The following is a 144,179-nucleotide window of genomic DNA, read 5'->3' as shown; positions in this document are numbered from 1 at the left end:
TTCTCATGTCGTTTAGACACACTTGCAAACCACTTACACTCGAAGATGAAGGTATGGAAGGTTCTAAAATTAACCTTTAGTATTATTTCAATTGTTCCACAATACCTGGCTTCATCACCATTTATGTCAAAGTTGCCCATGATGCCACGGTCCATGGTGGTTCTACGCTCGTCAATGTGGCGCGTATGAAAATGACGACCCTTTGACCACATAGAGTTATTAAAGGAAAGGCACTACAAAATAGGAAAATATCTTTTATCAATTACAAAGATAAAATCAAGAAAAAACTTTACAATATGGTTTAGGTATATGAGTAATCTACCTTTGGTATGCAACCTCGTGCATACTTCCGTTCTTTGTCGGTGATGTCTTCTCCACGCACTTTTGCTTTGGTCATTCTCTCATATTGAATCCACTCCGTACTAATGAGATCAAGGAAACATGCAAGGTGTTTAGGCACTGGGAGTGCCCTCCTTCCTCCATGTACTTGTTTCCATGTTTTTGGATTGTCCTATGCAGGACCATCCAAAAGGTCATCTATTTTTTTATTTATTTTAGTTATTTTACAAAATTATTGTTAATTACAACAAAATATCACAATTGGACAATACATTGAGCCAAAAAAAGATTGATAATTTCATTTACATAAGTGGAATTATAATTGGGGGAGGTATTGAGCCAAAAAATGATAGGTATTGCATTTACATAAAGGGCAAAAAAAGCCCGCGTGTACAAAATAGAGTATGGTCATGTGGGATAGGGCAAACGGGGCCCGCATATACAAAATAGAGGATGCTCATGGGGGAGTTGGTGGCATTTCGCGTGGAACTCCTTGACTCTGCAAAACCATAAAAAAGAAACAATTAACACTTTTTTATTTAATATTTGATATAAAATCAACAATTTGATTATTTAAATAAGATTAAACTTACATGTTGCAGACTTTTGCACGCATTTTCGAACTCCTCTCGAGAGATCATTTGATTTTCAAACAACCAACACCAAGTTTGATACTCGGTATGGTTCTCTCTATATCTCTGCACTTCTATGGTCGGGCGACTCATGGTAATGTTATATTGACAAAAAATAGCAACCAATTAATTAAATTAAAAACAATAGATTTTTTACAATAAAACTAATATTTTTACTTACATATTTGTCTTTCCAAGCCGTTTTTCCTCCCGAACCATAATGCGTAGGAGTCTGATGGGATCTGGCCTCAACTTGACGCGTATACATCCTCGCACCCGTTGCCCTTTCGTCCTCTTTCTCGCCCATAGCGGTCTCCCACTCCACATCATGGACATTTCCTGGCCGATAGCTATGCTCTGGAGACTCCATTGTCTTCTTTGCAGCTCTCCTCACACTAGATTTTTTGTTCTTCAGAAATGTTTTGACATGCTCTTGCAACCATTGCCTTGAGAATTGTTGCCCCTCAGGGTTGGGAAAATGCATGTGCATGGTTGTCTCTATATATGTGAGGTTGTAGGGATCTTGCTGATTAAATTTGAGAAAACAATTGATATATGTGGAGTGGATTAATTGGTTGACGTGTGTGCGGAATCTCTTGCCCTGCGCTGTCCCAAGATCCACCATACCTCCTCTATGAACCTGGTAGTATAACCCGCGAGCATCTGGTGAAGGCATGTCATGGTCCTCATCTTCTGCTGAAGTAGGGAGCGGTGACTATGGAGGAGAATCTATAGTACTCCCCCCCCCCCCCCCCCCCCCCCCCCCCAAAACAACAACTAGCTCCGCTCCCTCGTCGAGATCGATCGGTGCTAGCGCACGAGCTGCCCTGACGCTGACTGTCAGAAGAGCGCCGACGTGAATTTGGGGCAGAAGGTGGGATAGGTGATGGATAGGCGTACGCCCGTGGCGTCGCACCCAACGGCGTCAGACCCTAGGGCGTTGGACCCTGTGAAGGAAAAGTTGAACCTGGAGCTGTAGCTGGAAAACTCTGCAGGTATGGAGTGCCACCAGTCGGAGTAGAGACCTCTGATAATCCAAAAGCTGCTAGCTGCGCCGGTGAATAGCGCTGCGTAAGGGTCTGCTGCAAACCTAACCACTCAGCCCGAAGACGCAATGCCCTCTCCACATCTGGATCGGTCACAGGTACGGCAACGGACCCACCTAGAGCGTCCCGAAACCAGCCAAACCCTGATGATGACTGCTGAGGCGACGGCTGTGAATGATAAGCAGAGAGAGCGTCGGGATATGACATCCCGTCTGCCATGAAATCCTCAATGCTACGAAAGCGTGGTGTGGAAGAAGAAGACATGGTTTGCATTTATTACGACAAAGATTAAACTAGGGTATAAAATTTGAATATATGATTAAAAATTTACACATTGATTTTTTTCAAACATTGGATTCTCTATAGTATCCAATGTTGAAAGAATCCAATGTGTGTCTACAACCAATAAAAGAGTCTTGCAAAGCCTTGACTGCTAATAAGATATTAGTGTGTGTATTAACTAATAAAAGATTATTGTGTTTATGATTAGTGTGACCGATTGCGCGATCACTTGGACGGCCATTGGGGCCTAATACGTCACCTACGACTTAATCATGGAGGTATGTTTCTATTTTTGTGTTGATTGTTGTTTAATTTAACATAATTAGTGTGTGTTTTAGTGTTGGCCAATGTAATTGGCTTGTGCACACACTAATTAGTGTGTGTTTTAGTGTTGGCTTGTGTAATTGGCTTGTGCACACACTAATTAGTGTGTTTTAACATACACTAATTAGTGTGTGCATTAGATTGTGCACACACTAATTAGTGTGTGTTAACATACACAAGCCAATGCACACACTAATTAGTATGTGCACAAGCCAATTACACAAGCCAATGCACACACTAATTAGTGTGTGATCACACTAATGCACACACTAATTAATTAGTGTGTTTTAACATACACTAATTAGTGTGTGCATTAGATTGTGCACACACTAATTAGTGTGTGTTAACATACACTAATTAGTGTGTGCATTAGTGTGATCACACACTAATTAGTGTGTGCATTGGCTTGTGTAATTGGCTTGTGCACATACTAATTAGTGTGTGCATTGGCTTGTGTAATTGGCGTGTGCACACTAATTAGTGTGTGTTAACATACACTAATTAGTGTGTGTTAACACACACTAATTAGTGTGTGCATTGGCTTGTGTCATTGGACTAATCACACACTAATTAGTGTGTGCATTGGCTTGTGTCATTGGACTAATCACACACTAATTAGTGTGTGCATTGGCCAATTCACACACTAATCACACACTAAATAGTGTCTATATTGGCCAATCCAATTGACCAATGCACACACTAATCACACACTAAATAGTGTGTATTGGCCAATCCAATTTTCTTGTGCACACTAATCACACACTAAATAATGTGTGTATTGGCTTGTGCACACACTAATCACACACTAAATAATGTGTGTATTGACCAATAATGTGTGTATTGGCCAATCCAATTGACCAATGCACACACTAATCCCAAACTAATTAGTGTGTGCATTGACCAATCACATTAGCCAACGCACACACTAATCACACACAAATTAGTGTGTGAATTGGCCAATCCCATTGACCAATGCACACACTAAATAGTGTGTGTATTGGCCAATCCAATTGACCAATGCACACACTAATCCCAAACTAATTAGTGTGTGCATTGACCAATCACATTGGCCAATGCACACACTAATCACAAACTAATTAGAGTGTGCATTGACCAATCACATTGGCCAATGCACACACTAATCACACACAAATTAGTGTGTGTTTAGGGTTACTAATTAGTGTGTGAATTGGCCAATCCCATTGACCAATGCACACACTAATTAGTGTGTACATTGACCAATCACATTGGCCAATGCACACACTAATCACACACAAATTAGTGTGTGTTAACACACACTAATTAGTGTGTGAATTGACAAATCACATTGGCCAATGCACACACTAATCACACACAAATTAGTGTGTGTTAACACACACTAATTAGTGTGTGAATTGACCAATCCCATTGACCAATGCACACACTAATTAGTGTGTATATTGACCAATCACATTGGCCAATGCACACACTAATCACACACAAATTAGTGTGTGTTAATGAGCACTAATTAGTGTGTGAATTGGTCAATCCCATTGACCAATGCACACACTAATCACACACTAATTAGTGTGTGCATTGACCAATCACATTGGCCAATGCACACACTAATAACACACTAATTAGTGTGTGCATTGACCAATCACATTGGCCAATGCACACACTAATCACACACTAATTAGTGTGTGTTAACACACACTAATTAGTGTGTGCATGGCCAATCCCAAATTTAACATATTAGGTTATGCAAGTAATAAATTTAACAAATCTAACAAGTTTAGATTTTGCAAGTAACTAATAATTAACAAATTTAGTTTTTGGTGTGTCTTTACTTACACTAATTAGTGTGTGCATTAGAATAATGCACACACTAATTAGTGTGTGTAAAGAACACATGCATTAATTAGTGTGTGTAATTAGTGTGTAAAGAACACATGCACTAATTAGTGTGTGTAATTAGTGTGTGTGTATGCATGTGTGTGCATGCGTGTGTATGAGTGTATGCATGTGTGTATGCGTGTGTGTATATGCATGTGTGTGTATGCGTGTGAAAAAATCAAAAAACATAACAACAAAACTTACATAGAACCTGGAGCGCTTGTTGGGAGAGGGTAGGAGAGTGGAAGAGTAGAGATGGTGGAGAGTAGAAGAGTAGAGATGGAGGTAGAACTCAAGGTTGTGAGGTTCACGCTCTTGGCTTCTGTGGAGAAGACGATGAAATTCTAATTTTAGGGCTTTTAACTTCGCGGGGCACGCGGGTGCCCCTATTTATTAAAAATTTTGAAAATTGATTTGCTGCTCCTATTACCGCGAGCATTACCGCGTGCCTTGCCGCGCTTATTACCGCACCTATTACCGCGGCGCAAATTCGGGCCATATACACAGAGGGCCATGTTCTGACATTATTACTATTGATCCTCAAAATCTATTGGTACTATGTTTTTTATAAACTATATATAAAATGAAAGCATTCCTAGTACTTTGAAAATGACATTTTTACCTAAAAGTTTAATTTTTACTTTTTATTGATATTTAATTAAATGATTTTAATTAGTGAATGTAATTTATTAATGTAGGTTGCTTGGGATGATTTTGGCCCATCCACTGAACCCGATAGATCACGGTGGTTGGCTGAGCGATTACCATGCCCATGCGTGCGGTGCAAATGCGCCATTGCTCGACTTCGACGGATATGCTTGAGCCATGTAGAAGATTATGGACTATGGGATGATCCTCACAAGCGTACATGGATGGAAACAAACGATTCGCGAATTGTAGCGGCTATTGACGTCACCCCTCATTGGCGTGTGGTTGGTGGAGGAGGGGAAAGGAGGGTGGAAGAACGCATGCGCCTGGAATCCATTAGAGAGGGAGGAAGCACATCAAATCAGCCAAGTACTGCTGCTCCCTCTTATCCGAGTGACCACATCCCATCTCCTTATGTGGATGCAGAAGACGACCATTTGCATAGAATGGTTGAGGATCTCTTTGCACGAGAGGAGGAGCATGAACCAGAGTGTGCATGCGAAGAAGCTTCCGAAAGAACGAGGAGTGAGCTACTCGATTCGTCACACACCGCACTATATGATAGATGCTCTTACTCCATTTTAAGGGCATCTCTCGAAGTCCTTAACCTTCAGGCAATGTTTGGATGGAGAAATGCTAGTGTCGACGCACTTTTGAGGTATGTATACAGATTGTAAAGGATGCTTGTGGAGTGCATAAATTAGTACTTTCTTCTTGTGATAGGTTGCTAGGAAAGATACTGCCACTTGGCAATCACATGCCAGAGAATAGACGAAAAGCCCGCAAAGTGGTGACTGCATTAGGGATGGATTATGATCGCATTCATGCTTGCATGAATGATTGTGTGCTCTTTCGTAATGAGCATGCCGATTGTGATACATGTCCATCGTGCGGGGAGCCTAGGTTCAAAGAAGCAATGCAGAGCAACAGAATTCCACGTAAAGTTTTGAGGCATTTTCCACTCATCCCTCGCATCCAACACATGTTTAGATCGAAGGGTACGAGCGAGCTTTTGAGTTGGCATGTAAAAAATCGCTCCACATATGGTATTATGAGAGTGCCAGCTGACTCACCAGCGTGGAAGCACATAGAGGACACATGGCCAGAGTTCAGGGATGAGCCTCGTCACTTGAGGATTGGGTTAGCTAGTGATGGAGAGAATCCATTTGGGCACCGCTGTACTTCATGGAGCACTTGGCCGGTGGTGGTTGTAAACTACAATATTCCTCCTTGGGAGGCAACAAAAAAGGGAAAAATTTTACTATCACTTCTCATTCCAGGAAAGCACAAGGTAAAAAACATGGATGTATATCTGCAGCCTCTTATTGATGAGCTTCAAGAACTATGGAGAGGCATAGATGTCATTGACATTTCACGGCCACCACGAGACTGCAAAGCCGTCATCAAGTGCATCCTCATGTGGACCATGCATGATTACCCAGGATTTGGAGAGGTATCTGGTAAGTATGCACATGTTAATTGTACTCTTTGCTTTAGTTTTATAATCTCATGTGTAACGTTTGTTTACCTCTTGGCAGGGTTGGCAACATCTGGACATAGTGCGTGTCCCACTTGTGGCTCTTCCCTTGTGACAGAGAGACCTCCTCTTCTTGGGAAGGTGATCTATCCCAACAACCATCGCTTCCTACCTCCTTCACATCGTAGATATGCTCCCCCTATCAATGGAGTGCAGCCATTCCATTGGAACATGGCTGATTGGGCGAAGCATTGGGAGGAGCATCATGGTACCTCCCCGCCTCCCAATGGGTTGCCAAAGGGTATGTCGAGGTACTCAATCTTCTTGTCGCTCCCCTATTGGGCTTCGTTAAAAATTCAGCACTTACTGGACCCTATGCAGGTATTCAAAAATGTTGGGCAAGCTATATGGGATCACATAATTGGCAAGAAGGATTCATTGGGTGCTAGGGAAGATTTAAGAGCCATTAGATGTCTCCCCCTTTCAACCACGCCCCGCATGGGGGAGCGGGGAAAGATGATTCTCCCAAAAGCACCATGGATAATGTCAAAGGCAGACCAAGAGCGGACAAAGCAAGTTATTGTATCCATCAGAACTCCAACGGGATATATGCGGTCACTCAAAGGTGCTTTCACAAAAACCAAAAAGGGTGGCTCCACTCAATTGTATGGATTGAAATCCCATGATTGGCATAAAATCCTTCAGGTAAGAGTAGAACAATTTGTGGTGTCTATGTGTCCTTATATATAGGTTGACATTCACTAAGATGTTTTATTATTTGTAGTTTGTACTTCCCATAACTATTAGTGGTTATGGGGACACTAAGGTGAAGGCTGCAATATTCAAAGTGGGTGAGATTGTGAGGTAATGGGTTTTTTTCAAGTACTATATCATGTTGTGCATGCATGAACTTTGTAATTTGTTTTCATCTATTATATAACGTTTGCCCTGTAGATTTGTGAGCTCCAAGGAGATAGAAGTAGAAGCCATACCAGTAGCCCATCAGCTAGCAGTAGAGGCAATGTGTGCTATTGAGGATGCATTCCCACGTACAATCCTTGTTAGCCAAAGACACCTATTGCTTCACCTTGTTGAGGAGATTTCCATTTGTGGGGTGGTTCACTCTAGATGGATGTTCTTCTTGGAGAGATTCTTGAAGACTTTAAAGGATTTTGTTAGATTGAGGTCACAACTGGAGGTATGCAAAATCAATACAATGTAGATAGCATTTATACGCTATGGAGTTACTAATAAAAATATGTGGTTTTAATGTTTTCAGGCAAGCATGGCAGAAGGTAATTGGGTGGTGCAAGAGGCATTTGTGTATGTCTCACAGTATCTCATCACAGTGGATCAATCATTGCCTCGTTTGTGGAGTGATCCTAGGAAGCACTCAACCATTCCCAGTGGAAAAGGCTCACTCTTGGTCATGGATAGAGAGTTTCATGCCATAGTCAACAACTACTCTTTACTCAATGCCACTATCATGACCAAATGGGTCAATATGTACTTGGAAGCCCGCGCAGCTAGAGAAAGGGATAGAGATGCATGGAAGAGGTCCCATGGAGGTAGACGTGCACCTCCTTTTCCTAAAGAGCTTGCAAAATATCCTGATTTGATTCAAGTAGAGTGGATCCATAATGCCATGACCAATGCCAAAGCACAAGGAGAACAAATAAGCCCTAAAGAATGGGAGTATGCCCGAGGATGCTTGCGCAAGGTGAGTGTGTATATGTTATGTATGTATGTATGCAAATCACTTAATGAAATGCGATGTAACCTCTTATGCATTGTGATTGTAGGGTCTCATTTTCAACTCCATTTGGTCCGAAGGCCGACATTTTTGCACCCGCAAGATAGATGAGCGTCGGACCACTAATGATTGTGGCGTGATGGGAAACTTTGACACAACAACAGATGAGGTCAGATATTGTGGTACTATAGAGAGAATAATCAAAGTGGATTTCAGATCTTTTCACAAATTCCTCTTTGAGTGCTGATGGTTTGCGGGTGAGGTCAAAAGACATGAAAATGGGCTCATTATGGTGGATTCCACCCAATTCCATCGGGGAAAAACTGACAACTTGGTGTATCCTAGTAGTTGTGAGCAGGTAATTTAGGCTATGTGCAATTAACTTAAATTAAAAATTTAAGTTATGTATATCAGCTTATTCTTTGTGTGTGACGTACAAGTCTTTTATGTGCCATGTATATATCAAAGAAGACTTTGGTATGTCATTCCAGTCACGCTGCGGGGTAGATCTATCTTTACAGAGACGGACATTGAGCCAGTAATTGATCCCATCATACCATCACCACAAGATGCAGAGGAAGATGTAGTAGAAGTTGAAGAAGGTCAGCCAAACCTTGCAAATAGTCATCGTGAGGAGGAGGAAGAGGGAGAAAGCGATGATGATTCTACAGGAGGTGATGGAGAGGAGGAATAATCTCTAAATATGTTTATTGATTTGAATACTATGGGTCTAAATATGGATCCTAGTGCTTGTAGAGATCTTATACAAGATGAGAATTAATAAAACTCTCCATTCTTTCACTTGGTGTAGTATATGATTAATTTGCAAATGTTTCGTTATGTGCTTATGAATAGTATTTGTAATGGTTTTGTTGTGAGTTCAATGATTTATGTATAGAATTTTTAGAGTGAAAGAGAGATTAAGTGAAGTGAGCAAGCATTCTGGAGAGTGTAGGAGTTGTAGTGTGTAAATACATTTTGAGTTGTAATGAATTTAAATGGAAACCCGCGGGAGAGGGAGGGGGAAGGGGGTCCAGCCTTAGCGGTAATGTGCGCGGCAATATTCGCGGAAATGCATGCGGTAATATTTGCGATAAAGTGCCGCTTGAGCATCAAAAGGATTTTCTCTCCTCATTTTGAATTCCTCTCTCTTGTTTTGCGGTAATGGCCCGCGGTAAACACCATGATCTCTCATAGTGTGTGTGTGTGTGTGTGTGTGTGTGTGTGTGTGTGTGTGTGTGTGTGTGTGTGTGTGTATGAGAGAGAGAGAGAGAGAGAGAGAGAGAGAGAGAGATATGTTGTCATAGTTGGAGGGAGCAGGGAGTCTTGGCTCAACTTGGTGCAAAACATATATGAGGAAAACGCTAGGGAAAAGGGTTGTCCTTGTGCTACAAAATGGTTATACAAAGGTTAGATTAGGACTTATGAGCATTGGGAAGAATCAACTTGTGTCCCATATGGCTTATTATACAACATAGGGCTAGTAAAGGGGGTAATTGAATCGAGAAAAGAGTTGCAACTTAATCATTATGCTTAAACCCTACTCCTTAGCCTACTTTGGTAATTTATTTGTAGATTTTCTCTTATTTCTCGTAGAACCTGAGAGAGAGAGAGAGAGAGAGAGAGAGAGAGAGAGAGAGAGAGAGAGAGAGAGAGAGAGAGAGAGAGAGAGAGAGAGAGAGCTATGTTATACTATCATAGTCAGAGACATCCAGGAATCTTGGTTATTGATCACAGATCACTATGAAAATCTCCAAACATTTATTGCACCCTTTTATCGCGTTTTATAGATAGAGAGTCCAAAATGGGTTGGCCAAAGAAGAGAAAGGATGGTGGTGGGGTGTGTGTGTGTGTGTGTGTGGGGGGGGGGGGGGTTGTATTTCAAATATTACCACGGGTATATCCACACATATTGATGTTCTTTAATTATTATTAACAAGAAAAACAGATAAAAACACCAAAATTTGAAAAAAATGATATTAAAACTGAAACTAGCTATGTGATAAACATGAAATTACAAAGAGCTTGTTCCATCCTAAAGTTATGCATGCGCCTCCATGTAAAGCAAGCACTATCAAAGTTGAGAAGCTAAACATGGACGCCATCTTCTGTCAAGTCATGGGCATGATAGAGTGAAGTGTGCCCACATTTTACTAGATGGTAGAACCTATGTTAGTTTGTTCAAGCTCTATCTTGCAACAATGTGCACGTGGCTTACACTCTTGCAAGAATCTTTCTCATTCTCTTGCTTACCGTGGATATTTTTGCTTTTATCATTGCCTTTATTAACGCTTCTACTACCGCACACACATTTCACCCGAGCGACTGCATCCATGTACTCTTCGCATATTCTGAAAGGCTTTATGTAGTGGTGCCAAAGAGCTCTCTTTTCATGAAAAGCTGTTGAGCAAGGAGCACACTAAAGAAGCTCTTCTTCAAAGCACTCTTGCACTGGGCACAACACAAAATGCTAGCTCCACTTGTACCCATTAGAAAGGAGCACAGTAAAGAAGCTCTTCTTCAAAGCACTCTTGCACTGCACACAACACAAAATGATAGCTCCACTTGCACCCATAACGCTTCATAATAACCACGCTTCTTAGAAAAATGCAAAGAATTTGTTATTTTTCAAATATAATTGTTCCAAAAAATTATAAATATTTTGTTATTGATTGCATTAATCACTCCCACTTGATTAACATAATTTATCACGGTTCACAAAATTAGAGAGAGAAAGAAGGGGGAGAGAGAGATGAATGGACGGCACGACAAAAAACTTTCATAACTTAAAGTATAAAAATGTTTATGAATCATCTTCCAAAATATCTCTACAAGAAGCGTCATCCAATTCTAAGCCCATGGCTCCTAAATCAATAAAGAGAGAAATAGAATTGTCGTTTGTGGATGTGTTGGCATCATCATCTTCGAATTTGTCATCCTCCATCTCATCATCATCATGATCATGGAAATCATCCTTGCTAAGATCTACGGTGGTGGGACTTGAATCGTAGATCTCTCTCTCTCTCTCTCTCTCTCTCTCTCTCTCTCTCTCTCTCTCTCTCTCTCTCTCTCTCTCTCTCTCCTTAGTCTCCCCCTCATCCAAAGTAGTAGGTGAAAGAGGGCCGAAGATGGTCTCCACTTCATTAGTGGAAAAAATGGTTCTCCCTCCAAGGTGTTACAGGAACTACGAACCAAAGTTTTGGTTGGTGGATTGTTGGGATATAGATGACCTATAGAAGAGAAGTTCAAAGTGAGTAACATTGGCATAATTAATGTTACAAGCAAAGAAGGGTAAAGAAGGTAGTCACTCACCTGCTCACAATTGCGTGGCAAAATTAAATTGTCATACCTCCCTGTGTGATGCACACTAGATTCCACCATGTAGAGGCCATTCTCATGCCCTCTAGACACATTTGCAAACCACTTGCACTCGAACATGAAGCTATGAAAGGTTCTAAAATTAACCTTTAGTATCCTTTCAATAGTCCACAGTACCTCGCTTCATCACCAATTGTATCAAAGTTGCCCATGATGCCATGGTCCATGTTAGCTCGACGCTTGTCCATGTGGCGTATACAAAAGTGTGGACCTTTTGGCCACATAGAGCTAAAGGAAAGGCACAAAAAAATAAGAAAATATCTTTTATCACTTACAAAGATCAAATCAAGAAAAAATATACAATATGGTTTAAGTATATGAGTACTCTACTTCTGGTACATAACCTCGTGCATACTCCCATCTTTGTCAGTGATGTCTTATGCACATGCTTTTGCCTTGGCCATAGTGAGAGTTTCATCTTGACACTACGCACACACCGGTGGTCAGAATCGAGTGCGGAGAAGTGCAGCGTGTTGCCCCCGACGAGAGCTATGCACCAATACCTACATTGCGAGTGTACGGTCTGGTTTTGCGAACTCTACCCACGAGCTACATCTGGTGATTCGGTGAGCATACGTTATCCGTTTTTGCATTTCAGCATATCCACGCGTTCGCAACGAGTAGAGCTACACATTAGGCACTTTAGTTTTAGAAAACGACGACCTGCAAATTTCAGCTAGACATCCTACGTGATTTTGCACCATGTGTTTAGGGTTGGGATTTTGGTTCATGGACCTTAGGGAGAGCGACCTATTGGTGTTAGTAGGGTCTCCTTCAATTCCTGTGGCGTTTTGAGAACATTTGATGGGTATTCAGCTCTTGAAAGCGTTGTAGGAAACCTCCTCTTATGCACTCCTAAAGGCTGTAGCTTAGACATTGGGTAGAGACCTTTGTAGAAATTAGTCGAGAGTCGATCGAGTGTAGATTGACACCCTATGATTGCTTCCACGCACCTGTGGTTCGAGCTTCGTCCTTAGCTGACAAATCTACGGTTAGGTGAGTTCTCGCTGTGCTGACGTCTGTCGCAGCGTATCCGTCAACATTGACGCCACTGCCAGGGAAGAAAACCTTAGGTAGGTGACCGAGACTAGTCCTTGAGGATAGGGATTCTCTGGTTTCCAGAGTCGTTTTACATTTAGATAGGATCAGAGGGTGGAGGACTCTCTAGGTCTTAGGAGGAATCTAGGGAGCGTGTGTCTGGTCTAGATCCTTCGACTTAGGTAGACTTAGATAGTGTTAGGTATTAGTTGAGTTGTGGTGTAGAGAGTAGGAGTTTGAGTGGTAAAAGCGGTGGAAGGATAGCTTGAGAGTCCAGAGAGGCTAGGAAGCAACCGATACACCAATATCACCATCTCACATGATAAGTAGGAGTAGGGTAAGTAGGACGTCATGATTTATGATCTGGAGCACTTCATGCATGTTATACTTGGTGTTAGGTTCATCACAAGGTTGTAAAAGAGGAAAAAGAGTGTTTGAAAGCTGAAGTGAAGTTCAAAAGTTGTTGTGAGTGTTTCTGAGAGAGCTGCAAAGCATCAGGAGCATTTCTGTCAGAAAAAAAATAAATTTTAAGCTAGGAGACATCCTACACGTAGGATGTCTATAGGATGATCTAATGGAAATTTTGAAATTCTGAGTTGACCAGTGTGTTTAGAAGGTAGGTTTTACCATATTTTCACCTGGAAAGTGAAAGTTTGACCATATCTTGACAGAATAAGGCCAGATAGACAGAAATTGCCAGACATCCTACCCAAATTGTGCCAAGGCATTATTTTAAGACCAAAACCATAGGATGGCTACATGAGCATGATCTGCATGAATTATTGAGTGCTTGAGAAAGGTTTCATCTCAATTGGGTGAGAAAAATTGGGTTTTAAGCAGACTTTAGCATCTTTGACTAAAAAGGTCTAGAATAGCTAAAATTGGGGTCTTTTGAAATCCAAACTAAAATCTAAGCATAGCATTGGGTTTCTGACATCAAGGGAAAGCTATGGCTCAAGTTTGGGGTCAAACAGGCCAAATAGACATCCTACACGTAGGATGTGTTCTGTGTGATTTAGCACTCCAAACCCAGCTTTGAGCATACCAAAGCGATCAGCACCTTAAGAGGAGCCTGTGCTTTGCATTTGAAGCCATTTTGAGCAGTTAGACATGCTACGCGTAGAATGTCTAATGCATGAAATTGAAGCCAAAAACTGACTGTAGGCATAGTAGGGTGTTGTATAGCCTGAGGCAAGTCTCCTTGTCAATTTTGGTCCAAATTGGAGTTGATTTGATTGGTCAAACCAACATTAGGCTGCTGGAACAGATTTCTGACCAATTGACCAGCTTATAGGTATCCAAATCAAAAAGTGAAAACAGCTGTGGACTCAGCACATCAAGGGGAATCTATAGTGCAAAAACCAGGCAAAACAGAGCAGGAGACATCCTACGTGTAGGATGTCTACAGGGCTTAGTGAATAGAAAAGCTGACAGAGGAACTACAGTGATGTTCCATTTGACTTGAGGGTTCCAGAACTTCTTTTAGAAGTGAATTTGGACATTGTTTGACCTTTTGACGGAGCAAAGACGGAATTAAGACTTTCCATGTAAATTGACCAACATCCGAGGGAAGTACAGTTCCAGATTAGCAGGCCTAATCCAGAACATCAGAAGTGTATAAAATACAGTAGTGGTTGGGGTTAACCCTCCTGTTATACCAATCATTACTAAGACCACCTCTAGCGGTTAAATGCTTTGATTCAATTGCCGAAATTAAACGCTTGTGTACAGGTATATTCAGCGGCAAATCAAGAAGTTGAGCGGAAACTGATCCTTTGCCTGGTGAGTGGTTGAATTTTTGATAAATTGCATTGCTAAGTTTGATGAATTTAAGATCAGGAAGACACATTCTTAGAGATCAAAAGGTGGCAGGTGATTAGGGTAGCTTAGTGTCCACCACCGAAGAGAGTGTAACTCAGGAAAGGCTAGATCCATTAGCACCCATCATTGAGGAGGGTAGTGATACTGACACTTCATCAGATAAATCCTTCTTCATGATGGGTCGTCAACAACCAGGAGGTTTCTCCAATGAAGGAACAATGCCAGGAGGAAGAACCTCCCAAAATCCTTTGAGCAATTCCAAGTTCACTATAATCTTCTTAGAAGGAACAAACTCTAGGGGAGCCCTAGTTTATTCTCACTATTGAGGATGCAAGTGTATTTGTATTGAAGAAAGACCTGCTCAAAGACTGGAAATAATTCAAGTCTATGATGATGGAGATAGATTCCGAGACAAAAAGGGAACCACTATCTGATAGTTAGTAACCCAAGGAAAAAGGAAAAATGGTTTCAGAAACTCAAGAACCACCTCCAAACATTGATCGACCCGGAGCTCTTTTTATGTATGATAAGAAAACAACCAGGGTCTCAACCTATAATGAGAATGTGGCGATTTACAAGCATGAGAGCGAGGGAATAGTCTCTTACTTCCATTGCAAAGAACCCTACCCAAACGAATTAAGCAAAGACAAGGTTCTTTACTTGTTCTCTTATGAAATTGCTATGGGGAAGGATATCATTTTTGTTGATAGGTATGGGCGAGAATACAAACGTATTCTCCCAGAGGAGGTAGAAAAGGTAACAGCTCCAGAAGCATCAACATATGTCCCCGAAGAAGTTCCAAGGGTCACCTACACCCCTAGCAAGTCGACAAATCCCTTTTCAGAAGATTATGACGCGACCTCACATTCTACCCGACAACAGACATTCAACTACCAAAACCAACCAGCAACTCAGCCATCATTGCAGGCATGGCTTCGACAAAGTGCAACATTAGAACAAGAACGAAACCGAGATGGTTATCCAGCCGCACGAGGGCTAAGGGATTTACAAGAACCACCACTCTATTCACGGTATCAAGGTGAGAGTAAGCCAAAAACTCAAGGGTCAATAGAGCCTGGAAGGCAATCCATAGAACAAGTTTGAAGAGATGAACCATCTCTTGCAAAAACCGTCAGAAATTACGGCTTAGAAGCACCACTGGGAGAGGAACCCTCCCACTACCGAAGGCCAGAGGAGGTATATCAATTAGGCCAAGGAGATCCAATGATGAGAATTGTAGACCATCGTAGAATTAGACCTTCTCAAGTGCAAAAATGGGTAAACAAGAAATACACGGGAAACAGAGATCCTAGGGATCATGTAGCAGCCTTTGTGCATGTAATTAGAGCCAAAGAGGTGTTAGACTTCCCTACCCAATTTGTAGGGTTTGGACTAACCCTAGAGGAGGATGCTGCTACTTGGTTTGACTCTGTGGAGCATAGAGACTTTGAGTCTATGGAGGAGGTGTTTGACGAGTTTATTGAGGAATTCTCACAAAGGGGGATAGCTCATAATACAGTCTCACAAATCCATAAATTCAAACAGAAAGAAGGGGAATTTATGCGAAAGGCAACCCTACGACTAAAAAGATATGTTAAGTTCTGCACTGTGGAAGGACTGCCAACTCAGTCCAAATTTATGCTTATAATTATTCAAGGACTAAGAAACACAGATCTCCAGAAGGACTTACATATGAAGAGGAGCACGACGTTAAACGAGTTAACTAAGGAGGCTCTTTACCTTGTAGAAAATTGTGCGGTCTACAAGGAGGGTGAATTCAAGGATCTTGACGACGATTCATCCTCACAACAAAGTGGAAGCAAGTCCACCAAGACAGCACCGAAAGGAGAAGTAGCTGTAAGCCAGGAGCTGCTTGTAGAAGAAGTGTTGAAAAAGATTAACATGTATGCCAAACCTCAGGCTAAACAGCCCAAGTGGTGTGCTATTGAACAAAAATGGACAAATCATGGGACGGAGGAATGTTATTATAACAAGGGGTATGTGAGAGAATGACCTTATGCTCTCCAGGCTCAGGTAGCATCTCCTCAACTTCCACCGATGCCTAGTATCAAGCAGGCAACCTACTAGGACTTGTAGGTGTAGAAAGACCACAACCAGTGTTGGGGCAGCAACCACCTCTACCAGGATTACGACCAATTGGCATAAGATACACACCAATCGTAACCGAACCAGAGGAGAAGGCTTTGGTGCGTATGCGTGCATATTACAAAGATCCCAATGGATATACTGCAAATCCTGTCTACTATCCACCGGAAGAACCCCCAACGCCAGAACCATGGAGCATGATAGGAAGTGCAGGACCACCAACAGCTGCACAGGCAGCAGGAGAAGGAAGATATAGCTTGGATGAACGAACATTGTTGCTCATAGCCAATGGAGGCATGGGTGGGCAGAGACATGCATACCAACAAAGAGGAGCTCAACGAGCACCTCAAAAGCCTTAGGGACCCTGCTACAAGTGTGGTGGAAACCATTGGCTAAGAGACTGTCCTCATGATGAAATCATTAGAGTCAACGCATATTGCGCCGAGTGTGGAATTACTCATTTAATTCCTGATTGCCCTAAGAACCTGAGAAAAGGAGCAAAAACTACCTTGAACATGCTGGAAGCAGTGCCTTTCAATGGAGGGTCAGAAAATGAGTCAGTAATACCTATTCAAGCAGTGACACGAGCCCAAGCTCAAAGAATGACAAATGAACCCATAATTGAAGAGCCAAAAACCGATGCCCCAAGTTCAGAAATGAAAAATCAGAGAAGCACTTGGAAAGCTAGAAAGGCACGTATGAAAGCCAGGAGAGAACGAGGGCAAACGGCTCTATCCGAGGAGTTAAAACACACAAAGGATAGATTAGAGCGGTTAGAGGATCTAGCTAGTCTAAGCTCACACACTGCGGCAACCATAGCACCCAAGGCAATAGTAGAACCCAAAAGTGCAGGATCAGGAGGATCAGTGTTGGCAGAAAAGGTAAATGAGAAGTTAGACGCACTTTTAAAAGCCTACGAAGCCAGACTCAAAAACAACCAAATCTAAGAGCAAAGATGGATGACTTATCCATATGCTGAGATAGAAAAACAGAGGTTGTAAATGTGTCAAAAGATGATTGAAACAACTCAATCCTTGATAGAAAACCCGCTTGGTAAACCTGCAAGTTGGCATGAAGTACCAGCTCCAACCCCTATCAAACCAACTTTAGAGGAACCAGTAGACACGAAGGAGAGACTCACGACTGCCTCTGAGTCTAGGGGAGAACCTATCATAGTGCCAAATACAACAGATGAGACAATTGATGATTTTTAGCCTAAAACATTGGTAGAAATGGGTAAGGATTGTAACAGTCTAGATGACTCATGGAAGCAAATCCGGGATGCGAACGAAGCTAACAGGGTGAGCTACCAAATGAATAGCACGAGAAAAGAGAAAAATGAGATCTCACCTCCTATTGAAGAATTTGAGGTAAGATCACAAATGAACTTTGATATGCATTCACAAGGGGGAGACTAGGGGTCAATTAGTTTGGGGCACAGCCAACCAGACTCGCTAAAAACTCTACCCTCTTACCTAGGGGAGTATGAAGCCAAGTGTGAGGTGAGAGCAATCCCATCTCAAAGACTTTCTTCTAACAGAGTGATGGATTCACAAGGGTTGATTGAGTTATTGTCCACCCCTGTGGCATGCACAATCACATTAGCCGAACTCCTGAGGTTACGACCAAACATGTGGACCACCGTAGGCAAATGCTTAGAAAAATTTGGAGTAAAAGACCCCACCTCGAAGCTTCAAGAAGGGATCAGAGAATTGGACAAGCCTCAACTAAACACTAGGCCAGTACCTTTAAACAAGGTTGGAGAATATTGCGAGGGAGAAGATGGAAACACCATGCTACCAGTAGAATTCCAAGGAGTAGTTTCCAAAGCTATTCTTGACAGGGGATCAGGAGTCGCTATCGCCACCAAGGAAATCTGGAAAAAATGGGGAAAACCGGCTTTGAGAGCTACTAGAATGAAATTGCAACTGGCAGATGGGTTCATGGAAAAGCCTCTAGGACTCTTAGAAAAAGTAATTGTCACCTCGTGCAGAATCGAGTATGAGCATACATTTGCAATAGTCGATTTCGACAAAAAGAACAATTACGAGATCATCTTGAGAAGACCATTCATGAGACAATTAAAGATGGTCTAGGATTGGGGTTACGACCACATATACCTCAGACATGGCGAGACTACAACCAAAATACACCTAAAAGACCATAGTTACAAAGATGTGAACCAGACACCAATGGAAGAGTTTGATTCAGCTACATTGGCAGGGTCCGAACTCCCAGCATGGTTAGGGCAAAAAAAAGATCTATGGATGTGCGGAGCTTCACATTGTGAGAGCTTAAAAAGAGAGGAATGCGTCTTAGAAAGAGGTATTGAGGACAAGGATTATATTCCGGAACCTTTTCTTGAAGATACCTTAGAACCTCTGGAATAGGAACACATACTAGCAACATTGGATGTCTGTACCATTACAGATAGTCCAATGACAAAATTTTGCGAAAGGACGACTATGATGTGCTACCCTATTACATGGTAAGCCTTATACCAGCAGGGGATGAGAATGTAGAACCACCAGAACAAGAAGAGTTTTATAACTCCTTTGAGCATCTGGAGAAAAATAATGATGCAGATAACGAGTGTTCAGACAGCTCAAGTGAGCGTGGGGAGAAAACAACGAATATCAAGTTTTATGAGTTTGCCAATCAACACCCCAGACGCCACGAACGCTATAGAAAAAAACGAGCAGAAAACAAAATGAGAGAGAACCCTATGCCCAGGATAAAAGATAAAACTCACTATCTAATGCTTGTCAAAGCAGAGGATTGTGTAAAAGACCAAATATCATACAGATTCTTAAAAGTTCGAAAGGAAAGGACACGAGAGGAAATAAAACAGGTACGGAAGGCTAAAACAGAAACAAAATTAAAAAAATCTCAAAAATCAAAACAAGAAAAAACAAAAGACCCAGAGTGGACCAAATTGAAGCGTAAAAAGAAATACCAAGAACTAAAACAATCATTACGAGAGGTATGGACGACTCAGGGAGAAAGTGATGGTAAGGAGGAGTCAGAAAAAGGAAACATGAATGTACCATCCCACTATCGAAAATTCACCATCCAGGATAGAAAAATCATAATGACACCACCAGTCAGGGAAAGAATAAACCAGGAATCTTACGAGGGGCCGAAAAATGCAAAATGGATAGACCTCGCTGCGCCAGGCGAAAAGCCCCAGTCGGTCTATATCCCAACTGATTTAGAGCCTGAAGAAGAAGAACTGCTAACACAACTTCTAAAGAAGTATAAAGATGTGTTTGCATGTTCTTACAAAGACCTCAAAGGAGTTGATCCATCGATATGCCAACATACGATTCCTTTGAAATCAGATGCCAAACCTAGCAAACAGTGTCCTTGCACATATAATGACAGATTTGCTAAACGAATCAAAGAGGAAATTGACAAGCTGATGGATGTTGAATTCATCTATGAAATCGAACATACAGATTGGGTGTCACCCATTGTGGTTGCCCCAACAAGAACGGAAAGTTGCGTGTGCTTGTGAACCTCAAAAAAGTAAATGCAGCCACCATAAGGGATAATTATCCCTTGTCGATCACAGAACATGTACTTGAGAGTGTGTCCAGGAAACGGGCTTATTCCTTTCTAGATGAGTTTTCAGGGTATAATTAGCTGGCAATTGCAATAGAGGATCAACACAAAACAGCGTTTGCCACAGAATGGGGAATATATGCATATAGAGTTATGCCTTTTGGCTTAACCAATGCCCCAGCTACCTTTCAAAGGTTAATGACTCGTGCGTTCAAAGAATACCTGAGAATATTCTTAGAAATATATATGGATGATCTTTGTGTACAATCTCTTATACGAGAGGAACATATTGACCATTTACAAAAGGTATTTGAGAAGTGCAGAACATATCGAATCTGTCTTAACCCGGAAAAGTGCACTTTTATGGTTAGGCAAGGCCGCATCTTAGGACATATTGTCTCAAGAAATGGCATAACCAATGACCTAGACAAAATCAAATTCATAGTAGACTTGCCCATGCCTACTAATGCGAAACAAGTGCAATCCTTCATGGGACATTGCGGATATTATCGAAGATTCATATATATCTATGCAGTCATTGCACAACCTCTGTATCGTTTGTTAGTCAATTTCGACTGGACTAAGGAGTGTGAGACTTCATTCCAAAAGCTGAAGGAAAACCTTGTCTCAGCACCTATACTTAAAGCACCAGATTGGGAAAAGATGTTCCATGTTCACATTGATGCATCTGCATATGCAATTGGGAGTATTCTGGCTTAACCTGGAGACGGAACAATGGATTTCCCAGTTTGTTATGCAAGCCGATAGCTAAATAGCACAGAAAAGAACTACACAACCACTGAAAGAGAGGGGTTAGAAATGATTTATGTTGTAAAGAAATTTCGGCATTATTTGCTTGCAAACAAATTTGTGTTATTCACAGATCATCAAGCTCTTTTATATCTGGTAAATAAACCATGCAATACTGAGAGAATTGTACGCTGGTTTAATATATTGCTAGAGTTTGATTTCACAGTGGTAGTCAAAAAGGGTAAAACTCATCTACGGGCAGATCATCTTTCAAGGCTGCACAACGGGGAAGCTCCTGAAGGAGTAGATGATGACATACCAAATGCTTATCTTTTCAATATTGAAATGATACCCAAATGGTCTCAAAAAATTGTTAGCATTCTTTCCTTTGGAGGTAGATTTGATAACAAGGAAGACAGATCCAAAAAACAAACAATTTGACAAACAAAAAACTTCCAGTTGATTGCAGGACGACTGTATCATCTAGGATCAGACCAGCTTCTACGATTATGTATAAATCCAGAGGAATTCGAGTGTTATCTTGAAGAAGCACACGTCGAGGATTGTGCATTTCATTGTTCAACAATGAAAACACACGAGAGACTGAAACAATTAGGGGTTTATTGGCTAACTATGTATGCTGACACACATAGTTATGTTAACAATTGTACTATCTGTAGTGCCAAACGACCAGTGGATCACGTGACATTGTTTCAGGTAACCATTGCACCTGCATAGAGTCAATATATCATTGATTTCTTAACCACAAGGACGTTTCCTAAAAAAATAACAAAAGCACAAAAAAGGGCTATAGAGCTGGAGGCTCGCGACTTTAATTTAATTGGGAATCAACTCTATAAGCGAGGAAAGGAAAATCAACTTAGAATCTGTGCAAGTCAAACCTGCTGATTCTAGAACACGCACATGGAGGAATAAGTGGAGGCCATTTTTCAGGCGATAAGATGGCAAAAATTATCTTAGCCGCAGGAATATGGTGGCCTACATTGCATATGGATGCTGAGGAGTTTGTAAAGCATTGTGACGCATGCCAGCGCACCAAGGTGCCGATAAAGAGAGATGAGATGCCACTACGGCCAATGATGGGAGCAAGGGCATTTGCAAAATGGGGCATTGATTTTGTGGGGCCTATTTCACCCCCTGTATATCGCACCCATACCCAATATATCATTGTGGCTACGGACTATCTCACAAAATGGGCGGAAGCCAAGGCAACACAAAAGGCAGACGCAAGAACCACTGTACAATTTTTGTATGAGAATGTCTTTGTAAGATACGGATTACCAATAGAAATTGTCAGTGATCGAGGAACACATTTTCTTAATGAAGTCATTGAATATCTACTACAGGAATTCATGGTCATACATAGAAAATCTGCTCCATATCATCCACAGGCAAATGGACAAGCTGAGGCCACAAATAAAACACTATGCACTGTTCTGACTAAAATTGTATCAGAGTCAAGGACAAACTGGGATCAGCAGTTACACTCAACACTATGGGCATACAGGGTAGCTTACAAAACATCAATCGGAACAACACCGTACAACATGGTGTTTGGCCTAAACGCTATATTATCCATAGAGTTTTTAATTCCGACTCTACGAGTCGCGAAAAGCTTAGAATGGACAAGGCATGGGGTCTCTTCAAGAATAGATGATCTTGAAAAGCTAGATGAATTTCGCTTGAGAGATGTAGCTTCAATCTTTGCTAAAAAGAGAAGACAAAAAGAGTTTTTTGACAAGCATGTGTGCACGAAAGAGTTCAAAACAGGTGATTATGTCCTTGTTTATACCTTGAAGCAACATGCCAAGAAACTTAAAAAGCGAGGGATGGGACCCTTTGTGATTAGTGACTTATCACAAAGTGGAGCTGTCAAGCTTGCTACATTAGCAGGTGAAGAAATGCCAAATTGGATTAGTGGGTGTCGATTAAAAAAATATCATTTACCACTAACACAGGATATGCTTCAACAAATCCATCAAGAAAAACAACAGATGAAGGAGAAACAGAGGGTACAAGAAGAATCCCAAGAAGAAGCAAAAGAACGCATTGCAAAAAGACGGCTTCTACAACAACAACAACAATGTGGATCGCCGTTGCAAATAAATGTTATTCAACTAATGAATTTTGATGAAGACACAGTGGAGCCAATAATTACAGTCAAAGTGGGTAGCAATCAAGTGGAATCGATGGCATTTCTTGATTCTGGAGCTCAAAAAAATTTGATCTCTTATAGGTTATACAAACAGCTCAAGCCCAAAGGTCAACTACATCCTACTCCACAAGTGCTGGAAAGTAGTACATCACATTCACTGAAAACATTCGGCTGGACTATATTGCATGTACAAGTACATCAATATATTTACCCACACAAGTTTTATGTGGTTGAGTCAAAATTCACCATGCACAAGAACAACAGGTGATAGCCTTTGCTCAGCAACCCCGGAAGAACCAGATGGCAGCAACACAATCACTAGATAAAGAACCAAAAGGATGGGTGCCACTAAAGAACAACACGATACCCATGGCGACCAACAAGGAAACTGCCAACCATGTTCACTACAAACATAAACCAACATAGACCACAGTGCAAAGATCAAGGTTAGCAACCCGTGAAAAACAAGTATGGGTACGGAAGGATAGAGGTGACATGGCAGACAAACCACAATACAACAGACTGAGAGTCAACAGAAGCAGACAGTTCAACCAAAAACCAAGTAAATAAAAAAGATATGGATCCCAAAGAAAATGCTCAGCAACAACTTAAATGCAACTCGCATTTGGATCCCAAAACCAAAGCAACAGGAACTCCCTTCAGTACAAGCAACATCGACATGCAGACACACACTACATATGACACCGGCAAACCGATCTATGTGGGTGCCAATCAGCAGCAAGACAATGACAACCGCGGGAATAGCAATAAACCTACAAAAACCTCCAAAGCAAATTTACAAATGGAAAGCAAAAGAGACAAGACTACGGCCAATTCCGCCATGACAATTCTCTCCAAGGAGACAACTATGGCCATATCGACTGTAGCGGCACACCAAGCAACTTTTACACGAAAGACGATCAAACAGAGAGCGGTGAAGTTACAACTTTTACTTGCAAAGAAAATCCGCCAACCAAATCAAAAAAAAACAGGAAACCTCGACGGCGAATGCCAATAAGCATCTTGCTTATACCCTCCTCTTGCACAGCATTGACTTTTCCATGCATTGACCGAGTATGCATCATATAGGGCCACATTACACAGCCAAGCATTAGCACAATTTTTTAACCCATGCATGGTACATACACCGTGGCAATACCTTGTCATTCGGGAGGACTCCGGCTAGGAGGGGGGGAGGCATTCTCAAATGCAGACCCAATGGAAAAAAGAGCAAAAAAGGGCATGTTTTTCGACTATTTTAAAGGGTTGTCGTTTGATTGCGAAATTTTTTGGACTAACCCAAGTACATATGCCCTTATACAGTATGAATCTACAAGTATATGGGGCCAAACGCCGAATCAAGCCCCTAAGTGTGTGTATATAGGTAAAAATAGCCATTTTTCGAGCAAAATATTGGTAAAACGGAGAAATCCAGCCATAAAAATTGCATGTGAGTGTATATAGTGTTTTGCAGTGATGTTTTTGAGTTATATGATTTTTGGGAATTTTCTGGATTTAATTTGATTTTTTTTTAAATTTTACTAATTATCGACAGAAAAACTTCAAAAATACAAAAAGCAGGAGAAAAATGATCGTAATGAAAAACAAAAAATATGGGGATAATCAGTCACTATAGGAAAACCTACGGTACAATGGGGGTGCAATTATGTGAATGGAGCGGAAAGCGTGTTTTGGTCGGATTTTGACCGAAACGTCAAATTTCTCGGAAACTGAGTAAATGGAGTCCAAATCAATAAATTTTTCAGCATAAACCGCATCTCGCAAGAAGTTGAGAGCACATGTCAAATTTCATGGAAAGTGGTTCGGGAACCCCCATTATAAGATTTTTTCACTTCATTTTAAGCTCATTTCTACTATTGCCTTTTGAGAGAGAGCTCTTGCCACCTAGAGCGAACGGGACTTCCAGCGGCTTCTACGACGCGCACGACCACCCGACAGGCTCCAAACATGAGAGGTAGGCTCACCACCTTGAGCTTTTCGCGCATGTTTGTTGTTTTGTCGCGAAAACTAGTGTAGGGTTCACACTGGAAGAGAGCGGTAGAGACCTACAAGGAGAAGTGGCGACCTAACGGCTAACCCAAAAGCAATGAAACTTCATCGGCGGATTACCCTAGCATAGGAGACCACTCTTGGATGCCCAAAGGTGGTAGAAAACCATCGAAAAAAACCCTAACTTCTAGAGCCCTGCAAGAGGTCACCAAATGATAACTCGGCGGAGAGGCGTCCAAATGCTACCAAAACTCATGGGTAGGAGCATCTCAACATGCTCAACAAGTCTATATAGCTCACATGGCCATAAGGCGACCCGAAGCGGCACTAAGCTTCAGAAACGGCATCAGACACATAAAGCGTCACTTAGCTCTCACGGCCAAACCGCATGTCCGTTTGCCACCAAACTTCACGAGCGGCTTTCTTAGACCATCAACAACCAAGTCCTATGGTGGTAGACCACCACAAGTCATCGATGACATGTAAACACAACCACGGGCGTTTCCAGAGCGACAAATTGCCAAACGGAGCCCCGGTGAAGCCAAAGTCGACAAAAACCATATGGCAAGGATCCCCAAGGGACCGTGAAGCTATGGGGACCAACATCAAGAAATTTCATCGCCAAAAATCACTCCAAGAGTTAGAAAACCGCTCAAAGACTTTGAAATCCACACAGGGAGTTTCTTTCTATCTATTTGACTTTTTTGTTGAAATAGGGCTTAAAAGAGACTCAAGGGAGCTCAGGGCAGGCACCAGTAGCACCTCCAATATAAATTTCATCAGGAGACATCCTATGCGTAGGATGTCTCAAGGCCAAATCTGCGCATTAAACTCAACATCTCTTATCACACACAGCTTCTGAATAGCCTATACATGCTAGCCACCAAGTTTCATCACATTTGGACAAAAATTGACCTTATATGCATCAAAAAACGCAAAGTCAGAGCATAGAGGCCATAATCGGCCATAGACCTACCAAAACTAGTCCAAATCACATGAAACTTGCACAATACACTCATGAGCACATTGCCAAGCTATCTGTGGAGTCATATGTGAAAAATGATGAAATAGACATCCTACGCGTAGGATGTCTAAATGACCAATTTGGCCCCCAACTGGCATTTTTCAGTTCCAGATCTCCTTATAACACCTTCCTAAGCTCATATATCAAGTTTCAAGCCATTCTCATCACATTTGGCCCCCAACACCTCCAAGATGCACTTTTTGAGCCCAAAAACACTACACATGCTCTTACCAACACCAATTCTTGTCCAAATCAAAATCCAAGAGCAGGGCCATGTTCCACATCCTAAGGGCTAACCCCAGAATCAATTTCAAGTCATTTTGATGAAAAAGACATCCTACGTGTAGGATGTCTCCAGTATGATTTTGACCTTTTGTGCAAGAAATGACTTCATGGGAGCCATTAACATGGTGCAAGAAGCCTGTATATCAACTTTCAACCCATTTGAATATCATTTGCCACCTGTTGAGGACATCCTACCCAATTTGTGAGCCTAAAGCCTAAATCTACCCAGAATTGCACTTTTTGATGCACAAACCCAATTCCAATCACATCGCCATGTTGCACAGGTCAAGGGCCACCAGCCTACCAAGTTTCACCAAAAACAGGCAAAGCAGACATCCTACGCGTAGGTTGTCTAAATGATGATTTTTAGCGAGAAAGCTACTATGAGCATGTGAAGAGTATCCCTAGTTTCTTTTGAGCTTTATTTTCAATTTTCAAGTCATTTGGATAGTTAGAACTCAGTTTCTCACCTACTATGGAAAAAACACTAACTTCGGACTACTGAGTGCAACAGGATCCATGGCAGCCGCAAAATCACCTGCAAAGAAGAAGAGGATGACAATAAAAGACTACTTGGAAGAATTGGAGCCGTTTGTGATCCCAGAAAGAACTCTGAAGCCTACAAGCACATGGATTTAGGATGATTTGCTAGAGGCCAATGATTTGAAAATCTACCAAGGGGTATTCAAAGATCCTGAAGGAAATGCAGTAGAGCTACCCATGATACCACGGGAGCTCAATGAATTTGTTAGAAGCAAGATGGGGGATTACCTGGGAAAGCTGGATCTACACAACTACTTTGAAGCTTTGCCAGCGGGAATTGACATCAAAAGTGTGGGAAGTTGTAACCACTATCAAAGAAGATGGAGTGGCCCGAATCACTGATCTGTAGGGCAAGCCAGATACCATGATTCTCATCACAAAGAGGGTGGTGGCAGCCGCACTTCACATCTCCAACAAGGGAGACAATGTGACAAAGAGGATAGATGAAGTCAAAGTCTACTCAGAAAAGAAGAACAACTACACATTTGAAGATATTGCCAACCCAAAAGTGGCTATCATGAGCCAACTCTACAACCAATACTTCCACATGTGTACAAAGCGGCCACAAAAGTACAGGATGCCACCTGGCGCCATTGCTACCACCTTCACATGGGCAATGCAAAAGAGCAAGCCAAAAGTGATCAATTATGCTGCTTACATCCATGACAACCTGGTGAAGATGGAAAATAAAAATCCCACCTACATTGTATCGGGTGAGCTGATAACAAAAGTGGTCTATGGAGCACTGCATGCCAAGGGAACCTGGCCTGAACCTCCTTCACAGAATCATTGGCTAAACCTGAAAGAAGATAAAGAAGAGGAACCTTCCAAAGCACCAAGGGTAGCCACACGATTGAAGCGCCAATTAGGGACCGTGCTAGAAGAGCCGCGAGATTCGAAGAAAGGAAAGAAGGAAAGTGTACAAGTGCCGATCAAAGAAACCAAGTCACAAAAAGCGGCACGGCTCGAAAGACTGATGGAAAGCTTCAAAGCCGAAAGAGCACTCAAGGGAGATCTAAGCGAGCTATGGAAGCCATCCTTGGAATCCATGTCGGGATCATCTCAACGGGTGCACCGAGATCGGTTTAAAGACTACATCAAAAACTTTGAGATTTTAGATGCTACAACAGAAAATATCCCGAATGTCCCTTTTACAAAAGAAGAAGTGGACGAAGTAAGACGGCAACTGCTAGAAGAGCAAGAAGGCCAAGAAAGAGAGAGAAAGACCAAGGTGGACCGGGATTTCAAGAAGAAGCCACCGACTCCACCGTCAAGCCCGGAATCCAGCCCACCGCCATCACCACCTCCCCTTAGCCCTCCACAAATCCAACAAAAGGAGGATGAACAAGAAGATTCCAAGCAAGAGAAGATTCAAGAGGAAGAGCAGAAAGAAGAAGCTGAACCGAAAGAGGAGAAGCTAGATCCAGAAGAAAAGAATTTCGGAATATTTCTTGATCTACTAGTTGCGGATTACTCTCGAGAAGAGGCAGCTATGGTAGCATTTGAGTTGACAAGCACAAGGCCCAAGGAACAGATGCAGACCCTTCGCTTAGTGGAATTGAAAGAGATGGCCACTGATACAGTGGACCTACAGCCACCTACCAATGATTGGGATGTGGTGATGCAAAAGCTAACCGGGCTCAGGGCAAGATCAATGGCCACAGAGAGTGAGATTGATAATCTCAAAACCAATGAAGTTCAGATCAAGGCTGAAGTCGGTATTTTTGCAGCTAAAAACGCGGTAACGGTTGCGGCTATATTTCCGCGATCATTACCGCGGAAGTTACCGCTAGACCATTACCGCAAAATTTTTCGCAGTGTTTTCCGCATACAAGAATTTTTATATTTCAAGTTTGTTTGTTTTTTTGCGGTAATGTGAGCGATAATATCGCGCATATGTTATAGTGACACACACACACACACACACACACACACACACACACACACACACACACACACACACACACACACACACACACACACACACACACACACACACACACACATTCTACAAAAGATAATAGAAAACTGACTAGCTGATTTGGAGTAAGATGGGTGCCTCAAAGATGGGTCCCACTATAAGAGGAGTAATCTATAACCGCCAGCATTGCCACGGAAAAACAAAGGAAAATAGAAAGAGAACATATTGTGTACGTGGCAATAACCGCGGCTAAAAATGTTGTAGTGGTTTACAAGCAATAATCGCGGTAATATTTGCGAGAATATACCGGCAGCTATTATTGTGTCACTTGCCGTTGTTATTATCGGTTAATTACCCTAAACGCCTATTCAAAAATAAAGATGCTCATTTGGGCCACCCACCAAATGAACACCTTTATTTTTTACCTGCATAAAACAATGAAACATCAATTGTTTTTTGAAAGAGTATCTTTTTGAAAGACTAAGAGTGATATTTTCCTAAGTTAGCAATAACAATAAAAAATCATCAACTATAATCTTTATAATCACCGATTTAGGTACATTGTAATTTAATCAATCTTACATATTTGTCCTTCCATGCTGCTTTGCCTCTCGAGCCATAGTGCGTGGGAGTTTGTCTGTTGCGAGGAGCTTCGTGTTGTTGTCTGTAGGATGAGCCCGTTGCAGCTTGGTCGCTCTTTTCTTGCATTTCCCACTCCCACTTTGCATCGGCCATGTTGCCACCGCGATAGCTCGTTTTTGGATCTCTAACCTAGTAATGGGCCGCTGCGCATCGCCATACACTAGACTGCTTATTTTTCAAAAATGTTTTTATGTAGCCCTCCAACCACTGTTGTGAAAAACGTTGATCGGCGGTGTTTGGAAATCTAGCACATCACATCGTCAATGTAGCGTACATGATTGGGCAATTGGTCTCTAAACTTTACAAAGCAATTTGTATACATCAAATGTATAAGAATATGAAGATGGCATCAAAACGCCCTGTCCTGTGCTATACCAAAGTCCACCTACCCGCCATATTTTACCCTATAGTAGCACCCATGCGTGTGTGACACAGGTGCGTCAATACCCTTGCCTCTGCGTCAAGGGGCAACACGCTTTGAAATAGGGGACTCCCTTTCTCTACCACTACCAAAACAAGCGAAGCCACAAGATCCCCCGTCGCTTCATCTCTCTCGACACTCGCTACCTTGAGACGAGCATCGACGTGCACCGCTAGAAGAAGTGCATCGACAGTGTTCTGGCAAAGCACGAGTGGAATGGAGTGGCGTGGGACCCTATGATGCCATGGGAGTGGGACCTTGCAATGCCATGGGAGTGGAACCCTGCGATGGAAGGGGAGTAGGATGATAAGAAGGGGCCATCGACTGAGCTGTCGTCGATGCGAGGTTTTGGATGTAAGGAGTCCCTCCCTGACTCCCCCATGGTGTGAACTACGGAGAAATATCGTAGGTTACAAGCTTCTATGTAGTGTAGCGGCCAAACATTCCCTCTGTTGAATGGAGGTAATGGTCTTGTAAAGAGATAGCCCGCTGTAGGTCTAGATCTACGACCGGTGGAATAACCTATGGTAGAGTAGGTGTAGGATGGCCATGCCTATAATTAATCAAAATAAACATATAACACTCATGGTTTAGGATTAACTAGCCACAAATAATCTTTATTTCTTTGCTTGTTCTCACCGCCTCAAGACTCGGGTCCACCCCCGGTGGGAGACTCACCTGAGATGTTAACCAAACAAAAGAAGAGCCAGATGGCTGCTCCCGACCAGGTGGTCTCTTATCTAACATCTACATTACAAAGAAAAATATAAAATTTAGCTTTTCTCTCCCTACTTACATACGTACACATGTATATATGCACATAAGAACGTAGATACATATACATACTAGTAGACCTGAGTAGAGGCTAGTAGTGCCAAAGGTCAAGTGGCACCTCTTTAGATATCATCACAGTCTCAACCGTGGTAAAACCAAAGGTACATTGTGGTAATCCATGCATGAGTGGATAATGACCGCAACTCTGCGATTAAAAAAGGACTATACCCAAGAGGAAGCATCTAACCTTCGGGTGCTATGCTCCCGTACTTAGTGCCTACATATATGCATAAACAAATATATATACAATTACGTAAATGTAGCCATTGTTTTGAGTAGAGATAAATAGCTATGGTTGTAAATGTAGCCATTGTTTTGTATTGTGCATGATGTGAGAGTGCTCCCTGCTTCTGTAGAGTGCTTTAAAGAAAAGCTTCTTTATTGTACCTCTTGCATAGCATCTCTTGATAACAGCTCCTTGTTCGAGCAATTATTGTGCACATAGCATGCCTGCCTCCATTATGAGGTACTGTATCATTGAAAGCAGTTCAACTTAATGTGCATCAATGGGGAGAAAAGGAGAAGGCAAGAGGGAGATAGGAAGAGAGAGAGAAAGATAGAGAAGGTAAGGAAAAGAGAGTAGAAAGTAATTTTTGAATTCCGTTGTTTTAGTGTAAAGAACGTCTTTTGCAAAGCACTATACAGAAGCGAAAGCATACCCGCACTGCACATACCACAAAATGGTTGCTTCGCCTACAACCATTACTCTTTATCTCCCTATTTCTTTATCTCTCTCTCTCTCTCTCTCTCTCTCTCTCTCTCTCTCTCTCTCTCTCTTTCCCTCTCTCTCACTTTCTCTATCTCTCCCTCCTTCTCTCTCTCTCTCTCTCTCTGTCTCTCTCTCTCTCTATTGCTCTCCCTCTATCTTTCCTCCCTCCTCTCCCTCTCCCTCTCTCTCTCTCTCTCTCTCTCTCTCTCTCTCTCTCTCTCTCTCTCTCTCTCTCTATCTCTATCTCTATCTATCTATCTCTGTGTCTCTTTCTCTATTCCTCTCCTTCTTCCCCCCCCCCCCCCTTCTCTCTCTCTCTCTCTCTCTCTCTCTCTCTTCTCTCTCTCTCTCTCTCTCTCTCTCTCTCTCTCTCTCTCTCTCTCTCTCTCTCTCTAATCCTCTCATAATCCATTTCCTAACAAATCTATCACGCACATTCATTTCCAATCAAAACTTACATATTACAACAACGTGCAAGAAGATTGCATCTACTTCACTAAGCAACTTATGTCAAATGAATGAGGTATGTGCACTTCTGTTTCTCACTTTGTTTCTACATTTATGCATGCAAATGTGTGTGTTTGTGTGTGTGCATGTGTGCGTGTGTGTGGAGTAGAATACAATAGGGAAAGGAAGGGGGGGGGGGGGGGGGGGGGGGGGGGGGGGGGGGGGGGGGGGGATGTTTTGTGATTACCTTACGTTGTAGAATGGTTGAGAGTCCAAAGACAATCTTGGTAAAACCCCTTTAATGACTCCGTCGCAAACAAACCAAAATGTGTGTGTGAGTGTGCACGCGTGTGATTGTGTGCTTGTGTGCGAGATGGACAAGGGAGAGAGAGAGTGAGGGTGTGGGAGGTGGAGTAGGGAGGAGGGAGCTTGGAGCAGGCACGATGGCAGAGAGGAAGAGGGCAGATTATGCCGCAAAAATGTGGCACATTCTGTCCTTCTTCCTTTTTTAGGCGCCAATCATTAACGCGACTATTACGGCGGCTATTACCACGGATCTTATCGTGCAATGTCATTTCAAACGGATACAAACGTATCCGAGGTAGCAGAGGAGGGGGGGGAGGTACAAACCATCCCCTCTACCCTTAGATATCAACAAACTAGGATAATTGTGGGTCCCCGCGAGGCCTTGAATGCGATCCATGGCTCAAGGACAAACTCCCTTGTCCTTGCGCCAAGTGCAAAAGGGCAATCCCTCGCTTGAGGCGCATTGCATTGGAGCACGTGGAGAACGAAGGGCTTTGGCATCCTCACAAAGGCGCTTGAAGAGATGAGAGTGCCACTTATCCCTCACTTGAGGAGGTACCCCATTAGTATGTGTTCGGTGGTGGTGCACCGACGCGCAAGGCCGAACGGTAGAGACAAGAACTATTGGATGAATTGGGTGCACCACATGGTGATTCTCCCAATAGCTCTACTTTGATAGCTCCTTTGGCGTCTCAGTCGCACTTTGAGATAGAGGATGAGCACATGTTTGATATGTGTGATGAGTTATTGGCTCACGAACATGAGGTGCGTGAGGAGGATTGCCAGCCATGCACGCAACGGAGGACAGATTGTTGGCGAGTGTCCGAACACCTCTTTACAATGGTGCACAATACTCGGTATTTCGAGCATCATTGGAAGTCCTCAACTTGCAAGTTTGAAATATGTTTATTTATACATCTCTCTCGCTTTATGGTGTCGTCTCCTTGCAATTGTATTAATTTACATGTTTGTTGTAGTTTGATGGGCAAAATGTTTCCAAAAGATCGCCACATGCCTCCAGATTGTTGACGAGCCATATCATATGTCACTGCACTTGGAATGGAGTAAGAGTGCATCCACGCATGTGTCAATGATTGCATGCTATGCCGCAATGAGCACGCACATGCTACCTCATGTCCCGTCGGCGAGAAAGTGGAAGCACAATACAAGACTGGAGTGAGCGGGGTGCACCTACCCGCAAGGTATTGAGAAATTCCATTAATCTGTTGCACTCACACATGTTTAAAAGAAGGTCTATTGTAACATTTAATGGCCTAAAATCTTATTTGTAGCGGAAATTAGCATGAACATAGTGGGCATTTCATTAGAATAGATTCCTAATGAGAATTACAAGAGTGCTTGGGTGGAGAGAGCAACAAAAAGCATAACACCTAGTTAGATAGCATCGACAATACTTTCAAAAGAGAGAGCAATTAAGCTATTGACAACAGTTGAGGACCGGATTTGCATGGAGCCGGTCCCCCCTCCAAAAGGCTTTGTATTATGGTTTCTCCCATCAAGAGAGACATTGTACAATACAATTCTTTGTGTTCCTTCAAGACTAGCTAGTGCAATGAAGATGGAAGCTTCATACACCAAGCAAAACACTTAATCAAACACAACTTGAATTATCCCCGTTCTCAGACCCAAGACCTCACACACCTTCGAAGATGGTGAGAGCTAGCAGGGTATGAGAGTAGATTGAGAGGAAAAAGAAGTATCTTACGAGAAAGAAGTACATCTCCTCACATAATCACTCATATTAGCATAGCTTAGCTTAGTAATTAGCTTGGTAGAGAAGATGAGCATGCATTGAAGCTTGGCTCTTGGTTGGATTTGCATCCACATGCCAAGAGAGTGTTGATGTAGGCTTCTATCTCACAAGCTTGGAGTAGGTGATGAGCTCTCCATTAAAGCTTGGGAGGAGATAGAGTATTTTCCCTTCACACATGGTCAAGTGTGAGAGTGTGAGTGTCAATGCCAAGCAAAAATCAGCCCCCTCTCTCTCTTGGGCGAGCCCTAGCTGCTAAGTTAGTCTGGCTTTTGCCTCATTGGACCTCCCCAGGTCAAGCCAATAGGGATTAAGCAGCATAAGTGATAGCCTTCTGACATGTGTCCCCCTTTCCCTTTTTGTGAGAGCTTTAGATAATTAAATAATTAAACTAAACTCTCATTGGACCCCTTTGCCTCCTGGCCAATAGGAATCAGGCAAGCCATGGGGCTCCTGAATGCTCATTGGACCCCTTGGGAGACTGCCCAATAGTCTTCTAGGACACTTAATTCTTATTGGTTTCTTTTATTAAATGTTTTTAAATTAATTAAACTAGATTTACTCTAGCCTAATTCTCATTGGTCCACTTCAAGGGTCTTCCAATAGGAATTGGGCATACCTTGTGGGCATCTGGCCTAGGGAGCTGACATGTGTCCCTCATTCCCTTTGTGTAAAGGGAGCCTGTGTGTGTGTGTGTGGCTTTCTCTCTCATCCCCTAGCTTTGGGGCTCGCCCCCTCCCATGTAGGGATGTAGAAAGACTTTTTGGGCACACACTAAGCATCCAATTTTCCCTAAGGTTGACCTTTGGACACAACCTTTGAATTTTGGAACCTTAGCATTTTGGAAGTCTTAATGGGCTGAACCTTAGGGTCTTTTTAGCCCGTTGTTTCACATGGCTCTTTTGCAGATGGCCCCCCCTTTGGATCCCTATTTTCCCTCCTTTGGATCCCTACTGTGGCCGGTCTGCTAACTTAACCAATATTCTAGCTTTTTCTCCCTTGGCACTTCCCCACATTAAATGATCAGTTTAATATGAGAAAATCATTTAGGAGAATTAGATATTGATTATTATGACATCTACTGTGGAGCTTCTTGCATGGCTGCACGCCAACCACCACTCAAATGATGGAATGATGTGTGTCCCTACCGATTCACCTGCATGGAGGCACATCGAAACTCAATGGCCAAAGTTTGGGTTGGAGCCTTGACACTTAAGGCTTGGGTTAGCAAGTGATGGTGTCAACCCCTTCGGCACTAAGTCTACTTCATGGAGCACTTGGCCTGTGGTGATCGTCAACTACAATATTCTACCATGGGAGACAACCAAGAAGGGTAATATACTTCTTTCCTTGCTTGTGCAAGGAAAGTACAAAGTGTAAAATATTGACGTCTACCTCGAGCCCCTCATCGAGGAGCTGAAGGAGTTATGGAAAGGCATTCCTGTTGTAGATGTCTCACTTGCAAAGGAGGGGAGAGAAGCCATTGTGAGGGGAATCCTTATGTGGACTATCCACGACTATCTTGGGTTTGGAGAGATTTCTGGTATCTCCCTTCTCCTTCTCTCTCTATTATCTCTCCCTTTAGTTTTCTCTCTCTCTTTCTCTCTCTCTAACGATGTGATATGTATGCAGGGTTGTCCACATCGGGTCACAATGCATGTCCTACTTGCGGTCCATCATTGGTGACAGAGAGGCCCGATGCCTTGCGCAAGGTAATCTATCCAAACAACCATCATTTCTTACCCCAAGGTCATAGCAAGCACAAGGCTCCAACAAATGGAAAGACGTCCCTAAAGCTCATGATGGAAAATTGGGCAACCATTTGGGAAGAGCACTACAACAACAATCCGGCTCCGTGTCCTCCACCAAAAGGTATGTCAAGGTATTCTATATTTTTAAGGCTTCCATATTAGAAGAACTTAAAAACAAAACACCTCTTGGATCTCATGCACATATTCATGAATGTAGCCCAAACCATGTAGGACCACATTATTGGCAAGAAGGACTCATTGGGTGCGAGGGAGGATTTGAGGGTCTTGAAACATCTCCCTGCCTCTGCTACTCCACGCCGTTCTCCCAATGGAAAGATTGTGCTAATTCCTAAAGCATCATGCATGCTAGCCAAAGAAGAATTATACAAAGTGAAGGGTACCATTGCGTCTATTCACACACCAACAGGATACATGAGGTCGCTAAAGGGAGCTTTCACAAAAGTGTAGAAGGGTGGAAGCATTCAATTGTATGGGTTGAAGTCCCATGATTGGCACAAGATGCTTCAGGTAATTTCCCTCTCTCTATTCTATCTAAGTTTGTGTGTATGACTTTCTCTCACTTTCCCTTCTCCTAATTTACATTGTCGTTCATTTTGCCGGTGAGTATGTGTATATGTTAGGACAAGAAATTGAGGGATGCTATGTTCAAACTTGGAGAGCTAGTAAGGTACACCACAAGATTCCACTCAACTACACTTTTTTTATGTACACAATAATCTCGACTAGCACATAGTGTATCCTTGCATGTTTTCTTGCAGATTTGTGAGCTCCAAGGAAATTGAAATAGATGCTATTACTGCTACTCAAACACTTGCAACAAAAACTGTGTGTGCCATTGAGGATGCATTTCCTCGATGGGTCCTTCTTAGTCAAATCCACCACTTGGTTCACGTGGTGGAGGAGATCGCTATATGTGGAGTAGTGCACGCACGATGGATGTTCTTCTTAGAGAGGTTTTTAAATACTCTCAAAGATTTTGTGCGGCCACGGTCTCAGCCAGAGGCATGTATGGCCGAAGGGTGGATCTTGCAAGAGGCATTTCTTTACATCTCAAAGTATTTGGTTGATCCTTCAATGCCTCACATGTGGTCAGACGAGGAAGGTGAAAAGAAGACTTCACACTTTCCAAGTGGAAAGGGAAAACTTCCTAACATGGATATGAATCTATCCCGAGTGGTCAATAACTTTTGTATTCTCAATGCAAAGGTCATGACCAAGTGGGTAGACTTCTGGACGATGGCATAGGCAAGGCGTTTGCAAGAGAGAGATGGATATTCGGCTCTTGAAAGCATTGTAGGAAACCTCCTCTTATGCACTCATGAAGGCTATAGCTTATACATTGGGTAGAGACCTCTGTAGGAATTAGTCGAGAGTCGGTCGAGTGTAGATTGACACCCTATGCTTGCTTCCACGCGCCTGCGGGTCGAGCTTCGTCCATAGCTGACAAATCTTGTTAGGTGAGTTCTCGTTGTGCTGACGTCCGTCGCGGCGTATCCCCGCCAACACTCATCCCAATTAGTTTCCCAATCTACCATCGTGCGCTTTAGAGGCATCTTCCCATTTGTTGGAGCCTTGTATTTTCTATGGACTTGGGGTAAGAAAAGATGGTTATTTGGATAAATTACCTTGCGCAAGGCATCTAGACTCTCCGTCACCAAATGATGGCCCACAGGTAGGACACAGATTGTGGCCCGATGTGGGACAATCGTGCACACATTTCACATTGTGAGATAGAAGATTCAAACTAAAATGGAAATTAGAGAGGAGAATAAAAATAACATACCAAAAATCTCCTCAAGCCCAGGATATCCATGCATATTCCACATAAGGATCCTCCTCACAATGAATTCTCTTCTCTCCTTTGGAAGTGAGGGGATTGAGGTAGACATCAATATTTTTCATCTTGAACTTTCTTGGAACAAGCAGGAAAGAAGAATATTTTTGTTCTTGGTTGTCTCCCATGGTGGAATATTAGAGTTGATGATCACCATAGGCCAAGTGCTCCATGAAGTGGACTTGGTGTGGGATGGGTGTCTAACCTCACTCCTATCTTATTGCAGACATAGCAAGAACCACGAATATAATTTTCAATCTATGGGACAAAGCTGACTTGAATAGTGCATAGAGGCTACAAGAGATTGTAAATCTCTTGGAAAACAACAGACAACTCACATCTAACTCAAGCTACACTCAAATGACAGAAATCATAAAAGCTAGTCGCTAATCGGCAAACAAATCATAACCGTTATAGCATCAAACAACATCCAAACCTTACAAAACTTCTAGGACATGTTTATAAGACCAAAGCACACATGCTTATGGTCACAAATCTCACTTTAGGACAAGTGAAAAAAATGCAATTATTAACAGCAATAAGTTTTTGACCTAGTCGTTTTTGACCCAGAATGCATCGAAATGCTTAGCAATGATGCCCAAGTACCCCACCTATACCTATTTTATCATTTTTAAGCTTAAATTCCTACTTATGATGAAATTAGGCCGTGGGTCGGCGACTCCAAAAGCTACGGATTACCATGAAACTCTTATGTCCATGTGTAGAGCTCTTACCTGCAGGTGCAATTGGGAAGGGAGTAGGAAGCGTGAGAAGGAGAGAAGTGAGCTCCATTAGCTCACGCTGTGTTTCATTATCCAAGACTTACAAAAATTGGATTTTATACCTTAGCCAAGGTTTTTGTGGTCAAAACTAATAACTGGAAGCTCTAACTAAAGATAGGTTGATACAATCTGGAAGCTTGTAGCCCTGGCTCAAGTAGCCCTGGCTCAAGTAGCCCTGGCTCATGAATTACACTGTTTATCTGGAAAGTAGGAGTTACAACATTCTTGATTTATCAAAATAGTAAGTGTTTTTACAATAAAAGCTCCAAAAAATGTTATCCAAGTTAGCTTGCTGGCTAACATTCCCCCCCTCCTTGACTGTGTCGTCCCTCGACACAGCTTCATGGACTGAAGTAGTCTTCGGGTTGACGGTTGGCGAGGCCGTCTTTAAGCACATATAGGGCTTTTTCATATCTAATTTTTCTTTCTTTGTCTGGGACTTGCAAACATTGCATGGTGACCCTGTTTTCAACTTCAATGGCTGAATAGCCAACAAACCTTGATTTAAGGTTGCTTATCCCTGGCCCAAATATCTTTGTTTGCCATGTGAAGAAACTGTATAGAATGCCTCTTCAAATGCTAACATATTGCTAGATGGCAAAAACATACATCTGGCATAGAAGCCATAAAGGACTTCTTCTGAAGGATATTTACTTAAATCGTAACATAGACCTTTGTTGCCTTCGAGGAAAGACATCCATGGTGCTCCTTCTTGCTCAGGCTCGTGAAAAGTTTGAATGCAGGTGAGCAACATTTTGCAGATCTTATAAAGCATTGTACATGAGAGGTCACGGAGGCTCTTAAAGAATGTCATGGTGCCCGTTAGGGTTTTCACCATGTATTCTTTCGTTGTTGGTCCCTACTCTGGAGCTGGTAGTCGTGGGTAATTCAGCCATGTTGGCCTCTTCTTCTTCAGGGCATCGTGTGCCTGTCATGTCCTTACCCTTGGTACATGATAGAATGTAGGGTCCTTCTGTAGGGCTACAAATGCTCTTGTGAATATAATTAGATATCTGAAGTTTTTGTTCAACCAGTTCTTTATCCACTTGGAGTGGATATCCTCTGAGCCTTCTGCCTGCATATCCTTGTATAGTCTTTACTTAACCTACAGTAGCTCCACCTTTATCAATGGGTAGGTCAGTGATTGCTGATGCCATTGAGCATTGATTTGGTTGGGAGTGAGCTGAGTTACATTTATTGAGTGAAGAACTCTCAACTCCCAATCCATTGCTGCTTTCCATTCAACATTGGCTTCTTGGACAATCTGGTCTTTTAATGCATCTTCCTCAGCTTTAGAAAGCTGGACCATTGGCACTTGCTCGGCTTTCTTGATTGGTACTTGAAAATTCGATTCTCCTGCAAGCCCTTCTGACGGTTGTGTTTCCATATCAGCAAAATAGACTTAGGGTATTTCAATGGTTGGTTGTTTAAAGGTTCCTGCTTCATCCGGAGTTTTTGCTTGTCCCTCTCTAAGTAGTTGATTGACGCTCTTCAATTCTTCTATTTCTTTGAGAAATTGCTCTTCTCTTTGGACCTACATCAATGCAAGGTCTCGTCTTTGCATTTGTTCTAGCTTCAGCTCAAGCTCAAGGTCCTTGTTCCTCTTTTCTAAATTCTTGTAAACTTCCCTTGATTGAGGCTACAGCTGGGTTTTCTCTTATCTATCTAAAAAATGCTGCTTGATCCTTTATCCGCTGCTTGAAGTACTGCAAAGAGGCATTAGCTATATTGAGATGCACTTGGATCTTCTGTACTGATAGAGAAGTGGTTAAAAGTTCGTTGGTTACTTTTGTCATTTGTTGATCTTTGCTTTTGCATGCGTCGGATAACTTTGTCAGGAGCTCTCTTGACTCTCCCATCTCTTTTTGCTACTTCATTTTTTAGCTTTGTAATCTACCGTTGAAGATCTATAATGATGTTCAATCTGTCATCTAGCTCTCCTTGTAGAGCATCAATGACTAGTTCTAGCTCTTTAGCCTTAGCACTGTGGCTAAGTGTTGTTGTTCGCATCTTATATGTCATTAGTCTTTTCTGTTCCCTTTGGCTGTTCAAAACCTGCTACTACCTGTTGTTCAGGATCTTTTTCTTTTGCTTCGTCATCTTCATTGGACTTATCTATTGGTGAGTGGTTGGACTTGGCATGGGTTGGTCTTCTTGTTCCGTAGTTGGTGAAGAGGGCCATGGAGACATCTCCTTGTGGTCATGATGCGACTCACTTTGTTGAGCAGCTTCTGCTTGTCGCTGTTGCTCAACCGCTTCTTCTGTTGCTTTTTTTTTAGCTTCTTGAGCTTCCTTGAGCGTTAAAGCTTCTGCTTACGCATACATCCGCTCAAGGAAATCTTTGGGATCCTCTGGTCCTTTCCTTGCAAGGTTTTTGGCTCTTGGTCCCTTTATATCTCTTGGACTTCATCTTTTGGGGTCCTCACCTGCAGCTTGGCGGCTCCTTTTGTATGTTTGCTTTTCTCTTTCAAATCTGGCCTTCTTTTGCTGCGGTTCCTCTTGGTGAGCTGATACTGCTTTCTTTTTCATTGCTTCAATCCTTGCCCTTCTTTCTTTATTGTCAGATCTTTCACTGCTATGGGATTCATAGGAACTTTTTGTAAATTCCCCATCTGACTTGTAGACTCTCTTTGTTGATCGAGTGGTCCTTGGAGAAGGTTGAGCTGACACGATCCAGTTGTTCTGATCTGGGCTGGCGGCAAATGTCGACCATTTCAATAGCATGATATGCTATTCTTGTTATCACTTTTGGAGCACCCAGATAGGTGATCTTTCTCTCTTTCTTTGTGCCCTTTAATTTGTAAGCACATATTATGCATGATCTATTTCTTGCCTGGTTGTCCACTTCAATACTTGTAGTGAAAGTAGTCACAACCGCATGGTTTGGAGTTGTGTGCCATGGAGGTCTCTTTGAGAGGAAGTGGAAATGTTGATGGTATAGGCGAGCTGGTTCCTCCACTTGCCTTTGGATGAGATCAAAAAACGTGGCAGCAGCAATATCTTTGGTAAAAGTACCTGCTGTCTTTCTATCTCTTGCCCACATAGTCATACCTTTTGTTGGTAGCACGACCACTATTTCCTTAGTGATCACCACTTCAACCTTTTTCCCTTCTTGATCCATGATTTGGGTTGGCCCATCTTCCTTGATTGAGGATAGCAATTTATAAGCTTTTTGGAAGTCCACTCCGCATGGTTCTTAGTTATAGAAATCTTGAAGCCCCAGCATTCTGTTGGCTTCCTTCGTGTCTATCTCTTTCCCACATAGATATACCCTTTGTTGTAAGCTTTAGTGCCTTGGCTACTATTTCTTTAGTGATCACCACTTCAACTTTTTGTCCTTGTTGATTAGTGATTTGGGCCGACCCATCTTCCTTGATTGAGGATAGTAATTCATATGCCTTCTGGAAATCCACGCTGCATGGTTCCTGGTCGTAGAAATCTCATAGGCCTAGCCTTTTGTTGGCTTCCTTGGTGTCTAGCTTTGCTGCTACATCATATAGCTCCTTTGGTAGCCTTTTCAGTTCGACCTAGTGTCCTTCTTCGCTCTTGAATTTTCCAATGAAAACCGTTGTGTTGTTTTCTTCGAGCTGTTCTTTAGACAAGTAAGTTTCCTTTGCTGTCTTTACTGTGCTTGGATCTAATTGGTATGGTGGCAACTCTTGTAGCTTTTCAGTTCGACCTAGTGTCCTTCTTCGCTCTTGAATTTTCCAATGAAAACCATTGTGTTTTTTTCTTCGAGCTGTTCTTTAGACAAGTAAGTTTCCTTTGCTGTCTTTACTGAGCTTGGATCTAATTGGTATGGTGGCAACTCTTGTAGCTTTTCTTTCTGGGACACCCTTTTCTTTGTCTTCTTGGCCGTTACCCCTGCTAAGTGAATACAGTGTCAAAGTTGGAAAATTCTGCGAATTCCGCTCTGAAATGCTCAGCAAATGATGTCCATTTTGCTTCAAATCAATTTTTGAGCATGCATAGATGCATAAAAACATGTAGAGATCAAAATCATACAGTTCATGCAAAAGTTAAAACAAAAGTAAATAATCGTGATTATTTACAGCTGGGGATTTTTTTGAACTTTTTGCATTTTGACATCATAGGCCTAAAACATGTGGCATTTAGGTGCTTTGAGTGAAGTGTGGACTCATTTGAATGCACTAGGTGGAAATGGTGCCAAATTTAGGATTTTTTACTCTGAAATAGTAGATTCAAATGTGTTCAAGCTTGATTAGTGGTCTTGGGACATCATGTTTTTTGGTCCCATAAGTTCAAAGTTGCAAATTGCACCCATTTTGGCAAAAAAGTAAATAATCATGATTATTAACTTTTTCAACAAATTATACATTTTTTATTGAAACTTGGTTCTAAGCATGATGTAGAATCTGTGTGTGAGATATGGGGTAATTTTGGTCAAAAGATGTGACAGATAACTCAAAAATTGGATTGAAAGGACTTTGGTGCGTTTTTTGACAATTTTAAAGTTTTTCTTGATCATTTTGGCTCATACTTGACATGTGACGTGTAATAGATATGTACAAGTGACAGGTTAAGTGAAGAGATCAATTTCAAGCCAAACAAGCACAAAAGTAAATAATCACGATTATTTACAGCAGTCACCTTTTTTGCAAGAATTGACAATTTGATGACCTAAACATATTTAATACATCTAAAACAAGTTCTAAAATGAAATTTGTAAAGTTCGATCATGTCGGCATCACTTCATGCTCTTGTCGACTCTGAAATCACCAATTTTTGTGACTAGATGGCATGTGGCATTGGTTAGTCACTTTTGAAGCTATGGACTTGTCTGCTACATAGTCCTGATGCTACCCATCCAGTTTTGGCCCAATCGGAGTCAGTTTGACTTCATATGTCAAATTTGATGCTTGTTAGTCTTCGAGCTATTTTCTGTTGTTTGAGAGCTTGCCTTGACTGTTTCCATGAAACCATCTAGGTACATTGTGTATAGACCCAATCTATAAGTTGCCCGTGGAGTCAGAAATCTAATTCTGGCATATGGAAAAAACCTAGATTATTTACGTGGGATCCCCTCGACCCCAGCCAAATGGTCATTTGGTGATCTAAAAGTGTTCTATTATATGGGGGCATGCTACAGTTCAAGTCTTGTCCAATTCGGTTGAGCTGACAGACCGCTATGGTCAATTGTGTCATAGGACTTTCTGCACAGCTGGGTTTCTAGGGTTTTTCTTGAGCCTAGACTTGCTACCCGACCATATAGAATTGTTCATTGATAAGCTTAGAACTTACCCCTCATGTCTCGTGTGAGACGGCACTGTAAATGGATGACTGTAGACTCTAGAAATCGCGCGCGAAGAGGGCAGAAAGCTCTCTCCTCCAAGAGTGACTAGTGGAAATGAGGTGATTTTGGGTTACCTTGGATATCTATACTCGGATTTCCAAACTATTTTTTCCAAATTCCCCTGTTAATCCTACTAGTCCATTAAATTTATGTTAGACTCAAAAATTTCTTCAATCGGATTCCGTTAGCTCATTCTGCAAGAATTTGCGAAAGTAGGCCTGGGCGGCCTAGTTTAGGCTTCCCTCTTCCAACTGTCGATTCAATTGGAATTGTTTGTGCCTGTCCACCTTGTTCTTTTGATCATCAGTGTATCTTCACTTTCTCCATTTGAGCTCATTTGCTATTTACTACTAATTTTTGACCTGTTTATTGAAAAAATCAAAGAAAATAATAAAATGCGCTAAAAAAGAAAAGTAAAAAATCAATTAAGAACTTTTTTTTTTTTGGTGGATTTCTCTATTTTTAAGTCTCAAGATCAAGAAAATATGATGAAGATAACAAAAAAATGCCTTTTTTTGATGATTTTTGATAGTATATACACTATTTACACTCATCGGGGAGATGTTATTCGTTAAATTTTTCCTGTTGATGATTTTGTAAGGGAATTATTAGGTAATTTTGCAAAGAATCACACTTTAACATCCAACTTTTTTCTCCCTCTTCAAACATTGCCCTAAATACTTAGTTCACTTCCTTTCCTCCTAGATCGGCGTACTCCAAGACGATTGTGTGAATGGGTTGAACAATCGTGTCTATGCATAGCCTTGGTTGGATCTACCATGATTTGAAGATTAATGCAATTCAAACCATTATGCTGTGCAAGAGTTGGGTCTTGAGTAATTAACTCAAGGGGTTCTATGGTCGAGGTTTCTTGTTGATGTTTCCCAAAGAGAAAATCATGTAGCTTGTGTGCTCTTTGCTTTATTGTACCATCAAGATGCTTTGGCACATTGATTTCTTGAGCTATTGGTATCAATGATGAGGGTTGTTGAGCTTTAATAAAAGTAGCAGTGGAGTCCCAGAGGCAAACAGAATGCAATGTGACCCTGTCCATAGAGGCAAGCAACAAAGAAACTCTACTTTCAATGAAGGATGGTTTGCTTGCAGAAATACCATTTATAGATGGAGCCAAAAAGCTGGCTCTGGAAAAAGTGGACATTAATTTATTATTGAATCCAGATGCTCAGATCTCAGACACAATTATCTATGCTTGTCTTAAGTAAGTGTTACTATCTTGCTAACTTTGAAAACTCAGATCATAGGTGTACTAACTCAGGTACACTCCCTGCAGTTTGATCAAAAGTCAACTTCCACCGCACACCCACACAGAGGTGTTTCTTCTTTATCCACAAATGTCAGTGATTATTAGACAGAACTCGTCATTTGTATCTTGGTTCTTCTTTGATGAATTATTATGGTTGAGTGTTTTGAGACTTAACTCTCCACTGCGTCATCAGTTTTACAATTTACAGAGAAGAGAAGTGTTCCTTTTTCCTCCAAATCCATCTTGTTTTAGGTTTCCTGCTCAAAGATGCTCTTATTTGTGTTTCGAACCTTGGAACCTTCTTTGGTGAAGTAGATGATGTTTTGGGCACCCAAATCTGAAACGGCTTGTCTTTGAGTTGTACTCTTGGTACCCGGATATGCCTGACTCCTTGCATGCTACTTGTAGCATTTGCTTGTCTATAGGATGGAGAAGATTGATTGCTTTGTGTTTTTTTCTGTTGGTAATCTCTTTTCCATCCTTCTTTGCTTGGTGAACTTGGAACAATGAGTTGTCTGCCTTTAGGTGATAAATTGAGTTGATTGGTGTCCCAATCTGGTACTACCTTGTACGTCCGCAGCCATGAGGTTCCAAGAATCATTTTTCATTCATGTGTTCATTTGGTAATCATACAAACGGATGAGGGCATGAACATCCATGTACTACCACATTTAAGTTGACTATTCCCAGTGCTGGTGTTGGGTTCTTGTTGCATCCTTTGATAGCCGATATTCCCAATGTCAAAGAGACTGATTCATTGCTTTCTTGTACGTGGAATAACTGACGGCATTTACTCGAGCTCTTGTATCGACCAGTGCATTGGTGATATGATTGTTCAGCTGTACTTTGATGTGAAGGTCAATTCCATCTAACCATTCATTATCCGTTGACATTGCATCCTTCTTTAATTCCCATAGTCGTCCATCTAGTTCTAGAGTATTGATGGGAATAGGTATCTGTTGATTTTTGAGAGCAGCTTTCCTTTTGAGTACTCAAAGTCGAGCTTCCTCTTGTGCCTCATCAATGACCTCCTGTCGTTTCATATTTCTCTGTTTTGCTGCATGCATCTTTTCTAGCAATTCATTGGTTAGTGGCAAAATGAACTTCTTTAAAAGGCCTCCACTAATCCAATTAGCCATTGGTTCACCATGTAGGGTGGACAACTTCACTGCTCCACTTGGAGATATGTCTTCAATGATAAACGGTCTCTTTTCCTTTTTCTTAAACTGAGGAGTGTGTTGCTTAAGGGAATAGACTAAAACTAAGTCCCCTATTTTGAAGATTTTTGTAACTAGATGGGAGTCAAAAAACTATTTTTGTTTCCGCTTTTGTGCATAGATGTGAGCTACAGCTGTTAGCCTTTGCTCATCAAGCTTTTCTAAATCTTCAAGCCTCTCTGACAGTTCATGTCCAGTCCACTCAAGATCCTTACCTACCCTTAGTGTCTGCAATAGAAATTCTATCAACAGTATGGCATCAAGACCATAAACAAGGTTAAAGGGTGTAGATTTAAAGCTATTTTGAACAAAACTCTATAAGCCCATATAGCGGCATGGAGATTTATTTCCCAATCAGTCCATCCTGAACTAACCACTTTAGTCAATACTGAGCTAAGAATTTTATTTGTGTGCTCAGCTTGTCCGTTTGCTTGTGGGTGATAGGGAGCCAATTTGTTATGGATGACCATAAATTCATTAAGCAGATACTCAATTACCTCATTGAGGAAATGAGTTCCCCTATCACTAACAATTTCTATTGGCAGTCCATATCTTGTGAACACATTCTCATACAAGAATGCGGTTGTGGTTCTGACATCATTCTTTTGGGTTGCCTTAGCCTCTGCTCGCTTGGTCAAATAGTCTGTAGCTATAATGATATACTGAGCTTGGGTTCTATAAGCAGGTGGTTGTCTTGACCCAACAAAGTCTATACCCCATTTTACAAAAGCTCTAACCCCCATCATTGGTCTTAAGGGCATGCTATCTACACGAGTTGGAATTAATGCTCGTTGACATGCATCACACCTTCGAACATATTCTTTGGCGTTTGAAAAAAGTGTTGGCCACCATATGCCTACCATTAAGATTGCTCTTGCGGTGGTTTCACTTGAAAAGTGACCTCCAGCTAGTACAACATGTGATTGTTCTATAATGGGAATATATTCGTCTTCATTTGCACAAAGACGCAGATGTTGATCTTTTCCTCTTCGATACAATTGGTTTCCAATAAGAGCATAGTCTCTTGCTTCAGTTTCAATTGCTGTTTGGTGGCGTTTACTCATATCCTCAGGAAATGTTCGGCTTGATAAGTAAGTAGCTAGATAATTACTCCACTTAGGAACGAGTGATATTTGGAACAATGTCACATGAGGTATGGGTGCTTGTTTCTGGTATTGAGGATATTTTTTTACAAATGAGTGAACATCACTCCTCATGGTTAGCCAAAATACTCCAAGTCTTAAGATTTGTTGTATAGTTTTGTCTTTTGCAAAGTGAAGTCCCACTATGGTAATATGTGCTTGACTTAGGTATTGGTTTTTCTCCTCAGGATAAATACACAAAAGAAATATTCCATCCCAATTTCTTTTGTATAGCCTTCCAACTAGTAATTAATACATAGTCGATTGCTCAATTAATCCGATTTTAATAAGAAGTGATATTTGAGAATCCACTTGAGCTATGGTCATCAATGATACTATATTTTCTGACTATCGGGGTATCATTTCCATGGAGAACAGATATGCATCTGGTAGATCATCGTCTACTCCCTTTGGTGGTTCGCCTGAAATAATCCTTGATAAATGATTTGCTTTTTGGTGAGTGGTGCCCTTTTTTACAACTACAATGAAATCAAATTCCAAAAGAATGATGAACCATCTCACTATTCTTCCTATGTTGTAAGGCTTGTTGACAAAGTACAATAAGGCTTGGTGGTCCATAAAGAACACAAACTTGTTAGCTAATAGGCAATGTCTATACTTTTTTAATGGCATAGATCATTCCTAATCCTTCCTTTCAATGGTTGTATAGTTTTTCTCTGCCATATTCAACTGTCTACTAGCATAAGAAATAGGAAAATTGATTTTTCGTCTTCTAGTTGAGCTAGTATACACCCAATGGCAAAATAAAAGCATCTACATGTATGTGGAATATCTTATTCCAATCTGGTGCTTTCAATATTGGGGCTGAAGTGAGAGCTTGCTTAAGCTTCATGAAGGATTCTTCACACTCATCAGTCCATTCAAAGAGTGTAATCAAGATGTACATGGGTTTTTGAATCATAGCGTACATATAAATGAATCGTCTATAATATCCACAATGTCCCATGAAAGCTTGAACCCCTTTGACTGTTGTCGGTCTAGGTAATTCAGCAATAACATGAATTTTATCCATAGTAGTAGCTATGCCATTTTTAGACACTATATGTCCAAGAATTTTTCCTTGTATACCCATAAATGTGCACATTTCAGGATTTAAACAAATCCTATAAAGTCTACATTTTTTGAATACCTTTTTGAGGTGTTCAAAATGATCAGCTTGGATTGATGAATGTACACATAGATCATCCATATATACTTCCAAGAAATTTCAAAGGTATTTCTTAAAAGCATGGCTCATCAATCTTGAAAAGGTGGCAAGAGCATTAGTTAACCCAAAAGGCATAACCTGATAGGCAAAAATACACCATTCAATTGCAAAGGCAGTTTTATGTTGATCTTTGGGGTCAACCAAAAGTTAATTATATCTTGAAAAGCCATCTAAAAAGCTTTAAGCTTTCTTTCTTGCAGCTCGTTCTAAAACATGCTCAATGATTGGAAGAGAAAAGTTGTCTCTAATGGTAGCTACATTCACTTTCTTGAGATTGACACACACCCTTAATTTTCCATTTTACTTGGGTACTACCACAATTGGAGACACCCAATTTGTGTGTTCAATTTCATAAATGAATTCGGCTTCCTTTAGCTTATCTCTTCTTTGATCTTTCTAGCAAATGTTTCATTATAAGTGTATGTATGGCCTTTGTCTGCTTGGTTTTGCATCATCCCTCATAGGTATGGCATACTGTGATAAATTTTTGGATCAGCACCCTTGAGATCATTATAATACCAAGAAAAGATATCTCGGTATTATTTCAGTAAGCTTAACACAAGCTCTTCTTTTTCTTCTGTCAGGTCATTTGCAATGTAGGCAGGTCTAGGCTCTTCTCCTGGCTCGACCAAATCTATCTTTTTGCATTTTCAGGTCCTTCGTAGGAGTCGCCCTGTTTTCTTAGGTCCCTGACAAGTTGTTTGACTATGATCTTTTGATGTTGGAGTGTATATTTCTTGTAATGGGATGGAACACTCATTACATCCTTACTTTCCTCTGTGATGGTTTTCATTTCAGTGGTGTACATCAGAGCTTTCTTCTTTCCTTTCTCATTTTTCTCAATGTTTTTTATATTTATTGCTTTTCATTTAAAGGATACCTACCAGTGATTCTGTCTTTGACACAATCATGTGCATCTATTTGCATCAAAAACTGTGATCTACTAGAGACTGATGGCATAGGTTTAGATTTCAAGTTTCTGGTGTCTCTTTTTCTTCTATACCATTTATATCTTCTCGGTTTATGATTTGGAAAGTCAAAAAACTTTTCCTCCCCTCCTTTCATGAGTAGTTTATCTCTCACATGTTCTTTTTTTGACCCCAAATCATCTGAGGTGGCTGAATGTTCTTCGAACTCATCTATTGCATCGTAGTAGAGGTTTGAAAAGACTTGTTGAGCTTTCATAAGTCCTTGGATTCAAGAATTTTATCTTCAGTAAGAATGGTTGAGATCATTGGTATGGGAAATTATGTCATAGTTGTCCTCATTTCAAAATTGAGTAGGCATAGACGTATTTACACACACATCCATCGTTGCTAAAATTTGAGTCCACTCAAATGGCTCAAACAAATTCTCTAGAAGGGGTTCAGGTACATAAGCTTCATCTGTGCAATCCCTTTCTAAGATACATTGTTCTCATTTTAATCTCCCATTTTTTGAAGCTCCACACATCCAAATAGGTGTGTCTTTGTTCAACCAAGATGGAAGCTTAGTTTCAGCCAAAGAGACTGAGTCAAATTATTGTATGGGCATTTTCATGACATCTTTATAAAAGTGATCTTTTAGATTAACCCTTGTTATTGATCCCACTTGCTTCAAGTATAGATAATTGTTTCCCCAATCTTGGATGAGTTGTACTTGTCGCATGAAAGGTCTTCCCAAGATGATTTCAATGATTGACTTTCTTTCCAAAGTCCACTATTGCAAAAGTATGTTGATAATCAATTCCACAAAAACTAACTATCGCTTTTTCAAGCAGTGCTAAGGGTTTTTTTATGTGTCCATCAGCCAATCGCAATTTCATTCGAGTTTGTCTAATGGATGGTTTTTCCCATGATTCCCATACTGCTTTTGTGGCTATGGCTATGCCTACCCCACTATTTAGTATTGCCATGGTTTTTATATCATTATATTTCACTACAAGGGTTATGTTTCCTTTTTTCCCTTCATAGTATTCTCCAACTTTGTTCATTGGGGTGGATCTAATCTCTTTGTTATCCAATTCGTGTTTCAATTTTTCCTTTTTTTTTGCAATTAGCCTTGTTATTCCCACCTTCTCTAGGGTTTACTGTAGATCATCCCATAAATATGGTCTGATTTTTAACAGTTCTCGTTAGGTAAGAGTGCATTGAATGGGTATAGACATGATTGAATAGATTTTGTCTACCTCTAGGGTCTATTCCTCTCTTTTCATCTGAGTGGTTTTACACTCTATGGATTCGTCTTCATTATCTCCCAAGTAAGAGGGTAGCGTTTTTAGAGTCATTGGTTTAGACATTCTGAAGCTTCAGAGCTGCAATCCCCATACAAGGATTGTAAATCCATGTCCATATCAGGAGGCAGATTGTCTAACCAAACTTCCTCTATAGGAGTTGACTTCAAAGTTAGGCTCCCATCGTCAATCTCTATAACGTTTTCAATAAGTGTCCTGGCCAGTCTTCTTCTACAAACAAAAAAAATTATCTAAAGCATCTTCATGGTCAGGCACTATGAGTTCTAGCTCTTTAGTTTCAAGGTGGGGTTCTACCACCACTTCAGATTTCTCTTTACCGGTTCCTACCACAAGCTCCTTAGCTTTTGCTATAGTCTTGAGCTTAGGTAGTTGTTTTTCTAGCATCTCTTGAGTAATTGTTACCATATACATGTGGTAGTGATGTGTATGAACACACTAGGACCGCCAGGGCATTTTTTCCCTCTTTAGGAGGTTTTTTCCCTCGTGCATTTTAAATACGTCCATCACTCTAGGGATATCTATCTTTCAATTGCACACCAAGTAACAGACTCTCTATTGTGTGCCTTAAGCTTCCTTCATCTTCTCCAAGCTGTGTGTGTTTCTCTGCAACCCTAATTCCAACAATTAGTATCAGAGCAAGTTGCATCCTCTCGGGCTTTTGCTCCAGCACACGCCTGCTCACTTTCTCTAATTATAGTGAGGTTTGGTGAGCATTCACAGGTTGACAAATATTTTGAGTAAGCTTGAAGATCTTGGTCTGCTCAGATTTTTTATTCGGGCTCATTTCGGCCTCTGTTTCCACTATAGGCAGGTCTGCACAGGCAATTTCATCATTTTGTGCAAATTTTTTGTCGGTGCCGTTTTTTGCATAACAAGTGCCTTACAATATTCCATGGTTTTTGCTATATACCACGTGTTGTTCCTGCTCCGTTTCTCCTATTTTTGGGTAGTTTTCACATCAGGTGCAACATTTACCATGGCTGACAACAACACAAATGTGTTCAAGATGTTTGTTGCTAAGGACAGGTTGGATGGGGACAATTACCCTATGTGGGCTTATATGATGCAACATGTTCTTGTGTCAAAGGGCGTCTAGAATATTATGCAGGGCATTGATGTACGTCGTGGTTCTGAGGATGTAGGCGATGTTGAGGATGTTGCATGTCTTGCTGCTATTAATGTTGTTTTGCCTATGGTAGAACAAGCTCGTTGGGATGTAAATGATGCACATGCTCATGCATTGATTGCATTGTCTGTAAAGTGCACCATTGTTCCTCACATTTGTTCAGCAAAATCTACAAAACAGGCTTGGGATATTCTAGCAGGTCTTTACGCAAGCCGCAATGGCAAAAATTTCTTTGCTGCATAAAGAGCTGGAGTTGAAGATTATGCATGAGGAAGATGACATGGAAACTTTTCTTGCTGGTGTCAAGGATATCAATGAGTAAATTATTTCTGCAGGTGAAGTCATATAGACAGTTCCCTTGTACAGACTGTTCTTGATGCATTACGAGATTCTTACCAAACTTTTGCTAGTACTTGATTGGAGACTTATGACCCAAGGAAATCCAGAAGTTGTCAAGTTTGATGCATTATGCACATTACTGATGCAAGAGTCACTTTCCAAAAAAAACAAGACTAGACAGCATGCAGTTGAATAGTCTTTTATTGCTTCTCAAAGAAAGGGTGGTAATAGCAATGCAGCCACTTCTTATGGTTTTGATGCAAGTGGCAAAAATTCTGTTCCCAATGCTTTTGTTGGCAGCACTTCGTCTGACAATTCTGGTGATAAGGGAAAAAAGAAGCTGTGTTGCCATTATTCTAAAGCTAATGATCACTTGATCAAGCAGTGTCCTAAGTTAAAGGCCAAAGAGGCTAAGAAGAAAGAGGGCGGTTCCACTGCAAATGCTGGTTCCACTACAAATGCAGCCATTGTTGAGTCTTCTGTAAAAGGAGACTGTAATGCTGACGTTGATGCAGAATGGCCTTTTAGTGCAGAGTGCACTTAGAATCTTGTTGTCCATGATGCATGCATGTCAGTTGTTGCAGATTCACATGTGTGGTATTGTGACAGTGGTGCTACAAAGCACATTAGGTCACATTGTAAATTGTTCACCTCTCTCGAGTCTGCCCCTCATGGGAATTCAGTCACTTGTGCCAACAATGCCTCTTATCCGATTTAGGGAGTTGGAAAGATTGTTCTTATTGCTGCAAATGGCAGTTCTTTCACACTTGTTGATGCACTCTCTGTACCTAGGATCAAGAAGAATATTTTGTCTGTATCTTCACTTGCTAGACTTAGACTTGTAGTCAAATTTGTGGATGATAGATGTACAGTTCATGATCTCAATTTTGGTGATGAAATTGTTGCATCTAGGATTTTCTGTTGTGGGCTATATAAGCTCATTTTGTATGACAAGTGTGGACAAAATTTTGCAAATGCAGTTGCAGATTCAAGGTCATCTAAATTTTTCTAGTTTGCTGCGCTTGTAGAAATCTGATATGGTTGCTTCTTTGCCACCTCTTGAAGCACCTGTCAAACATGTTTGTGAAGGCTGTATTTTGGGTAAAATGCAGCGTTCTAAGTTTCTAAAGGATAGTTCAGTTAGGGCCACATGCAAGTTGCAGCTTGTGCATAGTCATGTTTGTGGGCCCATGCAAACTCCATCCTTGGGCAATTACCTATACTTCGTGACTTTCATTGATGATTACTCCAGGCATGCATGGGTATTTCCGCTTAAAGTGAAGTCCAAAATTTTTAATGTGCTTCAAACAATTTCTGGCTATGACTGAAAATGTCTCAAAATGTACTATCGATACCCTCCGTTCCGATCGAGGGGGGAAGTATATGTCTCATGAATTCAATGCATTTCTGACTAGTCCTAGGATAAAACACCAATGTACAGTGCCTTAACACCTCAGCAAAATGGTATTGCTGAGAGGAAAAACAGGTCACTTACGGAAATGGCACGATGTATGGTAAAAAGTCAACCTTTGCCGCATTCTTTTTGGCTTTGTTAGAATTAGGATTGCAGAGAAACACACACAGCTTGGAGAAGACGAAGGAAGCTCAAGACACACAATAGAGAGTGTGTTACTTAGTGTGCAATGGAAAGATAGATAGCCCTAGAGTGATGGGCGTATATACAATGCACGGGGGGAAAAACCTCCTAAAGAGGGGAAAAATGCCCCGGCGGTCCTAGTGTGTTCACACACATCACTAACACATGTATATGGTAACAAATCCCCCCTGGAGTGATGCGGTGAACAAGAGCTGGCACATGAGTAAAGGGAAGTGCCATGCCCTGAGGACAGGATCAGTCCACAAAGGGGAGTAAGCCCAAAGCTTTGCGGAAAGCTTCAAGCTTCTCACGAGACAATGCCTTTGTGAAAAGATCTGCAAGGTTGTCCTATGTTGGAACATAAGCCAAGCTGATCTCTCCTGCTGAGAGCCTCTCCCTGACATAGTGGTAATGCACCTCAATATGCTTTGTGCGAGCATGAAAAATTGGGTTCCTCGCAACTGCCAATGCGCTCTGACTGTCAATGTAGATAGTGTTGGCAGTGTCCTGGCCAACACCCAAATCAGCCATAAGGCGTCTGAGCCATACACACTCAACCGTAGTTGTGAAGACTACCCTGTACTCAGCCTCACAACTCGAAGTGGCCACAGTATGTTGCTTCTTGCTCAACCATGATATACATGAATTGCCAAGCATGAAACAAAAACCACTTGTGGACACTTGCGTGTCAAAACAACCAGCCCAATCTGAGTCCACAATCTGAGTCCGAAAAAGCATGTAAGTCTTGCGGCAATGATCCCCCCTTGGGATAAAACAAGCCAAGATGTAAAGTGCCACTAAGGTAGCGGAAAATCCTCTTGACAGCCTGCCAATGCTTAGACCCTGGGCTATGCATAAATCTGTTGACCTGTGAGACTGCAAACTGAATATCCGGCCTCGTGTTGCATACATAAATGAGGTAGCCAACAGCAGTTTGGTAAAGAGTGACATCAGCAGGATCGCCAATATCATGTAGACTCAACCTCAAACCTGTTTCCATGGGAGTGGCAATAGGTTTGCAATCCTCAAGTCCAAACTTACATAGCAATGTCTCTATGTAACTTTTCTGACACAAGGCAATACCACCATCACACTGCTTAAACGGTATACCCAAGTAATCATGCAACAGCCCCAAATCTTTCATCTTGAAAGTAGCATTCAAATCAGCCTTGAATTCAGCAATATTTCTCTCATTTGGTCCAGTGATCAGCAAATCATCAACATAAAGAACCACAATGAGAAGTACATCACCCTCACGCTTTACATACAATGTGCTTTCTGTTGGACTGTTACGAAAGCCTCGTTTAACCAAATGAGTGTCAGCTTTCTCATACCAAGCACAAGAAGATTGCTTCAACCCATACAAAGCCTTCTTACATCTGCACACTTTGTCCTCTTGTCCTTTTATGACAAAACCGCAAGGCTGCGTTACATAAACTTCCTCAAATATGTCACCATTCAAGAAAGCAGTAACAATGTCCGATTGATGTACATCCCAACCAAAATGAGCTGCCAATGCACATAGAAAACGTACAGTAGTCATATGACAAGTGGGAGCAAAAGTCTCTTCATAATCTATGCCTTTTTGCTGTGCATAACCTTTTGCAACAAGTCGAGCCTTATGGCGATCGATCTCACCATCTGGCTTGCGTTTCAACTTGTAAACCCACTTCGTACCAATGGCCTTTTTGCCAGGAGGCAAATCACATAAAGTCCATGTGTCATTTTCTATAAGTGCATCATATTTTGATTGCATGGCAGCCATCCAATTTTCTGAATTATGTGCTTCATCAAAAGACAGAGGCTCCTCAACATCATGTAAGCTAGACACAGCCAAAGCATAACAATCTGATGCATAAGATGCATGGCGAGAGCCTGAACGAGTACGACTAGACAAAGGTGCATCCAATTTACTGTCACGCAAAGTGTGCACCAGCCATTTTGGCATACCTCTAGCCTGCTCATTTTCAGCCCTTTCCTCATCAAGTACATCATGTACATTTGCATCAGATGTAGGCTTATCTAAAACATTTTCAGAAACCTCCATAGGCTGTACATTTGCCTCATTGGAACTTACATTCGTATTTCCACCACTGAAAAGAGGCAACAAAGTGTCATAAATGTCCTGTGAGCTTACATTACTGTCTCTAGTACACGTCAGCAAGGGCTGAACAGAATCTTCCACAAACACTACATCCCGAGAAATCAGAATATGTTTTGTTTGTTGATGATACAACCTGTAACCTTTGCTTTCAGCACTATAACCAACAACAAACATTTGATAACCTTATCATCCAATTTTCTGCGCTGCACTTGTGGCACCAAAGCATATGCCAAACAGCCAAAAACACGCATGTGCTCAATAGAAGGCTTTCTATCATGCCATGCTTCATATGGAGTAATAGACTGCAAAGCTTTCGTAGGACACCTGTTAAGTACATAAGTGGCACACATGATGGCCTCAAGCTAAAAAGAATGCAGCAAAGCTTGACTTTTGACCATACATCGTGCCATTTCCGTCAGTGGTAGTGAAACTTGAATATCCTACGACATTCCAAAGCACGTGTACGTGTGTACGTGTTTGTGTGTGTGTGTGTGTCAAAATACACTCAATATTGCACAACAGAGGATCGTCAGTTTTCTTCAACATACTTCCTCCTATGCATTATACCTTAAAATTAATCAACAATTGATATATGTGTATGCATGTCAATTCCACTTAGTATTAAATAGGAAAATCCTCATAGTTTGGCTTTTTGTCAAACAATCAGAAAAGCCAAGGTTTATGTATGCACAAAACTACCTTTGTTCATCCACTTAGTTTTTTAAGGAAAGGGCTAATCATAAGGCTCACATTCTACATATCATTTGAAAATGTTAAGTTTCTGTACTTGCCACTATATACTAATGTACCCACAAAAACATTTCCAAGCAATTAGAAATATATCATGTGCACCTGGTTGTTGAAATCCGTGAAAGTGGTTGGCATGGCCAAATTCAGTTCTTCATGTCCATATAGGATGTCCTCTTGTTCTTCCAAAATCCTATATTCTTCAAAAATATTGCGTTGCATAAGGTAATAACTCTTGACAAGTGAATTTCCCATGAGGGTCAGATAGATCAATGTGATCAAGGACGAGAGAGAGAGAGAGAGAGAGAGAGAGAGAGAGAGAGCGCGCTCTCATAAGATCTATGGTATCCTCCAAGCTAAAGGGAAATGATGAACCAATCCCACAAGAAGGTGAGAGAGATAACAAGGAAACTAGCAACCTCGCGAGGTCATGAAAGGGCAAAGAAGGAAGTCAAGACTTGCAAACAAGAGCATTGTGAGCTAGACACGGGAAAATCCATCTTTGCAGAGTGCTACTCGTAAGGATGACCTCAAATGGCAGGAGGGTAGGATACGAGTAAGTGGACTAGAAATAGAAATGAAGTAATGGTCTTGATTCATTGTATAAGCCACCTCCCCTTTTAAATAGAAACCTACACCTTTCTTTAGACCACTATGCATGCCGTAAGTGATTCGCATGTCTCTTTTTTAATTTTTCTAGAATTAGTATAAGAAGAGGTGGTCCTCCCTTCTCTTTAAGTTTGAACGTATCTTAAAGTTTTAGGTAGGTATAAAAACAACTAGCCAAATGGCTCACCTTCTAAAAGATCTAAATGCATTCACCTAGAAACATATTAATCCCATATAAAATGACTTGACGTTTTAGCTTTGAGTTATGTCATAGACATGTTTGTAAGCCAAAAAAGTGGGAAATTGTACAAAAACCAATGCAACTGATGATGATATTAAAAAATCACAGCTAGTTTTGACAAAGCTTGTGAGCAGGGTTTGTGAATATCAAAAATTCATTTGAGTTATGTGTGTGTGGGGCATAGGACTGAGGGTTGAGAGAGAGAGAGAGAGAGAGAGAGAGAGAGTTATGTGTGTGTGTATGTGTGTGTGTATGTGTGGGGGGGGCATAGGACTGAGGGTTGAGAGGGAGAGAGATTGAGCGGTTCATATACAAAAAGTGAACATGTAATTGTGTGTGGGTGTGTGTAGTACTTGAGACCAATTTCCATGGGGCATGAAGAATCATTATAAATGTTAAGATATATGAGTTTAGCTTAAGTCTATTCCCAAGCTATTTACAAACGATAAGATCTTATTGATAACTCTGAGGAGCTAGCTTATACTAGGTTGAAAAGATATTGTCAGTTCTAGGCAATTTTTTTGGTAGTGAGAATGTGTGTGTGTGTGTGTGTGTGTGTGTGTGTGTGTGTGTGTGTGTGTGTGTGTGTGTGAGAGAGAGAGAGAGAGAGAGAAAGTAAGTGAGAGAGAGAGAGAGGTGAGCTTTGAGAGGGAGAGAAGGAGAGAATACGCTTGCAGATGCGATGGCGGTAGGACATTTAAAATACACATAAAAATTATTATTTGGTACCCCCCAATTGGGGTGTGGACTAGTTTTTCAATTATTGAAGACGACGTGGAGTATTGGCGTCTCTCTCTCTCTCTCTCTCTCTCTCTCTCTCTCTCTCTCTCTCTCTCTCTCTCTTTGTGTCTTGTGTTTTTCCTTGTGTCGTGCATCTTGCCTCGGAGTTGAGTTGTCAAAGCTAATCTCTTTCCCTCGCTCTAGATAGCCCTATAGATATGTCAAACCAGCAAACAATATTATTGCCACTAGCTCCAATTAAATGAAGACACGTTGTAATATGATGGTAAGCAAATCTTGCGGGTAGCCCACTCACTCCAACTAAAGTCATTGGTTTAGTTGGTCACATTGTTGCATATTTGGAGCTGGCATGTTTGGAATTATAGCAGCAAGTGTTGACATCTATTCATTTAAGTGATTTCAAGCCTAGTAATATATTATGCACATTTATAGTCCTCGGGAGAAAGAAGAAGGGATCCATTACAGACAATGAAAGAGAGACTAAATAGCAAGAGCACAAACAGATGGAAGTTGAGTGAGGACATCATGCCATCGACGATGAAGAGAAAAAGAAAATCTCCTTTGAGATTGTGAGATCTTTCAAGAGTAGGACTGATGGTTTTAGTACAGAAGCAAAGTGAAAAATCTAGAATATTTTTGTTCAACATCTGCTTGTTTGGGCAATCCATGATCAGTATTTAGTGGAGGAGGTTGTTGTATAGAGTGTAGTTGTCTCCAATGGCCACAACACATTGGCTATCATAAAGAAGCCAGATTCTAACGAGGAGTTGTTCTTGAAGAATTCAGCATTGAAAATGATGTTGGATTCAAAAGTAAACATGCCTATTGCAAAATTCTCTAGGGTCCTAAAAGTCGGCCGTCATACTTGTTCAAGGCAAAATCATAGCAGGCAAAGCTTGGTGTTGATGGTCAATTGTTTTCATTGGTTGCATGTCACAAGCAACACCTAGCCCTATCATAGATAAAATTAAGGAATTGGTCTATACATTTTGGAGAGAGGAGACTCGCATTTCACCCAGCAAGAAGGATGTTTGTCAAAAGGGACTGGGGAGGAATAAAAGCTACATAAACACCTTGTGCACCTCCTAGATGAGCCCTAGGTGATAGATCAAATACTTATGTCATAACCTATGCATTCTATGTATTGCATCTCTAGCGCATAATAGCTTGTATATGTTGATTAATAGCATACTCACCTATAGATTGATACTAGTAACCACATTGTACATAATACACAGAATTCTCATTAACATGCTTAGTAAGATAGGTAGCATGCCAAGTATTCTAGTTAGCATACTTGGTCTATTGGTACACACTGTATATGTTGGTCAGCATAAGGTGTAAGATGGTTATCTCAGTGTCTATGCTAGTAAGCATATTGGGTGTGATGTTTAACTAAATGTGTATGGTAGTTACCACAATGTTTATGCTAGTTAACATTCCCAATATGGTATTTAGCATTGCTAGTATGCTAATAAGCATACAGAGGAGAGATATAGAGTATGTTGGTCAAAACAAGATGTATGTTATTTATCACACTAGATACTAGTTAGCATGCCTAGAATGCTAAAACTGCAAACTTCGCGAGATCTGACAGTGCGGCAAGAATCTGTTGCGGGAAGGTGAGATCTACGATGTTCGGGACTTCTTCTATGGGTTCCTACTGAAATCTGAAAACGCTGACTTTAGGGCTGATTCCGTTGTGAAGATCTACAAAAATGCTGAGGTTGATCTGCAAACCAAAAACGCTAGGGACTGAAATCTATCTTTTGTTGAGGAAACTGCTAACTCTAGGGGATCTGCTGTCTACTATGGTCGCCCGGGCTGATCTGCTGTGCAAAACGCCATGGCTGGTCTTGAATCCATCATGACATGCACAAAGCAAGAAAAGCAGAAATAGAGTGTGTCAATGTCGACGGTGTGGACGACGAGGAAGAGGCTATGGCTGAAAACTGAATGCTTTGTCTCTGACTATGGCTAAATTCTGCTATGTCAAAACCTGTCGTTGTATTGCTGTCCAAAAACGCTAGGTATGGTTGAGTTTTTGCTGCAAAAATGATGCCTTATGGCGCTGTTTTATGGTGTTGCGGAACTACTGCTATGCTGTGAACTTGCTTGTTGTAAAGCCTGGCTAAAAAGCGTTGAGAAAACTGAGGTAAAAATGCTAAGAAAACGTTGAATTTCCTTGCTGAATTTGGTAACCAAACACACCGATGGTTCTAGCTTAAAAACATTGAGGCTGTTGTCCTTTGGCTGGCTGGAATCGCCCAAGGCAAGGCTGGGAAATGCTAGGAAGCTTGTGGGTAAAAACGCCACCAAGGGGAAGTCTTGCTTGAGAGAGGTTCTTGTCCTTGTTCTTGCTGAGAGTCGGCCTGCTAAGTAATGCTCCTATTGCCTCATATGCCAGAAAGTGATAGCTCTGGTTTCCTTATATACAAACTTAGCAAAATTTCCCTACCTACTTTCCAACAAAAGTCCCTTAATAAATAAGTGAAAAATGTCAAAAATAGTTTTAATGCACTAGAAAATTCTCCTAATGGATTCTGATGAATTTTGATGGGAATGCTGATGATCCTGCTGTGTGCAACCGGAGGATATGCATCTAATCTAAGTGACTGGTCATGCACGGTCTGCGAACAGACTCACAAAAGTGTCAAATCACTTTCTATTCTAGACTGACTTGACGAAACTGAACCTCGGTCATGTTGTAGCTTGTCCACGGACACATAGGGTTGGATGTGTCACGTGACATCCCCTCCTTTTCAAAGTGAGGTACTGGTACCGAACTGTATGGCATCGAGGGAGATCGCCAAAAACATCCGGAATCCTAGAAAGGACTCTTCGCCGACCCACTCTGATGCGTGGGTCATGCGATACTTGAGCTTCATAAAGGTCTACAACGCTTGCTTCTTTGGGCTGCACCGAAAGCGACACAGAGTCTTCTGTGACTCCTTCACTACTTCAACTTTGTCTAGAGTCATGTTTTTTTCTTCTTCAAGAATCTCCAAGGCTGAAAATTCCTGAAACCACTTCCAACACAAAAACATGATTATACCTATTCCATGTAAAGTGACTGGAAAAAATCTCATCTTCTCTAAAGACTGTGCATGCAATGTAGATGAACAAATAGACGGAGTGCCAACCCATTCATCCAAGACATGCAAACCATGAGATTGAATCATGTCTTTCGTATCTAAACCAATCAACTATGGCACACCATAAAGAAAATGCCCATGCTTGGTGCTCATACTTTCATGTGATCTTTCTACAATTGTGTCATGCCAAGGAAGAGACGTGGAATGTGACTTCCTTGAATGCAAACATTTCATCTTTCCATGAGAAATCCTCATACATCTGTGCTCATTCATGAGTGGAACGTGCTCAATGTACCATATGTCATGCCTAGGAAAAGGGATCACATAAAGACGTTGACTAAGATACAAGAAACAATCACGAATGTAACACTTGAACAATGCGTGCTGACGAATCATTCTAACATATAGTACTTCTTGTAAGGGTTCTTTGGACCTAGGCTTGAGAGCCAAGATCAGTTCTTCGTGTTTGATCAAATCTTCATGTGGGGGTTCTATGGACCTCGACTCGAAAGCCAAGATCGATTCTTCGTGATTGATCGAATCTACAAAAGGGTTAGCATCGCTAGAAATAGCATCAACTAAACCACCTTTGTGAACAATCACATCTTGATCATACAAATCATCATGCTTGTGAGAAATCACATTGTGATCATCATGCAAATCATCATGCTCATCATTATCATTCAATTCATCATGCTTGTCATAATCATCCAAATCATCATGTTTATTATCATGCAAATCCTATGTGTCATGCTTGGGAGAAGAAGAGACTAAGAGAGTCTCCTTTTCCCAAATCTCTTGCATCTGTGCCTGCACTTGAGAAAAGAGTCACAGCAAAAATTCTTGCATGTGTCGCGCTTGCTCATGTTCACACTCTATGGCTGCCTTTCTTTCTGCTTCTCTTTCTGCGTGTGTGCGATCCAAGTCTGCTTTTCTTTCTTTGCATTCATGATCAATTCTGCTTTTCTTACTTTGCATTATAACTTCCTGTCCATAAGCATTTGCTCCAACTCCTCCATAGGAGTTAGTGCAATCATTGGCGTAGATGGGAAAAGGGGAGGGTCCGAAAAACCTCCTGATGGGGAAAATTCTTCTTCGCCTCTCTCATGCTCACTACCTCCAAGCAAAGTATCCATTCCGCTTTGAGTGATGACCATCCACTGAAGTCATGGGTTCTTGTGGATTCTTGTGGTCTTGGGTTCTTAAGTTCACGAGGAACTTGGGTTCTTGCAGGTCTTGGGTTCTTGGGTTCTTGAGGGTCTTGGTCTTGGGGTTCTTGAGGTTCTTTGAGGGTCTTTGAGGTTCTTGTGGTTCTTGCGGTTCTTGAGGGTCTTGAGGTTCTTGCAGTTCCTCTTCCGCTTGCAATCTGTGTTAGAGAAGGATCTTCTCTTCACTGGAGTTCTGCTCTTTTCCACGGGTACACCCCTTAGCGACGTTGCGCTCACACCAAGGTTGCTTTTTCCCACCTCATGTCGATTGGCCGGCCGCTAAGTGCACAGCCCACGCTCAATGAGTAAAAAGAGAAACAAGGGGAGGCTGGACAAGCCCTTCTTTCTTGGGTTTCCTGTCACTCTTCAAAAACACGATTAGGAATCGACACGCCCAAGTGAACTTGGGTTCGTGCGACCTCAACAAGCAAAAAAAATTATGTGGTTCTTGTGGTCTTTCCTTGAGTGATACAGAACACCGCCAAAGCTCTGATACCAATGTAAGATGCAACGGAAGTGAATGTTGTGTAGAACGCTGGTGTTGTTGGGGGAAATCGCCACCAAGGGGGAAGTCTTGCTTGAGAGAGAGAGAGGGGGAACCTGCTGCCCTTCTTGCATTTAGTTATTGTAGCAGCATTGTGCAAGAATAAAGAAAGTACTTGCTTTGGCAACAAAGGAAGGGAGCCCTTGAGGGTTGAGACCCAACATCCTTGTGCCTTCTCTTTTCTCTCTCTCATCTCTCTCTTTCTTTCAATTCAGTTCAATTCTTTTAAGTGAAGTAAATTGTCCCTTGAGTATGTGTGCGGAGTACTATATCCGAGCAAATCCTTATTCTCTTCTGTTGCACCTGACATTGGTATTAGAGCTTTGGCAATGTTTTGTATCACTGAAGGAAAGAACCACAGAAATTTTTTGCCTTATTGCGGTCGCACGTAACCGAAGTCCTCTTGGGCCTGTCGATTCCTAATCGTTTTTTTTGAAGAGTGACAGGAAATCCAAGAAAGAAGGGCTTGTCCAGCCTCCCCTTGTGTCTCTTTTCACTCATTGAGAGTAAACCGCGCACTTAGCGGCCGGACAATCGACGTGAGGTGGGAAAAAGCAACCTTGGTGCGAGCACGAGGCTTCCAAGGGGTGCGGCCATGGAAAAGAGCAGAACTAGGATGAAGAGAAGATTTTTCTCGAACATAGATTGCAAGTGAAAGAAGAACCGCAAGAACTCAAGACCCTCAAGAACCCAAGAACCCAAGAACCACAAGAACCAAAGTTCCTTGTGAACTTAAGAACCAAGATCACACTGTATGGTTATCACCCAAAGAGGAATGGATACTTCGCATGGAGGTGGTGAGCATGGGAGTGGCGAAGAAGAGTTTTTCCCACCATGAAATTTTCCCGACCCTCCCCCTTCCCCATCTATGCCACGGATTGTACCAAATCCTATGGAGGCTTTGGTCAAGACAATGCTGGACATGATTGCACAACAAGAAGCGAATCGTTTGGTGGCTGAAGAAAGACAGGTAGAGTGTGCGGCACAGAGTGAGCAACCCATGCAAGATTTGGTACGACATGTTCTTGCCTCAAAGTTCGAGCCAACCAAAGATGTTGATACTTCATCAAGTGGCACACGCCGAGAATCGGACTCCCAACAACCCAATCACAGAGAAGATCTAGTTCAGTAAGTATGATGGTAAGATGGATGCTACGGTTATTCATTCTTGGTTGCATCAATTTAATGCTTATTTTGCAACAACTAAGAAGATAGGAAATAGCAAAGTTTTGATGGTAGCTATGTACCTTGTCGGTGATGCCATCAATTGGTACCACGCATGGCAAGAGGCACAGTTAGCCGTGCACCTAGAGGAAGCTGATGAATTCATGCCCCTTTCCTTTAATTGGGCCGATTTCCAAGACAAGCTCAAGGCGCGGTTTATGCCATCTCAGTACCTCGCACAATTGAAGGACAATTGGCGTGCTCTCAAGCAAAATTGTATGTCAATCATACCTTTCTCTAATCGTGTTTTGCAGCTCGGCACTCGATTATGCAAATTGGATGTGGAGCGCAAGGAGTCATTCCTTTATGGATTGGACGAGTATATCAAGTTTGATGTGGAGGTGCTTGATCCAATTGATCTCAACAAGGCGGTAGTGATTGCTCTCGCACAAGAGATGAAGCACAACAAGGGAAAGCCTAAGGAAAACAAAACTTCCACAAGTACTTTTCAGACTTCTCAGAACCCTCAGAACAGTAAGAACGGTAACTCTTCTAACCAATAGTCTCTCAAAAAAGAAATCTCAAAATGAACCTAAGGGTAAGGCTAACACAATTGCTAAACCTAACCTCACTCCAGATGAAAAGGTAGCACAAGGAATTTTAGGAGGATACATCACGTCGAAAGAGCAAAGCACTTATTCTAAGGAAGGTCGTTGTTTTCATTGTCACATTAAGGGTCACATAAAAAGAACATGTCCTAAGCTTGAATCAAATGAATCTATAGAATCCACAGAACCCCCTTCCTCTGTCAATGCAATCAATGACAACACGAGTGTGCCCCAAGTTTCTCTTTACCCTCCCATTGATGAGTCTCTCATTAAATGTTATGGTCATAGTGTTTTGTCATATTGTTTGACCCAAGCAGTATACATGATGTGATTAGTCCCTCTCTTGTTGACAAAGCCTGCCTAGAGGTTAGTCAAAAATCTTCTCTTGAGGGCTCTAGCTTTGCTCCCGGTATGGACTCTCTCATCACAAAGGAGTGCTTTGATGTGTTGTTTACAGTTCAACAAGCTGCTTTCCATAGAAAATTTCTTGTGTCTCCTCTTTCAGGATGTAATATAATTTTGGGCATTCGATGGTTTTGTGTGAGCATAACCCTCTCATTTGGGCGGAGAATACATTCACTTTCAATGCCAAAAGTGACTGGAGAAAATCTTGTCTTCCTCAAAGATTGTACATGCAATGTAGATGAACAAATAGACGGAGTGCCAAACCGTTCACCGCACACACGCAAACAATGAGATCGAATCTTGTCTTCTTGATCTAAATCAATCAGCTGTGGCAATTCACAACGGAAATGCCCATGCTTGGTGCTCAATTCTTCTTGTGCTCTTTCTACGACTGTGTCATGCCAAGGAAGAGACATTGAATGTGACTTCTTTGACTGCAAACATTTCATCTTTCCATGAGAAATCCGCATACATCCATGCTCATCGATGAGTGAATCGTGTTCAATGTACACATGCCTAGGAAAAGGGATCACACAAAGATGCTGATTAAAATACAGGAAACAATCACGAATGAAACACTCGTACAATACGTGTTGACTAATCACTCGAACACATAATACTTCCTGTGAGGGTTCTTTGGACCTAGGATCGAGAGCCAAGATCATCTCTTCCTGTGAGGGTTCTTTGGACCTAGGATCGAGAGCCAAGATCAGCTCTTCGTGAGGAATCAAATCTTCCTGTGGGGGTTCTTTGGACCTCGACTCAAGAGCCAAGATCGGTTCTTTGTGATTGATCGAATCTGCAATGAGGTTAGCTTCACTAAAAAAAGTATCAACTAACACATCATCCTTGTGAACAATCACATCATCTTCATACAAATCATCATACTTGTGAGAAATCACATCTTGATCAAGCAAATCATCATGCTCGTCATTATCATGTAATTCATCATGCTTTTCATTATCATTCAAATCCTTATGCAAATCATGTAATTCATGTGTGTCATGCTTTGGGAAAGAAGAGACTGAGAGAGTCTCCTTCTCCTGAATCCTTTCAATCTTTGCCTACACATTAGAAATGAGAGATGGAGAATGAACAATGTTCTTGCAATCCAATTTTGTTTTTCTTTCTACGTACTTGCGATCAAATTATTTGGCCTCCAAGCGTAATTGCTTGCGCTCATGCTCCATAGCTGCCATTCTTGCTTCGTGCCATGTTGTCATTATGTCAATCATCATCTTGCATCAAGCCTCCATCGGATCTGGTGCAATCCTTGGCGTAGATGGGAAAGGGGGAGGGTCAAAAAAACCTCCTAGTGGGGAAAATTCTTCTTCGCCCATTAGGCAAAATTTGGACTCACAAAGGGGCCCTTTGAGGAGTTTGACCTTACCTCTCTCTACCAAAACGGGCGCATGGATACATTTTTGCAAATAAACTCCAAAGTTGGCAGAGTTTTGACAGCTAGAATGTCCTCTTCAATCTCTATCTACTACTAAAATATGAGGAATCTCATGGCGTATCTACTGATATATACCACGCCATGAGATTCCTCATATTTTAGTAGTAGATAGAGCTTGAAGAGGACATTCTAACTATCAAACCTCCGCCAACTTTGGAGTTTATTTGCAAAAATTTATCAATGCGCCCGTTTTGGTAGAGAGAGGTAAGGTCAAACTCCTAAAAGGGCCCCTTTGTGAGTCCAAATTTTGCATAATGTCTCTCATGCTCATCACCTCCAAGCGAAGTATCCATTCCGCTTCGAGTGATGACCATCCACTGAAGTCTTCGGTTCTTAAGTTCACGAGGAACTTGGGTTCTTGTGGGTCTTGGGTTCTTGGGTTCTTGAGGGTCTTGAGGTTCTTGAGTTCACGAGGAACTTGGGTTCTTGTGGGTCTTGGTTCTTGGGTTCTTAAGGGTCTTGAGGTTCTTGAGTTCTTGCGGTTCTTGAGGCTCTTGCGATTCTTCTTTCGCTTGGAATCTGTGTTAGAGAAAAATCTTCACTTCACTCGAGTTCTACTCTTTTCCGTGGGTGCACCCCTTGGCGGCCTTGCGCTCACACCAAGGTTGTTTTTTCCCACCTCATGTCGACTTGCCAGCCACTAATGCACAGTCCGCTCTCAATGAGTGAAAAGAGGAACAAGGGGAGGTTGGACAAACCCTTCTTTCTTGGGTTTCCTATCACTCTTCAAAAACACGATTAGGAATCGACACGCCAAAGAGGGCTTGGGTTACGTGCGATCGCAACAAGCAAAAAAATTTATGTGATTCTTGTGGTTCTTTCCTTGAGTGATACAGAACACTGTCAAAGCTCTGATACCAATGTTAGGTGCAGCGGAATGAATGTTGAACTTGCTCAACATGAGTGCTCCAAACTGTGCTCAAGGGTTCCTTTTACACGGAAGGGAGAGCCTTCTGTTCCTTTAGTAAGAGAGTGCAATAGACACAAACAAAGTGAATGGACACTGTGTGTGAAGGTGATGAGACTGAGTGATAGATAGAATATGACACCGGGGAGTTGTAAACCCCTCCTCCAAGGACCCCACTCTCGATGGCGAGAGTGGTCTACTTTTGATTGCACAATCTGGTACAAGGCTTGATGCAATGAGTCTAATGCTATGATGTTGATGTCGACGGTGTGGACAACAAAGACGAGGCTAATGCTGAAATCTGAGTGCTTGAATGCTGACTTAATGGCTCATGAAGACGCTGGCTGCAGGTCCCTTTCCATCACTGCTTGGCTGTCCAAAAACGCTGCAGAAAAACACTGTCTTGTTGATCGCTTGTTTTTGTTGAAAAACATTGGAATCCTTTGGCTAGAAACGCTGGAATACCTTGGCTGGAAACGTTGGATTTCCTGATGGTAGAGATGCCCAGGCAAGCACCAAGTGTTGGCTGAATTTGCTGATGCAAAAATGCTAGTATGGCTGGCTGAAAATGCAAACTTGCAGGGCTGAAAACGCTGGCCTTCTAAGGGACAAACGCTAGGCTGCTGGGTTCTTATTCTTGCTGTGAGTGGACCTGTTGAGCAATGCTCTTGCTGCCTCCTCTGCCACAAAGTGCTAACTCTGGGTTCCTTATATATTATCTTAGAAAAATTGCCCTACCTAGTTCCTAACAAAATTCACTTAATAAATAAGTGAAAAATAGGAAAAATAGGTTTAATGCACTGGAAAATTTTCCTGATGGATTTTGATGGGAATGTTGATGATCATGTTGTGTGCAACCGGAGGATATGCATCTAATCTAAGTGTCTGGACATGCACGGTCTACAAACAGACTCACAAAAGTGCCAGATCACTTCCTATTCTAGACTCACTAAACTGAACTGAACCCTGGTCATGCTGTAGCTTTTGTCCACGGACACATAGGGTTGGATATGTCACATGACATCCCCTCCTTTTCAAAGTGAGGTACTGGTACAAAATTGTATGGCGTCGAGGGAGATCGCCAAGAGCATCCGGAATCCTCGAAAGGACTCTTCTCCGGCCCACTCTGATGCGTGGGTCATGCGATACTTGAACTTCATAAAGGTCTGCAACGCTTGCTTCTTTGGGCCGCGCCGAAAGCGACACAAAGTCATCGGAGACTGCTTCAATGCTTCCACTTTGTCTATGGACGTAATTCCACCTTCTTCAAGAATCTCCAAGGCTGAAAATTCCTGAAACCAATTCCAACACAAAAACAAGAACATACCCATTCCATGTAAAGTGACTGGAAAAAATCTAATCTTCCTAAAAGACTGTGTATGCAATGTAGATGAACAAAGAGACGGAGCGCCAAATCGTTCATCAAACACATACAAAACATGGCATCCAAACTTGTTTTTGTGATCTAAATCAATCAATTGTGGCAAATCACAATGGACATGCCAAGGCTTGATGCTCAATTCTTCTTGTGATCTTTATACGACTGTGTCATGCCAAGGAAGAGACATTAAATGTGACTTTCTAGAATGCAAACATTTCATCTTTTCATGAGAAATCCGCATACATCCGTGCTCATCCATGGGTGAAACGTGCTCAACGTACCATATATCATGCCTAGGAAAAGGAATCACATAAAGATAGTGACTAAAATACAGGAAACGATCATGAATGAAACACTCGAACAATGCGTGCTGACTAATCATGCGAACACATATACTTCCGGGGGGGGTCTTTGGACCTAGGCTCGAGACCAAGATCGTTTCTTCCTGAGAGGGTTCTTTATGAGGGGGGTTCATCCCGAGGGGGGTCTTTGGACCTCGACCCGAGAGCCAAGATTGGTTCTTCGTGATTGATCGAATCTGCAATGAGGTTAGCTTCATTAGAAAAAGTATCAACTAAACCATCATCCTTGTAAACAATCACATCATCTTCCTGCAAATCATCATGCTTGTGAGAAAACACATCTTGATCATGCAAATCATCATGCTCGTGAATAATCATCATGCTTGTGAGAAAACACATCTTGATCATGCAAATCATCATGCTCGTGAATAATCGCATCATCCTTGTAAACAATCACATCATCTTCCTACAAATCATCATGCTTGTGAGAAAACACATCTTGATCATGCAAATCATCATGCTCGTGAATAATCATCATGCTTGTGAGAAAACACATCTTGATCATGCAAATCATCATGCTCGTGAATAATCACATCTTGATCATCATGCTTATCATAATCATTCAAATCATCATGCTTATCATCATGCAAATCCTATGTGTCATGCTTTGGAGAAGAAGAGACTAAGAGAGTCTCCTTTTCTCGAATCTCTTGCATATGTGCCTGCACTTGAGAAAAGAATCAAAACAAGGCGGCTCTCCTTTCGCTGTACTCATGCTCTATGGCTACCATTCTTTCTTTGTGTTCACACTCTATTTCTGCTTTTCTTGTTTCACGTTCTAACTTCCTGTCCATCATCATCTTGTCGAAAGCTACCATAGGATCTGGTGCAATCTTTGGCGTAGATGGGGAAGGGTCGGAAAAACGCGTGACGATTCAAGACACGCACAAAGCAAGAAAAGTAATGAAAGACCGACACATGAAAGAGATGTTGCGACTCTTTTCTCAAGTTCAGGCCTAGATGCAAGAGATTCGGGAAAAGGAGACTCTCTCAGTCTCTTCTTTTCCAAAGCATGACACATAGGATTTGCATGATAATGATGAGCATGATGAATTGCATGATAATGATAAATGAGACGATTTGCATGATCAAGATGTGATTATTCACGAGCATGATGATTTGCATGATCAAGATGTGATTATTCACGAGCATGATGATTTGCATGATCAAGATGTGATTATTCACGAGCATGATGATTTGCAGGAAAAAGGTGTGATTGTTCACAAGGATGATGGGTTAGTTGATGCTTTTTCTAGTGAAGCTAACCTCATTGCAGATTCAATCAATCACGAAGAACCAATCTTGGCTCTCGAGTCGAGGTCTACAGAACCCCCTCAGGAAGAACCGATCTTGGCTCTCAAGCCTAGGTCCAAAGAACCCCCACAGGAAGTATTATGTGTTCGAGTGATTAGTCAACATGCCTTGTTCGAGTGTTTCATTCGTGATCATTTCCTGTATTTTAGTTGGCATCTTTATGTGATCCCTTTTCATAGGCATACCATATTGTACGTTGAGCACGATTCCCTCATGAATGAGCACGGATGTATGCAGATGATTCATGAAAAGATGAAATGTTTGCACCCAAGGAAGTCACATTCCATGTCTCTTCCTTGGCATGACACAGTTGTAGAAATATCACAAGAAGAACTGAGCATCAAGCCTCCACATTTCCATTGTGATTTGCCACAATTGATTGATTTAGATCAGAAAAACAAGTTTGGATTCCATGTTTTGCATGTGTTTGATGAACGATTTGGCACTCCGTCTCTTTGTTCATCTACATTGCATACATAGTATTTTAGGAAGACGACATTTTTTCCAGTCACCTCACATGGAATAGGTATGTTCATGTTTCTGTGTTGGAAGTGGTTTTAGGAATTTTCAGCCTTGGAAATTCTTGAAGAAGATGGACCTACATCCATAGACAAAGTTGAAGCATTGAAGGAGCTACTGATGATTTTGTGTCGCTTTCGGCGCAGCCCAAAGAAGCAAGCATTGCAGACCTTTATGAAGTTCAAGTATCGCATGGCCCATGCATTAGAGTGGGCCGGTGAAGAGCCGTTTCCAGGGATTCCAGACCCTGTTGACGATCTCCCTCGGCGCCATACAGTTCAGTACCAATAACTCACTTTGAAAAGTAGGGTATGTCACGTGACACATCCAACTCTATGTGTCCGTGGACAAGCTACAGCATGACCAGGGTTCGGTTCAGTTCAGTCAAGTCAGTCTAGAATAGGAAGTGATGTGTCACTTTTGTGAGTTTGTTCGTAGACCGTGCATGTCTAGACACTTAGAATAGATGCATATCCTCTGGTTGCACACAGCATGATCATCAGCATTCCAATCAGATTCCATCAGGATCATTTTCTAGTGCATTAAACCTATTTTCCCTATTTTTGATATGTTTCACTTATTTATTAAGTGACTTTTGTTGAAAACTAGGTAGGGAAAATTTACTAAGTTTGTATATATAGAAACCTAGCGCTAGTACTTTCTGATAGAAGAGGCAGCAGGAGCACCTTGCTCAACAGAAAACTTCTAAGTGGGACCCCAAGTTTTCTAGCGTTTTTGCATCACAATAGAAGAGCTAGCGTTTTTGGACAAGAACCCAGATCAGCCAGCATTTTTGCATCTACATGAACCTGGTGATAGCAGAGGAGAATTCAGCCCTAGCGTTAACAGTTGCATCAGTAGATCCATAGCAGATTTTCCCGCAAGATCATTTTCAGTCCTAGCGTTTTTGCATCAAGCTGGCAGACCAACGTTTTTGCAGATCTTCGCGACAAGACCATCAAGAACACTAGCGTTTTGAGTTTTCAGCAGTAGGTACCCGCAGTAGAAGTCTCAAACCTCGCAGATCTCACCTTCCCGCAGCAGATCCTCGCCGCACGGTTAGATCCCGCGTAGTTTGCAGATTCAACCCGAAAAATGTAGATTTCAGCATCTTCGTTTTCAGCACGTCGTTATCGTACCATTGTCATTGACATCGTCACCGACATAGAGTCAGAATTCAGCAGATAAAGATGTGCATATTTCAGCCCTTAGCCTTCTCAAATTTCAGCCCGTCTCGTCGTTGTCCTCATTATCGTCGACGTCATCGGCAAGTCCAAAGCATTGTAGAGATTTGTGCAATCATAAGTAGACCGCTCTTGCCATAGAGAGTGGGGCCTTTGGAGGATGGTTTGACAACATTCTGGTGTCGTATTCTTCTCTCTCTATCTCTCAATCTCAACACCTTCATTCACAGTGTCCATTCACTTTGTTTGTGTCCATTGCACTCTCTCATTAAATAACGGAAGTCTCTCCCTTCCGTAAGTAAAAGGAAACCTTGAGCACAGTTCGGAGCACTCATCTTGAGCAAAGTTCAACACTCACTTCCACTGCACCTTACATTGGTATCAAAGCAAGAAAACCTATTTTCTCTATTTTTGACATTTTTCACTTAATATTATTTTTAAGTGACTTCTGTTGGAAAGTAGGTAGGGCAATTTTGTCAAGTTAACATACCTACTATGTTGTTTAGCATGCTGAGTATGTTGGTTTATGCTAGCTAGCATTCCTAGTATGTTGGCTATGTTGTTTAGCATAATGAGTATGCTAATTAGATGCCTAGTAATCTACCTAGCAAACGGAGTATGTTGGGTAGCACAACTAATTAACACCCTTTATGCTAGTTAAGTCACTAGCATTCTAAGTATGCTCTTTAACACATGGTTTATGCTAGTTAGCATCTATGGTATGTTGGGTTTGTTGTTTAGCATAATGAGTATGCTAGTTAGCATGCCTACTAATCTACCTAGTATATAGAGTATGTTGGTTAACACAATATGTATACCCTTTATGCTAGTTAGCATACTAGTATGCTCACTAGCATGCTGAATATGAGTTTTAGCACAAGGTTTATGCTAGTTAGCATTCATAGTATGTTGGGTATTCTATTTAGCATAATGAGTATGCTAGTTTGGCATGCCTAGTAATCTACCTAGCATACAAAGTATTCTGATTAACACAATATGTATACTAATTAACACCCTTTATGCTAGTTAACATACCTAGTATGCTTACCGACATGTCACATATGTTGTTCAACACAACGTTTATGCTAGTTAGCATTCCTAGTATGCAAACTAGCATGTTGAGTATGTTGTTTGACATAATGTGTGTTGGGATACAAGCGTCTTTGCCTTGTCCGGCCATCTAGGCTATGGATGCTGCCCACCACTGATACCTTATTCTTGTGTACATATACAAAGGATAAGGTCCATCTCATACTTGAGTCTTGTTCCACCCACACATTGTGTACTCTCTCCTTCCCACATGCACACCACACCACGCACGCACCCATCCGCGTACACATATGTGTCTTGCTAGGTCACCCAGGCTATGGACGCTCGCCCACTGACACCTTATTCTTATGTACATATACAAAGAATAAGGCACAGCTCACTAAAGAGTCTTGCTCCACCCACACAATGTGTACTCTCTTCTTCTCTCCTTCCCACATGCACATCGCACCACGCATGCACGCATCCGCACACACGCACTCTTCAACTGGTATCAAAGCAGTTTTGCTCCCTAGAGACACAGGCAAAGATAATAGACATGGAGTTCTTTGATATGCTCATGTTAGAGGCTGATGAGTTGGTGCCTGGACAGTTTTGACTATGGGTGACAGGGATGTAGCTATCCAGATGTCGATGTAGCTATCCAAATGTAGTTATCCAGATGTCGATGTTGACACATCCATATGCGATGGATAGTCGTGATGATGCAGTACATGTAGATAGTTCAAGAGAGCATGTATAGCCATGTTTTCATAGATTTTGTCAGTGTTTGAGTGTTTTATGTTCAACTTGTTAGTGTCAAGGCCCAACCTAGCAGCTACAGTGGAAGCATTTGTAGCAGGGATTGTCAACCATGCGATGATTGACACTAGCATGATGCATAGTGGAGTTTTGTAGACTATACATAGTAGTCTTCAAGATCTACATGTAGGATCTAGCGTGAGTAGGCATGCTCACCTACCACGAGAGCCGATACGACTGCATGTAGATCAATTTAGCGAGCCAATGGGTGTATGTTGAGAGAGTCTCTCACCTATTTTCTTGTACATACTAGTAGTTTAGCTTGTAGGATCCACTTTTTGACATGTTAGCCTTTAAGTGGGAGATTGTTGGGGTATAGGCGTCTGTGCCTTGCCCAACTGCCCAGGCTATGGGCGCCCGCCCATTGATACCTTGTTCTTGTGTGCATATACAAAGAATAAGGGGCAGCTCACTAAAGAGTCTTGCTCAACCCACACATTGTGTACTCTCTTCTTCTCTCCTTCCCACACGCACACCGCACCACGCACGCACACATCTGCGCACACGCACTCTTCAATGAGTATGCTAGCTACCTTTCCTAGTATGATAACTAGCATAATGAACATGCTAGTTAGCACATTCTATGTCAATTAGCATATCTAGTATGCTACTTACCATATTGGGTTTGCTCAACTACCTTACTAGTATGCTCATCATCAGCACACCTATTATTCGTGTTAGCATTAAGGGTGTGAGTGTGTGAATGTGGTGCCTATGCAAAGAGTGAGAAGGGGAGAGAGAGCTTGGGGAGTCCATATGTTAAAATTGCATATAGCATGTGCGAACAAGAGGTATTTAAATAATCCCTTACCTATATATTTTCAAGTATTATATGTACCCCTTATGTATGCGTTTTTGTAAAAAAAACTAGCCCTTACGTATGAAAATTTTCCCTTTCTCAATTTAAAAACCCTTTATGTTAATACATTTTTATGTAAATGTACCTAATTATAAATTCCTTATTTTGTTTGCACGTACTATCTTACATATTTCCTAGTGGACACCCCGGGAGACAGAGAGACAACACAAGATGTGGGTGGAGCAGCTCAACACTATGTGTGTGAGAGAGAGTCCCTTATTCCTCTATCTAGTAGAGAATGAGGTGTGTACAAGTAATTGGCGGTCGAATGTCTCTGGCATATCGGATCGGGGTAAGAGGCACACCGCTTTTACCCCGACAATCTCCCAATTAAAGGTGAATGCATAATTAGTGACCATATGTAATGAGTGCACAAGAAAAATGACCATCCGCATAGGCACAAGCTAGAACGTGGCTAAAACAGTTCTCTAGCACCTGTCACAAAATGCATAAAACCTGGTGAAAAACTGATAGAGTCTCCTCTGTAATCGGAAAAAAATCTCAATGCAACTCTCAACCATAAAACCGCATCCAAGATGCCAAAGTGGGAGAAGCTCTTGACCACTAAAAATTGACCAAAATCTATCAAAAAAAGTTATGGCCAAGTGGGAGTAAACCTCGACCACTATAGTCTTTGAAAGATGACTCTAAACCATGAACCATAACAGTACTCAATACCAATGAGTAGAAATGTCAAAATGGATCCACAATCTCGCAACAATGGAAATCCGCACTCGACGTACATCCACGGAGTGACGCGCATAAACAAGCACTAGAAGATTTGCAATCCAGAAACCTGATCAATGCAAAAACAATGCTCTCAAGAGAGCTCACCGGCAATCAAAAGTACTCGCCAAAATGCATGTATAATGGGCTTTGACCATGCGCCACAACCATATGCAAACCCATTTGCATTATCATAAAGTGAAGCACAAAATCATTATCAAAATATTCTATGAAAATTTGTGAAAGAAGTTCCACTTGTGTTCTTGAAAAACCGCGTCTCTCAAGAGACCGCTTTGATGGTGTGTAAACGCCTTCGTGCTTCGCTGTCCAAATCTACCAAAAAACCCTCAAACTACAAGCTCTACCCAAGCTAAAGTTGCATCTTAAGCTCAGAGTTTATGCACTCAACTTTGAGCACTTTCCATGCTTTCAAAAAATGCATCAAACTCGCATACTATGCAAAAACAAAAAATTTGAAATTTATGTATATAGTCAGTTTGGGTTGAACCTCATCAAAATGGTGAGAAATTTGCAAAAAGTTTATTCAAAATGGAGAGCAGAACTAGGCAAAATTTTCAAATCTACAATCTACAAGGAGAAAAATGAATCTAAAAATAGTGCGGCTATGCACACAGTTTTAGGGCAGCAGCTTCACCTATAAACAATCTTTCACACTCTTTTTTGAGCTTCCACAAGAGTATACATCACTCTCCATTGCATTCTCACAAGCTTCCAAGCTTTCTTGATCTCTCCACCACCAAGAGAGAGTGATCTATCGCCTCAAAGCCTTTGTGCTCCTTGCCATCACCAAGCCGTAGCTCTGAAATCAGTTGTGAGTGCACGAATGCGGTGCGTGTGCGTAGAGTGAGAAGGGGGGGGGAGAGAGAGAGAGAGAGAGAGAGAGAGAGAGAGAGAGAGAGAGAGAGAGAGAACACAGGATGTGGGTGGAATAGCTCAACAGTATGTGTGTGTGAGAAAGCCTCTGATTCCTCTATCTAGTAAAGGATAGGGTGTGTACAAGAAGTAATGGGTAGTTGAACATGTTTGGCATGTTCGACCGAGGTAAGAGGCACACCGCCTTTACCCCAACATAGAGTATGATAGTCAAAACCTAGTCCATGCTAGTTAGCATACCTTCTATTCTTCTTAGCACACATTCTATGTAGTTTAGCATATCTCATATGTTGAACTACACACTGATTATGCTTGTTAGCACAGCTAGTATGCTACTTAGCATCCTGGGTATGTTGATTAGAACATTGTCCATGATAGTTAGCATACCTAAGGAGATAGTTAGCATACCTTGTATTCTAGTTAGCACACACGCTATGCTATTTACATATGTTTGTTGACACACTAAGTATGTTAGCTAGCATACATATTATGCTAATAAAAACATTGTATATGGTAGTCAACACACCCTATTACATGCATGTTAGGATGTTGAGTGTGCTATTTAACACTTAACATCCTAGATAGCAATCTCTATGTTCCTGCTTGGATTCAATTATCCTAGTAAACATATTGATCAAATATGGATATTGCAGGTTGAGCTCTTTCACAAATTCAAATAAAAACATCCACTTGCAAGATTGGCATGAGAATGTTTGAGATGTTGAAGCCATTCTTTTATAGACGGTTGAAGGATAGATACACATATTGTTGCAAATACCATGTGCAAATGTGTTTTTTAAAGAACACACTAAACCACATGTGCTCTAATGCTTTTTGGTTGCATGATGCGGGTTGCAGTTGTGTATACAATATTTGTGCCACATGCAAGAACATTAGTAAGGGTTTCTTGGCTTCACATCGCATGTTCAAAGGGTTCACACAAATGTGGGAGTCCGTTCTTTGTTCAAAGCTAGCATATGTAGTTTTCTATAGAAGATCAGGCCTCATGGAAGACCATAAGATATGTGGAGTCAAGAGGTTAGAATTATGTTACTTGGAGATAGAAAAGCCAAGTAAGAGTATTATTGTGATAGTATTTGCATATGTAGAAGCAAAAGACAAGCATGGAAATAGTAAAATAAGAAAAGATCTTTTGCATAAACAAAAGCAGTGTTGGGAGTTTCTTCAACTCTTGAAAACCAAGTTGAAGCTCTTCATCACTCATAACTATGTAGCTCGATGGCAAGGACAACAATTCAAGGATTTTCTACTTCGATTTTTGGATAATGATGTTGTTTCAATTGTTAAATTTTTCCAAGAATTACAGCTTCAAGGAGCAAAATGATATTCAATCAATGCATTGGAACTCTAGTCATATAACCATTTTGTACACATAACGTACTACTGCAAGGCAAGGGAGGTAGTCAAAACAATCCACTTATTCATATCAAAGGTGCATGATACATTATTTTTGCAACATTTCTTCATGCTACACCATGACTGGTTACAACAAGAGGGTGTCACTCCTATGCAACATTGGGTGTGGTCCAATGGTGCGGCCTTGCAATTCAAGGGAGCCACAGGACTTTCTATTCTCTAATGCAAGATATGGTACACTATGTTCCTTCTTTGGATAGGGCACAACAAGGGAAAGCATGATGGAGAGCATTTGCAACAAGAAACATGGCATGCTTCTATGATGCATGCATGCAAAAAAGGTGGAAGTGATTCATCAATAAATCTCACGTGTCATATTGTGTTGCCATTACCCGATGAGGCTGTGGCAGATTTTAAGCAAACAGATGAAGTTTTGACACGGGAATTTTTTGGGTATGATAACTTCACATATGAAGGTCATTGTGATGTGTTGAGTTGCGATCTATGTGTTGGCGACACATTTGCTATAAATCCAAATGCTTCAACCAATGCCAAGGATGTGGATTTCTACCTGGTCAATTGTGTGGTAGCAAAGGAGAAGGTGGAAAATGGGTACATCAATGAACGGAGCAATGTAATTACAGAGGCTCATATGTTGTGCAAGGACTATATTGCAAGCAAATGGATGCATACACCTTTAATCTAGACCACAAGTATCGCATCATCCACCTACTTTCACGTCTAGTGCAATGTATCAAAATACCTATGGAGCACATCTTCTTGTACCACTGCAATCCCGCTCTACAATGGTACATGGCCAAAACCCCTCATATCTTTGTAGTCCTTGAATTCTTTGTTTGTCTATGGCAAGGATTTCTCTCTAATACTTTCACGGTTCCTTTCATGGTCCACACAAATAGTAAGGAATTGTATTGCACACTTCCCATCCTGCTCCTTATCCTTGTTTTGGAGGGGCTTAATGCAGTTCGGGCCCAAAAACAATTTGATCATTGATGACAATAAGTACAAAGTGTGCCAGAACCCTAAAGGAAGTTGTCTTATTACTCCCAAGCTAGAGAACTAGACTTATTACTCCCAAGCTAGAGAAGTAGACTTATTGTTCCCAAGTTAGAGAATCAAACTGTTGAACAATGGCAACAGTTCCTGGTAGACACTTTGGCACCCTGGCTATTTCTATGGATGCAATGAGAGGATCGTGAAACATATACAACCAACAATGGATTTGATAAAGGCCCAAACTTGTTTTTTGATACAATCCTCAGCAATCTGGAATCAGATCTGCGAGAAAGCGATATGGCCAAGTGGAGAGGGTAGAGAGCCGTCAGAGACAAAGGGATGCTGATGAAGAAGATAAAAATCACGATAGGGAAAGGCTCAAGAGGAAAAGATTAAAGAAGCAGCATCAACTTGAAGTAAAAAGGCAAGTGCACGAACCAAAGGCTTAATAAAGACAAGAGCACAAGCACACTGGATACTTGTAGTACAAGTGCCCTAGGTACCACAAGCATTTTCAAGAGAAGGAGAGTCTTTGCATACTCGTAAAATTATGTACTATGATGGCAAGTTCTAAGATCGTGATGAGATTTCCTTTTCCATGTTCATACCTATTCTGACTTTTGTTTCAGAAAGTAAGGATCAAATTTTGTAATGTTGTATTTTTTTGGGCCATACCTTGTGCACTGTTGGAATACTTTTTGGTCTTGTAAACATTATATGAATGCAATGGTAGCATATTGAGCTCTAATTTTCACACTTAATAAGATAATAACCCTAAGAAATAAGCAAGTTGGCTTACCCATCTTGTTGATAGTAAAGATATTTGTAACCAACATACAGTGAAGTTATTTGCTACTGGTTGTGATAAACACAAACGCCATGTATATACAATGCGCACAAGAGACAAGGAACCAACTATTTTATAAAACTACATTATTTGTAGTAAGAAGTATATTAAAAATCCAGTGGCTACAAATTAAAAGCTGAAGGGCATGCTATTACAAATTGCTTCATAAGTGTGTGGCTTTAAAGACAAGAGCACTATTTAGTAAAGTGCATGTGTGTGTGTGTCTGTGTGTGTGTGTGTGTGTGTGTGTGTGTGTGTGTGTGTGTGTGTGTGTGTGTGTGTGTGTGTGTGTGTGTGTGTGTGTGTGTGTGTGTGTGTGTGTGTGTGTGTGTGTGTGTGTGTGTGTGTGCACGTGCATGCACACATGCATGTGCCATTGATTGTGTGAGTATACGTATTTAAAGCCAAAGAAATCCCCCTTTTGAATGCATTTAAAAAAGGATGGCCCCTGTGGGACTGTCACCTACACAAGAGCCAAGGTCTTTTTGGAGGCTTCATCTTTGAATCTACCCGCTACTCGCCATCCATCTATGCTTGCTACATGACTAATCGCCAACACACCTCCCACGTCATCACCTACTCAAATTTAATCCATAGCCACTTGCTTTAACAAGCTATACGTACAAACCACTAGATCTAACAAGCCCTATTGGCCCATCACATGGCAAAATATCCACAATGCCTTCACCATATATGTGTTGCATGAAATCAACAAGTCTCAACCAACCTATAGTTGCTAACACCACCCTCTTAGCTCTCCACAGTGCTAAACCTGCTCATTGCTACATGCACATTGGCCTACAAAACCAGCACTTGCAGTAGTCCTGTAAGCCCACATGCTTACATGTCATCATCATCCTCAAATTCTCATCATCATTGGTGAGCCTACTGCAATATTTTGATGCGCACTAGCCTTGTCATTGTTCGTGTTTGTCTTGTCTATTTGCCTACTCATCAACAATCTGCAACCCAATTTCCAACATGTGCAGCATAGTTTTTGGTTATTAGTTTTTTTATAAAAAAATTGAAAGGCACACGTGTTCCCATGCCACAGACTGCTCAGCCCTACACCTTTTAGCCTTTGTCTTGAGCAAGCTCCCACACCCATTTTTTGCTCCAAAAGACCTCACTTCGGCCAGATGAGAGCCTCTTCTCGTGCTATTCCAATATAGCATCGAGTGCTATCTGACCTAAAGGGCTTCTGCTCACTAGACTTGTGTGTGCAACAATCTTGAGCACCAAAATATCACCCAAAGCAACAAAGGCAGTTTTCAAAGGATATCAAGTGACATTTATTTTTTGTAGTCTTTTGACAACTCCCAATCAAAGGGTAAAAATTTTCATGGCTCTGATTGTTCTTGTTTACAGTGGTGAGGTTATTAGTTTTGGATATAATTGTAATGTATGTAACTCTCTGAGTGATTATAGCTCTCACATTGCACCTATGAGCATTTGTATACAAATGTTTACAGAGGAGTTAGACATTGCCAGTTCAAATGCAATGGTAAGTCCCTCCTATTTTATTTTTGTGGCTCTACAACAAATATGCACCAAACCCGATTCAAAATTCAAGTGCACCCACATGTGCAACATCATCAAAGAATCCCCCCAGGTTCCAAAAAGCAAAGAAAATCAAAGAATAGAAGATGAGGCCACCAATGAAGTTGCCAATAGAAAGTGATGACCCGCATTCATAATGTGTTTAGACATTGTCCCACACCACATAGTTTGGAGGTAAGACCTTCACTATCTTATTGCATTAGATTGATAATTATGAGCCCTATGTAGTTACCCAATGTAACTCATACTCGACTCCATGATAAGAACCCATCCTTTCTAGTGTAAGCCTCAATTTACGTGGATCTTTTTTGGGGTAAGCCTTTAGATTACACTCATAGTCATAACAATCTTGTCATCCAATAATGCACCATCATGTGCACAGTCACACTTTTCGCATGAAACCCTATAGCTTCACTTGTGCTACTCATTCTCTAACCATATGCTATACACTTCATAGCCACATGCTACTTGTGGTAGCCCACATGACCCTTATCGATACCATATGTGGTGCGTGTACATCCACTCATTGATTCCAATATCCCACCTTGAGCCTATATATAACCACTATCCAAAGCTTGTACTCTCTCTCTCTCTCCAATTCGAATCAATCAAGAAAATTACTTTAATCCTACATCGTGTATTGAGCTCTCTCTCTCTCTCTCTCTCTCTCTCTCTCTCTCTCTCTCTCTCTCTCTCTCTCTCTCTCTCTCTCTACTTATCTACTGTTATGGTGTAACCACAACCATGAATGCTACATTGATTCACTTACCATAGCACTTACAAGTTACTATCCGCATGTGAAAGCTTTTAGAGATTGGAACCAGGGAGCATGAGGATCATGTATTGGTTCAATCAGTATGAAAACTACCATGATTTGGAATATACAAGATGCCAATTTCTAACAAGGAGTCGTGGAACAATTTGGTCTCACCAGATTTGACCAACAATAAGAGGAAGCTAAGATTGAAGACCAAGCTCAACACTATGCAAAAAATAGGTTCTATCTATGAATGAACAACTAATGAAGATTAAGGAGATATTTGAATCCATTACATTTAAGTGTATCATGGTTGATGATGATGAAAAAAATTCTAGAGGCATGCTTATGCAATTTAGGACCAACGTACAAAGAATCATCTTCACAAGTTACGAAGTCTTCTATAATAACAGATCTAGAGGTAGAGGATATGGTGTAGGTCAATAAGATTGTCATGATTATGGTAACCAAATATGTGGTAATCAATAGATGGTTAACAGTCAAAGGCGCAAAATATAGTGGAAGAGGAAATTTTTAGGTAGGGGGAGTCAAAGAGCTTGAAGAAAAGTTTGCAAAACAATGTGCTAAATAATGGCAAGGGATGTTGGAAGTGTGGCTGTCAATATGATTTCAAGCATCAGAGCCCATGAAGAAGACAGCAAAACAGTTATACAAGCACTAGCAAGGGTGTAGATGGGCCAAAAAGAATTTTTTTATGCAACATAAGATTAACACTATGTCCTCACATGTATCAAATTGTGGTGACAATGTATGGTATGTGGAATTGGGTGCATCAAATCACCTGAGCAACCATGGGGAATAGTTAAGGGATTTACAAACTTTTGACAATCCTAGTTATGTCGAGGGTGAGGATGATAGAGGGCATCCTATTGTGGACACATGGAATGTGTCGTGAATTTTAGAAAATGGCAAGGTGAAGTGTTTGGATTATGTTTTCCATGAACCCTAAGTACAAATAACTTAGTTCTTGTTGGACAAAATGTTTAGCAAGGTTTAAAGGGCAGGTTCAATCCTAATGGTCTCCATTTTCTTATCTTATGCAAAATGATCCCTTGTTCTTGTATTCTTCTATATATAGACAATTTTCACTCTTGATGTAGATTTGCATGAGATGAAAGATACCATGTTTTCACAAGGGTCTCGGGCCAGCAGCCATAGATATTTAGCATAAGTGTATTTGACATAAGTGTGTGCAAAGGCTAACTACTATGTAGATTAGGACTTATGATAGGTTCGTCAGTGTTTAAGATGGCTAAAATGCATAAGGTTTGTGAGGCTTGTCAGTTTGGAAAGCAAGCAAAGGCGAATTTCCTCATGACAAGCAAGTAAGCAAAAAGGTGTTAAGAGGTAATGCATTTTGATGTGCGGTCCTGCAAAGACTGCATCCATGTTTAAATGCAAGTTTTATGTTACCTTCATGGATGACTATACAAGGAATCTGTGGGTGGATATCATAAAGAAGAGAAATGAGTTGCTAATTCAAGATTATCACAAGGAATGTATGGGTGGATATCATAAAGAATAGAATGAGTTGTTAATTCAAGGTTATGGCTAAAAGTTAGACAAAAATTATGTACAATGCATGAGGTTAAATGAAGGGGGGGAGTACTTATCCAATTATTTTAGCAACATTTTCAAAAAGCATGAAACTCCTAGGAATTTTCAAGATTATGGCTAAAAAATGGACAAGAAAATTACATGAGGCTAGATGGAGGGGGAGAGTACTTCTCTAATGAGTTAGTAGCATATTGAAAAAGCATGGAACTTAGAGGCAATGATGAATGAAAAGAATATGCCTAATTGTTATTGGGCTAACGTAATGTCTACAGTTATTGGGCTAACGTAGTGTCTATAGTTGCATATATTATGAGCAGGTTTTCCACTCCTTCTATACATCATATGACACCCATGGAGAAGTTTATTGGAAAAAAGCTGATTTGACAGACCTTTAAGTATCGATATTTATTGCTTTATGTCCATGTTTTTCATTATTTGTGAATGAAGTTGGATCCAAAAGTTGAAAAGTGTATGTTCATTGGCTATTCCCTTAGAGCAAAATGGGTACCAATTCTACAAACACGCATCAAGTGAGGGTGATCTTGAGGATCCATACATTGCAGTGATACAAATTCTACAAACACACGTCAAGTGAGGGTGATCTTGAGGATCCATACATTGCAGTGATAGATCATGGCTTTGAAATCATTCTCATGTCTAAAATTATTTATACGAAGGTAAAGTGGCCAACAAACACAAATCATGGGTGGATGATTTGAGCAGCAAACACCTCATAGAGCTCTTTATGTGCTATCCAAATATGAAGATGATTGTAATCTATTCAATGGTTGACCGAAACTTCTTTGAGCAAGGAATGCCCTCCAATTTTCCTTTTATCCTTGGGTGCCATACATTGATTTAAATGGAAACAAAGGTCATACATGATAATTTAATTTTTTTCAAGACAATGAGAGGAGATGGGAAGGGTGTCATCCACTTGTCAAATGTTTAATCATGAGAGGGACCATGATAACCTTCATGAGAGGAACCATGATAATCTTTAGGATTATCTTGTACAACAGGCAAACATAAGAGTCAAAGGATTATAAGGGGGCTTTGGCCACATACTATTATAAAGAAAGATTATGATGGTACAAGAAGAAAAAGGTTTTTGCTTGACCCGAAAGGAGAGATTGTTTTTTCTACATGTTATCTAGGGTTAACAGAGCATGGAATACTATGTTTAATGAAGCTTAGAGACGTGAAGAGAAGTGATTGACATTATGTATTTATCATACATAAGGATTAATTGAAATGTGGTTCTTAGAGTTTCTAAATGTATTATAGGGTTTTGGAAAGGTTTTTTTGGTGGATACCATGGATGAGCTTAAAACTATAGATTCTAGTGTACACTCTAGAAGCCAAGTTGTGGACTAGCGCTCTTTAGAAAAGTATAAAGTGATTGAAGTTTTGATTATTAGAACTTGGCTCAGTCCGCGCCCACCAGAGAGGGGGGGGGGGGGGGGGGGGGGGGGGGGGACATTGGATAAAGAGCCAAAGAAAGGCTAGGAGAGCCTAGGGCAATGAAGCATTGTATGCAAAAATGAAATGTCCTTTGTATGCCACTCACACCCTATGACATTCCTTTGTGAAAGGGAAAGTTGTAGGTATGGAGGATCCAACAAACCATTCATGTTGAAATGAACATAGTGATTGCATTGGACTTTAAGATAATACAATGTTAGCATATGGCCTTATATAAGCTCAAAAAAGGAAGGTGACATTAAATGTTGGAAAGTGATATTCATCACATGTGGGAAAAAGTTCAAATAGCATGTGGCTATAAAGAAGCATGTGTTAGAGACACTTATGTAGTAGGATGCATGTATGCACATAAGGGTGCATGCTTAGTATGCTTGGCTTTAGGGGTTGTTAACGTATTGAGTGTAAGCTATAAAGGTTTACCCCAATAGATGCCCCTATAAGCGAAAGCTTGCACAAAATGCATGGATTCTAGTTGAGGAGTCTAATATGGGTTACTTATGGTAACTACATATGGCTCATAATATGAATCTAATGCAAAAGGATAGGTCTTACCACCAAACTTTCAATTCCATAATAAAACATACTCATAATGGGCAATGTGGGTATCCCCTTCTTCTTCTTCTTCTTCTTCTTTAGGGTAACTACATATGGCTCATAATATGAATCTAATGCAAAAGGATAGGTCTAACCACCAAACTTTAAATTCCATTATAAAACATACTCATAATGGGCAGTGTGGGTATCCCCTTCTTCTTCTTCTTCTTCTTCTTCCACAATGTGTACGTTGCTTTTGGAATCTCTAGGATTCTTTTGGTTCTAAGCATTATCTTTGAACAAACACCGGTTGGGTGAATGTCCCCTCTTGTTGTGTGATAAGGGCACACCTTGGTGGACATAGTGCTTGTATACATGCAAAGATAGATGAAATGGATTTGTAAAAAATGTTGTAATACTTGTGCAAATGCATGGCTTGGAGCTTCTTGGGTTTTGACAACCTTGGAATTGGGTAATATATGCATTCCTTTTGGATCTCATAGAGACTAGGTTGCGGCAACACACTTTAGGTAGGCCAAGGCCATGTGGAGGAGAGCTTGGAGCTATTGAGTGCTTGGATGTGTGAAGCGAAGGGAATTTTAGGCCATGTGCCTCAAAAACATAGAGAAGCAAGGGGTCCCGCGAGACTTTGACTTCGTTGACACCGTTTCAAAGGGTACACACACACACACACACACACACACACACACAATGAGCGAAATGAATAGAAAATGAGTGCCTAAGAGCTTCAATTGTTGATAAAATTAATCAAGCTATTATTTTCTCATGCATAATTCAAACAAGGCATAGAAAGGCTCAATTAAAATCTCTTGTCATGGGCTACACAAGCACGTGTGTGTAGATTGAAAAGCTGCAATGAATCCAAAGTTGCAAGCTCACCAATAAGAGAGCTTATGCACAATGCGATAACTCAAAAAATTAAAAAAAATAATCATAATAAAAAATACTCATTGTCAAGCTTAGAATATCTTATACAATATCTCCCTCCCTCCTCATGCTTCTTGTACCAATGCAGTCTACTTCCACTATGTTCTACTATAATTTCAACCTATCAGTAGAGCTTACAAGATCTATAAAATCATTTGCATGTTGACTCTTTTCAAAACTATTGAGTACCCTATTCCTCATAAATTTGTATCACACGTCCTCTTGTAAAGTGCGATCCAAAAGGGGTTGTAGCAAATTAGATAGAGAAAGCTATAGTTCAAACTAGACAATGCCCCAATCCAAAACACTTAATAGCAAAGATAGAGATACTATTAGAAGCAATTATCTGAGTCTAGTTAGAAGCAAGACATACAAACTTTTTGAGTACTTTCATAGTCACAACCCAATTCTTGTATGTCGTACCTTTTGCCAAGTAACTCACATAGAGTTGACACCTATTGGTAATTAAATGAAGTCACTTGGAGGGATATAAATGAGAATGTTGTTTGCCTCTTAAGAGAGAAGATAATCCCCAACTACTATATGATCCTCTGTTACCATTTTGTTTGCTTTCAAGTCAGCAATACAAAAGCCACCGCCCATTGTGTGCACAAGATACTCCATTCCTTTTCATCTTTTGGAAGGGTGTGCGATAACAAAATGTGGTTATCATGCCTTGCCGTTCAAGAATAATCCGTGAAGACCAAATAGCTCATAGCCCCTACATGTCCACATAATTATGGCACAAGGTTTTTAGACACAATGCATAAATTACACAATTGGACAAGCCCCAATAAACGACCTTAGCTCACAATGCCTAACTTTGTCACAGCCTAGCTTACCATAATCAATGGAATTTTGAAGAACTTTATCCTTAACAGGAAGTATATCATCCACAACCCAACCTTGTGAGGAGTTTGTGAACACCACCCAACCTCTTTGACACTGATCTTGTTTTAAACACTAGACTGTAAAGCATAATCCTATATCCCAAGCATCCCCCCCACGCACCACAATTCTTTGCAAAACCATTCAGAGGGGCCTTCAATATTTCATTGGCAATGCTATGTGAAGTACTAAAGCAGGTGAACTTTATTATTCACGAAAATCAAGCCATGCATTCATTCCACATTAAACCAACAATTTGAAATGGCTGCAGGAGCAAAGCCAGTCCTGCAATCAACCTATTCCTCATAACAACCCTTTTGAACTCTTTAAAAATGATGAAAGGCCGAGGATAGAAGTTTTTACATTGTCCTTTGAGGCAGTGTGGCGACCCAAGGGGGGATGATTTATGAAAAAACTCAAAGCATGAGTTGTGTGGAAAAACAAGATAATTTAAATCATTAAAACCCTTCTAAGAATGCCCCCCACACACAATCTTTGACACAACGAACAAACACCGGTTGGGTGCATGTCCCTTCCTATTGCGATGAGGGCACACCTTGGTGGACATGGTGCTTGTATACATGCAAACATAGATTCAATAGATTTGTATAGTATGTGAAAATACTTATGCGAATGCATGGCTTGGAGCTTCTTGGGTTTTGAAAATCTTGGAAATGGGTAATATATGCATTCCTTTCAGATCTCGCAAAGACTTGGCCATGGCAACCCACTCTTGAAAGGTCAGGGCCATCAAATGAGAGCTTGGAACCCTTGAGTGCTTGGATGTGTGAAGCCAAGGGGACTTTAGGCCATGTGCCTCAAAAACTTAGAGAAGGGGTCCCGTGAGACTTTCTAGTGCATTGAAGGCCTTTTTGACTTCTTTGACACCCTTTCAAAGAGCACGCGCGCACACACACACACACACAAACAAACCTTCAAATGGAGCATGAACACACATTTGGGGGGGGGGGGGGGGGGGGGGGGGGGGGGGGGGTTATGGAAAAACTCAGAAAATGAGTTGTGTGAAATCAACGAGATAATTTAAATCATTAAAACCCTTTTAGAAATGCCACACACACACACACACACACACAGTCTCTGACACAGCGATAAAGACAACTAGCACGCTGTGTATGTTACAGAAATTACATCAATGGCAATCACAAGAAAACAAACTAGTCACAAATAGGGCCTCTGTTAATGGCCCGAAAAGAACCAACCTAATGGCATTGTTAGCTTCCAGTAAGCAGACCTCTTCCCTTCACTAGGTTACACATTGTTTCACTTATTCCTGTAGAAAAGAATCCTACTGTACACTAAATAATATGTGTCCTCATTCGACGTGGTAGTGGCTTCAAGGATGGCCACACCACCCTCAAAAACCGACCCTTTTGAGTAGGAAAAGAGTGAAGTGAGCTCAACCCTTTCTTTTACAACACAAGTACTAACCCTTTCTTTTACAGCACAAGCACTAACCCTACCCTTCTTTTTTCTCAGCTGGCTCAGGATTACACCTTGGACAAAACTCTAACTTTTTTCCCCTGACATAAGGAGGCGTATTTTCTTCTTGATCGGGACATGTAGTGTACGATGCATAGTAGTTGTCTAGACGCCATCGGCCATCGGCTAATCGGACAACACGATGCTGGGGCCAAGAATTGATCCGGATATATTGCCCACTTTGTTTGCCATTCGACTTCTTGGCTGTTACAAACTGCCTGCAAAATAGAGGCACCAAGCCAAACTTGCACCTATCAGCATAAAATAGTTTTCTACAAGATCCTTGACATCCTTCAAGTGCTTTTTTTTAACCCAGTTTTAACCAAAAGGCCAAATATAAAGCACTAAACATCATGAGTGAAGTGCTTGCTCACTGGTGCAAGTCACACAAACACCAAACCAGAAAAGTTTACCAGGTACTTTCTTGGCCACCCCATATAGGGTCATTGTCTTGCATTGGCGTGACACTGAAGTCGCATTGAAAGCGTCGAAGCAAAGGATCTTCATCACGGGATGTAGGATCCAATGAATGCCAGTAAGGTCCACAAGTCTGAGGGGAAGGGAGAAATGAGCTAGGACTACACTTTTGAAGTCGTTAAAAAGTAAAAGCATTAAAAAGCCTAATTACACATCTTACTCACAGGTTTCACCTTCATCTCCCAAATTCGAGCACACATCTCTACAGGAGAGAGCTCCACCTGCAAACACATGGCAATTTGATATCAAAGCTGCTACTGCATCAGAGGCAGGTTCTCACCATGGCGTGCACAAAGCCTGCCAACTTTATTAACCTTCTTCACATAATGACAATTCTTTTTGCATGAAGGACATGATTAACTTCATATTTAAGCGATTGTAATACCAGCTTCTCGCAAAACTCAAACAGTCACATGCACTCAATCATCCAAAAAAAACGATGGGATCATTTTGTTACCTAGTGTTATGCTCATGCTGTGTTCTCTTTCAAGCTCCCGTGCCTTGTCAAAGTTTCATCTTTTAAATGCCTCTTCTGCTTGTTGGCTGGCTTCTATAGGATGTGGGTTGGCCACCTGAACACTTGAGAGCACCGGTTTGATTGTGGGCACGCGCATAGGTAATGGTGATGGTTGATTTTCAGTGTTGCCACCCAGAATGACCAAGACTTGCACGGTGCACCCTAATGACCCCATCCCATATACATGTGGTCATTGGTAATGTCTGTGTCTCAATATCCCACTCTTGCTCTCTCCATTTCTCCAGCCTTTGTGTGGTCTCTTGGTATGCACTTATTGCAGGATATGCCCAATAGGGTAGGGACAGAAGGCTTTGTTGCATGCCAAATGGGGTGTATTCATGAAAGCATCACAAGTGCTTGATGCTAAGAGTGTTCAGAGTTATGGCATCTCCCTGGATTAATTCGATCCGTCCCAGTTTCTCCCCAGGACAGCTGCTAGGGAGTGTGGGCTGATTTGTGCCTGCCTGGCCAGTGTGAGGCAGTTTTCTCATGTCTAGGCATTCCAGCCATGTTTAGCTCGGGTTTTGGCTTGGTTCCATGGCCATTAGGCTCCTGCAGGCTGGAGGCATTTGTCCCTTGCCGGTATTTTTTCCATAGCCCTCTTGGGTTCCTGGTGCCTTTTCCTGCATTTTCTCCTATTTATGAGGTCGTGGGGCTGGTGGGCAGCCGGCCGACCCAAACCTCTGTGGCGCTATATAGGTGTGGGCAGGGGTATCATGGGAGGTGTGTGTGCACACAGCCCTTGGGTGTAGGGCGCCCCTAGGAGGCAGCCCTAGGGTGATCGATGGGCGGGAAGGACAGCAGCATGCCAGAGTTTTTCAGCCTAGCGTTTTGGTCCCAGATGCAACAGGGCAGCACCACCAGCAGTGATGGGCAGCATTTATCATCCCACTTCATCGGATGAGGTTTAGAGGTGGAGCATGTGGTGCCAAATTTTTAGCCGACAATGAAAACAGTTCGAGGAGGCTTTGTTGGAGTGTGGACTACTCCTATCTCCATGTTCTCTCTTCACCGATGGTAGTGTGGCCCTAGTGATTCGGTCACACCTTTTGCCCTTTTGTGAGCTTGACAATGCCAACTGTGGTACAGATTTACAATCTTTTATGGGCAGTATTCTTGATGATCAAGAGTAGATTTTTTGGATGACAAATTTGCACATAGTGTCCGCAATCGGTGGGGACATCTGGTTCCTACTTCCGCAGTCGGTAACATTTGGATGCTTCTCCAATGCATTTACTTCAACCTTGGAGAGCTCCAACCTTGAGGCAGCCCATTCCGACCTTCGTGGCTTGTTGTAGTTTTTGTTTTGTTTTCGGAGTCAGGTAGGGCACGCCCAGCCGCTCCCCTCATACACCAAAAAAGTATACAAGAAGAACGACCAGGACTATGCACCCAAAAACCGAAGGCATACGCTTTTGTCACTAGTTTCCTCTGGACTACGAGAGTCCAGAATTATCTACACTCTTAGGGCCATGACTAATCCCTTGAGAGACCCATTTCGCCAACTTGATTTGGGCGTGACAGCGACCAAGTACCTCTATTCAGAGGCCCAGGTAGTACTGCGGGACTTGCTTCGGTCTTCCCTTTAGAGTTGCCTCCTCCAAGTAACTTATCGCTCACCTCACTAAACTGCCTTTGAAACCCGACGGTTTTCCCCTAGGAAATGCCATACCCGCTTGGAAGGGCGTCGGCTCACAGGTGGCGTCCGCTGAGGTTGGTGGTGTCCCCCGTTTGCACCTCCCAACCCCTTTTAGGTGAAGTTGACCCCCCCCCCAGGGGGAAATGGCACTTGGGCGCTCTTGTAGCTCATCTGGCTTTGCTTGGGGAGAATTACATCATTTCCCCCGGAGGGGATCGGATTCAAAATAACACCATAGAAAGGGGAGCATTATCTCCCCATCCGCCTATACAGAGCACCCAAATACCGGGGTACAACTTCACCGAGGAACTTCGCCACAGGCACGTGCCCTGCGGTTCCATCCCTCCAATGCGGATCACGGCATACCCAGAAGGGCATCCGCTTCTTGCGAGCCTCCCCACCAAGGAGGATAACGGTCCTTTCTTCAAGGTCCAACGAAGGGTCGATTACGTTGAAGGTGGAGTTGAATCGGTTTAGCCACCTCCCCCTGGCTTCATCAACCGCCGAACAGTTCATCAGCAAATGCGAAAGTGAAGGACCCTCTAATTGGGAGCACAACGTGCAAATGTTGTGTCCACGCATGTAGCTATCCGCCAGTTTGAGCCCACCTACTCTCGCGAGAGCCAGCATTCTCTCCTCCTTCCTATTCACTATAGTGCTCCTATTGAGCTGCAACAGGTATCCACGTGTTTGTTCAAAGCCGGCCTCCTTATAGGGCTCCAACGCCAGGCACGAATGCCTCTCGTCCCACTTGTCCCATGCGTGGTAGCGAATTGAGCTAAAGTCAGCCGCTGGGATATACTTATTCATCTAGTTCTGGGTTCTTGTCGTCCAAGTCCACTTCTTGAACGGTTGGTTCTTAGGCTTCTTGTTTACCAAGGAGCCTATCCAGGTAGATGAAACCGAGCGGTACTTGTCAGAAGCCCTTGCTCGTTGTCCCCCACAAAAGGCAGGTACGGGTGGTATGTTAAACTCGTGATGGAGAGTTGCCGTCCCTACAGAGGTTGACCTTGCTCCCTTTCCGAGTAACATTCGCATCCCAGTGGCGACGAGGCACTGCAGAGAGTGAAGGACGCGCTGATCGTGGGCCCCCATAATTTCCGCGCCATAACAAATCCCTGGATATACGCACGCCTTAAAAACAGTCAGTCGAGACCATATAGGGATGGCTCGGTTCGCTAGTAGGTGTTGACATGCGAATAGACTTTTCCTCCCCTTGTCCGCTCACTCCTTGACGATGCGTTCAATGGAAAAGGTCGAGTCTACGTCGATGCCAAGGTACTTGTACGTTTGACCCACTGCAACCATCTCACCACCCAGAATAAAGATCCTCATAGAGAGATCCTGCAGGTCTCCGTGGAACACCATGACCATGCATTTGTCAATTCCAAAGGTCATGCCCCAGGTCTTTGCCCATTCACTTCCCTTGTCAAGGCTCGTTTGTAGGCTTTCAGGAGAGTCAGCAAGTAGAACCAGGTCGTCAGCAAAAAGGAGTCCTTTAATTCTCTTGAGGAGGTTAGGTACTTCCAGGCCCCATGTTTCCCCATCTGCGTCTAAAATATCGTTGATGTATATATTGAATAGACAGGGCGAACCCGGGCATCCTTGGCGGACTCCCCGCTGCACCGGAATCGAATCCGACAGTTGTTCCATGTGTCGGACTTTAACAAAGGTGGACCTGTAGAGCGCTTGGAAAAATCTAAGTGCTCGACCTTGCAAGCCAACTGCAGCGAGCTTTAGGAACCACGCCTCCTGCGATACTGTGTCGTATGCCTTCTTGAAATCAATGTAGGCCGCATAAGTTGGTTTCCCATCCTTGTGACGGAGTTTCACGATCTCCTTCAGACATGCGACCTGCCCTATGCATTCCTCATTAGTACGGAATCCAGCTTGGCCAGGATTGAAGAAGTTCCTCTTTTCAAGTATCTTAGTGATCCGCCTAATCACGACCATAGTGAGGATTTTTATGGCAACGGAGATTAACGCGATTCCGCGATAGTTATCAGTGTTGGTCAGATCGCCCTTCTTGGGGATTGACACAATCACTGCATCGCTAGCACCGGTCGGGATGTCTCCAGTATCGTAAATGCCCTCAATCATGTGCAAGTAAGCCTTGCCCATCTCCGATCATGGCTTACGCGGATCCGACCTAAGCCCCTTATCTTTCATAAGCAACTTAAAGAATTCAGGTGGTAAACCATCGCCACCCGCTGCCTTGTGTCTCTTCAACCGCCGACAGGCCTCCCGTACTTCATACGGGTTCAACGGGTCACATACCTCAAGCATACCATGCCAGATGCACACGTGTTTGTCATACCATGCAAGAGGATCCTTGCTGGTACCGTCTGTATCGGCGAATACCTTGGAGTAGTGACCCTCCCATACTTGTAATTGCCTCTCCGATTCCATTACTAGCTCCCCACTTGCGTTCAAAGGTTGACTGGCAATAGTTCCTTGCCCCTTCCCAACTATTTTCTTGAGGTGGGTAAAGAATTTCTTCATTTGACCCTCCCTCAGGAGCTCATTCCCTTTTTCCACGAAGCGCTCGAAGGATCTTTGGTTACTGTCACAGACAGCGGCCTTCGCACGAAGTGCTATTGCCTTGTACTCCCTGACCGCTTGCCGGCCAGCCCTAGTGTTCATAGCCTTGTTCCTCACCTTATTCAAGGCTTTCCGGCGCGCATTAATGAGTCTCGGAGCCTGAGGTTCGAGTCAACAACCTGACCTTGGCCTCGGCGGGGGCTTCGTGGAAAGAGCTCCTGCCTCTTTGGCAATTGATGTAGCAACGGAAACAAACTTGTCAGAGCACTGTTGGGTCGCACGTTCGTCCTCATGCTCGAGGTGCAGTAGAGTATTCCATCGATTGTCATCGAGGAACATCCTGCAATTCACATCCATCTTACATGCGTCCAATTTGGGTACGGACGGCAAAGTAGCTTTGGCTGCTACTCCCGAATCCACAGAGTGTAGGTGACACACTAGTGACCAATGGTCTGACAAGTCTATCCCCCTTTGTACTGTATTGTTGAGAAGTTGTCTCACGGCGGATTCGTTCACGATAAAGTGATCGATGTCCGACTTTCCCTTCCCCCACCTGGAATGGTACGTGAGGTTCGAGCCTCGAACCTTTAAGCTCTCGAATCCTCTTCCGCATCTCAGTAGCCACTTCTTCAGTGCCCCCGTCTTCACGTTGAAGTCACCTCCAACAATTACCGGTAGGTTTTTGTTCGAGATGGCCCCCAACGTTCGGGCGAGGGTCTTCAAAGCGACTGTCCTGGCTTCGCCCAACTGGCGCTGCGGAATGTACACATTGCCATGAATCCAAGCCCCTAAACCTTTGGGAAAAAATTGTATGAAAATCTGATTCGGGGAAGAGAAGTTGAGCTCAAAGGGCCTGAGCTCAATTGCGACTACAGACGCCATTCCACGTTCTCCTGGCTTTGCGGTGCCTAGGGCATTAAAGACCACGTGCCCGGGGAGTCTAAGAGGCCAACATCCTTGGAACATTCGGGTTTCTTGCCCGGTTCCCATCAACGATCCAAGTTCGCTCCTTTTGTTTCTGAGTCCGTTAACGTTGAAGGTGGTTACCTTAACGTGGTTGACGGACTACTCCCCGGCGGCGGAGGTGGAACTTGGTCTACGGGCCTGGTCTCGGTACGGTCTCGACAGTCTGCATCTCCATCTGCTGAAGCGCTGTTCTGCATCTAGCTTACCTACAAGCGCTTCAGCTGCGCTAAGAGAGTGGGTATAGAGATCAAAGCGTACACTCCTACAATGTATGCTAGTAACTTTTCTAACTTTGATCACACTAGCTCCCACTCTCGCAATCTCTAACTGCCTCCAAAAGTTGCGGACGCTATGATTGTCCGCTCCCCATGCACATGCTAAACCGAATTCACCAAAGGCTACTCCACGTTTCAACGATGCCTCTGTCAGACGTGTCATGCACACTCTTTCCATTCATCTGATGTCACTGGCTCGGGCCTCGCGAGGTGGTCTATCCACCCCAAGCATGGGGGGTCCAATCCCCCCACTCGAGGCAGCCTCAACGGAGGCTAAGGTAAATTCCCCCACCCCATGCAGTGATTCGTTCCCCTTGCTTCAGGTGCTTCGCAAGGTAAAATCCCCCACCCCGCGGGGTGGTCTATCCACCCCAGGCGGGCGCAGAGAGTCCAATCCCTCTGCTCGAGGTGCTTCGCAAGGTAATAGCTGGCTCACCTCGTTGTTCCCGGGGTTCGTGCCTCCAGGATATCCTACCTGATTGCCTCTGAGGTTCGTTCCTCCCAGTAGGCATTGTCCGTGCTTGCCGCTGGAGTTCGTTCCTTCCAGTAGAGGTGTGCAGCGTGCTCGTAGCACTCACTGAACACAAGTTCCGTCATCCCTTTGAGAGTATAGTAAGCTTTGAGAGTATAGATAGCTTTGAGAATAGTTGAGAAATTTGGAGAAATTGAAAGAATGAGCGCTCGAAAGCAAGAGCGTTTATATATATGGTTGTACTTTTCATTAAGGGCCCCGGAATACTCTCTCCCGCGGGGACTGGGAGAGAGACCACTTGCTTCCGATCCCCCCGTGGTGCCACGGTGGGCGCCAATTATTTTCCTCATCCCGTTGCATGGCTGGCAAAGGGGAGGTTTACACAACATACCCCACTTCCGCACTTCGGAAAGTGGAGTTTGGATCTCACCATGGAGTGAGTCCTACTTTTTTTGGTTCACGACACACCCACCCTTTCGCACTCGATTGGGGGGTACTGCTCGAGACTCGGTCCTTCGCAACTCGAGGGGAGCCACCACTCCTTTCTCCCCCCCCGTGGCCCTAAGGGGGAGCGCCTCTGACCCAGGTCTGGGGGGAGAGAGGCTTTTACGCCTCCCTCCCAAGCACCCCATGGGGTGGGCCCGAGATGTCCAACCCCTCCCCAACGGGGCTCTTCGCCAACTTCAGGAAGGTGAGTTACCCCACCCTCTTGAAGTCCTCAAGAGACTTACCTTTAGTTCAGGCATAAGGTGTAATGCGTTCAATACCCATAGGAAAAACTTCGGGTGTAGTGCGTTCAAATGCCACAAGGGGTGAGTTACCTCATCCACTTGGAAGCTAGATCTTCGCGGGTTGGGAATCACTAAGGCGTAATGCGTTCAATACCCTTGAGAAAACCCTTCGGTGTAGTGCGTTCAAAAACCCACAAGGGACGAGTTACCTCATCCACTTGGAGGTTAAATCTTCACGGGTTGAGTGTCACCCATCCGCTAGAAGATCCCTAAGAGGCAATGGAGAGTTCTCAGTTAGAATCCAGTCCCGCAGTGTGGAGGCGAATCTCCGTAGGGACCCTTGTTGTAGTTCCCCTAGGCGGTTCCTTTACTCTTACCTTAATTGCACACTTGATTGGTGGGTAGGTTCTTCTCAATACAAGAACAAAGGATAGTTTTGGTGATGATTTTAGGGAAGAGAGTTACAACAGTGGGAGTATATGTGTTCTTCCAAGTCTGTATGGAGTTTGGCATATTGTATTGGATTGTACCTATAGGTTTGATCTTGGCAAATGCAAAGGAATAACAGACATTTGGTTTGATCTCAGGGAGTTTGCTTGAGTAGCTAGGTCCTGTTGGACCCCGATGGCTTCTTTGGCAGCCATGATCCTCAGGTGATGACCTTTCCGATGTTCCTATTCTGAGCAATCTGAGTTTACCGAAGGTGCAATTCTCTTTGAGTCTCGAGTTCTATGAGATTCACGTTTGCTATTTTTTTTTCGAAGTAAAAGACCCATCTATTAGTTAATAAAACTGCCCATAGGGCTACAATCACCTCTACTAGAGAGGGCTACATCAACCATAAGGGGAGACTCTCCCAATGAGAAAACAGCATATGTACAATGAGGGCTAAATCAAGAGATGGGAGGAGGGAAAAGCCACATAGGTGGACGGTAGTGCCAGCTACGCTCACCCCGGACCATGGTGAAAGGCCAAGGGCACCAGAGTCGAAGGAACTCCTCTCTGTGTTCCCGCATGCGGTCGGAGCTGCCCTAAAGTCTCTCAAAATGTCCCCTGAGAGTATGGATCAGCCCAAGCCAAAAATCTCGAACAATCTCCGCTGGTGGCACAAGGCAAGCCTCGAAGATACGGAAGCAACGGACCCGCCAAATGAACTAGAGTGTCATGCCACAGACTGCTCCCAACACACCTCTCTCTCACTGCACCACTCTTGTGGGGTAAGCACTGTATAGCAGGCTGGAGTGTAGGTCGACCCCCCTGTATCACTATCATCTTGCTGGTGGAGGATAGCTCAAACAGTAGTGCAGGGCCCGTGAGAGTGGACCAAGCAATTGCCCCCCAAGTGTATTGTCGTGCTATGGAAACAAATGTTGCTATGCCATAGGGCAATCCCACAAACAATGACTTTGACTCTCCAAAGGATGGTCACAAGTTGTGCATGCTGCCAAAAGGCCACTATGTACTAGCTAGCTCCCCACTGCTGTAGCTCTATGTGCAGCTAGCCACTAGAACAGAGTGACTCGCCGTGGCTGTTTGGCGTCCCACAACCTCGCCCAAAAGGCTAACAATAACTCAGTTGTGGGACCCTCCTCTTGCCAATGAGGTGCTACAACAATACGAGCCTCTCTCCGTGCTACCAGTATATGACGTCCCAATCGAACAATGTACTGAAAGAAAGGGACCCCTGGATGGTAGGCTGAGGAGAAAGGGTCCCTCCAAAACCACTCTCCAGGATCCCACTGCACTCGTGCCAGTGGACAGCTCTCCCAAGCCCAAAGCCTCAAGTGGCCTGTCACAAGAGCTGCTGGGTCAGGATCGATGACACAAGTCCTCCCATAGATGCCCACTACTCGGATCCTCTGAAAACAACACTCTACAATCTGTGGAGCCTCTACTGAGACTCTGTGTAGTCGACCCTCGACCTCTATCTTAAAGAACATGGAGGGTACAGTCTCTGAGCAAGCTCGAACTACGATGAGGACCTCCAGTCGCGTGAAGGCCCCCATCTATCTGGGAGCTACTGTCTCTAGAGGTGTGAGCCACTCAGCTGGTATTGTCTCTGTGATGTCCTAACACATCCTCTACACCCTCTCATGCCCTGTAGCTGGATGCTTTGTAACTCCTCTGGCAAACCTGAGAACTGAAGCCAGTCACTTAGAGTGCGTGTTGGACCCTCTACAATGGGACCCCAAGAAACATGAGGCCTACTACCAACCAAGTGGCCTCTCTGAGTGATGACCATGGAGTTCCGAACAAGGTGCTGTCTCAAGTGCTCCTCCGTGCAGGTGGGCTAGTGCTGCTCCACACCTCTCCGCAGCTGCTCCCAAGAGCGAAGCAAGCTCAAAGCGAAACAATCCTCCAGTCTCCTGCTCAGACCAACTTTGCACGTCTCCAAGGGCCTCTTGCCTGAGGCACTCGAGCTCTAAGCTGCTGAAGAAAAAACTCCTTACAGGGCTCCTCTGCTGGAAGCAGTCCCTGACCACAAACTTCCCAAGAAGGGCTCTGCTCTGCTGTGTTGGGTCTATGATCTCCAAACCACCCCCCCCCCCCCGAGAACAAGGTAGAGTGATGACCTGCCATGCTACTTTGGCCCGAGCTATCTGCACGCCCTGACCAAAGAAAGTTCCTGATCAGCCTCTCTACCTGGCTGATGCAGGAGCTCGAGAAGATCCAACAAGATGTAATGTACCACATAGTAGCCAACAACACCTGGTTGGCCACTGCAACTCGGCCTGCCAAAGAGAGTCGTGCCGAACTCCAATGTAGCAACTGCCTCCTGATGGACAAGAGGAGGGGAGCGATCTGCTGCTCAATTGACAAGTCCAGGCCAACCTGACAGCCCAAGTAGCGAACTGCAGTCCCTGCGGGAATCCATCTAAAACCCTCCCCCCTAGCAGCCAAGCCAATCAAGCGTAGGAGCATTGCCAACCCAGAAAGCCACTGTCTTTCTCCAGTCGATCAGTGCGCCTTATGCACAACAAAAAGTCTCAAGAGCCTGCTCACACCTGTGAAAGTTGGCCTCCTGGCCCTCCAAGTACAAAGCTGAGTCATCTGCAAACTCAGCATCCAGTAGCTTATCGCCCCGAGTAGGGAGCTAAGCCACGTAGACCAACCTACTGTGAAACCAAGAATCTGCTCATCGCCTCAACATAGAACAGAAAGAGGAAGGGGGCTAGAGGGCAGCCTTGTCTAACCGAGCGTGTGGGCATGAAACGATCTTCTCTACCTCCTGCCAGAAGCACCTGACTATGTGCACGTCTGTAGAGAGCTTATACACCTCTGATCCAAGCATCTGAGAAGCCCATCCTACGTAGAGTACCCTTCAAGAAGTCCCAGTCAACTTTGTCGTAGGTGTCACAAGACAGGCACCCGTGCCAATAGAAAAGAACAGACTGAACAGACTTTTAGCACTTCAACTGAACTGAAAGAGAGAGACGACACGCGACATAGAGTGGCAGAATTCTACCCTAGAGAGTATTGACCCCAAACCTTGGCGCCCCTTTCGGTATTTCTTTGTATTGCATCATCAAAGTACAAGCCGGTACTCCATCCTCTACACCTTCGTCCAGAAGCATGCCCAAGCCTCATACTTAAAGGCCCTAGGCCCAAAAGCAGTTTACATGAAAAGCCTTAAACTCAAAAGAAACTGGTCAAAAAGTGCCAAAAATTGCCAGCGCATTTGCGAAAACCCGTACAATTGCCACGTCATCAACGTAAAACGCGAAAATCCGTACAACTGCCACGTCCACACTGTCAGCGTAATCGGAGATTCCGTATAGCTTTGCCACGTCATCAGTTTCCCACGCAATTCTTCTTCTGCTTCTTCTAGGGTTTAGGCCTCTCGGCCGGGATCTGCAAGTCGGCTCCGTTCTTCAATGGCTTGACACATTAGCAATTTGTGACATCCCCCCTTCTTGCAAAAGAGTAATCGTCCGCGATTACAACATATCTGCAAAACAACTAAAGTTAGCTCAAAAATTTCCGAGGGTCATTCTGAGGGACAATCAACTTGCTCTTTTTGTTAAGGAGTTGGCTTCGCCTTTCGTCCAAATTGGAACTCTTGATATTCCGTCGTAGTAAAATTAGCCATCACACCTAGACCACACTGATCTTCCACTCAAGTCTTGATGCACTAAAATTACATACCTAGGCAATCTCATCCAATTAGGAATATTCAGTAGTTGGCACATCAATGCAACACAAATGCTCACATATGCATGTTACAAGACACAATGAACAACGCCGTTGAGCACTCCCCCGAGACAAACGGTCTACGGTATGAAGCTACTCAACGACTACCTCGTCACTCCCCCCACAAATAACCTAAAAAGGTCCGGGCCATGAGCTCAGAAAACTGTACAACCAAACGCTCCCTAAACCGCAGCCTGCGTCGCTTGGAGGTTCAAGCATACAACCAAACGTTCCCCAGACATCCCGTCTGCGTCGTTCGGACGTTTTCTAGCATACAACGAAACGCTTCCCAGACATCCGTCTGCATCGTTCCTAGGTTTTCAAGCCTATAGCGAAACGCTCCCCAAACATCCCGTCTGCGTCGTTCCGAGGTAAAACAATACCAAAACAACATTTCTCACTACTCCACCCGGGAGTAAAATCACCAATCATTGAAACGAGTATTAAAACCAGAGTCAAACATTTCAAATCGGCACCAAGACATGTTCAAAACAAATACCATCCATTTCAAACAAATTCCAAACAGAATCACCAAACAAGTTCTCAAACAAAATTCAAACTTAAAAAGCCATCTTGACATCAGTCAAGCTCAAAAAGTCAATTGACTTTCCATCCTGAACCTACACCAAAAATTAGGGTTGGGTTCCTTCCATAAGGTCGTAGCCGACCGCAACATGATCTACACTCTTGAATAGTCGAAACAAGCCTCGACAAGCAATGTTCCTGTGGCGGTGATGGTAGTGACCTGGCAATCACACTAAACCTCCAAGGTTTTTTAGCTCGGAAAGAGACACCTATTGAAAGATGTCGAGAAATTTCAAGTTATAATCTGCTAGGATTTCCATGGCAAGCATTTCCGGATACCCCACTTTGCCAGAAGTTGCACTCCAAAGGAAGATGTCGAAAACCATATAACTTTGGGCAAAAAATTTCTTGAAAGCTTGCGAAGTCCTTGGAGTGTGCGGCTTGGTAGCTATAGACATCAACATCTGTATGGCACTGCTTTTGAGAAAAACAGTGATCGAAACAAATCTTGGATCCTTCTCTTGCAAGTGATCTTTATGGCTTATGCCCTGAAAGACATGAGCGGCGAAGACGGGAGCGCGCCCGATGCGCGATGAAGTAAGGGTGGGAGTGGCTAATAAGTCCGAGGTCGGGACCCAAAGATAGTCTCTGGTTTGCTCTATCTACTCTTTTGTAGGATTGGTATGCTTTCAGAAAAGCACACGCCTGATGCTCTGATACCACTGTCACAAGACGGACACCACGAGCCAATAGAAAGGAATAGACTGAACAAACTTTTAGCACTTAAACTGAACTGAAAGAGAGAGACGGCACACAACACAAAGTGGTGGAATTCCACCCCAGAGAGTATTGGCCCCAAACCTTGGCACCTCTTTCGGAGTTAGTTTATATATCATCATCACAGTACAAGCCGGTATTCCATTCTCTACACCTTCGTTCAGAAGCATGCCAGAGTGTAACCGGCCTGCACAACGTAGAGGGCGGTACTATTTCAATTACCACTTAACTTTACACAGAGCACTGAGAAGGGAAGAGAACACAGTTGCGTCCAGCGACTAGAATGTCACTGCGCACATGAGACCGACACCCTGTAGGCCCCAAAGACTGGCGCCCCATTCGGTATTTCTTTATTCAAATTAAAGTAGACGATCCGACCACTTAGCACAAGCTTTCACAAAGCTGTCCAAACCTGGCGAGGGCTGAAAACGTAGGTTTTCAACCGGATTTCAACAACATAACGGCGCAAAAACCCCTGTAGGTCAAAAACACTTGTCTAGGACGGATTCCCTCGATATTTGGAAGCTTTCTGGTGAGCTGTCACAGAAATTCAGCGGGCTGTAATTCTCTGTTTTTCACTGCCGGGAGCCCAAAAGCCTGTACACGCATCCCAAGGCTCTCACGAGGCTCCCCCGATGTTCCCTTGCAGTTTAGGTGCGAAACCCTAAACCTGCAGAAAAACACAGCAGGCTGTAATTCCCTGTTTCGGATCGTTTTTAGCGGAGCGAACACGCCTACGCGTGTCCCAAGGGCTCCCGCACGCAATGGGACAGTTCCCTTGTGAATTGGACGAGTTTTCACGCAAGAAAACTCTCCAAACTCGCAATCTTTCGTGATGGAACTGTGCGTACCTGTGGGGGATTAGCAATTAGCTAATCCGGTTCCTGTTCAGAAGGCTCTTGCCTTGGCAAACGTGCATAAACCCCCAGAACTGTACATAGGTCAAATGAGAAGCCCACTAGTGGGGCATAACATACTGTACGTAGGGGAGAAAGAGAGCAGTATGTAACGTGCGGGGCATCACTCCCGTCACCATACTGTGCATAGAGGGCAAGGTAAGCATTCCATAGCTTTTGTACCTGCTACAATCCACCTGAGGCTGAAAATGGCGCCCCCTTTGTTGATATGCAGCTCGTTTTTGCCTCCCAAAGTGACAGAATCGCTCACAGGCTAACACGTCGCCCAGTTTCCGAGTTTGGGCTTTCCCTGCTAAAAATATCACAACTGGTGCGTCAGTTGACTTGGCAGCAGAGCAATAAAATGTTCCCCTTGTCATTCCAGAGCTAATGACGCGAACACATTTTCCGGTCAAAAATGGCAGTTCCCTAAATTTTAGGAGATGCTTCCATGGCGTCCCTATCAGTCTCCTGACCATCATTGAAGACTACCATTTGACCAACATCTACAATGTGGGTTAATTTACTGGCCCCTTTCAACTTATAAAGTTGCAGTGACTTGACGAGTGGCCCAAATTCCAGTTTGGCGCACACGAGCTTCCATACTCATCAGAATTCAGTGCTAACTGGCCCGGGCAGTCCCTGTCTGACCGACCTAGATCCCCGATGTGTGAAACCCATTTGGCTGCAGCCGTTTCACACTAGCCATGCAATGTCCACTTGCACCTTTTCAAGGATTTTGGGACAAACAAGTAAAAATAAAATAAATATATCTAATACTTATTTACGGAAGGCAACAGGAAAAATACACCTCCTGGTGACACAGAGAAAGAGCCTTAGCCTCATATTTAAATGTCCTAGGCCCAAAAGCAATTTACATGAAAAGCCTTAAACTCAAAATCAATTGGTCAAAAAGTGCCAAAAGCTATCAGCGCGTTTTGAAAAAATCTGTACAGTTGCCACGTCATCAACGTAAAATGCGGAAATCCGTACAACTGCTACATTAGCACTATTAGTGAAAATTGTGAAAATCCATACAACTGTCACATCAACATGCCAACATAAAATCCGAGATTCCGTACAGCTTTGCCACATCATTAGTTCCCCACGCAATTCTTCTTCTGCTTCTTCTAAGGTTTAGGCCCCTCGGCCACGATCTGCAAGTCGGCTCCGTTCTTTAGTGGCTTGACACGTCAGTAATTTATGACAGTATCACTTCTCAAAATCGAGAAGAAGTATCACCAGATCCTCACCTCGGAGGCGTGAGAGGGCAGACTCAAAATGTGAAGATGTTGTCAAGGATACTAGCTCCTTGACAAAACCTATCTGGGTCCCATGTATAATACTCTCTAGAAGTGGCTGAATCCTCAAGCTCAGAGCCTTGGCTGGAATTTTGTACGCTCAGTTGAGGATGGTGATGGGCCGCCACTGTCGAATCTCAGCCAAGGAGCCACCCTCCTTTGGAATAAGGTAGATCAAGCCCTCACTCATGTTGTCAAGCATCTCTCTTGTGTGCAAGCTGTACTTAAAAGTGTTGCAAAGGTCTGAGCCCAGCAAGTCCCAGTACTCCAAGAAAAAACTGGGAGTCAAACCATCCTCACCGGGACAACTACCACGGGGAAGTGCTCTGAGGCCTGCATGGAGCTCCTCTAGCTGGAGAGGCAGTTCAAGCCTCTGGCGCATCTCCTCAGTCACAAGACGAGGCATTTGTGCCCAAACCTGCTCTTTGCATGCATCCTAACGCTTTGACTCAGGCTCTGTTGACAGCAAGTCAACTCCAAGAAAAAATTTGAAATCAAACCATCCTTGCCGAGACAACTACCATGGGGAAGTGCTCTGAGGGTTGCATGGAGCTCTTCTAGCTAGAGAGGCAGTTCAAGCCTTTTGCGCATCTCCTCAGTCACAAGATGAGGCATTTCTGTCCAAACCTGCTCTCTGCATGCATCCTGACGCTCTGACTGAGGCTCTGCTGACACCGGGTCACGGTAAAAGTCAGTAGCAACTGCACGCATATCCTCTGGCTCTGAAGCAACTGACCCGTCAGATCTCCTCAACTGGTTGACACTGGTGTGCGCATGACGAGGTCCCACTACCTCAAAGAAAGACCCAGTCACCCTATCACCCACCTGAGTCCACTGAGATGCCTGTCGATGGAAAGCAAATTCATGACGCCTCTCCTCTATGTTGGCAAGCTCATGGTGAGCCTGCTACAACTGCTCCTCCAACCAAGGACTGTTTGGGTGCTGCTCCTACATCCTTTGCAAGGAAGCAACGCCCTGTCGAAGATGCTACTCCTCCTCCCTCGCTGCAGCCAGGCCGGCCATAGACTCCTGGAGAAAGAAACGACTAAGCTGAGCAAGTCCAGAGGCCACTCTGTCAGTAAGAGAGTCTTGCGTGTCCAAGCCCTCTGTCCAAAGAGCCACCACTCGCTCTCTGAGCTCAGAGTCTAACAAGATCCTCTCAGGGATGCGTAGCATCGTGCTCCCCCTCCTCTGTGTATCTATCATCGTGAGGATCATTGGTGCATGGTCCGAAAAAAATGTCCCAGCCAAGATGCAAACTAACCCACCCAAGTCACAAATGCGGTCACCAGCGTAGAAGCGATCTATCCTAGATAGATTCACTCCTCCAACTCTACGATCAGAGCGAGAGAAAGCTCTTATGTCAGGGGGTCTCACAAAACCTAAATGCTACCAAACATCAGAAACTCTCATAGTCATACATAGCCGCTCCCAAGTTGCCAGTTCAGCCCCGTGCATCGTGACATGGCCACCTCCAGTCCAATCACAGGGGTCCTCCAACATGTTGAAGTTCCCCCCAACACAACATTGCTCTGCATGCGACAAAGACTCCACAACCTCATATCAAAACTCTACTCGTGCACTTGCCACATTGGACGCATAAATGTTCAGGAAACCCATGAGGCAACCCTGAACCTGCATAGTAATCCATTGAGCTCTGCCTGATACAATAATACCTCTGTCCACAATGGCCTGCTGAAAAGAATCCACAATAGTCATAGATACCCCTCCCTGGATGCCTCCAGGTCCAAATACAGCTGACCAAAATGTCTCATAGAGACCACGCAAAATCTGACCACACCGTCTAATGCGGCTCTCACACAGACGATGCTCCTGTAGCATAAGAATATTAATCTCACCACCCAAAAGGCATCGTTGAAGCTCCTGACGCAACCGACCCCTCTGACGCTGAAATTGGGGCCCTCCTAATCCCTGCACATTCCATGAGATAATCCTCATGGAGTCAGTGAGAGAAAACAAATGCTGCAACCAAAGCCAACCTCGCTATCTTTGAGGCCGGTTTGGATGGGGAGTAATCTGCATCCGAACGATCTCTAGACAAGCATGTCTGGAGTGACCGTCCCACCCAGGTCCAAGCCGACCGTGCAGCGCGTAGGGCTACATCCTCTGTCCAAGAATCCTCATGTACAAATAAATAGCAAGGAGGGCTCTGAGTGTCAGCAAACAGATGCACCACAATGTGTCTGCAACCTGCTGCATCCGGTGGCGTCACGCTTAACTTGGCAAGAGAAATCTATCACCCCTAAGTCCCCTGTGTGGTGTAAGAACTAAGTAGCCTCAATCTGGAGCCTGTCAAGAACTGTGTGTAGGCCCCAGGGTCCACTCTATAGCATCCCTACCCCACAGCGTGAAGGAGAAACCCACCGCTGTGTCCAAAGCCTCAATGCCTTGAGCTGCAAGAAAGAGGACGTGGACTCGAAAGCAAGCCTCCTCCAGGTCAAGAGAAGAATCACCCAAGAACCGTGTGAAAGTTGTAGTCGAAGAAGTCCCAACGTCTACGAATGTCAAAGCTAGTCAAACCTCTAGGGACTGCTGCAAAAGGAGAAGTCTGCACCAGAAAAGGCGGCCTCGGATGGGGTTGTCCCTCCCGAGCCACACGGCTCGTAGCAAAAGCACTACAAAGAGATCGCCTCGCGGCATACGAGTATCCAATCCCCTGCGTCTAAGGAGGACTGAGGGAGGGGTCGGGAGATGAGGCTGTGGGCCCCATCGGGGCGAGAGGAGGGACGAGAGGCGGGGATGAGTGTGGAGGAGGGGGAGGAGGAGCGGGAGGGCGGAGCGGCAGCGTCTGAGGGAGGAGGAGGTGGAGGCGGAGGATCTGAAGTGGATGGGGCCTCCTCAGGCGAGTCTTGCTGAAGGGGGTCAAAACAGTTCCCTGTCGGAAGCCAGTGCTACTGAGTTGCAGGAGGTCGGCCACCAGGGGGAGAAGTGGGGCGAGCCACTCACCCAAGGCAACAGTATCACCTTCGGGAGGGAGTGTGTGTCTCGAACAAGAACCCGCACAATAGGTGCACCTATGGCCTTGGCCACGACTGAAGCTGCAAAGCGCGGAGACTCCAGAATTGTCCCAAACATGGAACCAATCCTGGAGAGAAGAGGGAGGTACTCTCGCCTCATGCCTGGTAAGCAGACCGAAATCGGCAAGTCGGCCTCCGCCTCAAGCACATCTGTAGTAGGGTCAAAACCATGATACCATCATCTGAAGTAAGCTCAAGCTGCTCGAATGCCAAGCGGGCTCATCGAAATCACCTTGGTCGTCATCTCTGGATACTCGAACTCTATTTGGTAGTACCCTCTCCCGACGATCAGGACATCGGTGATCTTGTCCACATCGGAGAGAAGACGGGCCTGAAGTAGATCCCGAACCTCACCCCGACTGGGCTAAGTGCCAATGATCTTGCAAATAACCGAAGCGGCTTGCAAGCGTTCCACTTCGGTCATCAAGCTCGCTTGCTCTTCTAGCGCGAGCAAGTCGAAGGGTCGGCTCCGTGGTGTCGGACGAGGGGGCTTTTGTAGAGTCCTTCTGAGGTGGAGCAGAAGCCGCCATTCTATTTCTGCTGCTGAATCGAGAAGGGCGATGGTGACGAGACACTCACAGCAGGCTGAAATACAGTCTACATGCGAGCTGAGAACGTGACGCGAAGGAGGATAAGGCTGGAAAAAGGGGCAGGGGATAGAGGGAGCCCGAGGCTGAGGCGGGTGGGCACGAGGTTGGGATGGGCGGGCGCGGGGCTGAGGCAAGCAGGCTGCCCGCTTGGGGCAGCTGTGTGCAGAGCAGGTAGCAATAGCAACAGCGCGCGCATGGACAGAGGGGATGCAAGGAGGAGACAGGGCAGCGCTAGTGATGGCAAGGGTGGTACAGCGTGCAACGAACGTTTTCTATTTAGTTACAAAGAAAGCAGTTTTACTCCAGGTTGTCTCAGATTTCTTTTTGGTGGTACTCATTCTCATTTCCCAAGATTAAGCGAGAAGGGGAACTTCCTATTGCTTAAGGGGAGCTCTTGGCTTTACCGCAAGAGCTTCGGCACCGCAGAGTTCCGCGCCCAGAAGCACTCGCTCCAAAGACTGGCGCCCCTTTCAGTATTTCTTTATTATTGATCATTGTGAAGTACAACTTCCGAGTGTCGATTCTCTCTCTCTCTCTCTCTATTAAAGTTCACTGATTTTGAAGTTTTATGTTCGTGTGTTGCTATTAATTTCTCGCTTGGAGTGTCCAAGCATGTAACACCCCCACACCATTGCCGATGTGGTATTTGCTTTAGATTGCGTAAATGGAATGTACACACATGCAATACCTCATGTGACTCTATTGACTTCAATGACTTCAATGATGATTGTCATCGCAGTAACTCCTCAAGACCAGGCACCGCCGGGGCTGATTTGATGCAACTTTGGATCCTTCTCGATGTGGGATTGCGAATGGCCACCAAGGGGAAGATCTAGGGCTGAATTGCTCTCCTGATGTGAGAGGAATGAAGGGCTGAAAACGCAGATCTCGATGACGGCGATGATGGACAGCAATGGAGCTTGCTCACTTGATGCCGGCAAGGGAATGGCCGAGGGGAGGCTCAATGGGCTATCGAGGTACCGGACAGCAACAGGAAAGGTTAGCGATTACAGATCTGAGCGGCTCCGGCGAGGGAAGGGCTGAAAACTTAAAATGCTAGGACTGATCTACTAGCGAGGGTGGCGTTGGGCTGAAATCCGAAAACGCTGCCCAATCTCCGCCCAAAAACGTCAGGCTGATCTGGGACTTGAAAATGCTAGTGCTGCTTCTGCTAGCGCTACTTATATGTGAGTGAAATTGCTAGGTTAAGTGCTTCCTTTATAGGGCTGAAATTTGGGTTGTGAACCGATAAGGGCTTGGTAGGGCAAACTATCCACCAGACCCAACAAATAAACCATAAAAATGTTTTATTAATAAATTGGACCAAGGGGTCAGTTTTTGGGTGAAATCAGCCCACCCAGGAATCCAATTGATGCGGGGAATGGCTCGTTGGATTCCTCTAACCTAGAACTATATGCACGTCATGCCAGATACCCACCATAGTGTAATAACATCTGTTAAAACGTGTGTACAAACCATTTATGCAAGAGGGTTCCAAAACTAGAAAAATGGCTCTAGAAGTTAATGAAGCATGTCCACATGGCACATACATCCATGTGCACGTGACACCGTGCCAGATAGGCGCGTGCTTTTGGACCTACTACTGATGCTTTTCATGTAACTGCTTTTGGATAGGTCAAGGGCCTTTAAATACACCGTTGACATCCGTATGAAAGACTGGGAATCCATGATAAACTTCGTGAGCAAAAACTTTCCAAATAGTTGCCATGGTGCGGTCGGTGCAAAGGTCTCATCCTAGGCTACTCTTGGTTGCTGAGAAGAGCCCTTGGTTACCAAGCAAGCCTTGTGCTTGTCCAATGAACCATCTGATTTGTACTTTGTCTTGTAGACCCACTTGACAACAGTGACCTTTCGCTTTTGTTGCTGGGAAAAGGAGTCCCATGTGTCATTCTCTTGATGAAGGCCATGCCACGTCAGTAGTCAACACAATACGCGGGGATGCATCATGCCGTACAATGCTTCCACGTCAGCAATTTTTACGAAATTGAGGTCTCTTGCTTTTTTAATTAAGTTGTAGGCCCCTTGACCAGTGTAAGGTGCAGCGGAAATGAATGTTGAACTTTGCTCAAGAAGAGTGCTCCGAACTGTGCTCAAGGGTTCCTTTTACTTACGAAAGGGAGAGCCTTTCGTTCCTTTAGTGAGAGAGTGCAATGGACACAAACAAAGTGCGTGAACACTGTGAATGAAGGTGCTAAGACTGAGAGATAGAGAGAGAAGAGAATACGACACCAGAATGTTGTCAAACCCTCCTCCGAAGGCCCCACTCTCTATGGCGAGAGCTGTCTACTTATGATTGCACAAATCTCTACAATGCTTGGACTTGCCGACGATGTCGACGACAATGAGGACGACGACGAGACGGCTGAAATCTGAAAATGCTAATGGCTGAAATGTGCAAATCTTAATTTGCTGAATTCTGACTCTTATGTCGATGACGATAGCGATGACGACGATGCAACAACACCACCTTGAAAACCGGATGCTAAAACCGGCCTGTTTAATCCAAAAAGGGCGGTAGACCTTAAGACTTAAACCTTATTTGCTTTCACCCAATTAATTTGTCGCCCACTTTACCTGTACTTTCAAGACACAACAAAGGGGAAAGGGATACAAGCTACTAGACAGCACCTATATGAAAAGACCGACACCAAATTGGCCCCTAAATAGGCACCCCTTTCGGTATTTCTTTATTCTTTAAAAGAGGGAATAAAAGTTGTGGTTCCCTACAAGCTGCCCCGCACAATCTTGGCTGAATTTCAACTGTTCTCGCCCGATTTCGGCAGCATAACTATACTAGGACCCTTCACAGTCAATATTCCCACGCATTAGATGATTTTCCCGACGCATACGGACACTTTACAGAACCTGGCGAGAATCTGCAGCACGCTGAATTCTCTGTTTTCAGCCCCGAAAATGTGCCAGATCACCTGAACAGCGGTCCCCTCGCGTCCCCAAACCTCCTGGGGGTATTAGGGTCCGTTTATGGCCAAAACCCTAAACCTGCAAAAATACACAGCAGGCTGTAATTCACTGTTTCGGGCTCCGTTTTGCGTGCCGGTCGCATCTGTAGCAAGCCCTCAAGCTCCCGCACTTGTAGGGCTACTTGCCCTTTGAATTGGACGAGATTTCTGACGTGAAACCTCTCCGAATTCACCTGTACCTACGGGGGATTAGCCGCTAGCTAATCCAGTACCTGTGCAAGAGTCTCTTGCCTCGGCAATCGCGCATGAACCCACATAACTGTACATTGGTCAAATGAAAAGCCCACTAGTGGGGCATAACATACTGCCATAGGGGAGAGAGAGAGCAGTGCGTAGCGTGCAGGGCATCACTCCTGGCACCGCACTGTACATAAGAGGGAAAGGAAGCACTCCATAGCTCTCAACCTGTGAGAGTTTGCAAAAGAAGGCTCATCCCAGCTTAAAAATCAGCGCCCCCTTCTCTTGCATGAGGAAACTGCACAGAAATGTGCCACTTGGCACACTTACAGGCCATTTCCCGTTTCGGGGTTGCCGCCTAAAAATCTCCCGACCGGTTGCCCAGTTGACTTCACTGCAGAGCAATAAAATGTTCCCCTTGTCATTCCGGAGATAATGACGCAAACACATTTTCAGGTCCCAAAATAGCAGTTTCCTAAATTTTAGGAGATGCTGCCATTGTATCTTTTTAGGTCATCCGACCCCCTTTGTACACTGCAGCCACACCCAAAACTGAAATGTAGCCTCTGTAGCAAAGGATTCCACTTTGGCTAGTCAATGATCCCACTTTGGCTAACCATAGTCCTTGTCCAACCTTAGTGCTCTCTTGCCCTGAGGCCTGGACTCCCTCTGAACAGTTCCACACTAGCTATGCAATGCAGGGCAGTTAGATTTTCCGAGGGGTGTTTCCAAAAAGTGAAAATAAATAAATAATAAGAAAGAAATCAACAAAAATGATAGATAGTAGTCACACGCTGGTGACATACCCCCCTCTTGAAATCTCAAACGTCCTTGTTTGCATCTATGTCGTACATGCTCACAGTCAACACTCAGGTGTGCGCACACCTGTCGACACATGTACAACACATATTTGCTCATTGTCAGCCCTAGTGTATTCAACACCTCGTCAACACATGTAATGCCTGCGTGTGAACCTTGTCCCAATGACATAGTGGTAGCTTCGCACTCTGCCATTCCTTTGAGTCATTAACTTTCCAATGACAAAATGGTAGCTACGCATTTTGCCACTGTCTTTTAGTACACGTTGGATCCCGTAACACTTTCGAGCGTACCCAAACCGACAGTTTAAGAATGCAATTACACATGTACCCTTTAATAGAAGCAATTATTGTATCCTTGACAAACTGACAAGAAATACTCACTTCTATAGCACTAAGCAAACTTTTGGACTTTCTATAAGAGCAATTGCCAAACTGACAATATGTACAGCTCTAACATTCATGTAACATGTACTTGATTTGAGCTCACTTTAAATACCATGTACATCATTTCTTTCAAAAGCCATTGTCACACTGACAATCCATGTAGCTTTGAAACTCAAGGGGTCAAGGTAGGTTGCAAATCGAAGGCTTCAAGGTAAAGTGATAACACAGTTGGTGACTCTGCAAGTTCACCTTCTTCCATCCACTTAGCATCCATTGACGGATAGTTTCTGAACTTTACCAAGTAACGCCTAGCAACCTTGCCTTTCACTTTTCTTTCTTTGTGTGCCAAAATCTGTTCCGGGACCAAGATCTCGTCAAATTCCTCAACTTTCGGCTGATCTTCAGCTGGCATATCTTCTGGCACATCACCCACATAGGGTCTGAGAAGACTCACATGAAATGCATTGTGAATCTTCCAACTCTCGGGCAATTTCAACCTATATGCAACATCACTGATTATGTCGCATACTTGAAAAGGCCCATAGTAATGCATGCTGAGCTTTGGAAACAATCTTTCCTTGCCCTTCATCTTCTTTAACCTTGCCTTTTCAAAGCGTAGAAGCACCCAATCACCAAGTGAAAATACCACTTCACGACGGTGACGATCAGCTGCTTTCTTTTGCTTTGCTTGAGTCTTTTCTAAGGCCACTTTGACCTTCTTGTACATTTCATCCATGTCCTGAACATACTTATCTGCTTCAAATATCTTGTCCTTTGTATGCAATATGGGAGGAACTTTCTTGCCACCTTCAACTATCTCAAAAGGTGCCTTGCCAATTGATGAATGCACTGTATTATTGTATGCATACTCCACCAATGGCAAATACTGCTCCCACTTTCCTTTATGCTCTGACACATAGCACTTGAGCAGATCTAGGACAGTAGAATTTGCCTCTTCTGATTGCCCATCTGTTTGAGGATGAAATGACGAAGAGAATTTGAGCGTTGTGCCCATATTCTCAAACAAGCCTCTCCAGAACAAACTTGTCATGTGCGGATCACGGTCGCCAACAATCGATTGTGGCATGCCATGATACTTAAAAATATTGCTCATAAACAAGCGTGCCATCTGATCTGGCTTTATCTTCATCCTGACAGGAATAAAATGAGCCTGCTTGCTGAATCTGCAAATAATGGTCCAAATACCATCGTTTCCTGTCTGCGTTCTCGGAAGATCAAAGATAAAATCCATAGCAATACTTTCCCATGGTTTATCTGGAACAGGTAGTGGTTGCAATAACCCTGGTGCCTTTTGCCTGTCAAACTTGACCTTCTGGCATATTAGACATTCTCGCACAAAGGCATCTACATCTCTTCTCAATGTAGGCCAGTAGAAGAATGTCTCAACCGCTTTAACTGTAGCATCGATACCACGATGCCCTGCATACGGTGGGACATGACTCTCTTCCATAACTTTGCGTCGCAATGGCTTTGTGACACACAATCTGCCATACATCATCATGAACCCATCTTTGAGAAGATAGTGTTCATGACGTTGTCCATCCATTAGAATCTTAATCATTTGCATATTGTTCCCTCATATCATCTAGTTCATGATGATAAGGAATTGACACAGCTGAAATTTGTGGCTTCCTTGACAAGGCATCAGCCACAACGTTCTTCTTGCCTTCCACATGCACAATCTGAAAATGGAACATGGACAAGATATTGTTGGGTTAAAGGCCTAAATAGTAAATAACCCCTTTTGGTACATTTTTATACTTTGTCCAGGTTCAATATTGGACACATTTTTTAAAAGGTCACTTATAATAAAAGTGGGAAAACCCAAAACTCACTTATTGAGTTTTCCCCAAAAACGTGAGCTCTCTCTCTCTCCCTCATCGTTCTGCTAGCGCTTCCTCTCCTGCTGGCTTTCGCCACCCCTCTCTGCACACACTGCACTTCCTCGCGTACTCTTTCACTTGCATACACCGCCGCGTGCTCAACAACTGGTATCAGAGCAAGATTAGGGTTTCAGAAGCTTTGCGCAGGTGGCTGGACAGTAGGCAGAAGGCTTCTCTCGCGTCAAATTTCCGCTTTCATCGCGAAGCCCCTTGCTTCCGGTGTCACTTAGGGTGATTAGGGTTCCCAAAACAGCCTAAAACAGGCTGAAATTAGGTCAAAACAGGTAAAAACCAGAAAATCACAGGTCAAAACAGCAAAACGAAGGTGTTCTAAATCGATTCCCGTGAATGCCCCTTGCTTTTCCCACTCAAAATAGGTCCATTTGATGCAAATTGATGCGCCAAAACAGTAAATTTGCAGAAAATTCAGCATTGGACTATTTTTATGTACACAAATTGAGATTTATGTACGCCTTTTGTGGGTTTATGCAAGTACGCATTGGGGATACTTGTTAATTGCTGAAATTTTCAGCACATCGTATGCAACGTGCGGTACATTGTGATCACTGAAAATTTTCAGATTTTGTGTAGACACTTTCTGCTGCATTTTTATCCGTGCAAATGGCCTCTACTTCCTCGTCGTCTGATGCCAAGAGCTTGATGGAAATCAAGCGATTTGACGGTACAGGTTTCAACCTATGGCAGGACAGGATGCAGGGGATTTTGTTCCTCAAGGATTGTGAGGACGTCCTTTTGGCTGTAAAGCCTGAGGATATGTCGGATGAGGATTGGGCCAAGCTCAACAAGAGGACAAAGGCCTATATCAAAATGGCTGTGACCGATGACATTCTGGTGGACATAAAGGGCTTGGACACTGCACATGCAATTTGGCATAAGTTGAAGGCCACTTATGAGAATGCCACCCCTGTAAATCAGGTGCATTTGATGCGCAAACTGGTGAACATGATGCTTGACGAAGCCAAGTCGGCTTCTGAGCACTTAAGTGCTTTCACCAGTGTTATGAGTCAGCTACAGGATACTGGGCTTCAACCTTTTGATGACAAGTTGAAAGCCATATTTTTGTTGATGACTTTGCCAGACTCTTGGGAAACGCTTGTGGTTTCTTTGAGTAATAGCCCCAACCTCACATATGATGGAGTGCGAGGCTCCATCTTAAATGAGAAAATTAGACGCAAGTCTAGTGGTGGGGAAGGTGGCAGTTCTGCTTACAATGCGAGAGGCAAAAGTCAGAAGCAAAATACAGGTACCAAGAGTCAAAACAGGAGCAAAAGCAAGTCTAGGGATAAGGATGTGACTTGTTACCAGTGTGGCCGAAAAGGCCATAAGAAGCTAGATTGCAGGTATTTCAAGAAAGAGCAGGAAAGAAAGAAGGAATCACAGGAGAAGAAGAACACAGAGGATAAGAAAGGGGAAAAATCAACAGGTACCTCCTCCAAGGATTCGGAGACTGTCAATGTATCCTCTAGTGTGGTTATCACAGAGTTATCCGACAGTGATGAGGAGATCTTAATTGCAGCTTCATGCCCCTCAGATTTTGTTGTAGCAAATGCAGAAGACGTGCTTATCTCACGTAGAGATGTCATTGATGCATTGCTAAGTGCAAATGATGGCCTTACACAGCCTCATTTCATGTGACTCCATCTGTGGAGTGTTTTGCTTCTTATCATGCAGGCAAGTAAGGCAAGGTTTACCTTGGGGATAACCATGCTTGTGGCATTGAAGGAATGGGCACTGTGCGCTTGGCATTAAACAATGGCCAAGAGTTTATGCTTAAAGATGTAAGGTATGTACCAGGCATCAAGAAGAGTCTATTGTCTGTTGGCCAGATGGATGCACAAGGTTATACAACCATTTTTGTTGGGGGTTCATGGAAGTTGCTTAAGGGATCAATGCTCATTGTCAAGGGATGCAAGAGTGGTACATTGTACTATTTACATGGCAAAGCTTTGCCTGGCAAGTTTCTTGCAATGGCCGAAGTTGCTTCTCATTTGGAGTTGTGGCACAAAAGACTTGGCCATATGACCCAGAAGGGACTTGATGTGCTCTCCTCTTTGAAGAGGGTTGATGTAAAGGGCACCAAGTTAGATTTTTGTAATGACTGCTTGTATGGTAAACAAAAGAAGTCTTCTTATTATTCTGGTGTCTCGCCGCAAAGCTAATGCTCTTGATTTAATTCACTCCGATGTATGTTCAATGCCTGTTAAGTCTTTTGGTGGTGCATTATACTTTGTTACATTCATTGATGATTGCACTAGGAAAGGCTGGGCATATTTGTTAAAGAATAAGAGTGAGACATTTAATGCATTTAAGAGGTTTCATGCTTTTGTGAGCACGCAAAAGGGTAGTAAGCTTAAATGTCTGAGATCTGACAATGGGGGGAGTACACGTCTGCTGAATTTCAGCGTTATTGCGAAGAATATGGGATTAAAAGAGAGTTGACAGTCCCTTATAATCCATCTTCTAATGGTGTGGCTGAGAGGTATAACTGTACTTTATGTGAGAGAGTGCGTTGCATGTTGTCCACAGCTAATCTCCCTCATGGGTTTTGGGGAGAGGCTTTGAAAACTGCAGTTCATGTATGCAATCGCCCTCCTAACAGTACGCTAAAAAATGACATTCCAGAGGAGGTTTGATCTGGCAAACCTGCCTCTTATGATCATTTGAGAGTGTTTGGCTGCGAAGCTTTTGTCCATGTTCGTAATGACTTGAGGACAAAGCTAGATGCCAAGTCCATCCAAGGACTCTTCCTAGGTTATGGGGAAGAGGGTGAAATGGGCTACAGGATATGGTTGCCTCAGTTTAAGAGGGTTGTACGCAGCCAAGATGTAGTGTTCAATGAGACTAAATTGTTGAAAAATGCTACATCTTCTGAAATTGACAAGAAATCGGTCAAATTTCAGCCTCTCTTGCCACCTATTGATGTTGAAAAAGAGCCTCAGGAGTCAGGATGCATTACCGCAAGCTGAAATTGATAATCAGCCGGTTAACCTTGAGCCAGAAGAAGTAGGACATGATTTAGATGCTCCAAATGAGGATGGACAGCCACCTGTCATGGCTGAAAATGATTTTCAGCAGCATGAGCATGCTGAAAATGAGTTGCCTCCTGATGTAGAACCTGTGCCTGAGAATGTAGATCATTGGGTACGCAGGTCTACTCGTGTCAGAAGGTTGATACAGCGCTTTGACCCCTCTTTGCATCATGTTATGTTGACAGATGAGGGTGAGCCTCTTACATACAAAGAGGCAAAATCATGTGAGTTAAGCAGTAAGTGGGAGCTTGCGATGCAAGAGGAAATCAAATCTTTGCATGCAAAAAATACTTGGGATCTTGTGCCATTGCCTAAAGGAAGAAAGGCTCTTCCTAACAAATGGGTTTACAAGGTCAAATGTGTTGATGGAAAGCCCAAGTTTAAAGCAAGGTTCGTTGCCAAAGGGTATGCACAGAAAGAGGGGATTGACTTTCAAGAGATCTTTTCTCCTGTTGTAAAGCTTACGACATTGCATGTCCTTTTGCTCTCGCTGCAGTGCTTGACTTAGAATTGAATCAAATGGATGTAAAAACAGCTTTTCTTCATGGTGACATTGATGAAGATATCTACATGAAGCAACCTGAGGGTTTTGTAGTTCCTGATAGAAAGGAACTTGTATGCAAACTAAGAAGGGCGCTGTATGGTTTGAGGCAGTCATCACGTCAGTGGTACAAAAAGTTTGATACTTTTATGATGTCTCAAGGCTTTAAACGCAGCAATTCAGACCATTGTTTGTATACAAAGAAGGATAATGATGGAAGTCCTATAATCCTTGTGCTATATGTAGATGATATGTTGATTGCTGGGAAGCATAAGTTTACCATTGATGCTCTTAAACGTCAGCTGAATTCAGCTTTTGCAATGAAGGATTTAAGTGATGCTGAGCACATCTTGGGCATGAGAATCAAGAGAGATAGAAAGCTGAAATTGCTCTTCTTATCTCAAGAAAAGTACATTGCTAAAGTACTTGACAGGTTTAACATGGCTGAAGCTAAGTCACTTGGAGTACCTTTACCTCCACACACAAAACTTAGCAAAGCCGATTGCCCAAAGGATGACGTGGCAGTGAATGCTATGAAGGGAATCCCTTATGCATCAGCTTGTGATTCTCTTATGTATGCTATGGTTGCCACTCGTCCTGACATTGCCCATGCGGTGGGAGTTGTTAGTAGATACATGTCCAATCCCGGCAAAGCACATTGGGAAGCTGTGAAATGCATTCTGAGATACTTGTCGTGTACACAATCTAGGTGTATATGTTATGGCAAAAGTGACCTGAAGTTGCAGGGCTATTGTGATGCAGATATGGCAGGTGACTTGGATACCAGGAAGTCCACTAGTGGCTATATGTTTGCTATTGCTGGTGGTGTTGTCTCTTGGTGTTCACGACTACAGAAAATTGTGGCATTGAGTACTACTGAGGCTGAATATATTTCAGCCACTGAGGCTTCTAAAGAGGCCATATGGTTAGGCAGACCTGTCCAAGAGCTTGGTATGCCTGCTAGTACTCCTGTCTTGGGATGTGATAGCCAGAGTGCTGTCTATTTGGCCAAGAATGCTATGTTTCATGCACGGACAAAGCACATTGATGTGCAATACCACTTCATACGACAGGTATTGGAGGATGGTCTAGTCACCTTGCTAAGATTCACTCACAGGATAACCCTGCAGATGTTCTCACCAAGAGTCTTGCTAAGGCTCAACATGAGCATTGCATACAGCTGGTGGGAGTTGGTTAACTTAAAGGCGTCATTTATGCCTTTAAGTGGGAGGTTGTTGGGTTAAAGGCCTAAATAACCCCTTTTTGTACATTTTTATACTTTGTCCAGGTTCAATATGAACCTGGACACAATTTTTAAAGGTCACTTATAATAAAAAACCCAAAACTCACTTATTGAGTTTTCCCCAAAAACGTGAGCTCTCTCTCTCTCCCTCATCGTTCTGCTAGCGCTTCCTCTCCTGCTGAATATTTGCCCATCGCATATGCTTCTCATATGACTTTGCTTGTGTCAAGAAGTATCGCAAGGTCTGATGATCCGTTTGGACAACGAAATCTGCACCTAGCAGGTAGTGTTTCCAACTTAAGAGCGCATGAATCACGGCCTGCAGTTCTTTTTCATAGACTTGCATAGTCTTTTCTGGCCCTTGCAAGATTCTACTCTCATAGGCTACTACCCTGCCATCTTGCATTAGCACTGCACCAATGCTACTACCACAGGCGTCACACTAGACCACAAATGACTTCCTAAGATCTGGCAACACAATGACTGGATCTGAAGTCATCTTTTCCTTTAAGAGATTAAAAGCTAAAATCTCTTTCTATGTCCATCTAAAGGTGACTACCTTCTTTTGAAGAGCATGTAAAGGTGAAGCAATCTCAGCGAAATTTCGGATAAACCTTCTGTAATAGGAGCATAGTCCCAAGAAGCTTCAGACATCGTGCATCGTCTTCAAATCTGGCCATGACTTGATCGCTTCAACTTTAGCAAGATCCATTCTGACACCATCTTTTGAGACAATGTGTCCGACAAAATGAATCTCTTCCAGAAAAAATTCACTTTTCTTTGCATTGATAAGCAACCTATGGCTGCGTAGCTCTTTGAACACAATGGCCAAGTGATGCCTATGCTCCTCTTCATTCTTTGAGTAGACTATCATGTCGTCAAAGAATCTACCAACAAACTGCTGGTGTGGACGGAAAATTCTGTCCATCATCCTATTGAACGTAGCAGGAGCATTTGTGAGACCAAAGGGCATCACTAAAAATTCGTAAAGGCCAGACGTTGTTCTAAAAGCAGTCTTGTGCACATCCTCTGATCTAATGCGGATCTAATGGTACCCACTCTTTAGATCTATCCTGCTAAACATAGCTGCTCCTTCTAATTTGTCCAGAATATCATCAATTCTAGGTATAGGGAACCTATTCTTGATGGTATTCTTGTTCAGTGCACGGTAGTCGATACACATACGCTATGAGCCATCCTTTTTCTGCACCAACAACACTGGAGAACAGAATGGAGATGAACTGGGCTGAATCAGCCCCTTTTCTAACAGCTCTTGTACTTGGCTCATTATCTCTTTCTGTTGAGCCGCACTAACCCTGTACGGAGGCTTATTTGGTGGGCTACTGCCTGGCACCAAATCTATCGCATGGTCCTCGGGTCTCTCTGGCGGTAATTGAGACGGTAATGAATCGGAAAAACAGTCACTATACTGTTGTAAAAACATTGACCTTTCTTTATCTAACACAGAAAAATTTGATTCATCACAATCTGACACTTCACGTGCAAAAACCAAGTACGCAGAAAGATGCTTTTTCATTACAGAAGTAATAGCAGAAGCTGATACAGTGGGAATAGACTCCCCTTTAAGCTTTACATCCAGAATGTGAGTCTTTCCCCCGCTCTGTACAGTGATCTTTTTGTTGTAGGCATCCATGATTCCCTGTACACGAAACAACCAAGGAATACCTAGCAACACATCACATCTGTCCAGTGGCATGCTGTAAAATTCTTCAACATCTACATAGGACTGGATATGTAGGCGCAACTTTCCGATGATGAGTGTCACAGCCTCTGTATGGCCAGGACATGCCAAACCTGCCTCTGCTGTATACCCCATCTCTTCACGTCTGATTCCCAACTTTGAAGCCAATTCTGGGGAAATGAAGTTGGCTTTGGCACCTGGATCAAAGAAGATAAGCACTCTTTGATCCCTAACCTTTCCCCATGCTCTGCAAAGCTCACTTGCATCTGAATTTGGCTTGTCACCCACCATATCTGGTACTAGACCAGCCATGGGCCTCTTTCCTTTCCTGTCCTCCTTGTCTTCAGAATCGGCTGGCCTTTTCTTTTGAGGACAATTGTAAGCAATGTGGCCAGGCTGCTGACAGATAAAGCATTTGTTCTCTGACCTCAGGACCTTCTTTGGCTCTTCCGACTTGCGAGGAAGACGTCTTTTCCATTTCTTTGCTGGTCCCTTTTTTGATTCAGCCGTAGCTTTGCTTTTCCCTGCGTTGGCTGGCTCCCGAGTCCCTTTAGGAACCTCATTGGGAACGTACTTCTTTGCTGAATTTTTCTTGGCTGATCCTTCCTTGACGCCAGTATTAAATTCACAATCTTCTCCCTTGAGCAAACCATTGCCAGTGTTTGCTACCTCGATGAGCTGCGTCAAAGTAGTGACTTCGGTCTTCGTGCAGCACTTTCTCAATCCTTTGGGTAGGCCACAACAGTATTTTTCAATCTGTTCTGCCAATGGCACAAACCTATAGGAAGTAACTAGAAGTAGAGCTTTCCAAAACTTCTGATTGTAGTCATCCAGATTCTTGCAAGTAGCAGCATTAAGCTGGTGCCATTCTGTCATGACATCTGCTTCAAAGTCATCAGATAACCATGCTGCTGCAAAAATCTGCTTGAAGTAAATCCATGTGGACGGAGCTTGCCCTTGAAGCAATAAAGTTGTCCACCATTGTCCCGCATTCCCTGTCAAGAAAGTGGCTGCCTTACGGACCTTTGAAGCCTCTGTAAAGTTTCCCCCTGCATAGGCCTTGTCAAACTGCTGGAGGAATGAGAGAGCCTTCTTCCTGTCATCAAACCCTGTAAAGGTCATGAATGTCACACCTTTGCCACCTTCTTTGTACGGAGTTGGCCTCTCCAGCGGCGTTAAGTTGTCATATGGAAGTGACTAAAACATGGGAACACTGTTAGGATTCATCTGTGTTCCTTGACCGCTATTAAGTTGACCTGGAAATGCCATATTTGGTTGTTGATTTGTGATTCCAACCATACCAAAATTTGCCTGTGGCATCCCAAATTGGCCCTGAGTGCTTTGAAACCCTGGTTGCATACCCATGACACCATACATGGGGTTAGGCATCATTGTTTGAGCACCCCCGAACACTATTCCTAGCGTGTAAAACTGATTTCCAAGTGCATGACCAGCCATGCTCTGGAATACCGATCCACCTCCAAAATAGCCAGGGTGTACTGAAGGTGGTGAGAAGACTTGTTGCATAGCCTGTGGGTTGCTTCCCTACCCATTAGAACCAACTATAGGCTGCTGAAAAGTGGCTGGCTGAACTGGTACAGCTTGAAAGACTGGCATCTCAGCCACCTGTTCTTGCACCTTAGGCACAGGTTGTGGAGATTGCATATTCTCCGTCAAGTGTACAGATGTTTCCATTGACTCTGCAGTATGAATCACCTGTGCTTGAGCCTTAACAGACTTTTTAATATGATCCAGTGACCCAACCTGCTGAGACGGAAGAGGAGGTTGCAGAAAGGCTAAAGACCTCGGGTTCTGCATTACTTGTGTGAATATAGCCACAGCAGTAGCCAACTGGGTCCTGAATATATCATCATCCGTCTAGGGTGGTCTTGAAGACTCACCCACTTCATGTGTCTGTTGACCCTGCGAAGAGGAAACCTCTTCAGTCACATCATCTGGTCTGTCAGCCATAATTGCAATTCCCTGTGTCTGGTCTATGATCCCCTATGTCTTCAAGCCCAAACTGACCAAGGCTCACTTCTATGGGAAAAAGTGATTTAATCCCGGGGATGGAACCATGAAACCGGCCTGTTTAATCCAAAAAGAGAGTCGCAACATCTCTTTCATGTGTCGGCCGTTCATTGCTTTTCTTGCTTTGTTCTCGCGATCAAATGCTGCTTCTCGTTCTTCACGCTCACGATCTATGGCTACCATTCTTTCTGTGTACTTAAGCTCTATGACTGCCATTCTTCCTTTGTGTTATGCCTTTCTTTCTGCTTCTCTTGCTTCGCGTTTTAACTTCCAGTCCATCATCATCTTGTCAAAAGCCTCCGTAGGAGTTAGTACAATCCGTGACGTAGATGGGAAAGGGAGAGGGTCAGAAAAACCTCCTTGGTGGGGAAATTCTTCTTCGCCGCCTTCTTCATGCTCACCAACTTCATGCAAAGTATCCATTCTGCTTCGGGTAATGACCATACACTGAGATCTTTGGTTCTAAAGTTCACGAGGAACTTGGGTTCTTGTGGGTCTGGGGTTGGGGGTCTTGAGGTTCTTGAGGTTCTTGAGGGGCTTGAGTTCTTGAGGTTCTTGAGTTCTTGCGGTTCTTGAGGTTCTCCTTTAGCTTGCAATTTGTGTTAGAGAAGGATCTTCTCTTCACCCGAGTTCTGCTCTTTTCCACGGGCGCACCCCTTGGCGGCCTTGCGCTCACACCAAGGTTGCTTTTTCCCACCTCACATCGATTGGTCGGCCGCTAAGTGCACGGCCCGCTCTCAATGAGTGAAAAGAGAAACAAGGGGAGGCTAGACAAGCCCTTCTTTCTTGGGATTCCTGTCACTCTTCAAAAACACGATTAGGAATCGACACGCCCATGAGGACTTGGGTTACCTGCGACCGCAACAAGCAAAAAAAAAAATTATGGTTCTTGTGGTTCTTTCCTTGAGTGATACAGAACACTGTCAAAGCTCTGATACCAATGTAAGGTGCAGCGGAAGTGAATGTTGAACTTTGCTCAAGAAGAGTGCTCCGAACTGTGCTCAAGGGTTCCTTTTACTTGCAGAAGGGAGAGCCTTCCGTTCCTTTAGTGAGAGTGCAATGGACACAAACAAAGTGGATGAACATTGTAAATGAAGGTGCTAAGACTGAGAGAGAGAGAGAGAGAGAGAGAGAGAGAGAGAGAGAGAGAGAGAGAGAGAGAAGAATACGACACTAGAATGTTGTCAAACCCTCCTCCCAAGGCCCCACTCTCTATGGCGAGAGAGGTCTACTTATGATTGCACAAATCTCTACAATGCTTGGACTTGCCGACGATGTCGACGACAACGAGGACGACGACGAGACGGCTGAAATCTGTAAATGCTAATGGATGAAATCTGCAAATCTTAATCTGTTGAATTCTGACTCTATGTCGATGATGACGATGCAACGACAACGCGCTGAAAACGCAGATGCTGAAATCTGTGTTTTGCGGGCTTGCAAACTACGCTGAATCTGACCGTGCAGCAAGGATCAGTTGCGGGAAGGTAGATCTGCGAAGTTCGGGTGTTCTACTGCGGTGTCTGACTGCTTAAAACTAAAACCGCTAATGCTTCTTGGTGTTCCGTCGCGGTGAATCTGCAATATGTTGAAGTGTTATGCTGATGCAAAAACGCTAGGGCTGAAAACTGTCGACTGATGCAAATCTGCTAGCGCTAGGGCTGATCTGTAATCTTGTTGCAAAAATGCTAGGTCCTTGCTGTGGTCTTGCTGTCGCCGGTTGATCTTTAATGCAAAAAGGCCAGGGGGCTCTACAATGCCGAAAAACGCTAGGCTTGGTCCTTGGCTGAAAACGCTATGTTTACCGCCGGTGGGGGGTCTTGTTGAGAGGGGGTCTTGTTGAGAAGGTGCCTGTTGAACGCAAAGTTCCTGCTGCCTCTTCTGTCAGAAAGTACTAGCGCTAGGTTTCTTATATAGCTGCTTGCTAAAATTGCCCTACCTAGTTCCCAACAAAAGTCACTTAAAAATAATAAGTGAAAAATGTCAAAAATAGGGAAAATAGGTCTATGCACTATAAAAATGCTCTTGATGGGTTCTGATGGAAATCTGATGATCATGCTTGTGTGCAACCAGAGGATATGCATCTAATCTAAGTGTCTGGACATGCACGGTCTGCGAACACACTCACAAAAGTGTCAGATCACTTCCTAAGCTAGGCTATCTGAACCCCTGTCATGAAGTAGCTTGTCCACGTATACATAGGGTTAGATGTGCACGTGACAACCAAGGTACCATAAATCTGTACAACTTGTAAGTGAATTCTTTTTAAAAATTGGGCCACTCGGCCAGGTTCCATAAATTGGTTACACTTCTACCGGCCCTTTCACCAGGGATTTGGCTTCTTTTTGTCCGGACTTTGTCCATTAGGCCATGCTACGTCATCACCATGTGACATACTCCCCTCTTGAAAGAATTGTAGTTGCCCTCAATTAAGCCTTTAAAACAGACAGAGGACAAAAACCAATTCAGCAGACATTGACTCTAAGTACAATCGTACTGCAACATTTGCACGAAGACAACAGTCACTAAACATTCACATCAATTTCCTCGTCGAGATCTGAGATGAGAATCATGATTATTGTAACTTATTTAGCAATCACATCCAGACCGCGCTCATCTTTTTACGGATGTCTTGATCTACTAAATCTCGTTACGATCATATCCATACCACCCCTCAAGTGAACAAGACAAAATGTTGTAGTCATTTCGTCTTTCAAACATTCACTCAAACAATACACATGTAATAAATTCATTTTAGGATCCCCATTCCAAAGTACTTCTTTACATAGATTCATTCAACAAAATACTATCAGCCCGTTAGTATCCTTGAAATCTCAAAAAGAAATCAGCGACTTTATTCCATCGAGGTAATCTACAAACTTTTGAATAAACCGCCGGTAATACGAGCATAAGCCCAAAAAGCTTAAAACTTCATTACATCCTTCAAAATCTAGTCAATCTCTGATGGTTTCAACATTGGCCACACCCTCTACAGAGCCAATGTGTCCCAAAAAGTGTATCTCTAGCGAGAAAAACTCGCTCTTTTTCCGATTAACCACCCTTCTATGTCGCTGTAGTGCCTGGATTGGCTTGGGTGAAGGCCGTCTCTATCCTAGTAGGCACCAAGAATGTCGGACCGTCTGGCTAGGAGAGAGAGGTCGCACACCTGAAAACACAGGTCTAACTTCTTGAACAAATCAAGATTCACTGGATATTCCAGAAAGAAACCCTATGTCATCAGATTTACGAATTTTCTCTGCACTTACTACCTTTGAACACGGATTTTGCCCCGGGACCAAAAAACAGAAGGTCAGTCGCCCATTGCACACAAAGTACAAATCTGATCAAAATCCTGGATAGTTGACCCTGATATAGTTGCTAAGGACTATACCAGGGAAGAATGGTAAGCTCAGAGTGTGATGTAGCTTCACAGAAAAGGAAAGGAGTTACCCGCTTCCATAAAAGGGGTGTCAATCTTGATGATATCCGACGAGAGAAACTTCGATAAAACTACCGAGAAAGAGAAAAGCCGATAATCTTGGTGGACAAATGCAAGCAAAACTCACATACAGTAAGGACTTAAAGGAAGGAAGAGACGACACGCAGAAGGAATGAGGTAAGGCGCTGTGTGTGTGTGTGTGTGTGTGTGTGTGTGTCTCAGAGAGAGAGAGAGAGAGAGAGAGAGAGAATCCGTGGCAGGATCGATTCTAGAAGAAAAACAAGTGGGGAGAGGGACGCACCTTGGATGCGTCGAGCATGGTGATTGAGAAGGCGTGGTAAGGGGAGAGGTGGGAGGGGGAGCGGAGGAGGGGGAGGGGGAGGTGGGCACGTAGAGATAGGAGGCGGGACAACAGGGGGGCCCAGAGGAGGTCAGAAGTGCAGCAGGCGCGCCAAGCCGAGCAGACTGCGATGCAGGCCGCTAGCGATGGTGCATCGAGGCGCGGAAGGACGTTAGTGAAGAAGAGGTCCAGCCCCAGCACTACCAGCGGGTCGGTTGCCTCTTCCTGCCTCGCTCTTCTCGTCAATGCAGCGCCCCAGCCTACGCCCTCAAAGCTGCTGCACACCATCACTTCTTCAGCGTAGCCAGAACCATGTAGGTACTCTCCTCCTCGAGCTCGATAGTCGTCTTCTTCCTCGTCTCCTCACCAGCTGCCATTCTCGCTCTCTGATTGAGTCTTCTCCGAAATTTATATGCTCACAACGTGGCGCCCTTCTAAGTGCTCAGGCCCCGCGAATCAACTCTTTCTTCGAGCCTGTTCCCACGCCAAGCTTTTACGCCGCCCTTCATCACATGTGCAGCACAGTTACCCTTTTGTGATCCTAGATCATTTGTTGTGAGCATCATTTAGCTCTTTTACAGTTTTATCTTGTGCCAGTTGTACAATTTCCAGTATCTGAATGCGTATCGGTTCTAGTCTCTTGTGTTCATATGTTCGTTTCACTCTTTGTTTGGTTTGTCTGCTATTTGAAGTCTGAACCTGAGATCTAAACATATGATCTCATCTTATTAACTCCACGTCTCTAATTTACAATAGCTATCAGAAGTGACTAACTTATTCCATTTTGGCAATCATGGTGATGCTCTTGATAGGGAACCTATCTCCTCATTGGGGTTTGGAGTTAGCTGAGAACAACCATGCCGCCATGAAGATCATGTAAAGAAAGGAGATCAACCATGGCGTTCATGGAGAAGCAGGATCACGTCTGCACAGTGGGGCTAAGGAGTTGGACCAAGGCTCTGGCAGTGAAACTGACGTTGAAAATGACACGAATGCTCACCTCGACACTAGAGGGATGTTGAGGGACTTGGGGGCTCCCAACATTCAACTCCCATCAAGGAGACGACATTCAGAGAGAGCTAAGAGACGCTAACATTCAAACGACATTCAAGGGTCTTAGAGGACATATAAGGGCAAAGGAAAAGATGAGATAGATGGAAGTGATGAGAGCATACAGAGTCGTAGAGGGGCACACAAGAAATCGGAAAGGAAGCATGAGACAGACACAATCATAGAAATCGATGATCGATACAACGATCAGTGGGATGTAGATATTGACCATTATAACAAGCATCGACCAAACAGCAAAAGTCGAACTCAAAGGAGAAATTCAAACGCATGGACCATGACTCACACCATCAACGAACGAGACACATTGAGCGCTCCATTAATATGAAGATTGCTTTTCCAATATTTCAAGGGTGGTAACAAGGATGATATTGACCTTGACATTTAGGCATTTGAGCAATATGTTGAACTGAAGGACATTGATGAGGGGAGAATATTTCCCACAGACCTTGAAGGGTGCAGCACATGCAAGTGGTATTACCTCTACCCAGCTTGCAAGCTCAGAACATACAGCAAGCTCATCAAAGCATATCATCTGGAATATACCGACAATAGAGGTGATGAAGATGTTCTTGTGTGAGGGAAAAAATTAAGCAGAGAAAGCACTCAATTAGAAGCAATGTTAAGAAAATTAAAGAACTGACTAGATAGCTGAATGAGCCTCCCTTATAGAAAAGAATTTGCACTTGGTTCCTCAGTGGTTTTAAAAGCAAAAATCTTAGGGAACAGGAGGTTTTAGCACCCGCAAAGAAGTTCAGGGACATGGTACAAAGAGCATTGGCTAGAGCAACACGCAAATAAAGAAAGGGGCACAAGGGACGAAGAGACTCCGATGATAGTGAGACATCGATTGAGGAGTCCAAGTCCAACTCTAGCTCTAGTTAGTGTTGGAATTAGGGTTGCAGAGAAACACACACAGCTTGGAGAAGACGAAGGAAGCTCAAGGCACACAATAGAGAGTATGTTACTTAGTGTGCAATGGAAAGATAGATAGCCCTAGAGTGATGGGTGTATATACAATGCACGGGGGAAAAAACCTCCTAAAGAGGGAAAAAATGCCCCGGCGGTCCTAGTGTGTTCACACACATCACTACCACATGTATATGGTAACAAATCCCCCCTGGAGTGATGCGGTGAACGAGAGCTGGCACATGAGTAAAGGGAAGTGCCATGCCCTGAGGACAGGATCAGTCCACAAAGGGGAGTAAGCCCAAAGCTTTGCGGAAAGCTTCAAGCTTCTCACGAGACAATGCCTTTGTGAAAAGATCTGCAAGGTTGTCCTGTGTTGGCACATAAGCCAAGCTGATCTCTCCTGCTGAGAGCCTCTCCCTGACATAGTGGTAATGCACCTCAATGTGCTTTGTGCGAGCATGAAAAACTGGGTTCCTCGCAACTGCCAATGCGCTCTGACTGTCAGTGTAGATAGTGTTGGCAGTGTCCTGTCCAACACCCAAGTCAGCCATAAGGCGTCTGAGCCATACACACTCAACCGTAGCTGTGAAGACTGCCCTGTACTCAGCCTCACAACTCGAAGTGGCCACAGTAGGTTGCTTCTTGCTCAACCATGATATACATGAACTGCCAAGCATGAAACAAAAACCACTTGTGGACACTCGCGTGTCAAAACAACCAGCCCAATCTGAGTCCGAAAAAGCATGTAAGTCTGGCGGCAATGATCCCCCCTTGGGATAAAACAAGCCAAGATGTAAAGTGCCACTAAGGTAGCGGAAAATCCTCTTGACAGCCTGCCAATGCTTAGACCCTGGGCTATGCATAAATCTGCTGACCTGCGAGACTGCAAATTGAATATCTGGCCTCGTGTTGCATACATAAATGAGGCAGCCAACAGCAGTTTGGTAAAGAGTGACATCAGCAGGATCGCCAGCATCATGTAGACTCAACTTCAAACCTGTTTCCATGGGAGTGGCAATAGGTTTGCAATCCTCAAGTCCAAACTTACATAGCAATGTCTCTATGTAACTTTTCTGACACAAGGCAATACCACCATCACACTGCTTAAACTGTATACCCAAGTAATGATGCAACAGCCCCAAATCTTTCATCTTGAAAGTAGCATTCAAATCAGCCTTAAATTCAGCAATATGTCTCTCATTTGGTCCAGTGATCAGCAAATCATCAACATAAAGAACCACAATGAGAAATACATCATCCTCACGCTTTACATACAATGTGCTTTCTGTTGGACTGTTACGAAAGCCTCGTTTAACCAAATGAGTGTCAGCTTTCTCATACCAAGCACGAGGAGATTGCTTCAACCCATACAAAGCCTTCTTACATTTGCACACTTTGTCCTCTTGTCCTTTTATGACAAAACCGCGAGGCTGCGTTACATAAACTTCCTCAAATATGTCACCATTCAAGAAAGCAGTAACAATGTCTGATTGATGTACATCCCAACCAAAATGAGCTGCCAATGCACATAGAAAACGCACAGTAGTCATACGACAAGTGGGAGCAAAAGTCTCTTCATAATCTATGCCTTTTTGTTGTGCATAACCCTTTGCAACAAGTCGAGCCTTATGGCGATCGATCTCACCATCCGGCTTGCGTTTCAACTTGTAAACCCACTTCGTACCAATGGCCTTTTTGCCAGGAGGCAAAGCACATAAAGTCCATGTGTCATTCTCTATAAGTGCATCATATTCTGATTTCATGGCAGCAATCCAATTTTCTGAATTCTGTGCTTCATCAAAAGACAGAGGCTCCTCAACATCATGTAAACTAGACACAGCCAAAGCATAACAATCTGATGCATAAGATGCATGGCGAGAGCCTGAACGAGTACGACTAGATAAAGGTGCATCCAATTTACTGTCACGCAAAGTGTGCACCAGCCATTTTGGCATACCTCTAGCCTGCTCATTTTCAGCCCTTTCCTCATCAAGTACATCATGTACATCTGCATCAGTAATAGGCTGTTCTAAAACATTTTCAGAAACCCCCATAGGCTGTACATTTGCCTCATTGGAACTTACATTCGTATTTCCACCACTGAAAAGAGGCAACAAAGTGTCATAAATGTCCTGTGAGCTTACATTACTGTCTCTAGTACATGACAGCAAGGGTTGAACAGAATCTTCCACAAACACTACATCCCGTGAAACCAAAATACGTTTTGTTTGCGGATGATACAACCTGTAACCTTTGCTTTCAGCACTATAACCAACAAAAATACATTTGACAGCCTTATCATCCAATTTTCTGCGCTGCACTTGTGGCACCAAAGCATATGCCAAACAGCCAAAAACACGCATGTGCTCAATAGAAGGTTTTCTATCATGCCATGCTTCATATGGAGTAATAGACTGCAAAGCTTTCGTAGGGCACCTGTTAAGTACATAAGTGGCACACATGATGGCCTCAAGCCAAAAAGAATGCGGCAAAGCTTGACTTTTGACCATACATCGTGCCATTTCCGTTAGTGACCTGTTTTTCCTCTTAGCAACACCATTTTGCTGAGGTGTATAAGGCACTGTACATTGGTGTTTTATCCCACGACTAGCCAGAAATGCATTAAATTCATGAGACATATACTCCCCCCCTCGATCGGAACGGAGGGTGCCCATAGTACATTTTGAAACATTTTCAGCCATAGCCAAAAATTGTTTGAAGCACATAAAAACTTCGGACTTCGCTTTAAGCGGAAATACCCACGCATGCCTGGAGTAATCATCAATGAAAGTCACGAAGTACAGGTAATTGCCCAAGGACGGAGTTTGCATGGGCCCACAAACGTCACTATGCACAAGCTGCAACCTGCATGTGGCCCTAACTGAACCATCCTTTGGAAACTTAGAACGCTGCATTTTACCCAGAATACAGCCTTCACAAACATGTTTGATAGGTGCTTCAAGAGGCGGCAAAGAAGCAACCATATCAGATTTCTGCAAACGCAGCAAACTGGCAAAATTCAGATGACCAAAACGTGCATGCCAAAGTTTTGCATCTGAAATAGCCCTTGAATCTGCAACAGCATTTGCAAAATTTTGTCCACATACAAAGTGAGCTTATACAGCCCACGGCACAAAAGCCCAGATGCAACAATTTCATCACCAAAACTGAGATCATGAACTGTACATCTGTCATCCACAAATTTGACTACAAGTCCAAGTCTAGCAAGTGCGGATACAGACAATAGATTCTTCTTGATCCCAGGTACATAAAGTGCATCAACAAGTGTGAAGGAACTGCCATTAGCAGCAGTGAGCACAATCTTTCCAACTCCCTGAACTGGATAAGAGGCGTTGTTGGCACAAGTGACTGAATTCCCATGAGGGACAGACTCGAGAGAGGTAAACAATTCACGATGTGAGGTAATGTGCTTTGTAGCACCACTGTCGAAATACCACACATGTGAATCTGCAGCAACTGACAAGCATGCATCATGGACAGCAGGATTGTAAGTGCACTCTGCGCTAAAAGCCCATTCTGCATCAACATCAGCATCACAATCTCCTTTCACAGAAGACTCAACAATGGCTGCATTTGTAGTGGAACCAGCATTTGCAGTGGAACCACCCTCTTTCTTCTTAGCCTCTTTGGCCTTCAACTTAGGACACGACTTGATCAAGTGATCATTGGCTTTACAATAATGGCAACGCATCTTCTTTTTGCCCTTATCACCAGAATTGCCAGACGAAGTGCTGCCAGCAGAAGCATTAGGAACAGAATTTTTGCCACTCGCAGCAGAACCATAAGAAGTGGCTGCATTACTGTTACCACCCTTTCTTTGAGAAGCAATAAAAGCCTGTTCAACTGCACGCTGCCTAGTCCTGTTTTTTCTAGAAAGTGACTCTTGCAACAGCAATGTGCATAATGCATCAAACTTGACAACTTCAGGATTTCCTTGGGTCATCAGTCTCCAAGTACTAGCAAAAGTCTGGTAGGAATCTGGTAAGGCATCAAGAACAGTCTGCACAAGGGAACTGTCAGAAATGACTTCACCTGCAGAAATGAGTTGCTCATTGATATCCTTGACACTAGCAAGGAAAGTGTCCATATCATCTTCCTCATGCATAATCTTCGACTCTAGCTCTTTACGCAGCAAAGCAATTTTAGCCTCATTGCGGCTTGCATAAAGACCTGCTAGAATATCCCAAGCCTGTTTTGCAGATTTTGCTGAACGGATGTGAGGAATAATGGTGCGCTTCACAGACAACGCAATCAATGCATGAGCCTGCGCATCCTTAACATCCCAACGAGCTTGTTCTGCTGTAGGCAAAACAACTCTAACAGCTGCAATCCTTGCAGCAAGACCTGCAACATCCTCAATATCGCCTACATCTTCAGAACCAGGACGTACATCAATGCCCTGCACAATGTTCCAGACACCTTTTGACACAAGAACGTGTTGCATCATATAAGCCCACATAGGGTAGTTGTCCCCATCCAACCTGTCCTCAGCAGCAAACATCTTGAACACATCTGTGTTGTTGTTGTCAGCCATGGTAAATGCTGCACCTGATGTGAAAACTGCCCGAAAATAGGAGAAATGGAGCGGGAACAACTTGTGCTATATAGCACAAACCGTAGAAGACTATAAGGCACCTGTTATGCAGAAAACGGCACTGACAGAAAATCTGCACAAAATGACGAAATAGCCTGTGCAGTACTGCCCGTAGTGGAAACGGAGGCCGAAATGAGCCCAAATCAAAATTCTGAGCAGACCGAGCTCTTCGAGCTCACCCAAAATATTTGTCGACCTGCGAACGCTTGCCAAAGCTCACTGAAATCGGAGAAAGTGAGCAGGCGTGTGCTGGAGCAGCTGGCGACTAAGCCCGGGAGGACGTGACCTCCTCTGATACCAATTGTTGGAATTAGGGTTGCAGAGAAACACACACAGCTTGGAGAAGACGAAGGAAGCTCAAGGCACACAATAGAGAGTATGTTACTTAGTGTGCAATGGAAAGATAGATAGCCCTAGAGTGATGGGCGTATATACAATGCACGGGGGAAAAAACCTCCTAAAGAGGGAAAAAATGCCCCGGCGGTCCTAGTGTGTTCACACACATCACTACCACATGTATATGGTAACAGTTAGTCTAACAGTGAGTCAGATGATCAAGTCAAAGGCAAGAAGAAAGGATCCTAGACAAAGGAGTTTGAAGCTATGTCTAAACTGATTGTGGAGATGTCAAAGATCGGACCTTCAGTGGCAAGGTAGAGACCTGGTGCTCGAAGTGCAAACCAAAAGATCACAGGTCTAGTGAGTGCTCGCAATGTACATAGTGTAAGGAATTTGGCCACGTCTGGAATAATTGCAAAATCAAGATACATCATTTTAAGAAGGGAAAATATGTGTCAATGGTTACATTAACAAACTCAAAGGTGCCTAAGATAGATGAGCATATGGTAGTAGAGAAAATGAGGCCAATACTAGTACTGGGCTTGGAAGAGGGAGATATCAAGGCACCAATGACCGAGGGTGAGGTAGAGTTGACTTCAGACGTAGGAATTTCGGCTACTACACTTACAGGAAGTATGGACACTTCGCGGCCCAGTGTCCATATAGTGTGAACCCAAAAGGATCTAAAGCAAAGCCAGCTGAATCCGTTCCAGTGAGAGTAATTACCAGAAGTGTTGGATTACCAAAAGCGTTGGCATGGTGATCGAGGATCTACCATCAGCCACCAGACGCAGGAGGCTAGCTGAGTGGCACTGAGAGGACAGTCGATTGGAAGAAAGGTTTTCCATTTCAAATAGAAACTCTAGCAATGAGCAAGATTAGATTTATGTCAAGGTCTACGAGTGCATTTAGAAGTTAACTGTTGGGCTAGACGATATCAAGCTTGACCCTACTAGAGGTTGCAAAATTTATCAAAAAAAAGAGGAAGCAAGCAGCTGAAGCAATGACCAATGGACGTGTCTACCATCAAAGATGATGAAGTGCCACATCTTGGTTGATTATAAGATCAAGAAGCAATGGGATCCTTTATCAGGTGTAATACTCGATGGTAGGGTAGGAGTGAATATCTTGGAAGAGCATGTTAGACAAAAAGTTGTTATTCACAAAATGAAACCAACACCATTCAGGATTAAGAATGGCTGACCAATAAGTTGTCCAGGCCACTAGGTTGGTGGAAAATTTGCAAATCAGAGGGGGAAGGTAAATTTGAAAACCAATATCTGGTGTTGGATGTGTAAAGGTGCATATAGTATGCTATTGGGTAGACCATGGCTTAGAAGTGTGGGAGCCATTCACGACTATGCAAGTCATATGTTGACCATTCAAGGGCCCAATTAGCATATCCAGGTAAAGACCAACAACACTAGGAGCTGAAAGAAAGTTAAGAGACCAGAGGAGCTCCGCAAGAAGTATGAGACAAAGAAGATCAAGCGTATGCTTGGATCTATAAACATATTTTCCATAGCAAAGATTAAATTTTGAATGCAATACTGATGGATAGGGATCGAGCTAAGAGGCAAGGCAACAATATCTAGACAATTTTAGTAGGTCCAATCCAGGAGAGAGGTTAGTATCTCTCGATGCATGGCAGAACACCAGCTCAAGCGGTACAGGACACGGAGGATTCCACATCAAAAGCAGGTCAAGGGAAGACCAATGCACAAAATCTTGATCAAAACACTAAATGTATAGAGATGAAAGTAGGCAAAGCTGATTTAGGTAGCCCATTCAATGAATACATAGCACGAATTTGGACTAATAAGGAGGTTGAGACACTAGAAAAAAGGAAAGGAGGTGGATTGAATTTGTTATTTCTAGATGACCAAGAAATAGAAGAATGGAATTTCGGTTCAAAGGAGAATCCCAGAATGGTCAAAATCAATATGCATATGAAATCGGACATCTAGGAAAAGGCCAAGCAACTGTTTTAGAAATACAAAGATGTGTTTGCTTGGGGACACTTAGATTTGAAGGGCCTTGATCCACAGGTCTGTCACCACAGGATACCACCGAAGCCATATGCGAGACCTGTTAGGCTCCAATGATATAGAATGAATCCTAACTATGCCAAGAAGGTCAAGGAGGAGATTTACAACCTACTGAAGGCAAGATTCATAACATAGGTAGCGAGCAGTGACTAATTATTCCCAATAGTAGTTGCGCCAAAGAAGTATGGAAAGTTGAGGGTGTGTGTCAACTATCGGAAGTTGAATGTCCAGACACTCAAGAGCCCATTCCCACTCCCATTCATGGATATGATGTTGAATGAAATAGTGGGCCACAAAATGTATAGCTTCATGGATGGCCACAGTGGCTATAATCAACTACGAATCGCACTAGAAGACAGGGCAAAGACAACCTTCACCATTGAATTGGGAGCATTCATGTACCTAGTCATACCATTTGGACTGTGTAATGCTCCAACTACCTTTCAACACTGTATGATGGAGATATTCAGTGAGTTTTTACACAAACTTTTGGCTATCTTTGTGGACGACTTTACAGTCTTTTCAATAGATTTTATGCATCTCCTATTTCTAGAAATCATGTTTGAGAGATGTAGGGAAAAGCAAATTTGTATGAGCCCCTTTAAGTCAGTCTTTATGGCCTAGAAGGGTTAAATTCTACGTCATAACGTCTTTAGAAATGACATTGAAATAGTCAAAAACAAAACTCAGTGTGTGCAGCAACGAACATGTCCAAGCGGATTTGTTCAACGAATGTGTCTGAACTCAGCTCATTCCTGGGGTAGATAAATTTCTATCGCAGATTCATTCATATGTTTGCAAGGCTCTTCCATTGTAGAGTGAAGTCATTTGGAACCTGGACTATAAGGCAAGTTTCAGTGCTTGAAAGAGGCGATCAGTAGTCAGCCAATCCTTCATCAACCAGACTGGGAGGTGATTTTTCATGTACATGTGGATGCATTTGTAATGGCTATAGGAGCAATATTGGCCCAGCCTGATGGGAAGACAAACTACCCAGTCTACGTGGCCAGTCTGTCGTAGGTTCAACGCAGCTAAACAGGAGCACTTGGAATGGTTTTCAGTGCATCAAAATTTGGATACTACTTGCTAATGGATGCTGAGTTGTTCCCGAACATGGCATTGGATGGGCCAGATCCAGAGTGGTAGGATGTATACAATTTTCTTCGGCTTGGGGGATTTATGGAGGAAACGATGACACCCATACCATTCAGAAGCCAACCATGGAAGAAGGCTCTAGATAAGAGGAAACAATGACACCCAGAGAGCATGTTCGGAAAGCCCAAGAACCAGGGTGTTACACAATTGAAGTTTCAGAGAAGTTTGAGATCGTTTGCAGAAGAGTGAGTTGGAAGGAAAGTGGGTGGATTCAAAAAACCATACCCGTGGATATTAGTCATTGTCAGAAGCATATTTGGAATTTTGAAATACGCCAAAATTCAAAGAAAGGGGAAGAGGAATGTAGACGATGGGAACAAGCCTTATTTGGCCACCAGTACAGTCATTAAGATTTGGCAACTACCATTAATTATTGGATAGATTTACTACCATAGTTGTACATTGTACAATGAGCCAAAGCCCAGCCCAGGTACTTATAAACAAGACCCATTACTTCATTTTGTGGGCTAGTCATTCTGGAGTCTAAAGTTACCCTTTTGTAATTGCTGAACATTTGCTCTGAGCATCATTTAGCTCTTTCGTAGCTTTATTTGGTACCAGTTGTATAATTTCCAATATCTGAATACATATCACTTCTAGTCTGTTGTCTTCACATTTCCATTTCAATCTTTGTCTGGTTTCTATGCTATCTAAAAGTTTGAACCTGAGATCTAAACATCTGATTTGATCTGATTAACTCCAAGTGTAGTTGTCAAAAGGGACCAACTCATTCCGAAAAGTAATTAAACTACTTGACAAAGGTTTATTCAACCTTTTATTCTCCCTTTTGGGGCATCCATCTTTTAAAAAACAAAAATAAAAAACTTATTAAATGTACATAAATATCGTGCTGCAAACTAAGTGACTTTCACCTCAAAAATGTGCATAGAATACCTTGCTTTGAACAAGATGAGTATTAAGAATAGGTATCCCATTCCTTATTTATATTATTTCTTTGAAAACTAGAACCACTACTTTTAATAATACAAATGCACTTGCTACTTTAGTCATACGATCAATAGAATCTTCATTAATCATTAATCATTGATCATCAAGATTGTGAGCTTATCTTCTTTGATGGTATTGATATTTTTAGTAAATCGCATAAAGAAACAAAAAAGCATTTGCATTTTATTGAGAATCATTGCTATGCAATTCCTAAGAAAATTTATTTGTACCAGAATGAAATTGATTACTTTGGTCAAATAGTCTTAATTGATGGCATAAAGGTTGATATTTAAGAGTTTGTTTCCATTAGGGATTAGGCAACTCCTGAAAATATCCACAAGTTTGATCTTTCTTATGTTATGATGGTTTCTATTGCAAACTTGTAAGAATTTTTCGCTCAGCACTTCCTCTTGCAACCACTTGTTGAAAATCAAAAGTAATGGGTAAAAACCAACAAGAAGCTTTGGCAAACCAGCACATATGTATCAGTCTTCTAATTACTAGACCTTTCTAGAACTTACTTTGTAGTGTTAGTCATGCTAGAGGGTAAAAAATGTGTGTTATTCAAATGCAAGATGACGATTCTATTGCTTTTGAGATTCGTAAACCGAAGCCAAATGAACAAAAGTATAGTACTTATGACAGGAAATTACTCGTTGTTGTTCACACTCTTCTTTTGTGGAAACATTACCTCATGGGTTGTGATTTTCTTATCAAAACTAGTCGACAAAGTATGCGCCATCTTTTGACCCAACCCTCATATCCAATAGAAAAATCATATGTGCTGCATTAGTTCAATCTTTTTAACCTTTGAACCACTATTAATCTGGTTGTGTTCATATGTACTGAGTGGATATACTTTAGACAATAATCTTTTATTCCCTACCATTATTTCTTTCAATATTATGTGTGACTCTTATCGTGATGATTTTAATTTTTCTTATTTTTGGAATGAGATAATGCATAGAAATTGAATTCCAATTAATGGTTAGTTCATTTTTTGATGGTTTTCTCTATTTTCATGGTAAGTTCTCTATGACTACATGCTTTCAACAACTGGTATGAAAAGAAATGCATATGCCATTACACGTGGGTCATAACGGTATTTTGACTAAAATTTTTGCTTATGAAGATGAGTTTTAGTGGACTAACATGAAACATGATGTAAGTCACTTTGTGTACTTACATTGTATGTCACAATGTAAAACATGTGCATGGCAAGTCCCAAGGTTTCGTGCCTTTGGCTATTATTTTTGGGCTTGGGGGAAGAGTCATCCATGGATTTCATTTTAGGTTTCCTTTTCACCTCACTCCTCAAGATATTGTGGGTGGAGCAAGATTATAATGAAGATTCAATCTATCATCCTTCCAAAAGCCATTTTGCGTGTGGAGCAGGTAATCATTGGATTACATTGAAGATGAATAGGCATACCTAAATGATGGTCGTGGAGTGCAAGGTTGCAACAAAAAAAAATTAGTATTCTTGGTAATCCCTACTTGCACTTTTACGTTTCTTACTTTTCATGTTTCATTATGTCTTGTGCCTTGAAATGCAGCTTTAACTTTTTATGCAAATGGAGGAGTACTCAATTTCCATATGCTAACAACCTTTTGAGAAATGAAATCAACATGTTTTCTATCATCATGTAAAACAAAGATCATATGGTCATTAATTACATGAGGTATGCATAACAAACAATTCTTGTTTCAGGATTATCAAGGGTAAAGATGATGTCATTGAGGAGAGAATCTTCAATCCAATCTTGATCCTCATCCACATCCTTACTTGTATGCATGAACTTTACCAAAGCAGCAAGCAATCTGGAGTTGAGATCAAGCCTCTTCACAATCAACATGGCAATTAAGAATTCAATGTCCACGATGCTTAGCCACTCAAAACAAATAGGATGAGTATCTTGTGGACGTAATTATGTGCTATCAATTTCTAAGTTGAGGGTTTGTGTTTACTTTGAAAGGGCTAGCCACATGATCTTCCTATTATTAGGGATTGAATGACTACGCATGGTGGCTTGCATTGCATCTTTCTATAGCTAGGAAGAGTTAAAGTGTGAGGTTGTTCTTAGAACAGAAGGCCGAACAAAAACATTGGTGGAGAGGCTTGCAATTAATTTTAAAGAGATTGAAAGATTTGGCCAAAGGACTTTTAACATTAACTATTTGAGGTCTTTAATGAAGCTAACCCTAAGGTCTTTTAAGCTCCATTAGTTAACCTTGCTTTTTGACAAACCATCTCTCATTTGAATCCCTTTACCATTGGCCCTGTGTTGAGATCAGTTTAATATGAGAAAATCATTTGGGTTGGTTAGATATTAGATTTAATGACATTACCTCTCTCTTGAAATCATAGTCATCCTCGACTATGAGGTAAAAGAGATAAAGCCATAGTCATTAGTCAATTTGTCTTAGCGGGTAGAGGATCCCTTTTTACCCTATGATATCATTCCAAGATGGATGACTAATCCATTTGGTGCTTGGGAGACATAGGTGCCGCAAGCATGTCTGCTCGTTAGTCCATTTCATCCTCCCAAGTAGAGTGAGAGATGTTGTCATCCCAAACATGATTCTTAGTATGCATACTACTTAAATTTGTGCACAATAAAGAGAGAATTAGTCTTATAAGACAAAAACATTGATCATTTAAAAGAAACATGTACATTTTCTTACTCTAATGTAGCATTGTAAGTGTTGACAAGGTTTATACTATCCTTAAACTGGATTCCTTGCATCCATCTAGCATCTTCAAAAGGATAATTTTTGAACTTAATAAGACACTGTCGGATAATCTTACCATGTTGTAGTACCTTGTCTTCATGCCGAAGGATAGCTGTGGGTTGTAGCACCTCTTCTTGGTCTTCAATTTCGGGAGGGCCTTCAATAATTGGTTCATTTGGAGGCTCTCCTTTGCAGGGCTTAAGTAGGCTCACATGAAAAACATTGTGTATGAGCCAATGGTTAGGCAACTTGAGTTGATAAGCCACCTCATTTATTGGCTTCAAAATTTGAAAAGGACATCTTTTTGCTAGTTTAGCAAAATATTTTTGATGGCCCGTAGGATTTTTGCCCATCGTTTGCCTCAATCGAGCCTTAGGAAACTTAAGACCCGATCATTTTCGTTGAACGTTAAGACCCTTCTGGGCTTGTCAACAACAGCTTTTTACCTTAGTTGGGAGATGGATATAGCCTCCTTAACCTTTTAAAAAGATGCTTGCAGGTACGACTACACTCATCGGCACAGTGAAGATCTTCCCATGTACTTTAAGTAGCAAGGAACTTTTAGGTCTTCCCTCTATGATTTCAGAAGGTGCTTTTCCCGTAGAAGTATGGATAGTATTATTATATGCATACTCTACAAGAGGTAAGTAATTTTCCCATTGTGAACGTTGATCTACTTCTGTAACATAGGTCTTTAGTAGATCAAGAATCGTAAGATTGGCTATCTCACTTTGGCCATCCGTTTGCAGGTGATAGGCCGAAGAGAAATTCAATCTTGTACCTAGATTCTCGAAGAGACCTTTCCAGAAATTACTAGTCATTCTAGGATCTCTATCTAACACGATGGATGTTGGCAATCCATGGTGTTTGAAAATATGGGATATGAAGAGAGTTGCCATTTGGTGTGCCAGGTTGCTTCCCTCTATCATACTTGGTCTTTTTGCATACCACACATTTTGAAACATACTCTTGTATGTCCACTTTCATGGTAGGCCAATAAAAGTACGTCTCTACTCCTCGAAGAGTAGGTTGAATGCCTCTATGCCCAGCATAGGGAGGAGCATGGGATTCATACATGACTTTCTCATGAAGAGAGTGGATAACACATAGCCTATTGCCATGGAGAAGATAACCATCCTGCAAGGTGAATGGTCTCGTTCTTCCCCAAAGCAAGGGCTAACATTATGTCTTTAAAATCAGGGTCAGTGGCATCTATCGTAGAAGATAGATCATTGTGAGTTTCTATTGACACAACATTAACTTTTGGTCGTCGTGAAAGTGCATCAGCCACTTGATTGTGCTTACCAACAATGTGAGCAATGTGGAAATTAAATTGCGAAAGAAAATTTGTCCACCTCATTTGTTTGTCGGAAAGCTTTGTTTGCATTATGAAGTACTTGAGACTTTGATGGTCTGTTCGTAAAATGAATGGAGTCCCCAATAGATAGTGCTTCCACGTGTCTAGGACATGTAGAACAACTAACAAATTTTTCTCATAAATGCCTAAGACCCGTTCATCTGTGTTGAGCCTTCGGCTCTCATATGCTATGGCATACCCTTCTTGAAGCAAAACTACTCCAAGGCAATCACCACAAGCATCACATTGGGCATCAAATGGCTATAAGAGATGCGGAAGCATAAGGACTGGTTGGGAGGTAAGCTTCTCTTTGAGCTTGTCAAAAACACTTTGCTCCTTAGTAGTCCATATTACTTAATGTTTTTCTTTGTTAAGTCATGTAATGGTCCTGCTATTTGGGAGAATTTTGCTATGAAGCGTCTATAGTATGCACACATACCAATAAAGCTTCTTAGCTCATGTAGATTACTTGAATTAGGCCATGCTTTTATTACCTCCAACTTTGATGGATCCATATGGATACCATCTTGAGAGATAATATGACCTAAGTATTGAATCTCTTGAAGAAAAAATTCGCTTTTCTTTTGATTGAGAAAAAGCTTATTCTCCCTTAATGCTTGAAAAATCACTTGGAGATGTTGCTTGTGTTCCTCCAAGGAATTGGAGTAGATGATGATATCATCAAAGAACACACTAGTGAATTTGTGTAAGGACTAAAAATTTTCTCCATTAATCGATTGAATGTAGCTGGTGCATTAGTCAAGCCAAAAGGCATGACTAGATATTCATAAAGGCCAAACGTTGTATGAAATGCGGTCTTTAGGATATCTTCATTCACTATTCTTATTTGATGGTAGCCACTTTTAAGGTCAATCCTACTGAAGTAGGTAGAGCCTTGTAGCTTATCAAACAGATCTTCTACCCGAGGTATGGGAAATCTGGTTTTTGAGAGATATGGTTTAGTGCGTCATAGTCCACACACATGCGGTATGTACCATCTTTCTTTTGCACTAAAAGGACTGGAGAACAAAAGGAGAGAAGCTAGGCCTCACCATCCCTTTGTCTACCAATTCTTGTACTTGCCTCATGATCTCCTCTTATTGAGCTTGGGAAACTCAATAAGGAGGTTTGTTAGGTGGTGAGCTTCCTAATAAGAGCTCAATTCGATGGTCATCATCCCCTCATTTTGGAGGTAAGTCCATAGGGCTATCATCGATGAACACATCTTGGAATCCTTTTAGAAAGTTAAACAAGTCTAACTCTTCTTGATTCCTACCATTCACCTTTGATGAAACATTAGGACCTTTTAGGGTCTCTTTGACAAAAATCATGTACGTGAAAATTGAGCTCTTCATTGATTTATCAAGGGCAAGAGGATTTACAAGTGGAATAGTACGACCAGACTCATTAGCATCTATATACATATTCTTTCCCCTATAGGTGAAGTAAATTCTCCTTTCAGGGAACTTCATGTTGGTAGCCATGCGGTTGAACCATGGTACCCCTAGGATAGCATCCTCATGTTGGAGAGGAGAGATAAAGAAGTCTTCTTTGTCGACATAGCTTTGGACATGAAGCCTCAACTTCCCAATCACGGGAGTAACGAAGGCTTGTTGTCCCTTGAAAGCGGCATCGACAGTTACAACATCTCCCATCTCAAAAGCTTGAATGCCTAACTTAGTGGCCAACTCCGTTGATATGAAGTTGTGAGTAGAACCAGCGTCAAACAAGATGAAGGCATCATGCTCCCTTATATTTCCCCAAGCATAGGAGAGAGGTGATCCTTTGCAATGAGCATCCTCTTTTGGAGCTTCGATAGTGGAAGCTCTAGAAGTCTCATTGCGAGCATTTCTTTTGGGGCAAGAACGATAACCATGTCCTTGCTCCCCACACTTAAAACATTTGTGATCCTTGCGAAAAGTTTCAAGCTCTCCATGAGAGAGTTTATTTTTACCTTTGTAAACTCCTTTCTCCTTGGGCCGATTGTTGTTGGAATGGCCTTGGGAAGAATTTTGGGCATTAATGTTTCCCTTTGCATCACTTGTGTCTTTATT

General features: G+C 42.8%; 1 protein-coding gene across 1 annotated transcript; it reads right to left on the bottom strand.

Moving 5' to 3' along the window:
- Positions 1–88,990: 88,990 nt before the first annotated feature.
- LOC147466092 (uncharacterized) lies at positions 88,991–127,347 on the bottom strand. Its single transcript, XM_086523802.1, has 4 exons — positions 126,912–127,347; positions 90,022–90,078; positions 89,794–89,930; positions 88,991–89,598 (listed from the first exon to the last, which is right to left on the bottom strand). Exons 1-4 carry the CDS (start codon positions 127,236–127,238, stop codon positions 89,358–89,360), a joined length of 762 nt encoding a protein of 253 aa, XP_086379928.1. The 5' UTR covers positions 127,239–127,347; the 3' UTR covers positions 88,991–89,357.
- Positions 127,348–144,179: the final 16,832 nt, after the last annotated feature.

Source organism: Adiantum capillus-veneris, chromosome 1 (assembly GCF_014529385.1).
Source record: "Adiantum capillus-veneris isolate H3 chromosome 1, ASM1452938v2, whole genome shotgun sequence".
In the NCBI taxonomy this organism is placed as follows: Eukaryota; Viridiplantae; Streptophyta; class Polypodiopsida; order Polypodiales; family Pteridaceae; genus Adiantum; species Adiantum capillus-veneris.
This window is presented reverse-complemented; position numbering and strand designations above follow the sequence as displayed.

Bases quoted from the DNA above. Each gene is read 5' to 3' on its own strand.
- LOC147466092 (XM_086523802.1), bottom strand. From the start codon at position 127,238: ATGGTGTGCAGCAGCTTTGAGGGCGTAGGCTGGGGCGCTGCATTGACG. The intron at 90,079-126,911 runs GTGCGTCCCTCT...ATGTGTTTGCAG, and splicing joins CCATGCTCGACGCATCCAAG to GTGGAGCTCTCTCCTGTAGA. The intron at 89,599-89,793 runs GTAAACTTTTCT...TCTATTTTGCAG, and splicing joins GGTGGCCAAGAAAGTACCTG to GCAGTTTGTAACAGCCAAGA.